Genomic DNA, 144,179 nt, shown 5'->3' with positions numbered 1-144,179 from the left:
ACAGAGGTCTGCTGTAACAGAGAGATCGACTGTAACAGAGATCTGCTGTAACACAAAGTTCTGCTGTAACACAGAGATCTGTTGTAACAGAGATATGCTGTAACACAGAGATCTGCTGTATCACAGAGATCTGCTGTAACACAGATATCTGCTGTAACACAGAGATCTGCTGTAACAGATATCCACTGTCACAGAGATCTGCTTTAACACAGAGATCTGCTGTAAAACAAAGATCTGCTGTAACAAAGATCTACTGTAACAATGATCTGCTGTAACACAGAGATCTGCTGTAACACAGAGATCTGCTGTAACAAAGATCTGCTGTAACACAGAGATCTACTGTAACACAGAGATCTGCTGTAACACATAGATCTACTGTAACAGAGATCTGCTGTAACACAGAGATTTGCTGTAACAGAGATCCACTGTAACAGAGATCTGCTGTAACACAGATATCTACTGTAACAAAGATCTGCTGCAACACATAGATCTACTGTAACAGAGAGATCTGCTGTAACACAGAGATCTGCTGTATCACAGAGATCTGCTGTAACAAAGAGATCTACTGTAACAGAGATCTGCTGTAACAAAGATCTGCTGCAACACAGAGATCTGCTGTAACACAGAGATCTGCTGTAACAGAGATCTACTGTAACAGAGATCTACTGTAACACAGAGATCTGCTGTAACACAGAGATCTGCTGTAACAGAGATCTGCTGTAACACAGAGATCTACTGTAACACAGAGATCTGCTGTAACACAGAGATCTGCTGTAACAGAGATCTGCTGTAACACAGAGATCTGCTGTAACAAAGATCTGCTGTAACACAGAGATCTGCTGTAACAAAGAGATCTACTGTAACAAAGATCTGCTGTAACACAGAGATCTGCTGTAACACAGAGATCTCCTGTAACACAGAGATATGCTGTAACACAGAGATCTGCTGTAACAGAGATCTGCTGTAACACAGAGTTCTGCTCTAACACAGAGATCTGCTGTAACACAGAGATCTGCTGTAACAGAGATCTGCTGTAACACAGAGATCTGCTGTAACAAAGATCTGCTGTAACACAGAGATCTGCTGTAACACAGAGATCTGCTGTAACAAAGATCTGCTGCAACACAGAGATCTGCTGTAACACAAAGATCTGCTGTAACAGAGATCTGCTGTAACACAGAGATCTGCTGTAACAGAGATCTGCTGTAACACAGAGATCTACTGTAACACAGAGATCTGCTGTAACAAAGATCTGCTGTAACACAGAGATCTGCTGCAACAAAGATCTGCTGTAACACAAACATCTGCTGTAACAGAGATCTACTGTAACACAGAGATCTGCTGTAATAAAAAGATCTGCTGTAACACAGAGATCTGCTGTAACACAAAGATCTGCTGTAACACAGAGATCTGCTGTATCACAGAGATCTGCTGTAACACAAAGATCTGCTGTAACAGAGATCTGCTGTAACAAAGAGATCTGTTGTAACAAAGAGATCTGCTGTAACAGAGATCTGCTGTAACACAGAGATCTGCTGTAACACAGAGATCTGCTGTAACAGAGAGATCTGCTGTAACACAGAGGTCTGCTGTAACAGAGAGATCGACTGTAACAGAGATCTGCTGTAACACAAAGTTCTGCTGTAACACAGAGATCTGTTGTAACAGAGATATGCTGTAACACAGAGATCTGCTGTATCACAGAGATCTGCTGTAACACAGATATCTGCTGTAACACAGAGATCTGCTGTAACAGATATCCACTGTCACAGAGATCTGCTTTAACACAGAGATCTGCTGTAAAACAGAGATCTGCTGTAACAAAGATCTACTGTAACAATGATCTGCTGTAACACAGAGATCTACTGTAACACAGAGATCTGCTGTAACAGAGATCTGCTGTAACACAGAGATCTACTGTAACACATAGATCTACTGTAACACAGAGATCTGCTGTAACAGAGATCTGCTGTAACACAGAGATCTGCTGTAACAAAGATCTGCTGTAACACAGAGATCTACTGTAACACAGAGATCTGCTGTAACACATAGATCTACTGTAACAGAGATCTGCTGTAACACAGAGATCTGCTGTAACAGAGATCCACTGTAACAGAGATCTGCTGTAACACAGATATCTACTGTAACAAAGATCTGCTGCAACACATAGATCTACTGTAACACAGAGATCTGCTGTAATATAGATCTGCTGTAACACAGAGATCTGCTGTAACACAGAGATCTGCTGTATCACAGAGATCTGCTGTAACACAAAGATCTGCTGTAACACAGAAATCCGCTGTAACACAGAGATCTGCTGTAACACAGAGATCTGCTGTAACAGAGAGATCTGCTGTAACACAGAGATCTACTGTAACAAAGAGATCTACTGTAACAGAGATCTGCTGTAACACAGAGATCTGCTGTAACAAAGATCTGCTGCAACACATAGATCTACTGTAACACAGAGATCTGCTGTAATATAGATCTGCTGTAACACAGAGATCTGCTGTAACACAAAGATCTGCTGTAACACAGAGATCTGCTGTATCACAGAGATCTGCTGTAACACAAAGATCTGCTGTAACACAGAGATCTGCTGTAACACAGAGATCTACTGACACAGAGATCTGCTGTAACACAGAGATCTGCTGTAACACAGAGATCTACTGACACAGAGATCTGCTGTATCACAGAGATCTGCTGTAACAAAGAGATCTACTGTAACAGAGATCTGCGGTAACACAGAGATCTACTGTAACACAGAGATCAGCTGTAACAAAGAGATCTACTGTAACAGAGATCTGCTGTAACACAGAGATCTGCTGTAACACAGAGATCTGCTGTAACAGAGATCTGCTGTAACACAGAGATCTACTGTAAAAGAGAGATCTAATGTAACAGAGATCTGCTGTAACACAGAGATCTACTGTAACACAGAGATCTACTGTAACAGAGATCTGCTGTAACACAGAGATCTGCTGTAACACAGAGATCTGCTCTAACACAGAGATCTACTGTAACACAGAGATCTGCTGTAACACAAAGATCTGCTGTAACACAGAGATCTGCTGTATCACAGAGATCTGCTGTAACACAAAGATCTGCAGTAACACAGAAATCCGCTGTAACACAGAGATCTGCTGTAACACAGAGATCTACTGACACAGAGATCTGCTGTATCACAGAGATCTGCTGTAACAAAGAGATCTACTGTAACAGAGATCTGCTGTAACACAGAGATCTACTGTAACACAGAGATCAGCTGTAACAAAGAGATCTACTGTAACAGAGATCTGCTGTAACACAGAGATCTGCTGTAACACAGAGATCTGCTGTAACAGAGATCTGCTGTAACACAGAGATCTACTGTAAAAGAGAGATCTAATGTAACAGAGATCTGCTGTAACACAGAGATCTACTGTAACAGAGATCTGCTGTAACACAGAGATCTGCTGTAACACAGAGATCTGCTGTAACAAAGATCTGCTGTAACACAGAGATCTAATGTAACACAGAGATCTGCTGTAACAGAGATCTGCTCTAACACAGAGATCTACTGTAACACAGAGATCTACTGTAACACAGATATCTACTGTAACACAGAGATCTGCTGTAACAGAGATCTACTGTAACAGAGATCTGCTCTAGCACAGAGATCTGCTGTAACAAAGATCTACTGTAACACAGAGATCTACTGTAACACAGAGATCTGCTGTAACACAGAGATCTGCTGTAACAGAGATCTGCTGTAACACAGAGATCTGCTGTAACAAAGATCTGCTGTAACACAGAGATCTGCTGTAACAAAGAGATCTACTGTAACAGAGATCTGCTGTAACAGAGAGATCTGCTGTAACAAAGATCTGCTGCAACACAGAGATCTGCTGTAACACAAAGATCTGCTGTAACAGAGATCTGCTGTAACACAGAGATCTGCTGTAACAGAGATCTGCTGTAACACAGAGATCTACTGTAACACAGAGATCTGCTGTAACAAAGATCTGCTGTAACACAGAGATCTGTTGCAACAAAGATCTGCTGTAACACAAACATCTGCTGTAACAGAGATCTACTGTAACACAGAGATCTGCTGTAATAAAAAGATCTGCTGTAACACAGAGATCTGCTGTAACACAAAGATCTGCTGTAACACAGAGATCTGCTGTATCACAGAGATCTGCTGTAACACAAAGATCTGCTGTAACAGAGATCTGCTGTAACAAAGAGATCTGTTGTAACAAAGAGATCTGCTGTAACACAGAGATCTGCTGTAACACAGAGATCTGCTGTAACACAGAGATCTGCTGTAACACAGAGATCTGCTGTAATAGAGAGATCTGCTGTAACACAGAGGTCTGCTGTAACAGAGAGATCGACTGTAACAGAGATCTGCTGTAACACAAAGTTCTGCTGTAACACAGAGATCTGTTGTAACAGAGATATGCTGTAACACAGAGATCTGCTGTATCACAGAGATCTGCTGTAACACAGATATCTGCTGTAACACAGAGATCTGCTGTAACAGATATCCACTGTCACAGAGATCTGCTTTAACACAGAGATCTGCTGTAAAACAGAGATCTGCTGTAACAAAGATCTACTGTAACAATGATCTGCTGTAACACAGAGATCTACTGTAACACAGAGATCTGCTGTAACAGAGATCTGCTGTAACACAGAGATCTACTGTAACACATAGATCTACTGTAACACAGAGATCTGCTGTAACAGAGATCTGCTGTAACACAGAGATCTGCTTTAACAAAGATCTGCTGTAACACAGAGATCTACTGTAACACAGAGATCTGCTGTAACACATAGATCTACTGTAACAGAGATCTGCTGTAACACAGAGATCTGCTGTAACAGAGATCCACTGTAACAGAGATCTGCTGTAACACAGATATCTACTGTAACAAAGATCTGCTGCAACACATAGATCTACTGTAACACAGAGATCTGCTGTAATATAGATCTGCTGTAACACAGAGATCTGCTGTAACACAGAGATCTGCTGTATCACAGAGATCTGCTGTAACACAAAGATCTGCTGTAACACAGAAATCCGCTGTAACACAGAGATCTGCTGTAACACAGAGATCTGCTGTAACAGAGAGATCTGCTGTAACACAGAGATCTACTGTAACAAAGAGATCTACTGTAACACAGAGATCTACTGACACAGAGATCTGCTGTATCACAGAGATCTGCTGTAACAAAGAGATCTACTGTAACAGAGATCTGCTGTAACACAGAGATCTACTGTAACACAGAGATCAGCTGTAACAAAGAGATCTACTGTAACAAAGATCTGCTGCAACACATAGATCTACTGTAACACAGAGATCTGCTGTAGTATAGATCTGCTGTAACACAGAGATCTGCTGTAACACAAAGATCTGCTGTAACACAGAAATCCGCTGTAACACAGAGATCTGCTGTAACACAGAGATCTATTGACACAGAGATCTGCTGTATCACAGAGATCTGCTGTAACAAAGAGATCTACTGTAACAGAGATCTGCTGTAACACAGAGATCTACTGTAACACAGAGATCAGCTGTAACAAAGAGATCTACTGTAACAGAGATCTGCTGTAACACAGAGATCTGCTGTAACACAGATATCTGCTGTAACAGAGATCTGCTGTAATACAGAGATCTACTGTAAAAGAGAGATCTAATGTAACAGAGATCTGCTGTAACACAGAGATCTACTGTAACACAGAGATCTACTGTAACAGAGATCTGCTGTAACACAGAGATCTGCTGTAACACAGAGATCTGCTGTAACACAAAGATCTGCTGTAACACAGAGATCTGCTGTAACACAGAGATCTGCTGTAACACAGATATCTGCTGTAACACAGAGATCTGCTGTATTACAGAGATCTGCTGTATTACAGAGATCTGCTGTAACACAGAGATCTGCTGTATTACAAAGATCTGCTGTATTACAGAGATCTGCTGTAACACAGAGATCTGCTGTATTACAGAGATCTGCTGTATTACAGAGATCTGCTGTAACACAGAGATCTGCTGTATTACAGAGATCTACTGTAACACAGAGATCTGCTGTATTACAGAGATCTGCTGTAACACAGAGATCTACTGTATGTAGCAGTCACAGTGCCGTGTGGATTAAGAGTTCTTCAACCTCTGACGATACCAACATTCTTATCGGGGGATGTTTACGTATGTGGATAAAAACTAGATCTTCAATTCTATTCCACCAAGGAAAGAGAGACAGAAACTCCCTAATTTACAACAACCTTCGGCCCTTTGAAAGCTTTTTTCGGAGTCGAACTACCAAACAGACACTCGCCATAAATTGAAATAAGCTCAAATTAACAAAGAACTCTTCTTTTGGAAAAGTGGGAGACCTGCCTATCTTATCTCGACCATAAATCGAAGTTGACACATTAACCCCCTTTCCACCAGAGAAGGGACCAGATGGCTGAGAAGACTGAAAATACCTTACTAAGACTCACTTTTAGTCGAATCCTAAAACTGTATTAAATGTGTTTGATAACCATATTCATGTTCTTTCAGGTTTCCAGCTTGATTACAAGAGAGACAATTTGTACGATTCTGGCCTAAATATTGACGAAGAAATAAACTTGTTGGGAAATGCCCAACTCGCTGATGGAACAACATTGCCCCCTAGTGGTCTGTAGTGTTGAATAGTTGAACACACAGACCCAGTAAACCGGACAGAGATCTACTGTAACACAGAGATCTGCTGTAACACAGAGATCTGCTGTAACAGAGATCTGCTGTAACACAGAGATCTGCTGTAACAGAGATCTGCTGTAACACAGAGATCTGCTCTAACAGAGATCTACTGTAACAGAGATCTGCTGTAACACAGAGATCTGCTGTAACACAGAGATCTGCTGTAACACAGAGATCTGCTGTAACAGAGATCTACTGTAACAGAGATCTACTGTAACACAGAGATCTGCTGTAACACAGAGATCTGCTGTAACAGAGATCTGCTGTAACACAGAGATCTACTGTAACACAGAGATCTGCTGTAACACAGAGATCTGCTGTAACACAGAGATATGCTGTAACACAGAGATCTGCTGTAACAGAGATCTGCTGTAACACAGAGTTCTGCTGTAACAGAGATCTGCTGTAACACAGAGATCTGCTGTAACAAAGATCTGCTGTAACACAGAGATCTGCTGTAACAAAGAGACCTACTGGAACAGAGATCTGCTGTAACACAGAGATCTGCTGTAACAAAGATCTGCTGCAACACAGAGATCTGCTGTAACACAAAGATCTGCTGTAACAGAGATCTGCTGTAAGACAGAGATCTGCTGTAACAAAGATCTGCTGTAACACAGAGATCTGCTGCAACAAAGATCTGCTGTAACACAAACATCTGCTGTAACAGAGATCTACTGTAACACAGAGATCTGCTGTAATAAAAAGATCTGCTGTAACACAGAGATCTGCTGTAACACAAAGATCTGCTGTAACACAGAGATCTGCTGTATCACAGAGATCTGCTGTAACACAAAGATCTGCTGTAACAGAGATCTGCTGTAACAAAGAGATCTGTTGTAACAAAGAGATCTGCTGTAACAGAGATCTGCTGTAACACAGAGATCTGCTGTAACACAGAGATCTGCTGTAACAGAGAGATCTGCTGTAACAGAGATCTGCTGTAACAAAGAGATCTGTTGTAACAAAGAGATCTGCTGTAACAGAGATCTGCTGTAACACAGAGATCTGCTGTAACACAGAGATCTGCTGTAACAGAGAGATCTGCTGTAACACAGAGGTCTGCTGTAACAGAGAGATCGACTGTAACAGAGATCTGCTGTAACACAAAGTTCTGCTGTAACACAGAGATCTGTTGTAACAGAGATATGCTGTAACACAGAGATCTGCTGTATCACAGAGATCTGCTGTAACACTGATATCTGCTGTAACACAGAGATCTGCTGTAACATATATCCACTGTCACAGAGATCTGCTTTAACACAGAGATCTGCTGTAAAACAGAGATCTGCTGTAACAAAGATCTACTGTAACAATGATCTGCTGTAACACAGAGATCTACTGTAACACAGAGATCTGCTGTAACACAGAGATCTGCTGTATCACAGAGATCTGCTGTAACACAGAGATCTGCTGTAACACAGAGATCTGCTGTAACAGAGATCTGCTGTAACACAGAGATCTGCTGTAACACAGAGATCTACAGTTACACAGAGATCTACTGTAATACAGAGATCTGCTGTAACAGAGATCTGCTGTAACACAGAGATCTACTGTAACACATAGATCTACTGTAACACAGAGATCTGCTGTAACAGAGATCTGCTGTAACACAGAGATCTGCTGTAACAAAGATCTGCTGTAACACAGAGATCTACTGTAACAAAGAGATCTGCTGTAACACATAGATCTACTGTAACAGAGATCTGCTGTAACACAGAGATCTGCTGTAACAGAGATCCACTGTAACAGAGATCTGCTGTAACACAGATATCTACTGTAACAAAGATCTGCTGCAACACATAGATCTACTGTAACAGAGAGATCTGCTGTAACACAGAGATCTGCTGTATCACAGAGATCTGCTGTAACAAAGAGATCTACTGTAACAGAGATCTGCTGTAACAAAGATCTGCTGCAACACAGAGATCTGCTGTAACACAGAGATCTGCTGTAACAGAGATCTACTGTAACAGAGATCTACTGTAACACAGAGATCTGCTGTAACACAGAGATCTGCTGTAACAGAGATCTGCTGTAACACAGAGATCTACTGTAACACAGAGATCTGCTGTAACACAGAGATCTGCTGTAACAGAGATCTACTGTAACAGAGATCTACTGTAACACAGAGATCTGCTGTAACACAGAGATCTGCTGTAACAGAGATCTGCTGTAACACAGAGATCTACTGTAACACAGAGATCTGCTGTAACACAGAGATCTCCTGTAACACAGAGATATGCTGTAACACAGAGATCTGCTGCAACAAAGATCTGCTGTAACACAAACATCTGCTGTAACAGAGATCTACTGTAACACAGAGATCTGCTGTAATAAAAAGATCTGCTGTAACACAGAGATCTGCTGTAACACAAAGATCTGCTGTAACACAGAGATCTGCTGTATCACAGAGATCTGCTGTAACACAAAGATCTGCTGTAACAGAGATCTGCTGTAACAAAGAGATCTGTTGTAACAAAGAGATCTGCTGTAACAGAGATCTGCTGTAACACAGAGATCTGCTGTAACACAGAGATCTGCTGTAACACAGAGATCTGCTGTAACACAGAGATCTGCTGTAACAGAGAGATCTGCTGTAACACAGAGGTCTGCTGTAACAGAGAGATCGACTGTAACAGAGATCTGCTGTAACACAAAGTTCTGCTGTAACACAGAGATCTGTTGTAACAGAGATATGCTGTAACACAGAGATCTGCTGTATCACAGAGATCTGCTGTAACACAGATATCTGCTGTAACACAGAGATCTGCTGTAACAGATATCCACTGTCACAGAGATCTGCTTTAACACAGAGATCTGCTGTAAAACAGAGATCTGCTGTAACAAAGATCTACTGTAACAATGATCTGCTGTAACACAGAGATCTACTGTAACACAGAGATCTGCTGTAACAGAGATCTGCTGTAACACAGAGATCTACTGTAACACATAGATCTACTGTAAAACAGAGATCTGCTGTAACAGAGATCTGCTGTAACACAGAGATCTGCTGTAACAAAGATCTGCTGTAACACAGAGATCTACTGTAACACAGAGATCTGCTGTAACACATAGATCTACTGTAACAGAGATCTGCTGTAACACAGAGATCTGCTGTAACAGAGATCCAATGTAACAGAGATCTGCTGTAACACAGATATCTACTGTAACAAAGATCTGCTGCAACACATAGATCTACTGTAACACAGAGATCTGCTGTAATATAGATCTGCTGTAACACAGAGATCTGCTGTAACACAGAGATCTGCTGTATCACAGAGATCTGCTGTAACACAAAGATCTGCTGTAACACAGAAATCCGCTGTAACACAGAGATCTGCTGTAACACAGAGATCTGCTGTAACAGAGAGATCTGCTGTAACACAGAGATCTACTGTAACAAAGAGATCTACTGTAACAGAGATCTGCTGTAACACAGAGATCTGCTGTAACAAAGATCTGCTGCAACACATAGATCTACTGTAACACAGAGATCTGCTGTAATATAGATCTGCTGTAACACAGAGATCTGCTGTAACACAAAGATCTGCTGTAACACAGAGATCTGCTGTATCACAGAGATCTGCTGTAACACAAAGATCTGCTGTAACACAGAAATCCGCTGTAACACAGAGATCTGCTGTAACAAAGAGATCTACTGACACAGAGATCTGCTGTATCACAGAGATCTGCTGTAACAAAGAGATCTACTGTAACAGAGATCTGCTGTAACACAGAGATCTACTGTAACACAGAGATCAGCTGTAACAAAGAGATCTACTGTAACAGAGATCTGCTGTAACACAGAGATCTGCTGTAACACAGAGATCTGCTGTAACAGAGATCTGCTGTAACACAGAGATCTACTGTAAAAGAGAGATCTAATGTAACAGAGATCTGCTGTAACACAGAGATCTACTGTAACACAGAGATCTACTGTAACAGAGATCTGCTGTAACACAGAGATCTGCTGTAACACAGAGATCTGCTGTAACACAGAGATCTGCTGTAACAGAGATCTGCTCTAACACAGAGATCTACTGTAACACAGAGATCTGCTGTAACAGAGATCTACTGTAACAGAGATCTACTGTAACACAGAGATCTGCTGTAACACAGAGATCTGCTGTAACAGAGATCTGCTGTAACACAGAGATCTACTGTAACACAGAGATCCGCTGTAACACAGAGATCTGCTGTAACAGAGATCTACTGTAACAGAGATCTACTGTAACACAGAGATCTGCTGTAACACAGAGATCTGCTGTAACAGAGATCTGCTGTAACACAGAGATCTACTGTAACACAGAGATCTGCTGTAACACAGAGATCTCCTGTAACACAGAGATATGCTGTAACACAGAGATCTGCTGCAACAAAGATCTGCTGTAACACAAACATCTGCTGTAACAGAGATCTACTGTAACACAGAGATCTGCTGTAATAAAAAGATCTGCTGTAACACAGAGATCTGCTGTAACACAAAGATCTGCTGTAACACAGAGATCTGCTGTATCACAGAGATCTGCTGTAACACAAAGATCTGCTGTAACAGAGATCTGCTGTAACAAAGAAATCTGTTGTAACAAAGAGATCTGCTGTAACAGAGATCTGCTGTAACACAGAGATCTGCTGTAACACAGAGATCTGCTGTAACAGAGAGATCTGCTGTAACACAGAGGTCTGCTGTAACAGAGAGATCGACTGTAACAGAGATCTGCTGTAACACAAAGTTCTGCTGTAACACAGAGATCTGTTGTAACAGAGATATGCTGTAACACAGAGATCTGCTGTATCACAGAGATCTGCTGTAACACAGATATCTGCTGTAACACAGAGATCTGCTGTAACAGATATCCACTGTCACAGAGATCTGCTGTAAAACAGAGATCTGCTGTAACAAAGATCTACTGTAACAATGATCTGCTGTAACACAGAGATCTACTGTAACACAGAGATCTGCTGTAACAGAGATCTGCTGTAACACAGAGATCTACTGTAACACATAGATCTACTGTAACACATAGATCTGCTGTAACAGAGATCTGCTGTAACACAGAGATCTGCTGTAACAAAGATCTGCTGTAACACAGAGATCTACTGTAACACAGAGATCTGCTGTAACACATAGATCTACTGTAACAGAGATCTGCTGTAACACAGAGATCTGCTGTAACAGAGATCCAATGTAACAGAGATCTGCTGTAACACAGATATCTACTGTAACAAAGATCTGCTGCAACACATAGATCTACTGTAACACAGAGATCTGCTGTAATATAGATCTGCTGTAACACAGAGATCTGCTGTAACACAGAGATCTGCTGTATCACAGAGATCTGCTGTAACACAAAGATCTGCTGTAACACAGAAATCCGCTGTAACACAGAGATCTGCTGTAACACAGAGATCTGCTGTAACAGAGAGATCTGCTGTAACACAGAGATCTACTGTAACAAAGAGATCTACTGTAACAGAGATCTGCTGTAACACAGAGATCTGCTGTAACAAAGATCTGCTGCAACACATAGATCTACTGTAACACAGAGATCTGCTGTAATATAGATCTGCTGTAACACAGAGATCTGCTGTAACACAAAGATCTGCTGTAACACAGAGATCTGCTGTATCACAGAGATCTGCTGTAACACAAAGATCTGCTGTAACACAGAAATCCGCTGTAACACAGAGATCTGCTGTAACACAGAGATCTACTGACACAGAGATCTGCTGTATCACAGAGATCTGCTGTAACAAAGAGATCTACTGTAACAGAGATCTGCTGTAACACAGAGATCTACTGTAACACAGAGATCAGCTGTAACAAAGAGATCTACTGTAACAGAGATCTGCTGTAACACAGAGATCTGCTGTAACACAGAGATCTGCTGTAACAGAGATCTGCTGTAACACAGAGATCTACTGTAAAAGAGAGATCTAATGTAACAGAGATCTGCTGTAACACAGAGATCTACTGTAACACAGAGATCTACTGTAACAGAGATCTGCTGTAACACAGAGATCTGCTGTAACACAGAGATCTGCTGTAACAAAGATCTGCTGTAACACAGAGATCTAATGTAACACAGAGATCTGCTGTAACAGAGATCTGCTCTAACACAGAGATCTACTGTAACACAGAGATCTGCTGTAACACAAAGATCTGCTGTAACACAGAGATCTGCTGTATCACAGAGATCTGCTGTAACACAAAGATCTGCTGTAACACAGAAATCCGCTGTAACACAGAGAAATGCTGTAACACAGAGATCTACTGACACAGAGATCTGCTGTATCACAGAGATCTGCTGTAACAAAGAGATCTACTGTAACAGAGATCTGCTGTAACACAGAGATCTACTGTAACACAGAGATCAGCTGTAACAAAGAGATCTACTGTAACAGAGATCTGCTGTAACACAGAGATCTGCTGTAACAGAGATCTGCTGTAACACAGAGATCTACTGTAAAAGAGAGATCTAATTTAACAGAGATCTGCTGTAACACAGAGATCTACTGTAACACAGAGATCTACTGTAACAGAGATCTGCTGTAACACAGAGATCTGCTGTAACACAGAGATCTGCTGTAACAAAGATCTGCTGTAACACAGAGATCTAATGTAACACAGAGATCTGCTGTAACAGAGATCTGCTCTAACACAGAGATCTACTGTAACACAGAGATCTACTGTAACACAGATATCTACTGTAACACAGAGATCTGCTGTAACAGAGATCTACTGTAACAGAGATCTGCTCTAGCACAGAGATCTGCTGTAACAAAGATCTACTGTAACACAGAGATCTACTGTAACACAGAGATCTGCTGTAACACAGAGATCTGCTGTAACAGAGATCTGCTGTAACACAGAGATCTGCTGTAACAAAGATCTGCTGTAACACAGAGATCTGCTGTAACAAAGAGATCTACTGTAACAGAGATCTGCTGTAACACAGAGATCTGCTGTAACAAAGATCTGCTGCAACACAGAGATCTGCTGTAACACAAAGATCTGCTGTAACAGAGATCTGCTGTAACACAGAGATCTGCTGTAACAGAGATCTGCTGTAACACAGAGATCTACTGTAACACAGAGATCTGCTGTAACAAAGATCTGCTGTAACACAGAGATCTGCTGCAACAAAGATCTGCTGTAACACAAACATCTGCTGTAACAGAGATCTACTGTAACACAGAGATCTGCTGTAATAAAAAGATCTGCTGTAACACAGAGATCTGCTGTAACACAAAGATCTGCTGTAACACAGAGATCTGCTGTATCACAGAGATCTGCTGTAACACAAAGATCTGCTGTAACAGAGATCTGCTGTAACAAAGAGATCTGTTGTAACAAAGAGATCTGCTGTAACAGAGATCTGCTGTAACACAGAGATCTGCTGTAACACAGAGATCTGCTGTAACAGAGAGATCTGCTGTAACACAGAGGTCTGCTGTAACAGAGAGATCGACTGTAACAGAGATCTGCTGTAACACAAAGTTCTGCTGTAACACAGAGATCTGTTGTAACAGAGATATGCTGTAACACAGAGATCTGCTGTATCACAGAGATCTGCTGTAACACAGATATCTGCTGTAACACAGAGATCTGCTGTAACAGATATCCACTGTCACAGAGATCTGCTTTAACACAGAGATCTGCTGTAAAACAAAGATCTGCTGTAACAAAGATCTACTGTAACAATGATCTGCTGTAACACAGAGATCTGCTGTAACACAGAGATCTGCTGTAACAAAGATCTGCTGTAACACAGAGATCTACTGTAACACAGAGATCTGCTGTAACACATAGATCTACTGTAACAGAGATCTGCTGTAACACAGAGATCTGCTGTAACAGAGATCCACTGTAACAGAGATCTGCTGTAACACAGATATCTACTGTAACAAAGATCTGCTGCAACACATAGATCTACTGTAACAGAGAGATCTGCTGTAACACAGAGATCTGCTGTATCACAGAGATCTGCTGTAACAAAGAGATCTACTGTAACAGAGATCTGCTGTAACAAAGATCTGCTGCAACACAGAGATCTGCTGTAACACAGAGATCTGCTGTAACAGAGATCTACTGTAACAGAGATCTACTGTAACACAGAGATCTGCTGTAACACAGAGATCTGCTGTAACAGAGATCTGCTGTAACACAGAGATCTACTGTAACACAGAGATCTGCTGTAACACAGAGATCTGCTGTAACAGAGATCTGCTGTAACACAGAGATCTGCTGTAACAAAGATCTGCTGTAACACAGAGATCTGCTGTAACAAAGAGATCTACTGTAACAAAGATCTGCTGTAACACAGAGATCTGCTGTAACACAGAGATCTCCTGTAACACAGAGATATGCTGTAACACAGAGATCTGCTGTAACAGAGATCTGCTGTAACACAGAGTTCTGCTCTAACACAGAGATCTGCTGTAACACAGAGATCTGCTGTAACAGAGATCTGCTGTAACACAGAGATCTGCTGTAACAAAGATCTGCTGTAACACAGAGATCTGCTGTAACACAGAGATCTGCTGTAACAGAGATCTACTGTAACAGAGATCTACTGTAACACAGAGATCTGCTGTAACAAAGATCTGCTGTAACACAGAGATCTGCTGCAACAAAGATCTGCTGTAACAGAGATCTGCTGTAACACAGAGATCTGCTGTAACAGAGATCTGCTGTAACACAGAGATCTACTGTAACACAGAGATCTGCTGTAACAAAGATCTGCTGTAACACAGAGATCTGCTGCAACAAAGATCTGCTGTAACACAAACATCTGCTGTAACAGAGATCTACTGTAACACAGAGATCTGCTGTAATAAAAAGATCTGCTGTAACACAGAGATCTGCTGTAACACAAAGATCTGCTGTAACACAGAGATCTGCTGTATCACAGAGATCTGCTGTAACACAAAGATCTGCTGTAACAGAGATCTGCTGTAACAAAGAGATCTGTTGTAACAAAGAGATCTGCTGTAACAGAGATCTGCTGTAACACAGAGATCTGCTGTAACACAGAGATCTGCTGTAACAGAGAGATCTGCTGTAACACAGAGGTCTGCTGTAACAGAGACATCGACTGTAACAGAGATCTGCTGTAACACAAAGTTCTGCTGTAACACAGAGATCTGTTGTAACAGAGATATGCTGTAACACAGAGATCTGCTGTATCACAGAGATCTGCTGTAACACAGATATCTGCTGTAACACAGAGATCTGCTGTAACAGATATCCACTGTCACAGAGATCTGCTTTAACACAGAGATCTGCTGTAAAACAGAGATCTGCTGTAACAAAGATCTACTGTAACAATGATCTGCTGTAACACAGAGATCTACTGTAACACAGAGATCTGCTGTAACAGAGATCTGCTGTAACACAGAGATCTACTGTAACACATAGATCTACTGTAACACAGAGATCTGCTGTAACAGAGATCTGCTGTAACACAGAGATCTGCTGTAACAAAGATCTGCTGTAACACAGAGATCTACTGTAACACAGAGATCTGCTGTAACACATAGATCTACTGTAACAGAGATCTGCTGTAACACAGAGATCTGCTGTAACAGAGATCCACTGTAACAGAGATCTGCTGTAACACAGATATCTACTGTAACAAAGATCTGCTGCAACACATAGATCTACTGTAACACAGAGATCTGCTGTAATATAGATCTGCTGTAACACAGAGATCTGCTGTAACACAGAGATCTGCTGTATCACAGAGATCTGCTGTAACACAAAGATCTGCTGTAACACAGAAATCCGCTGTAACACAGAGATCTGCTGTAACACAGAGATCTGCTGTAACAGAGAGATCTGCTGTAACACAGAGATCTACTGTAACAAAGAGATCTACTGTAACAGAGATCTGCTGTAAAACAGAGATCTGCTGTAACAAAGATCTGCTGCAACACATAGATCTACTGTAACACAGAGATCTGCTGTAATATAGATCTGCTGTAACACAGAGATCTGCTGTAACACAAAGATCTGCTGTAACACAGAGATCTGCTGTATCACAGAGATCTGCTGTAACACAAAGATCTGCTGTAACACAGAGATCTGCTGTAACACAGAGATCTACTGACACAGAGATCTGCTGTAACACAGAGATCTGCTGTAACACAGAGATCTGCTGTAACACAGAGATCTACTGACACAGAGATCTGCTGTATCACAGAGATCTGCTGTAACAAAGAGATCTACTGTAACAGAGATCTGCGGTAACACAGAGATCTACTGTAACACAGAGATCAGCTGTAACAAAGAGATCTACTGTAACAGAGATCTGCTGTAACACAGAGATCTGCTGTAACACAGAGATCTGCTGTAACAGAGATCTGCTGTAACACAGAGATCTACTGTAAAAGAGAGATCTAATGTAACAGAGATCTGCTGTAACACAGAGATCTACTGTAACACAGAGATCTACTGTAACAGAGATCTGCTGTAACACAGAGATCTGCTGTAACACAGAGATCTGCTCTAACACAGAGATCTACTGTAACACAGAGATCTGCTGTAACACAAAGATCTGCTGTAACACAGAGATCTGCTGTATCACAGAGATCTGCTGTAACACAAAGATCTGCAGTAACACAGAAATCCGCTGTAACACAGAGATCTGCTGTAACACAGAGATCTACTGACACAGAGATCTGCTGTATCACAGAGATCTGCTGTAACAAAGAGATCTACTGTAACAGAGATCTGCTGTAACACAGAGATCTACTGTAACACAGAGATCAGCTGTAACAAAGAGATCTACTGTAACAGAGATCTGCTGTAACACAGAGATCTGCTGTAACACAGAGATCTGCTGTAACAGAGATCTGCTGTAACACAGAGATCTACTGTAAAAGAGAGATCTAATGTAACAGAGATCTGCTGTAACACAGAGATCTACTGTAACAGAGATCTGCTGTAACACAGAGATCTGCTGTAACACAGAGATCTGCTGTAACAAAGATCTGCTGTAACACAGAGATCTAATGTAACACAGAGATCTGCTGTAACAGAGATCTGCTCTAACACAGAGATCTACTGTAACACAGAGATCTACTGTAACACAGATATCTACTGTAACACAGAGATCTGCTGTAACAGAGATCTACTGTAACAGAGATCTGCTCTAGCACAGAGATCTGCTGTAACAAAGATCTACTGTAACACAGAGATCTACTGTAACACAGAGATCTGCTGTAACACAGAGATCTGCTGTAACAGAGATCTGCTGTAACACAGAGATCTGCTGTAACAAAGATCTGCTGTAACACAGAGATCTGCTGTAACAAAGAGATCTACTGTAACAGAGATCTGCTGTAACACAGAGATCTGCTGTAACAAAGATCTGCTGCAACACAGAGATCTGCTGTAACACAAAGATCTGCTGTAACAGAGATCTGCTGTAACACAGAGATCTGCTGTAACAGAGATCTGCTGTAACACAGAGATCTACTGTAACACAGAGATCTGCTGTAACAAAGATCTGCTGTAACACAGAGATCTGTTGCAACAAAGATCTGCTGTAACACAAACATCTGCTGTAACAGAGATCTACTGTAACACAGAGATCTGCTGTAATAAAAAGATCTGCTGTAACACAGAGATCTGCTGTAACACAAAGATCTGCTGTAACACAGAGATCTGCTGTATCACAGAGATCTGCTGTAACACAAAGATCTGCTGTAACAGAGATCTGCTGTAACAAAGAGATCTGTTGTAACAAAGAGATCTGCTGTAACACAGAGATCTGCTGTAACACAGAGATCTGCTGTAACACAGAGATCTGCTGTAACACAGAGATCTGCTGTAACAGAGAGATCTGCTGTAACACAGAGGTCTGCTGTAACAGAGAGATCGACTGTAACAGAGATCTGCTGTAACACAAAGTTCTGCTGTAACACAGAGATCTGTTGTAACAGAGATATGCTGTAACACAGAGATCTGCTGTATCACAGAGATCTGCTGTAACACAGATATCTGCTGTAACACAGAGATCTGCTGTAACAGATATCCACTGTCACAGAGATCTGCTTTAACACAGAGATCTGCTGTAAAACAGAGATCTGCTGTAACAAAGATCTACTGTAACAATGATCTGCTGTAACACAGAGATCTACTGTAACACAGAGATCTGCTGTAACAGAGATCTGCTGTAACACAGAGATCTACTGTAACACATAGATCTACTGTAACACAGAGATCTGCTGTAACAGAGATCTGCTGTAACACAGAGATCTGCTTTAACAAAGATCTGCTGTAACACAGAGATCTACTGTAACACAGAGATCTGCTGTAACACATAGATCTACTGTAACAGAGATCTGCTGTAACACAGAGATCTGCTGTAACAGAGATCCACTGTAACAGAGATCTGCTGTAACACAGATATCTACTGTAACAAAGATCTGCTGCAACACATAGATCTACTGTAACACAGAGATCTGCTGTAATATAGATCTGCTGTAACACAGAGATCTGCTGTAACACAGAGATCTGCTGTATCACAGAGATCTGCTGTAACACAAAGATCTGCTGTAACACAGAAATCCGCTGTAACACAGAGATCTGCTGTAACACAGAGATCTGCTGTAACAGAGAGATCTGCTGTAACACAGAGATCTACTGTAACAAAGAGATCTACTGTAACACAGAGATCTACTGACACAGAGATCTGCTGTATCACAGAGATCTGCTGTAACAAAGAGATCTACTGTAACAGAGATCTGCTGTAACACAGAGATCTACTGTAACACAGAGATCAGCTGTAACAAAGAGATCTACTGTAACAAAGATCTGCTGCAACACATAGATCTACTGTAACACAGAGATCTGCTGTAGTATAGATCTGCTGTAACACAGAGATCTGCTGTAACACAAAGATCTGCTGTAACACAGAAATCCGCTGTAACACAGAGATCTGCTGTAACACAGAGATCTACTGACACAGAGATCTGCTGTATCACAGAGATCTGCTGTAACAAAGAGATCTACTGTAACAGAGATCTGCTGTAACACAGAGATCTACTGTAACACAGAGATCAGCTGTAACAAAGAGATCTACTGTAACAGAGATCTGCTGTAACACAGAGATCTGCTGTAACACAGATATCTGCTGTAACAGAGATCTGCTGTAATACAGAGATCTACTGTAAAAGAGAGATCTAATGTAACAGAGATCTGCTGTAACACAGAGATCTACTGTAACACAGAGATCTACTGTAACAGAGATCTGCTGTAACACAGAGATCTGCTGTAACACAGAGATCTGCTGTAACACAAAGATCTGCTGTAACACAGAGATCTGCTGTAACACAGAGATCTGCTGTAACACAGATATCTGCTGTAACACAGAGATCTGCTGTATTACAGAGATCTGCTGTATTACAGAGATCTGCTGTAACACAGAGATCTGCTGTATTACAAAGATCTGCTGTATTACAGAGATCTGCTGTAACACAGAGATCTGCTGTATTACAGAGATCTGCTGTATTACAGAGATCTGCTGTAACACAGAGATCTGCTGTATTACAGAGATCTACTGTAACACAGAGATCTGCTGTATTACAGAGATCTGCTGTAACACAGAGATCTACTGTATGTAGCAGTCACAGTGCCGTGTGGATTAAGAGTTCTTCAACCTCTGACGATACCAACATTCTTATCGGGGGATGTTTACGTATGTGGATAAAAACTAGATCTTCAATTCTATTCCACCAAGGAAAGAGAGACAGAAACTCCCTAATTTACAACAACCTTCGGCCCTTTGAAAGCTTTTTTCGGAGTCGAACTACCAAACAGACACTCGCCATAAATTGAAATAAGCTCAAATTAACAAAGAACTCTTCTTTTGGAAAAGTGGGAGACCTGCCTATCTTATCTCGACCATAAATCGAAGTTGACACATTAACCCCCTTTCCACCAGAGAAGGGACCAGATGGCTGAGAAGACTGAAAATACCTTACTAAGACTCACTTTTAGTCGAATCCTAAAACTGTATTAAATGTGTTTGATAACCATATTCATGTTCTTTCAGGTTTCCAGCTTGATTACAAGAGAGACAATTTGTACGATTCTGGCCTAAATATTGACGAAAAAATAAACTTGTTGGGAAATGCCCAACTCGCTGATGGAACAACATTGCCCCCTAGTGGTCTGTAGTGTTGAATAGTTGAACACACAGACCCAGTAAACCGGACAGAGATCTACTGTAACACAAAGATCTGCTGTAACACAGAGATCTGCTGTAACAGAGATCTGCTGTAACACAGAGATCTGCTGTAACACAGAGATCTGCTGTAACACAGAGATCTGCTGTAACAGAGATCTGCTGTAACACAGAGATCTGCTGTAACAGAGATCTACTGTAACAGAGATCTGCTGTAACACAGAGATCTGCTGTAACACAGAGATCTGCTGTAACAGAGATCTACTGTAACAGAGATCTACTGTAACACAGAGATCTGCTGTAACACAGAGATCTGCTGTAACAGAGATCTGCTGTAACACAGAGATCTGCTGTAACACAGAGATCTGCTGTATCACAGAGATCTGCTGTAACACAGAGATTTGCTGTAACACAGAGATCTGCTGTAACACAGAGATCTGCTGTATCACAGAGATCTACTGTAACACAGAGATCTGCTGTAACACAGAGATCTGCTGTAACAGAGATCTGCTGTAACACAGAGATCTGCTGTAACAAAGATCTGCTGCAACACAGAGATCTGCTGTAACACAAAGATCTGCTGTAACAGAGATCTGCTGTAACACAGAGATCTGCTGTAACAGAGATCTGCTGTAACACAGAGATCTACTGTAACACAGAGATCTGCTGTAACAAAGATCTGCTGTAACACAGAGATCTGCTGCAACAAAGATCTGCTGTAACACAAACATCTGCTGTAACAGAGATCTACTGTAACACAGAGATCTGTTGTAAGACAGAGATCTGCTGTAATAAAAAGATCTGCTGTAACACAAAGATCTGCTGTAACACAGAGATCTGCTGTAACACAGAGATCTGCTGTAACAGAGATCTGCTGTAACACAGAGATCTGCTGTAACAGAGATCTACTGTAACAGAGATCTGCTGTAACACAGAGATCTGCTGTAACACAGAGATCTGCTGTAACAGAGATCTACTGTAACAGAGATCTACTGTAACACAGAGATCTGCTGTAACACAGAGATCTGCTGTAACAGAGATCTGCTGTAACACAGAGATCTGCTGTAACACAGAGATCTGCTGTATCACAGAGATCTGCTGTAACACAGAGATTTGCTGTAACACAGAGATCTGCTGTAACACAGAGATCTGCTGTATCACAGAGATCTACTGTAACACAGAGATCTGCTGTAACACAGAGATCTGCTGTAACAGAGATCTGCTGTAACACAGAGATCTGCTGTAACAAAGATCTGCTGCAACACAGAGATCTGCTGTAACACAAAGATCTGCTGTAACAGAGATCTGCTGTAACACAGAGATCTGCTGTAACAGAGATCTGCTGTAACACAGAGATCTACTGTAACACAGAGATCTGCTGTAACAAAGATCTGCTGTAACACAGAGATCTGCTGCAACAAAGATCTGCTGTAACACAAACATCTGCTGTAACAGAGATCTACTGTAACACAGAGATCTGTTGTAAGACAGAGATCTGCTGTAATAAAAAGATCTGCTGTAACACAAAGATCTGCTGTAACACAGAGATCTGCTGTATCACAGAGATCTGCTGTAACACAAAGATCTGCTGTAACAGAGATCTGCTGTAACAAAGAGATCTGTTGTAACAAAGAGATCTGCTGTAACAGAGATCTGCTGTAACACAGAGATCTGCTGTAACACAGAGATCTGCTGTAACAGAGAGATCTGCTGTAACAGAGAGGTCTGCTGTAACAGAGAGATCGACTGTAACAGAGATCTGCTGTAACACAAAGTTCTGCTGTAACACAGAGATCTGTTGTAACAGAGATATGCTGTAACACAGAGATCTGCTGTAACACAGAGATATGCTGTATCACCGAGATATGCTGTAACACAGAGATCTACTGTAACACAGAGATCTGCTCTAATAGAGATGTGCTGTAACACAGAGATCTGCTGTAACACAGAGATCTACTGTAACACAGAGATCTGCTGTATCACAGAGATCTGCTGTATCACAGAGATCTGCTGTAACAAAGAGATCTACTGTAACAGAGATCTGCTGTAACACAGAGATCTACTGTAACACAGAGATCTGCTGTAACAAAGAGATCTACTGTAACAGAGATCTGCTGTAACACAGAGATCTGCTGTAACAAAGATCTGCTGAAACACAGAGATCTGCTGTAACACAGAGATCTACTGTAACACAGAGATCTACTGTAACAGAGATCTGCTGTAACACAGAGATCTGCTGTAACACAGAGATCTACTGTAACAGAGATCTGCTGTAACACAGAGATCTGCTGTAACACAGAGATCTGCTGTAACAAAGATCTGCTGTAACACAGAGATCTACTGTAACACAAAGATCTGCTGTAACAGAGATCTGCTCTAACACAGAGATCTACTGTAACACAGAGATCTACTGTAACACAGAGATCTGCTGTAACACAGATATCTGCTGTAACAAAGATCTGCTGCAACACAGAGATCTGCTGTAACACAAAGATCTGCTGTAACAGAGATCTGCTGTAACACAGAGATCTGCTGTAACAGAGATCTGCTGTAACACAAAGATCTGCTGTAACAGAGATCTGCTGTAACACAGAGATCTGCTGTAACAGAGATCTGCTGTAACACAGAGATCTACTGTAACACAGAGATCTGCTGTAACAAAGATCTGCTGTAACACAGAGATCTGCTGCAACAAAGATCTGCTGTAACACAAACATCTGCTGTAACAGAGATCTACTGTAACACAGAGATCTGCTGTAACACAGAGATCTGCTGTAACACAGAGATCTGCTGTATTACAGAGATCTGCTGTAACACAGAGATCTACTGTATGTAGCAGTCACAGTGCCGTGTGGATTAAGAGTTCTTCAACCTCTGACGATACCAACATTCTTATCGGGGGATGTTTACGTATGTGGATAAAAACTAGATCTTCAATTCTATTCCACTAAGGAAAGAGAGACAGAAACTCCCTAATTTACAACAACCTTCGGCCCTTTGAAAGCTTTTTTCGGAGTCGAACTAGCAAACAGACACTCGCCATAAATTGAAATAAGCTCAAATTAACAAAGAACTCTTCTTTTGGAAAAGTGGGAGACCTGCCTATCTTATCTCGACCATAAATCGAAGTTGACACATTAACCCCCTTTCCACCAGAGAAGGGACCAGATGGCTGAGAAGACTGAAAATACCTTACTAAGACTCACTTTTAGTCGAATCCTAAAACTGTATTAAATGTGTTTGATAACCATATTCATGTTCTTTCAGGTTTCCAGCTTGATTACAAGAGAGACAATTTGTACGATTCTGGCCTAAATATTGACGAAGAAATAAACTTGTTGGGAAATGCCCAACTCGCTGATGGAACAACATTGCCCCCTAGTGGTCTGTAGTGTTGAATAGTTGAACACACAGACCCAGTAAACCGGACAGAGATCTACTGTAACACAGAGATCTGCTGTAACACAGAGATCTGCTGTAACAGAGATCTGCTGTAACACAGAGATCTGCTGTAACACAGAGTTCTGCTGTAACACAGAGATCTACTGTAACACAGAGATCTGCTGTAACAGAGATCCACTGTAACAGAGATCTGCTGTAACACAGATATCTACTGTAACAAAGATCTGCTGCAACACATAGATCTACTGTAACACAGAGATCTGCTGTAATATAGATCTGCTGTAACACAGAGATCTGCTGTAACACAGAGATCTGCTGTATCACAGAGATCTGCTGTAACACAAAGATCTGCTGTAACACAGAAATCCGCTGTAACACAGAGATCTGCTGTAACACAGAGATCTGCTGTAACAGAGAGATCTGCTGTAACACAGAGATCTACTGTAACAAAGAGATCTACTGTAACACAGAGATCTACTGACACAGAGATCTGCTGTATCACAGAGATCTGCTGTAACAAAGAGATCAGCTGTAACAAAGAGATCTACTGTAACAAAGATCTGCTGCAACACATAGATCTACTGTAACACAGAGATCTGCTGTAGTATAGATCTGCTGTAACACAGAGATCTGCTGTAACACAAAGATCTGCTGTAACACAGAAATCCGCTGTAACACAGAGATCTGCTGTAACACAGAGATCTACTGACACAGAGATCTGCTGTATCACAGAGATCTGCTGTAACAAAGAGATCTACTGTAACAGAGATCTGCTGTAACACAGAGATCTACTGTAACACAGAGATCAGCTGTAACAAAGAGATCTACTGTAACAGAGATCTGCTGTAACACAGAGATCTGCTGTAACACAGATATCTGCTGTAACAGAGATCTGCTGTAATACAGAGATCTACTGTAAAAGAGAGATCTAATGTAACAGAGATCTGCTGTAACACAGAGATCTACTGTAACACAGAGATCTACTGTAACAGAGATCTGCTGTAACACAGAGATCTGCTGTAACACAGAGATCTGCTGTAACACAAAGATCTGCTGTAACACAGAGATCTGCTGTAACACAGAGATCTGCTGTAACACAGATATCTGCTGTAACACAGAGATCTGCTGTATTACAGAGATCTGCTGTATTACAGAGATCTGCTGTAACACAGAGATCTGCTGTATTACAAAGATCTGCTGTATTACAGAGATCTGCTGTAACACAGAGATCTGCTGTATTACAGAGATCTGCTGTATTACAGAGATCTGCTGTAACACAGAGATCTGCTGTATTACAGAGATCTACTGTAACACAGAGATCTGCTGTATTACAGAGATCTGCTGTAACACAGAGATCTACTGTATGTAGCAGTCACAGTGCCGTGTGGATTAAGAGTTCTTCAACCTCTGACGATACCAACATTCTTATCGGGGGATGTTTACGTATGTGGATAAAAACTAGATCTTCAATTCTATTCCACCAAGGAAAGAGAGAAAGAAACTCCCTAATTTACAACAACCTTCGGCCCTTTGAAAGCTTTTTTCGGAGTCGAACTACCAAACAGACACTCGCCATAAATTGAAATAAGCTCAAATTAACAAAGAACTCTTCTTTTGGAAAAGTGGGAGACCTGCCTATCTTATCTCGACCATAAATCGAAGTTGACACATTAACCCCCTTTCCACCAGAGAAGGGACCAGATGGCTGAGAAGACTGAAAATACCTTACTAAGACTCACTTTTAGTCGAATCCTAAAACTGTATTAAATGTGTTTGATAACCATATTCATGTTCTTTCAGGTTTCCAGCTTGATTACAAGAGAGACAATTTGTACGATTCTGGCCTAAATATTGACGAAGAAATAAACTTGTTGGGAAATGCCCAACTCGCTGATGGAACAACATTGCCCCCTAGTGGTCTGTAGTGTTGAATAGTTGAACACACAGACCCAGTAAACCGGACAGAGATCTACTGTAACACAAAGATCTGCTGTAACACAGAGATCTGCTGTAACAGAGATCTGCTGTAACACAGAGATCTGCTGTAACACAGAGATCTGCTGTAACAGAGATCTGCTGTAACACAGAGATCTGCTGTAACAGAGATCTACTGTAACAGAGATCTGCTGTAACACAGAGATCTGCTGTAACACAGAGATCTGCTGTAACAGAGATCTACTGTAACAGAGATCTACTGTAACACAGAGATCTGCTGTAACACAGAGATCTGCTGTAACAGAGATCTGCTGTAACACAGAGATCTGCTGTAACACAGAGATCTGCTGTATCACAGAGATCTGCTGTAACACAGAGATTTGCTGTAACACAGAGATCTGCTGTAACACAGAGATCTGCTGTATCACAGAGATCTACTGTAACACAGAGATCTGCTGTAACACAGAGATCTGCTGTAACAGAGATCTGCTGTAACACAGAGATCTGCTGTAACAAAGATCTGCTGCAACACAGAGATCTGCTGTAACACAAAGATCTGCTGTAACAGAGATCTGCTGTAACACAGAGATCTGCTGTAACAGAGATCTGCTGTAACACAGAGATCTACTGTAACACAGAGATCTGCTGTAACAAAGATCTGCTGTAACACAGAGATCTGCTGCAACAAAGATCTGCTGTAACACAAACATCTGCTGTAACAGAGATCTACTGTAACACAGAGATCTGTTGTAAGACAGAGATCTGCTGTAATAAAAAGATCTGCTGTAACACAAAGATCTGCTGTAACACAGAGATCTGCTGTATCACAGAGATCTGCTGTAACACAAAGATCTGCTGTAACAGAGATCTGCTGTAACAAAGAGATCTGTTGTAACAAAGAGATCTGCTGTAACAGAGATCTGCTGTAACACAGAGATCTGCTGTAACACAGAGATCTGCTGTAACAGAGAGATCTGCTGTAACAGAGAGGTCTGCTGTAACAGAGAGATCGACTGTAACAGAGATCTGCTGTAACACAAAGTTCTGCTGTAACACAGAGATCTGTTGTAACAGAGATATGCTGTAACACAGAGATCTGCTGTAACACAGAGATATGCTGTATCACCGAGATATGCTGTAACACAGAGATCTACTGTAACACAGAGATCTGCTCTAATAGAGATGTGCTGTAACACAGAGATCTGCTGTAACACAGAGATCTACTGTAACACAGAGATCTGCTGTATCACAGAGATCTGCTGTATCACAGAGATCTGCTGTAACAAAGAGATCTACTGTAACAGAGATCTGCTGTAACACAGAGATCTACTGTAACACAGAGATCTGCTGTAACAAAGAGATCTACTGTAACAGAGATCTGCTGTAACACAGAGATCTGCTGTAACAAAGATCTGCTGAAACACAGAGATCTGCTGTAACACAGAGATCTACTGTAACACAGAGATCTACTGTAACAGAGATCTGCTGTAACACAGAAATCTGCTGTAACACAGAGATCTACTGTAACAGAGATCTGCTGTAACACAGAGATCTGCTGTAACACAGAGATCTGCTGTAACAAAGATCTGCTGTAACACAGAGATCTACTGTAACACAAAGATCTGCCGTAACAGAGATCTGCTCTAACACAGAGATCTACTGTAACACAGAGATCTACTGTAACACAGAGATCTGCTGTAACACAGATATCTGCTGTAACAAAGATCTGCTGCAACACAGAGATCTGCTGTAACACAAAGATCTGCTGTAACAGAGATCTGCTGTAACACAGAGATCTGCTGTAACAGAGATCTGCTGTAACACAGAGATCTACTGTAACACAGAGATCTGCTGTAACACAGATATCTGCTGTAACAAAGATCTGCTGTAACACAGAGATCTGCTGTAACAAAGAGATCTACTGTAACAGAGATCTGCTGTAACACAGAGATCTGCTGTAACAAAGATCTGCTGCAACACAGAGATCTGCTGTAACACAAAGATCTGCTGTAACAGAGATCTGCTGTAACACAGAGATCTGCTGTAACAGAGATCTGCTGTAACACAGAGATCTACTGTAACACAGAGATCTGCTGTAACAAAGATCTGCTGTAACACAGAGATCTGCTGCAACAAAGATCTGCTGTAACACAAACATCTGCTGTAACAGAGATCTACTGTAACACAGAGATCTGCTGTAACACAGAGATCTGCTGTAATGAAAAGATCTGCTGTAACACAGAGATCTGCTGTAACACAAAGATCTGCTGTAACACAGAGATCTGCTGTATCACAGAGATCTGCTGTAACAGAGATCTGCTGTAACAAAGAGATCTGTTGTAACAAAGAGATCTGCTGTAACAGAGATCTGCTGTAACACAGAGATCTGCTGTAACACAGAGATCTGCTGTAACAGAGAGATCTGCTGTAACACAGAGATCTGCTGTAACACAGAGATCTGCTGTAACAGAGAGATCTGCTGTAACACAGAGGTCTGCTGTAACAGAGAGATCGACTGTAACAGAGATCTGCTGTAACACAAAGTTCTGCTGTATCACAGAGATCTGTTGTAACAGAGATATGCTGTAACACAGAGATCTGCTGTAACACAGAGATCTACTGTAACACATAGATCTGCTGTATCACAGAGATCTGCTGTAACACAGATATCTGCTGTAACACAGAGATCTGCTGTAACAGATATCCACTGTCACAGAGATCTGCTTTAACACAGAGATCTGCTGTAAAACAGAGATCTGCTGTAACAAAGATCTACTGTAACAGAGATCTGCTGTAACACAGAGATCTACTGTAACAAAGAGATCTACTGTAACAGAGATCTGCTGTAACACAGAGATCTACTGTAACAGAGAGATCTAATGTAACAGAGATCTGCTGTAACACAGAGATCTACTGTAACACAGAGATCTACTGTAACAGAGATCTGCTGTATCACAGAGATCTACTGTAACACAGAGATCTGCTGTATCAGAGAGATATGCTGTAACACAGAGATCTGCTGTAACAAAGATCTGCTGTAACACAGAGATCTACTGTAACACAAAGATCTGCTGTAACAGAGATCTGCTCTAACACAGAGATCTACTGTAACACAGAGATCTGCTGTAACACAGATATCTGCTGTAACAAAGATCTGCTGCAACACAGAGATTTGCTGTAACAGAGATCTGCTGTAACACAGAGATCTGCTGTAACAGAGATCTGCTGTAACACAGAGATCTACTGTAACACAGAGATCTGCTGTAACACAGATATCTGCTGTAACAAAGATCTGCTGTAACACAGAGATCTGCTGTAACAAAGAGATCTACTGTAACAGAGATCTGCTGTAACACAGAGATCTGCTGCAACACAGAGATCTGCTGTAACACAAAGATCTGCTGTAACAGAGATCTGCTGTAACACAGAGATCTGCTGTAACAGAGATCTGCTGTAACACAGAGATCTACTGTAACACAGAGATCTGCTGTAACAAAGATCTGCTGTAACACAGAGATCTGCTGCAACAAAGATCTGCTGTAACACAAACATCTGCTGTAAAAGAGATCTACTGTAACACAGAGATCTGCTGTAATAAAAAGATCTGCTGTAACACAGAGATCTGCTGTAACACAAAGATCTGCTGTAACACAGAGATCTGCTGTATCACAGAGATCTGCTGTAACACAAAGATCTGCTGTAACAGAGATCTGCTGTAACAAAGAGATCTGCTGTAACACAGAGATCTGCTGTAACAGAGAGATCTGCTGTAACACAGAGGTCTGCTGTAACAGAGAGATCGACTGTAACAGAGATCTGCTGTAACACAAAGTTCTGCTGTAACACAGAGATCTGTTGTAACAGAGATATGCTGTAACACAGAGATCTGCTGTAACAGAGATCTACTGTAACACATAGATCTGCTGTATCACAGAGATCTGCTGTAACACAGATATCTGCTGTAACACAGAGATCTGCTGTAACAGATATCCACTGTCACAGAGATCTGCTTTAACACAGAGATCTGCTGTAAAACAGAGATCTGCTGTAACAAAGATCTACTGTAACAATGATCTGCTGTAACACAGAGATCTACTGTAACACAGAGATCTGCTGTAACACAGAGATCTGCTGTAACACAGAGATCTGCTGTAAACAGAGATCTGCTGTAACACAGAGATCTGCTGTAACACAGAGATCTACAGTTACACAGAGATCTACTGTAATACAGAGATCTGCTGTAACAGAGATCTGCTGTAACACAGAGATCTACTGTAACACATAGATCTACTGTAACACAGAGATCTGCTGTAACAGAGATCTGCTGTAACACAGAGATCTGCTGTAACAAAGATCTGCTGTAACACAGAGATCTACTGTAACACAGAGATCTGCTGTAACACATAGATCTACTGTAACAGAGATCTGCTGTAACACAGAGATCTGCTGTAACAGAGATCCACTGTAACAGAGATCTGCTGTAACACAGATATCTACTGTAACAAAGATCTGCTGCAACACATAGATCTACTGTAACACAGAGATCTGCTGTAATATAGATCTGCTGTAACACAGATATCTGCTGTAACACAAAGATCTGCTGTAACACAGAGATCTGCTGTATCACAGAGATCTGCTGTAACACAAAGATCTGCTGTAACACAGAAATCCGCTGTAACACAGAGATTTGCTGTAACACAGAGATCTGCTGTAACAGAGAGATCTGCTGTAACACAGAGATCTGCTGTATCACAGAGATCTGCTGTAACAAAGAGATCTACTGTAACAGAGATCTGCTGTAACACAGAGATCTGCTGTAACAAAGATCTGCTGCAACACATAGATCTACTGTAACACAGAGATCTGCTGTAATATAGATCTGCTGTAACACAGAGATCTGCTGTAACACAAAGATCTGCTGTAACACAGAGATCTGCTGTATCACAGAGATCTGCTGTAACACAAAGATCTGCTGTAACACAGAAATCCGCTGTAACACAGAGATCTGCTGTAACACAGAGATCTGCTGTAACAGAGAGATCTGCTGTAACACAGAGATCTGCTGTAACACAGAGATCTGCTGTAACACAGAGATCTGCTGTAACAGAGATCTGCTGTAACACAGAGATCTACTGTAAAAGAGAGATCTAATGTAACAGAGATCTGCTGTAACACAGAGATCTACTGTAACAGAGATCTGCTGTAACACAGAGATCTGCTGTAACACAGAGATCTGCTGTATCAGAGAGATCTGCTGTAACACAGAGATCTGCTGTAACAAAGATCTGCTGTAACACAGAGATCTAATGTAACACAGAGATCTGCTGTAACAGAGATCTGCTCTAACACAGAGATCTACTGTAACACAGAGATCTACTGTAACACAGAGATCTGCTGTAACAGAGATCTACTGTAACAGAGATCTGCTGTAGCACAGAGATCTGCTGTAACAAAGATCTGCTGTATCACAGAGATCTGCTGTAACAAAGATCTACTGTAACACAGAGATCTGCTGTAACACAGAGATCTGCTGTAACAGAGAGATCTGCTGTAACAAAGATCTGCTGTAACACAGAGATCTACTGTAACACAGAGATCTGCTGTAACACAGAGATCTACTGTAACACAGAGATCTGCTGTAACAGAGAGATCTACTGTAACAGAGATTTGCTGTAACAAAGATCCTCTGCAACACAGAGATCTGCTGTAACACAGAGATCTACTGTAACAGAGATTTGCTGTAACACAGAGATCTGCTGTATCACAGAGATCTGCTGTAACACAGAGATTTGCTGTAACACAGAGATCTGCTGTAACACAGAGATCTGCTGTATCACAGAGATCTACTGTAACACAGAGATCTGCTGTAACACAGAGATCTGCTGTATTACAGAGATCTGCTGTATTACAGAGATCTGCTGTAACACAGAGATCTGCTGTATTACAGAGATCTGCTGTATTACAGAGATCTACTGTAACACAGAGATCTGCTGTATTACAGAGATCTGCTGTAACACAGAGATCTACTGTATGTAGCAGTCACAGTGCCGTGTGGATTAAGAGTTCTTCAACCTCTGACGATACCAACATTCTTATCGGGGGATGTTTACGTATGTGGATAAAAACTAGATCTTCAATTCTATTCCACTAAGGAAAGAGAGACAGAAACTCCCTAATTTACAACAACCTTCGGCCCTTTGAAAGCTTTTTTCGGAGTCGAACTAGCAAACAGACACTCGCCATAAATTGAAATAAGCTCAAATTAACAAAGAACTCTTCTTTTGGAAAAGTGGGAGACCTGCCTATCTTATCTCGACCATAAATCGAAGTTGACACATTAACCCCCTTTCCACCAGAGAAGGGACCAGATGGCTGAGAAGACTGAAAATACCTTACTAAGACTCACTTTTAGTCGAATCCTAAAACTGTATTAAATGTGTTTGATAACCATATTCATGTTCTTTCAGGTTTCCAGCTTGATTACAAGAGAGACAATTTGTACGATTCTGGCCTAAATATTGACGAAGAAATAAACTTGTTGGGAAATGCCCAACTCGCTGATGGAACAACATTGCCCCCTAGTGGTCTGTAGTGTTGAATAGTTGAACACACAGACCCAGTAAACCGGACAGAGATCTACTGTAACACAGAGATCTGCTGTAACACAGAGATCTGCTGTAACAGAGATCTGCTGTAACACAGAGATCTGCTGTAACACAGAGATCTGCTGTAACAGAGATCTGCTGTAACACAGAGATCTGCTGTAACAGAGATCTACTGTAACAGAGATCTGCTGTAACACAGAGATCTGCTGTAACACAGAGATCTGCTGTAACAGAGATCTACTGTAACAGAGATCTACTGTAACACAGAGATCTGCTGTAACACAGAGATCTGCTGTAATACAGAGATCTGCTGTAACACAGAGATCTGCTGTAACAGAGATCTACTGTAACAGAGATCTGCTGTAACACAGAGATCTGCTGTAACACAGAGATCTGCTGTAACAGAGATCTGCTGTAACACAGAGATCTGCTGCAACACAGAGATCTGCTGTAACAGAGATCTACTTTAACAGAGATCTGCTGTAACACAGAGATCTGCTGTAACACAGAGATCTGCTGTAATACAGAGATCTGCTGTAACACAGAGATCTGCTGTAACACAGAGATCTGCTGTAACAGAGATCTACTGTAACAGAGATCTACTGTAACACAGAGATCTGCTGTAACACAGAGATCTGCTGTAATACAGAGATCTGCTGTAACACAGAGATCTGCTGTAACAGAGATCTACTGTAACAGAGATCTGCTGTAACACAGAGATCTGCTGTAACACAGAGATCTGCTGTAACAGAGATCTGCTGTAACACAGAGTTCTGCTGTAACACAGAGATCTGCTGTAACACAGAGATCTGCTGTAACAGAGATCTGCTGTAACACAGAGATCTGCTGCAACACAGAGATATTCTGCACCTTTGCATTTGATGAAAAAACAGGAAAATATGAGGAATTAAATAGCTCATCTACAACCGTGCTGCAGCTATAAAATGTTTGTTGACAGGCTGAAATATGCCCGTTACATATGTGATCAGGATATGCACAATTAGTTGGGGAAGATTCCCCTGATTCTGGCCCTAAAATGAAATTCCAATATTGTTCAGGTCATGTGGCCTTCAGCTGTAAAAACTTCCCCTCACCCCTCTACCTACATGCTGTGGTGGGCAATCATTTCTGCTCAGCATAGCTTTCTCATATAATTAGACTCATTTATTCATTTCAATGGACTGCTTGGTCATCAGGACCGAGTGAGCTGCCAACTGTCTTGCAGAGAGATGAACTGGATCATTACTAGGTGCTGTAGTGTTCATGTGAGACGTTATGATCGGTACGTGGTTCTGTAAACGGGCTTTGTCTATTGTTGCAACGTTGTTCACAACATCCTCTTTGAAAACAACAATGTACACCCCTGCACTGTGCCAATATCAGTGCCAAACCGAGCTTGAGCCCACCAAAATTTCTTTGGCTGACTTTTTGACGAATGCAAAAAAAAAATTATTTGGTTCTTTATCTTTCGGATCAACTGTGAAATTACAGAAAGGCTAGACGCTTAAGCCAGTCAACACATACTTTTGCTCCGTACATACACCACGCATTACGGTGCAGTGCAGGTTCACCCACTGCTCTGTGTAGCACATGTGTTACCGGCAGAGTCCACAAGGGGGCACACCTGATCACTCAGACCAGAGAGCTGCTGCTCCAGGATGTGAACATGCGCTCGTGGTGGCAGCAGAACACCTCAGCATTGTGATCATTTTAAGACAGAAAAAGCAACCATGGCGGTACCGTAGACGGTATGTGAGGCCCCTAACCCGAGCACGGTACCAGAAATGGATGATGATTCAAGCATTGAAACATCAAAAGTTGCCTTACACCCCCCTTCTGGTCACCTACACATTCATTTCTGAGGACGTGCACAATCGACATACCTAACAAATGAAAGATATGAGAGGCAGCCATGAAAAACACGTGCAGGGATAGTTAACAGCACGTGTATTTTCAGCCTTACTCCTGCAAGGATTTCTGTTGTTTACTTTCCATATCTGATAGAGATAGAAAAGTATTTCCTGCATATTTAAAGAAACATTTCATGTATAGGGGACTTTATAGGAATTTCATTTGTTAATGTGACCAAGTCACAAGTGATGAATCAAGACCCAAGGAAAATCTTTTTTTATTCCCTGACTGCATTTGGAAGAGTACAGTATTAAATTTTTAATTTTGAGTTTGGAATGCTTGCATTTAGAACAAAAGCAAAGACAGGTTTACTCTGCTGTGTTTTCAAATACACTGTAGTGCCTCTTGTCACCTCAGCCTAATAAAGCCTTTACATTTGGTATCTAAAGACAACAGTAGTGGCTCTCCCTGAACAAAGAAAAAATATATATAAAAAAAACCCACACACAAGTAGATACATTGCTCCCATTTCACACTCAGTTATTTCACATTAGTGCTTTACTTCACTATAAAACACACATTTATTAACTACTTACTTCGGAAACAGTATTTCTTTAAATTGCTCAGTACAATTTTAGAAAATAAATCATTGCATTGACTCACTCTCATTGCAGTAGCTCGCCTGCTCACTTGGACACACACACAAACGTGAAACTCAGTACAGCATGTTATCTCCCCGCTGAGTTGGACAGAAACATACAAAGTTGTATGAAATGTAGTAAAATTTAAAACAAACTCTGACATCTGTCAGAGTACCCGCTTCTCATTGCTGCTCCCAGCACAATCAGACATTTCACACTCTTTACACATTTAAAAAATCTACAAAAATATAGATTCATCAAACATTAAACTTAGTTTGCTTGGTTAACAAACCGCTTTGACTTTTGCTACATGACAATATTTGCATGCTGTCATGGTTGTTAAGAATATTTACCCTGCATATAGTCAACAACGTATGGCCCTGCAGTCCTTAGCTCCACAGCAGGTGTCTCTGGCCTGGTGTGATGGTGCTTGTTGTCCCCTCTTTCCTTTCCTCTCAGCCCCCAGCTGGTTCATGGCCACCCTTCCTGGTTCTGATGGAGGTTTCTTCCTGTTAAAAGGGACGTTTTTTCTGTCCACCGCTGCCTCGTGTGCGCTCAGGACGGGAGATTGAAGAGAATTTTCAATTCAATCTGCTGGTGTCTGCAGCTATACTGTATTAGGATTTAAAATAATTGAAGTTTATTGGTTTATAATTGTATTACAATGAATTAGGTTATAATTGGCTTGAATTGCACTGTATCTCTGAAGTAAATACATTTGTTGACATTTGGTGCGATAGAAATCAAACCGAATTGAGATTAATTGAATTGACAGTCCATTAATCCTGAAGTTTTTCATTATGAAAGTTTATGATGATTACTTATTCATAGTAATGCTGTATTTCATAGTGATGGGCTGTTCATAGTAATTTGTTTTCATAGTACCTGTTCATAATCTTTCCATCATGATCCTTTCATATTGATGGTCTTGTCATTGTGATTGTTCATAATGGCAATCTTTTTAGTGACTGGGCATCATGATGATCTGTTCATACTGATGGCCTTTTCTTAGTAAAAATCTGCTCATACTGATGCTCAGTTGGATCAACACTGGATTCTCCTTATTTTTTGCTCCGATACTGAATCATTTGTCTTTTTTTAGCCTGGCTTACTGGGATGTCCTATGAAGTGGAGTTAAGGCTTTTTGGGCAGATTGCTCTGTCTTTGTTTTGAATACATAACCCTGAGGAGATGATCAACATCTGGGACATTTTGTGCAATTCAGTTTTTTATTGTCAAGCCTTTTTGTCTTTGTTGAATGAATATAGCTCAAATATGCCACAGGATATACATTTTTCAAAAAAAATTTAATTATTTTCTCAGCACCTTAAATTAGCCTAAAATGGCTAAGCTAGGCAAAAATCGACATATTTCTTCCTAATGTCCCCTTGAAAATAAATGAAAATGTCATTTTTTAACCCCATTTATCTTATAATATACTAATGCATTCCTTTATGTTAAGATTTAATATTGGACTGTCTGGACTGTAGTGGATTGTCTTCAGTTTTGTTTTTACAGGTGTAGCAGCTAGTTGTGTGACTTTTCACTGTTTTCTATATTTGTCTCTTCATGTTTCTGTTCCTTTTTTCCCCTCTCTCTCTGTCCCCCGGTCCGGTTCAGCACTATCACATCATGTTAAGTATTGTAACAAAAATAAATAAATAAAAATGAGGAGTTGCTAGACATCAAGGGGAGCTTTACATTCATAAAGCTTCCCTTGGCATAGCAAATGTGTTTGGCATTAACAGTATTCAGATTACAATTCTGCTGCCATAATGCTGGACAGGACAAGGGGTTAAAAAAGAAAAGAAAAAAGATTTAATATTGGACTACTTGCTTTCAACTTTTTATTTTTATATTTGTCCACCAGATGGTACTACTTCTTACCATTCAAATTTTACACTTTCTACTAAGAGCAGGTAAAAATGCATGAAATCAATGCTCAATGTTGCAGCCAATCATTGACCCATCTCAGGGCTTATTAAAAATAATAATCAATTATTCCATGAAATGTATTTTATGGAAATTATTTTAGTTTTTTTAGCTATGTAAACATACTGGCATTTAAAGGGTTAAAATCTAAAATTTGATTATTTGAAATGTATATTTCAGTATTTTATACTTCAGAGATGTTTAAAGTGGAAAGAACATTACTATATAATGTTTTACACCAGTTTTTGGGAAGCTGCCATTTTTTTTTTTTTTTCCCTTGTCCTGTCCAGCATTATGGCAGCAGAATTGTAATCTGAATACCGTTTATGCCAAACACATTTGCTATGCCAAGGGAAGCTTTATGAATGTAAAGCTCCCCTTGATGCTCGTCAACTGCTTATTTATTTATTTATTTTTGTTACAATACTTAACATGTGATAGTGCCGAACCGGACCGGGGGTCAGAGAGAGAGGGAGAGCAAAGAAAAAGAAACGGAACAGAAATATGAAGAGACAATCATAGAAAACAATGAAAAGTCAGACAGCCAGCTGCTACACATGTAAAAACAAAACTGAAGACAATCCACGGCCTCTGTGGGGAATCCAGCCTTACAGCCTCCAGGAGCACCTGTAAGCAGACAAGCAGAGGACAAACACACAAACAAACAAACAAACATACAAAAAAAGCACAAGCAGCAGTAATCACATATGATATAACTGTGGATACAGATGACCTTAAACCACAGGACAACTGCTTAGCGAGCATGCTACTGGGCTAATGAATGTGTGTGTGTGTGTGTGTGTGTGTGTGTGCATGAACATGCAATACATATAGGTGGTCCCACATAATAACTATCCTTAATTATGAGTGTATAAGTGTATAGGGCCACAATCCACACAATCCCCCAGCATTCAGAAGCAGGCCGAGAGGGCCCCCAGACCCAGGCCACCAACAGCCCCCATGGAGCACAGAACCCAGGAAGCCCACCATAGGGACAACCATGCATCCCCCAAGAAGAAAGCAGAGGAAGCCCCCGGACAGAGCCCCCACAAGCATAGGGCAGAGGCCCCCCGGTGACCAGAGGTGACAGCCCCGCCAGGCCCCCGCCACCCAGACACGGGCCGCGCGCCGGAACCGGCCCCCGCAAGCCTGAGCGCCTCCAAAACCCCCCGGCCAACACACGAGAGGGCCAGGCGCCCCAGACAGCCAACCGCAGTGGGCCAGCGCATGCCCCAGTGCCCCTGGGCAAGCACCCCGGGAGTCAAGACGTGCCCACAGGTGGGTGAGGCCGCGAGCAACGGGGAGAGGCAATGCCCCCCCCCCACCATCAGGAACAGCACAAGCAGGCCAGAGGACAGCAAGACCCAGACCCAGACCCATCACCCCATAAATCATTTAAGAAAAAAAAGAAAGAAAGAAAGATAAAAAAAATACACAAAAATCCCCGAACCAGCAGGACAACTCCTCCTCCTGGCCCCTCCCGCCCCAGGCACCGACCAGGCAACAGGGGTGTGGGAAGACCCCTCCCCTCGCCCCTCTGGCTCTTCCATATTTTCTAATAGTGAGCATTTTAAATTGAGGGGAAGGCATGTCAGGGAAGCTGACATTTTCTGTCGTGAGGGACAAATGCGTTTGGGTATTAAAAGACCTAAAAGAGGTTTTAGGCCTGCTGGTCATCCACTACCGAGCGGGTGGAAGGGGATTAGATAGAGGGCACAATGGACTAGAAGACACAAACTTAATCTGAGAGACGTGGAAAGTGGAATGGATCTTCATAGAGGTGGGAAGTTTCAATTTGACTGCAGAGGGACTGATAATAGAGTCAATTTCAGTGTGAATTCAGTTTCTTGGAAACAGACTTTAAAATGATGTCTCTGGCTGATAAACAAACTTTTTGACCTGGTACTTGTGACCAGGGTCCTCCAGGGTCCTCCGGTGGTCAGCCAGATGACGGTTTCTTTCAGTGGTGCGTTGCAGGGCTGCCCTTATCTGTGCCCAGATGAGACCTCTGCAAGTGGTGTTGAACCAAGGGTACCTCTGAGTCGTCCTCCACAGTCAGAAACACGGGGGGTTGATATCCTAGGGACATTTCAAAGGGGGGCCAGTCCAATGGCAGATGAGGTCAAAGAATTATGAGCATATTCTACGTTGTTCTGTTTTGCCATTTGTCTGTGGATGATAAGCTAAGCTTCGACACACTTTTGCTCCAAGAGCTGTACAGAATGTTTTCCAGACTTGAGAAATGAATTGAGGACCGTGGTCAGAAACAATTTATGATGGGATACCAACCATCCATCCATCCATCCATTATCTTCCGCTTCTCCGGGGATTGGGTCGCGGGGGCAGCAGCTTATGCAGAGAGACCCAGACGTCCCTGTCCATGGCCACTTCCTCCAGCTCTTCTGGGGGGACCCCGAGGCGTTCCCAGGCCAGCCGAGAAACATAGTCTCTCCAACGTGTCCTGGGTCTTCCCCGGGGTCTCCTCCCAGTGGGACGGGCCCGGAACACCTCACCAGGGAGGCGTCCAGAAGGCATCCTAACCAGATGCCCCAGGACGTATCCTAACCAGATGCCCCAGGAGACATCCTAACCAGATGCCCCAGGAGGCATCCTAACCAGATGCCCGAGCCACCTCATCTGACTCCTCTCGATGCGGAGGAGCAGCGGTTCTACTCCGAGCCCCTCCCGGATGACCGAGCTTCTCACCCTATCTCTAAGGGAGAGCCCAGACACCCTGCGGAGGAAACTCATTTCGGCCGCTTGTATTCGCGATCTCGTTCTTTCGGTCACTACCCACAGCTCGTGACCATAGGTGAGGGTATGAACATAGATTGACTGGTAAATTGAGAGCTTGGCCTTCTGGCTCAGCTCCTTCTTCACCACGACGGGCCGGTGCAGAGCCCGCATCACTGCAGACGCCGCACCGATCCGCCTGTCAACCTCCTGCTCCCTTCGTCCCTCACTCGTGAACAAGAACCCGAGATATATGAACTCCTCCACTTGGGGAAGGATCTCATTCCCGACCCGGAGAGGGCATTCCACCCTTTTCCGGCCGAGGACCATGGTCTCAGATTTGGAGGTGCTGATTCTCATCCCAGCCGCTTCACACTCGGCTGCGAACCGCTCCAGTGAGAGCTGAAGTTCGCAGCCCGACGACGCCAACAGAACCGCATCGTCCGCAAAAAGAAGAGACCCGATTCTGAGGTCGCCAAAACGGACCCCCTCAACGCCCTGGCTGCGCCTAGAAATTCTGTCCATAAAAATTATGAACAGAATTGGTGACAAAGGGCAGCCCTGACGGAGTCCAACCCCCACAGGAAACATGTCCAAGATTATACAACAACTCAGCCTGTATTCAAGCAACGCTCAAAAACCTCAACAACTCTTTATTATACGCCAACTCAGCGTGCATCTAAGCAGTGTTTAAAAACTTCAACAACTCTTTATTTTACGACACCTCAGCGTCAGTGGTGTAGTGGTCCCTGGAGAAGTGGGTATACTCTCAATTTTGCCCCAATTTTTTAAGAAGTCCAGAAAAATGAACCGTTTTAGATCCAGTGACATGTAAGACTACTCTATGTAGTTTACCCAAAAATCTGTCAGTAGTATTTACTCACTATTACAAAACTATCATGACTTGATCAGTTTGAAGGTATTACTGGTCACACAAGCAGCCTACATGAATGTAAAATATATTCAACATGAGGCAAACATGATGTTTCAGGTCATTTATGAATAGTGAATACTTCAAATCTGAAGTTGACAATGCATCCTTGTTCATATTTCACCAAAAATTATTCCCTTCCAAACTTCAAAACCAATCAGATAAACTCAAAAGTGCACTGTCGTAACATTGAAACTAACTATTTACTTTTCAATAGCTGAACACTATTCCAGCATACTTTGTTAGATATACAGAATATAAATATAACTGAAAATATTGAATATCATTTTTCTTTGGATGAATGTTATTTTAAATCCATCCATCCATCATCTTCCTCTTCTCCGGGGGTCGGGTCGCGGGAGCAGCAGCTTGAGCAGAAAAACCCAGACGTCCCTGTCCCCGGCCACTTCCTCCAGCTCTTCTGGGGGGACCCCGAGGCGTTCCCAGGTCAGCCGAGAAACATAGTCTCTCCAACGTGTCCTGGGTCTTCCCCGGGGCCTCCTCCCAGTGGGAGGGGCCCGGAACACCTCACCGGGGAGGCATCCAGGAGGCATCCTAACCAGATGCCCCAGGAGGCATCCTAACCAGATGCCCGAGCCACCTCATCTGACTCCTCTCGATGCGGAGGAGCAGCGGTTCTACTCCGAGCCCCTCCCGGATGACCGAGCTTCTCACCCTATCTCTAAGGGAGAGCCCAGACACCCTGCGGAGGAAACTCATTTCGGCCGCTTGTATTCACGATCTCGTTCTTTCGGTCACTACCCACAGCTCGTGACCATAGGTGAGGGTAGGAACATAGATTGACCGGTAAATCGAGAGCTTGGCCTTCTGGCTCAGCACCCCCCACAAGAGTCCTCGAGGGACACGGTCGAATGCCTTCTCCAAGTCCACAAAACACATGTAGACCGGTTGGGCGAACTCCCGTGCTCCCTCCAGGATCCTGCCGAGGGTATAGAGCTGGTCCACTGTTCCACGGCCAGGACGAAAACCACACTGCACCTCCTGAATCCGAGATTCGACTATCCGGCGGATCCTCCTCTCCAGTACCCCGAATAGACCTTGCCAGGGAGGCTGAGGAGTGTGATCCCCCTATAGTTGGAACACACCCTCCGGTCCCCCTTTTTAAAGAGGGGGACCACCACCCCGATCTGCCAGTCCAGAGGCACTGCCCCCGATGTCCACGCGATGCTTCAGAGGCGTGTCAACCAAGACAGCCCCACCACATCCAGAGCCTTGAGGAACTCAGGACGCACCTCATCCACCCCCGGGGCCTTGCCACTGAGGAGTTTTTTGACCACCTCGGCAACCTCAGCCCCAGAAATGGGAGGCCCCACGTCCGAGCTCCCCAAATCTGCTTCCTCATCGGAAGGCGTGTAGGTAGGAATGAGGAGGCCCTCGAAGTATTCCCCCCACCACCTCACAACGTCCCTAGTTGAGGTCAGCAGAGCCCCGCCCTCACCATACACGGTGTTGACGGTGCACCGCTTCCCCCCCCCGAGCCGCCGGATGGTGGACCAGAATCTCCTCGAGGCCGTCCGGAAACAACAACTTTTTATTTTACGCAAACTCAGCGTGTATCTAAGCAGCGCTCAAAAACTTCAACAACTCTTTATTTTACTACACTTCAGGGTGCATCAGTACAGTTGAGCTGTAACCATAACTGTTCATCTAAATGTTCAGAAAACTGACCCATGATGATAGTAATATAATAATGATTGTAAGGATAAGCAGACAGCCTTCAGCCCACTGTGTGTGGGTTTCAGTCAAAGTGCTTGAGGTTCATCTGTACATGAAGCTGTTAGGATGAACTGCAGATTCGTTTAAGACAAATATTGTACTTTCGACTCCACTACATTTCTAGGAAGTGTGTCGTTACTCGTTCCTTTTAGGCTTTGTAATGCGCTGTTGCTGTTTTTCTTTCTTAAAATGCAGTTGGCACAGTGGTGTGAAAAGATCTGGAGTCTCAGCAGAAAACTGGATTTGGCTGCAAGGCTGTTTTCTGCTGAGACTACCAGAGTGTTTGTGAACTGAAGATCTTCATCACAGCAGAGTTGTAGTTTGTTGGCGGTAATGGACTCAACAGTAAACTTCTACTTCATAGTGAATGTGTGGGGAGAAAAAAAAGGCTCTCCTGTGTTTTGAGTGGGGATGTTTTTAATAATATTTTTTTTATGAAAGTAGCTGTCCCTATTATTTTTTATTGCATTTCATGCTGAAGTTTTTACAGGTGGTACAAAAAGTCTGCATGTCAGCCCATCATCAGGTGGTTTCAGAGAGCTACATGCTTCTGTAAAAGCACTCAGAACACAATACAGCAATGTACTGATATTAATGTACTTTGTACTGTTGAATACTTAAGTATTTTTAAAAGTAAGTACTTCAGTACTTTAACTTGAGTAAGACCATAAGTATCAATGCTTTGACTCAAGTACTGAGTTGAGTACTTTGTCCACCTCTGGTTATTTGCCTGAAACAATGTCGGTGAAAAGGCTCTTATTTTGACAGCGTCCGGAAGCTGTGCTCCCTCTCCCTTCTTTTCTCGGCAGGGTGGGTGAGTGTTGGCAGTCTGCAGATCTTCATCGAGCGCTCAGTGGACAGAAGGAGAGTCTCAGCACGGATTTACGGGATTGCTCATCCCCAGCGCGGCTCCAGGCTCCGGTGGTGTCGGCGGGGCTGCTCTGAGTCCATGGCCTGTACTGGCGGTGGATCAGCTGCAGCTGAACACTTGGAGATGCTCCGGGCGCTCTGCAGCCGCACGAGAACACCGACACCGGGCCGGGGACGCAGCGATGTTTTTCAAACGGAGAGCCAGGTAATGTTAGCTTGCTTTGACTGTGGGAGGGAAAGGGTGAGACAAGCTGGCTTAAAAGCCTAGGGAGGGTTCATATGCGCGCTGACTGTGCGGGAGAGAATGGGAGGTTAGCTGTGTTCGTGTGAGGAGGAGGAGGGGGAGAGGGAGGAGGAGGAGGGGGAGAGGGAGGAGGAGGAGGAGGAGGAGGGGGAGGGGGAGAGGGAGGAGAGGGGGGAGGAGAGAGAGGGAGGAGAGGGGGGAGGAGAGGGAGGGGGAGAGGGGGGAGGAGAGGGAGGGGGAGAGGGAGGAGGGGGAGGAGGGGGAGAGGAGGAGGGGGAGAGGGAGAGGGAGGAGGGCGCCTTCACACGCAAAGGCCTCCTCACATACATTCACTTCGTCTGCTGTGGCTCAGGACAAATCGTTGTGCCGTGCCGTGCCGTGCCGTGCCGTGCCGTGCCGTGCCGTGCCGTGCCGTGCCGTGCCCGAGTCCCCCGTGCACGGCTGCTGTTGTCTGTCCATCGGTTTGAGCAGCTCTGATGTGTTTCCAGCGCGTGTTTAAATGGTGACAGGAGGGATGTTCCTCAGGCCACACTGAGAACACACACACACACACACACACACACACACACACACACACACACACACACACACACAGTCAGCGCTCTGAAAGTTCCTCATTCTTTGTTGAGTCACCTCAGCTCATATCTTTACATCACTTTTCACATCTTTACCTGGTAAACCAGTTCTGCTAAATGACTGCAATGTAATGTAGTGTATCAATCAATCAATCAATCAATCAATCAATCAATCTTTATTTATATAGCGCATTTCATACCACAGGCAACTCAATGTGCTGTAGTGTAATGTAGTGTAGTGTAATATAGTGTAGTGTAGTGTAATGTAATGTAGTGCAATGTAGTGTAGTGTAGTGTAACTTAATGTAGTGTAATGTAGTGTAGTGTAGTGTAACTTAATGTAGTGTAATGTAATGTAGTGTAGTGTAATGTAGTGCAATGTAATGTAGTGTAATGTAGTGTAATGTAGTGCAATGTAGTGTAATGTAATGTAGTGTAGTGTAATGTAGTGTAATGTAATGTAGTGCAGTGTAATGTAATGTAGTGTAGTGTAATGCAATGTAGTGCAATGTAGTGTAATGTAGTGTAGTGTAGTGTAATGTAGTGCAATGTAATGTAGTGTAGTGCAATGTAATGTAGTGTAGTGTAATGTAGTGTAATGTAGTGTAATGCAATGTAGTGCAATGTAATGTAGTGTAATGTAGTGCAATGTAGTGTAATGTAATGTAGTGTAGTGTAATGTAGTGTAATGTAATGTAGTGTAGTGTAATATAGTGTAGTGTAGTGTAATGTAATGTAGTGCAATGTAGTGTAGTGTAGTGTAACTTAATGTAGTGTAATGTAGTGTAGTGTAACTTAATGTAGTGTAATGTAATGTAGTGCAATGTAATGTAATGTAGTGTAGTGTAATGTAATGTAGTGTAGTGTAATGTAGTGCAATGTAATGTAGTGTAATGTAGTGTAATGTAGTGCAATGTAGTGTAATGTAGTGTAATGTAATGTAGTGCAGTGTAATGTAATGTAGTGTAGTGTAATGCAATGTAGTGCAATGTAGTGTAATGTAATGTAGTGTAGTGCAATGTAATGTAGTGTAGTGTAATGTAGTGTAATGTAGTGTAATGCAATGTAGTGCAATGTAATGTAGTGTAATGTAGTGTAATGTAGTGCAATGTAGTGTAATGTAATGTAGTGTAATGTAGTGTAATGTAATGTAGTGCAGTGTAATGTAGTGTAGTGTAACTTAATGTAGTGTAATGTAGTGTAGTGTAGTGTAACTTAATGTAGTGTAATGTAATGTAGTGCAATGTAATGTAATGTAGTGTAGTGTAATGTAATGTAGTGTAGTGTAATGTAGTGCAATGTAATGTAGTGTAATGTAGTGCAATGTAGTGTAATGTAATGTAGTGTAGTGTAATGTAGTGTAATGTAATGTAGTGCAGTGTAATGTAGTGTAGTGTAACTTAATGTAGTGTAATGTAGTGTAGTGTAGTGTAACTTAATGTAGTGTAATGTAATGTAGTGCAATGTAATGTAATGTAGTGTAGTGTAATGTAATGTAATGTAGTGTAATGTAGTGTAATGTAGTGCAATGTAGTGTAATGTAATGTAGTGTAGTGTAATGTAGTGTAATGTAATGTAGTGCAGTGTAATGTAGTGTAGTGTAATGCAATGTAGTGCAATGTAGTGTAATGTAGTGTAGTGTAGTGTAATGTAGTGCAATGTAATGTAGTGTAGTGCAATGTAATGTAGTGTAGTGTAATGTAGTGTAATGTAGTGTAATGTAGTGCAATGTAATGTAGTGTAATGTAGTGTAATGTAGTGCAATGTAGTGTAATGTAATGTAGTGTAGTGTAATGTAGTGTAATGTAATGTAGTGCAGTGTAATGTAATGTAGTGTAGTGTAATGCAGTGTAGTGCAATGTAGTGTAATGTAGTGTAGTGTAGTGTAATGTAGTGCAGTGTAATGTAATGTAGTGTAGTGTAATGTAGTGTAATGTAGTGTAATGCAATGTAGTGCAATGTAATGTAGTGTAATGTAGTGTAGTGTAGTGTAATGTAGTGCAATGTAATGTAGTGTAGTGCAATGTAGAGTAATGTAGTGTAGTGTAATGTAGTGTAATGTAGTGTAGTGTAATGTAATGTAATGTAGTGTAATGTGCTCAACCACTGAATCAACCAGCTGTGCACTGCTGAATAAAAATGTCCAAAAGATTAGAAAGCGTTGGACAAGTCCTGAACAAGCCTGGTGTTTTAAAAGCATCACTTTGTTTGATTGTTGAAAGATTCACCTGCAAAGAAAAATGAAGCTCAAGCTGTCAAATAAACAAAGTGGAGCAGAATGTACAGCGTTTCCCTGTAAAATGTGCGGAATAAGTGGAAACATTCAATTTATGTACTATTATTTACTACTTCTTTTTGGTTAGTTAGTGTAAAATCCCATCCTGGACTACTTTATTGGTTATTTTGTTAAAAAAAATGTATTCATGTTACTGTAGCACTGTTATAGGATGTAAATAATGATTAAACAAAAGAAATTATTGTAAATAAATATTGCAGTTACTTTTCAAAATGATTTTGGGTGTGTGGAAAACAAAATGACTCATCACATGTTTCACTGGACACATTCCTGCAGCACAAACCTGAAGTCGGCATGACAAGCTCCAGCATGCAAAGAACACAACCTGCAGCTCTGTAACAGCACTCATGTGGCTGGAAGACACTGCATGGTCTTTGTTCAATTCAATTTTCAGTTTATTTATATTATTTATATATTTAATCACAACAAATGTCATCTCAAGGCACTTAAATAATACAATACAATTCAAACCAATTAGAGTCCAATTAATTGTAATCATCATCCAATCTTGTTTCCCATGACATGGTTTGGTTAGTACAGTGCGGTTCACTTGTTTCCCATGACATGGTTTGGTTAGTACAGTGCGGTTCACTTGTTTCCCATGACATGGTTTGGTTAGTACAGTGCGGTTCACTTGTTTCCCATTACATGGTTTGGTATAGTACAGTGCGGTTCACTTGTTTCCCATGACATGGTTTGGTTAGTACAGTGCGGTTCACTTGTTTCCCATTACATGGTTTGGTATAGTACAGTGCGGTTTACTTGTTTCCCATTACATGGTTTGGTATAGTACAGTACGGTTCACTTGTTTCCCATTACATGGTTTGGTATAGTACAGTGCGGTTTACTTGTTTCCCATGACATGGTTTGGTATAGTACAGTGCGGTTCACTTGTTTCCCATTACATGGTTTGGTATAGTACAGTGCGGTTCACTTGTTTCCCATGACATGGTTTGGTTAGTACAGTGCGGTTCACTTGTTTCCCATTACATGGTTTGGTATAGTACAGTGCGGTTCACTTGTTTCCCATTACATGATTTGGTTAGTACAGTGCGGTCCACTTGTTTCCCATGACATGGTTTGGTATAGTACAGTGCGGTTCACTTGTTTCCCATGACATGGTTTGGTTAGTACAGTGCGGTTCACTTGTTTCCCATGACATGGTTTGGTCAGTACAGTGCGGTTCACTTGTTTCCCATTACATGGTTTGGTATAGTACAGTGCGGTTCACTTGTTTCCCATTACATGGTTTGGTATAGTACAGTGCGGTTCACTTGTTTCCCATTACATGGTTTGGTATAGTACAGTGCGGTTCACTTGTTTCCCATTACATGGTTTGGTTAGTACAGTGCGGTTCACTTGTTTCCCATTACATGGTTTGGTATAGTACAGTGCGGTCCACTTGTTTCCCATTACATGGTTTGGTATAGTACAGTACGGTTCACTTGCTTCCCATGACATGGTTTGGTATAGTACAGTGCGGTTCACTTGTTTCCCATTACATGGTTTGGTATAGTACAGTGCGGTTCACTTGTTTCCCATTACATGGTTTGGTATAGTACAGTGCGGTTCACTTGTTTCCCATTACATGGTTTGGTATAGTACAGTGCGGTTCACTTGTTTCCCATTACATGGTTTGGTATAGTACAGTGCGGTTCACTTGTTTCCCATGACATGGTTTGGTTAGTACAGTGCGGTCCACTTGTTTCCCATTACATGGTTTGGTATAGTACAGTGCGGTTCACTTGTTTCCCATTACATGGTTTGATATAGTACAGTGCGGTTCACTTGTTTCCCATTACATGGTTTGGTATAGTACAGTGCGGTTCACTTGTTTCCCATTACATGGTTTGGTATAGTACAGTGCGGTTCACTTGTTTCCCATTACATGGTTTGGTTAGTACAGTGCGGTTCACTTGTTTCCCATTACATGGTTTGGTATAGTACAGTGCGGTCCACTTGTTTCCCATTACATGGTTTGGTATAGTACAGTACGGTTCACTTGCTTCCCATGACATGGTTTGGTTAGTACAGTACGGTTCACTTTTTTCCATGACATGGTTTGGTATAGTACAGTGCGGTTCACTTGTTTCCCATTACATGGTTTGGTATAGTACAGTGCGGTTCACTTGTTTCCCATTACATGGTTTGGTATAGTACAGTGCGGTTCACTTGTTTCCCATTACATGGTTTGGTATAGTACAGTGCGGTTCACTTGTTTCCCATGACATGGTTTGGTATAGTACAGTGCGGTTCACTTGTTTCCCATGACATGGTTTGGTTAGTACAGTGCGGTCCACTTGTTTCCCATTACATGGTTTGGTATAGTACAGTGCGGTTCACTTGTTTCCCATGACATGGTTTGGTTAGTACAGTGCGGTTCACTTGTTTCCCATGACATGGTTTGGTCAGTACAGTGCGGTTCACTTGTTTACCATTACATGGTTTGGTATAGTACAGTGCGGTTCACTTGTTTCCCATGACATGGTTTGGTTAGTACAGTGCGGTTCACTTGTTTCCCATTACATGGTTTGGTATAGTACAGTGCGGTTCACTTGTTTCCCATTACATGGTTTGGTTAGTACAGTGCGGTTCACTTGTTCCCATTACATGGTTTGGGATAGTACAGTGCGGTTCACTTGTTTCCCATTACATGGTTTGGTATAGTACAGTGCGGTTCACTTGTTTCCCATTACATGGTTTGGTTAGTACAGTGCGGTTCACTTGTTTCCCATTACATGGTTTGGTTAGTACAGTGCGGTTCACTTGTTTCCCATTACATGGTTTGGTATAGTACAGTGCGGTTCACTTGTTTCCCATGACATGGTTTGGTTAGTACAGTGCGGTTCACTTGTTTCCCATTACATGGTTTGGTATAGTACAGTGCGGTTCACTTGTTTCCCATTACATGGTTTGGTATAGTACAGTGCGGTTCACTTGTTTCCCATTACATGGTTTGGTATAGTACACTGCGGTTCACTTGTTTCCCATTACATGGTTTGGTATAGTACAGTGCGGTTCACTTTTTTTCCATGACATGGTTTGGTATAGTACAGTGCGGTTCACTTGTTTCCCATTACATGGTTTGGTATAGTACAGTGCGGTTCACTTGTTTCCCATTACATGGTTTGGTATAGTACAGTGCGGTTTACTTGTTTCCCATTACATGGTTTGGTATAGTACAGTGCGGTTCACTTGTTTCCCATGACATGGTTTGGTATAGTACAGTGCGGTTTACTTGTTTCCCATTACATGGTTTGGTATAGTACAGTGCGGTCCACTTGTTTCCCATTACATGGTTTGGTATAGTACAGTGCGGTTCACTTGTTTCCCATGACATGGTTTGGTATAGTACAGTGCGGTTCACTTGTTTCCCATTACATGGTTTGGTATAGTACAGTGCGGTTCACTTGTTTCCCATTACATGGTTTGGTATAGTACAGTGCGGTTCACTTGTTTCCCATTACATGGTTTGGTATAGTACAGTGCGGTTCACTTGTTTCCCATTACATGGTTTGGTATAGTACAGTGCGGTTCACTTGTTTCCCAAGACATGGTTTGGTTAGTACAGTGCGGTCCACTTGTTTCCCATTACATGGTTTGGTATAGTACAGTGCGGTTCACTTGTTTCCCATGACATGGTTTGGTTAGTACAGTGCGGTTCACTTGTTTCCCATGACATGGTTTGGTCAGTACAGTGCGGTTCACTTGTTTACCATTACATGGTTTGGTATAGTACAGTGCGGTTCACTTGTTTCCCATGACATGGTTTGGTTAGTACAGTGCGGTTCACTTGTTTCCCATTACATGGTTTGGTATAGTACAGTGCGGTTCACTTGTTTCCCATGACATGGTTTGGTATTGTACAGTGCGGTCCACTTGTTTCCCATTACATGGTTTGGTATAGTACAGTGCGGTTCACTTGTTTCCCATGACATGGTTTGGTATAGTACAGTGCGGTCCACTTGTTTCCCATTACATGGTTTGGTATAGTACAGTGCGGTCCACTTGTTTCCCATTACATGGTTTGGTATAGTACAGTGCGGTCCACTTGTTTCCCATTACATGGTTTGGTATAGTACAGTACGGTTCACTTTTTTTCCATGACATGGTTTGGTATAGTACAATGCGGTTCACTTGTTTCCCATTACATGGTTTGGTATAGTACAGTGCGGTCCACTTGTTTCCCATTACATGGTTTGGTATAGTACAGTACGGTTCACTTTTTTTCCATGACATGGTTTGGTATAGTACAATGCGGTTCACTTGTTTCCCATTACATGGTTTGGTATAGTACAGTGCGGTCCACTTGTTTCCCATTACATGGTTTGGTATAGTACAGTACGGTTCACTTTTTTTCCATGACATGGTTTGGTATAGTACAATGCGGTTCACTTGTTTCCCATTACATGGTTTGGTATAGTACAGTGCGGTCCACTTGTTTCCCATTATATGGTTTGGTATAGTACAGTACGGTTCACTTTTTTTCCATGACATGGTTTGGTATAGTACAGTGCGGTTCACTTGTTTCCCATTACATGGTTTGGTATAGTACAGTGCGGTTCACTTGTTTCCCATTACATGGTTTGGTATAGTACAGTGCGCTCCACTTGTTTCCCATTACATGGTTTTATATAGTACAGTGCGGTTCACTTGTTTCCCATTACATGGTTTGGTATAGTACAGTGCGGTTCACTTGTTTCCCATGACATGGTTTGGTTAGTACAGTGCGGTTCACTTGTTTCCCATGACATGGTTTGGTTAGTACAGTGCGGTTCACTTGTTTCCCATGACATGGTTTGGTTAGTACAGTGCGGTTCACTTGTTTCCCATGACATGGTTTGGTTAGTACAGTGCGGTTCACTTGTTTCCCATTACATGGTTTGGTATAGTACAGTGCGGTTCATTTGTTTCCCATGACATGGTTTGGTTAGTACAGTGTGGTTCACTTGTTTCCCATGACATGGTTTGGTCAGTACAGTGCGGTTCACTTGTTTCCCATTACATGGTTTGGTATAGTACAGTACGGTTCACTGGTTTCCCATGACATGGTTTGGTTAGTATCGTGCGTTTCACTTGATTGTGTACATCATGTAAGTTAACCTTGAGGGTTACCAAAAAGCCAAATCAGTAGAGCTGATCAACTTCTGTTTATTCCTTTTGAATGAATCTGAGGGCTGCACCATTTACAGCAACAAGCACACGCACACACATACTCACACAATCTTGCACCCACCTAAAAAAGTCAGCACAAAACACATGGATCTTTAGAAATTAGCGCGTCTTATTAGCATATGGTTGCAAACCAGGTTATTTCTCAAAATCTATAGCTATATTTACAGTCATAAAGCTATAAGCTAGCTATATTTACATATAACTCTTATTTTCTTCAAATGAATAAAACTGTAACTCACCAAAGAAAAATAAAAGAATCAGTTGAACACAGTAGCTTTAAGGCATAACCGAAAACATTGATACCTCATCATATTCCAGTGAGGTGGGTTATAAACAATGTTACATTCTGTGACATTATATCAGAAAATTCTATGTTCAGTATTATATGCCTTTTCCAGAGTATATGGTATACAGGGTATATGGTACGCAGCACAGTGGTTGGGAACTCCTGGCCTACTCAACAGCAAAATTACTAAATGGAGACCAAATGTTTTGAACTTAGGTATGTTATGGTAAATTATTTCTCTTAGAAATGCTTTAGAAACCCCCACAACAGACCTTCCAATCCACATCCCTGTGTGCCCGAGACACACTAATTGTGTTTCAGAAAAGTGAGATACACCCCAACCCCCCAACCCGCCCCTTCCTCAGGTATAAATGATTTTGATTCCTTTTGTCCTTGGTCTTTCTTCACCATAAACGCTGAATGGTGTTGACTGACCCTTTTGCAGACACGTTAAACACGTGGCAGAAAAATAGAAAGGTTTCTATTTCGTTTCTCATCAGATGTAATAGGAAGGTAAGCAAACCTTAAAGTTCCTATGGCATGAAAATAAATGGAGGCTTTTATGTATTTTTATAGGCTTTAGTGGTCCCCTAATACTGTATCTGAGTTTTTTTCACCAAAATTCTGCCTTGGTGCAGAATTACAGCCAGTCCCAAAAATGAGCTTTCCTTAGGATCCGCAGAATGAGCTGTTTATTTGGGGTGTGGCCTTACTTACGCCCGTGGTACCTTGCGCAAATGTTTTGTGAATCGCTATGGCACGTAGATGGCACGGCAGCCCTATGCCGTAAAACTAGCGAAACCTGTTGATATGAGCTTACTTTGACAATATGACGAACTAGTTACTGAACAACTCTCTTAACACAGTCAAACATCAAGCAAGTGCTACACAAGACACAGCAAAAAAGGCGTGCGTGAAGGGGAAAGCAGGAGTTAGGATTTTGACATTCTCATCTGATTGCTCTGGTTTGCAAAGATGCACGTAGCGCGAGTCATTTCTATCGGTGGAAAGGCAGATATCGTGCGCGCCATAACACCAACAGCAGGACGGCTATCAAAACAACAAATAAGTACACAACACTCGCGTTACAGTAAATGAGGTGTCCACTCGCATACCTCATGCTATTTACTGTTACATTAGCGACAGTGACCGAGCTATTAGCTGCAGAGCTAACGACACAGACAGACTGACTGTTTTGACTCTGGAACCATGAATGAATCATTATCCTGATGAAATGCACTGAATTTGCGGATTCATTCTTCTTCAGGAAGCTTGAAGTAGGGGGTTTTGGTCTAAAATGAGCGCGCTAACCATCTCATGGGCATGCAAACACCTCCAACAGCCCAGTTGGCGGAGATAAGAGCTTGCAGATGCTATTAGCTGCATAGCTAACCGTTAGCTAACGTTAGCTGCTAACGTTAGCTGCTAACGATACAAACCCTTTCTTGTGGTAACAAGCTATGTAACTATACTGTACATACAGGAAAGCAACACAATAATAGAGCGTTAAATTACTTACTCGGGAATGAGATCCTTCCCCAAGTAAGAGACGAATGGAGCAGGAGATTGACAGGCGGATCGGTGCGGTGTCTGCAGTGATGCGGCTCTGCACCGGCCCGTCATGGTGAAGAAGGAGCTGAGCCAGAAGGCCAAGCTCTCGATTTACCGGTCAATCTATGTTCCTACCCTCACCTATGGTCACGAGCTGTGGGTAGTGACCGAGAGAATGAGATCGCGAATACAAGCGGCTGAAATGAGATTCCTCCGCAGGGTGTCTGGGCTCTCCCTTGGGCTCGGTATTAGCCCAAGTTCTGGAAACATTCGTCTGTGAAATATTTGGCGCACACATACACAAATCTCTTCGGTTCTGTCGTCACTTTCCCAGAAAAAAACAAAATCTGTCCACTGGCTCTTTAGAGGTTCTGATGCAGGAGCTCTAAACAGATTTTTTACATCCATGCACAGCGCAATGAGCTGGCCAAAGAGCTGTGGGCGGGGAAAGGCAGTTTATTGGCTCTGTGTGGAAACAACCTCCACGTCATAACTAGGGGTGGAACGGTACAAAAAACTCACGGTTCGGTATGTACCTCGGTACGGACCCTACGGTTCGGTACATTTTCGGTACAGTGCCGAAGGAGGCGTGTAGCGAGGTTCGAGCACATGTAATAGATATCTGAATCCTGCCTCTTCTACAGTGGAATATGGGCGCATAGCAGATGCGATGTAAATTCCAATTGCTTCGGTAATTTTTTTTGCTCTGCATGTATTCGTATCCAGGGGTTGTTGTAATACATTTGGGAGACGTAATTGGTCGGGTCTTTTCATGGTTCTATAGAACACACCTGACGGAGGTGTGTGGTGGTCGGTAGCTACGCCCCATGTCATGCTATCACGGCTGAAATGTTTCAACATACCACAAAGACAGAACCGGCGCGTGTTTAATAAGTTAAACTTACACGTTGTCTCCTTTGTCTGCGGCGAACTGCTCTCCTTTCTTCCTTCATGAAATGAAAAAGTATCTCCTGCACTTGATCCTGACTCTCTCTGTGAGCTCTTCCAGCCTCGATATTAGACGCCTGATGTGATTGTCCATGATTAATATCACCATCATGCAGACCATGAACACGGTGGCCTCCCCGCTCTCCATATTAGCTTCTTTGTGGTGTTTTTTCTTCTCTCGGGTTTTGTTTTGTTCTGTTTTGGTGTTGAATGTGGCGCTAAACGGCTAACGACTAACACGTCACTGACACAGACGGCTGCGTGCGGCGCATCAGTCTCGACTCATGTGCGAATGCAGACTGAAACAGCTCCGCTGGGGAAGGACAGTTATCAGAACGAAATTCGAGAAGGACAGTTCTGATAACTGCGTTCTTAGAACTACTCTGTCCGAAAGTGTATATCTCTACGGACCAATCAGAGCTTGCATGTGGCAGTGTTTAAATGGGTCCTGAAAGAAACTCTTGCAAAATAACAGTTCCGCGTTCAGAAAACTTCCGTACCGTGTGTATTCTGCGTGGAAATGCGCGTACCGAACCGTGACACCCGTACCGTGACGGTTTGGTACGAATACATATACCGTGCCGGCCCTAGTCATAACCAGTGCTGGGTACTTTGCTTTGAAAAAGTAACTAATTACAATTACAATTACTTCTCCAAAAAAGTAATTGCGTTAGTAACTGCGTTACTTCACTAGAAAAGTAATTAGTTACCAGGAAAAGTATTTATTGCGTTACTTTTTGTTTTTATGCTTAAAAATGTCAAAGACACGAAAGAACAGTTAAACAGGGTATTCATACTTGTTCTGTGATTATTTTGGCTGTGATTTTTGCTTAAGATGCTATTATCAAAGATCTTCATGACCTATTATCAATGGTGAATGTTAATCCAGTTCACATCTTCAGAAACTACAGCACCGATGCCGACTTGCCAAACATTTATTTATTCAAAATGAATAGATTGCAACCCACAACAGAAAATAAAATGTACATACTGAAAATATAATATTTGTTAGAAGTTACTTGAATTAGTTGAAAATGTAAATATTCTTTAACTTTGTATTTAAGTGAACAGGTGGTGACGAAATAGGCCTAATAATGATGTCTGTAAATTCTATGTATTCTATTATTAAATTAGTGAAAAAAAACCAATACAATTATGTCTGTACATTCTAATTCTATTATAGGCCTAAATTTACTGCATTCTCATGAACAACAACATGACTTATCCTTTGAAGTTTGTATACATACAAGCTTTAAATGAAGGCACAGAAATGTGCTTAGAAAAGAAATGAACAAAGGGAAAAGCAAATATTAATAAGTGAATAAATTGCCATTTTTAACATCCTGAACGGGGCTTACTGTAAGCATTCAATTACAGTAGCCTACAACAACCTAGGCATCACTACACCATACTTATCTAAGTGCTGAACCACAGGTTGTAGCGAAGAAGGAGAAGCTTTTCAAATCTTTTGTCAGACAGCCCGTTTCGCTTTGGTGAGAAGACAAGCTTTCCCAGACTGAATAGCCTCTCAACAGGTGCACTAGATGGCGGAGCAGCATTGTAATGTATTGAAATTTTCTTGATGAGAGAAAATCCATTCAAAGTGTTGAATTCTTGCGATGGAAATCTTAAATAATCTTCCACCTGCCTTTCTGTTGAAGAGAATGTATCCTCCTCGTCTTCCTCAAAGGAAAAGAAGGAGTCCTCTTTAGCCAAATCTCTGTGTTGTACAGATGTGCTAATTCCTGTGACCGCAGCCAGCGAAGCTTGAATTTGGGAAGAGTCACGGCAGCAATGACAGCCTCTTCACTGCCCAGCACATCAGCAAATCTTGTTTTGATTGCCTGAAATTCTAAATGTAAATGGACACATGAAATGTTTGCATATACAGCATCAGCATCAACATCTCCAGCGTTGGGAGTAGAGTACCATGGAAGCAATTGTCTTCTCCTTGAAGTATGTTTAAGGCAATGGTAAGGGGCTGCATCACAGTACAGTACTCCTTTATGAACTGATGCTCCCGTTCTGTGATTGCAGCCAGTCCTAATTTCAGGGAGATGGTATTGAGCTCTGCCATGGATATTTCAGAGATACGAGCCAGGGCATCGTAAAATGAGTTCCACCGTGTTGTGGAAGGTACAAGCAGCTTTTTTGAGATCACCTCATCAAGTGCTTCGGCAGCCAAAGTTGAGCGACTAGCCTTATTCCAAAGGGCGGTGCACTTTGCAACAGCACTTCTGTATGCAGCCTTTGTTTCAGGCTTTGACTGGAGCCACTTCTCAATATCTGTGCATGATATTAGATTGAGCGTGTGTGATGCACATCTATGGTGGGGGGGCAGAGTGATCAGACCATCACCATCTTGGCCATCATTTGAATGCAGAACATCATTCACATCAGTAAAGGGGACCTCATCTTCACCCTCAGAATCACTTTCAACTGGCTGATACATTTTAAATGCTTTAACAAAATTAGAACCATTATCTGTGACTGTTGCCGTGATTTTGTCTGTAATGCCATACCTTGAGTGTATGTCGTCAAGCTCGACTGCAATAGCATCATAAGTATGACGCCCCTTAAATCGTCTGCAAGCAAGGGCTGTTTTCTTTCTCTCCATAGTGTTGGGATCTATCCAGTGTGCTGTGACACCCATATAGCTTTTATTATGGGCAGTCCAAATGTCTGCTGTAGTGGATATGTACTGCAAATCCTCGAAAGACTTTTTCAGTTCCACGTTCATTTTTCCGTATTCGTTGTCTATGTATGCAGCGAAAGTTTTTCGGGAAAGGGGTGTGCTCTTTTCTCTTCCACGAGATGGAATTTTTGCAACAAGAGCCCTAAACGACTCCACAGTGGATAGGGGCAACACGTTTTCAACCACATACCTGGCGATCATTTTGTTGAGCTCAGCCTTACACACTAGTGTCTGTCCTGAAAAATCTAGCCTGGCTTGCTTAAGAGCAGTGCCTCCTCCGTCTCCCTCTTCGCTGGAGCTCAAACTAGCTGCACCAGGGGCCGGGCTAGGGGGTGGGTTAGCAGCGATACCTTGAGGTGTGCCATGCGATGCTGTGAGGTGCTTCATCAAATTTGAGTTGCTCGACACAGATGCGGACAGAACTTTGTTTCCAGGGCACAGTTTACATTGCACATACACATTATTGCCTTTGACATCAACTAGTGTGAAATTATTCCGGTATTTCCAGTTAGAAAACGCAACCTTGCGGCTTGATGCTGCCATTATCTCTGTACGTGCGTCGTAACAAGATAATGGACACTCCGCCCACCTAACTTTTTTAGTGAATCATGATCATGCATGCAAAGGGTGAATGTGAGCAAATCATGATCATGCATGCAAAGGGTGAATGGGAGCATATTAAAAGCCGGCTTGGTACAGATTTATGCGGCACCGTGTTGCCATTTGCTCCTACATTTTGTCAGCACCCGGGAGCACACTGGCGCCGCAATTTATCAAAGTAACGCGTCGCGTCACTTCCCGAGTAACGGTAACGGCGATACAGTTATGGATAGAGTAATTAAGTAATTATTCCGTTACCCAAAATGTGGCTCCGTTAGTAACGCCGTTATACTCTAACGCCGTTATTCTCTAACGCCGTTATTCCCAGCAATGGTCATAACAGGCAGCTTTCCCGATCAGGCCATCTGCATGGTCACATTTCCAAAGGCGGAGAATAATTTCCAGTGCATGGTTTAGGTCTATCGTCATTTTTAGCCACTGGGGGACCGCAGGCAGGCTAGAGGAACTCATATTAATGTTAAACAACCTTAAAAAGAAAATGTCATGCCAAAGGACCTTTAATAGGAAGTTCAGAGAAACTTCCACCACAGGTACCTTACCCTAAAATTCATTTTCTTGTCAAGCAGCTGTCAGGGAAATGCTTTAATTTGATTGCATCAGTATAGTTTATTTTAACTTGGTGTGTTAACCTCATGTAGCTTTTATTCTAATTCTTATTGAATAAAATGTGATTTATTATATACCATAAGAAAAATACAGATTTTACGCTCCAGGTTTTAAGCTCAATAACCAGGAATAAAAGATCATGGTTGCTGTGTTGTGAAAGAGTGGCCTGATGATAAATCGGCTGCATTTACATTAGTAAGTAATGTTACACTATGAACCAAAGGCTTCAAATACACCATGTGATTGGTATTGCAGGGTTTGTCCTGCATAGAGAATTTGGTGGCGGCCACCACTGCCAATTTCCCTACCGCCACCAGCTCAGGGCTGGTTTTCAATCGGTAATTTCACCAAGCGGGTTCCCTGCCGGGATCTGTCATTTCATTCGAATGTACCTGCAGTTGCACGTAACCACCAGTAGTGGGGGTGGCGCTGTGTCGAAATTAGCACCGACATGTCAAACAAACATTGTTTACCTCCACATCCAGAGAGATGAAGAAGAGGAAGTTTTCACTGCAACAAACATGGAAGATGACAGATTAGTTAGTATTGTTTCTTTTGCACCCAAACACGTCCAGTTCCTTTGAAAAAGTTCAATTTTACATGCTGAATAAATTAACATTACCAGTATCACTTTTGCAGGTATGGCGATATGTAAGATCAACAATTTTTTTTTGATTTTACAAAACAAGTCCGAGAAGAGGAGAGACACGACAGGTGAAGGAGTGTAGACACTGAAGACAGGCAGCTAAAACGCAATAATTCGTGTGATTGATAAGATGTGGTAAATTTGTCAGATACCAAAGCAGGATATTTTCTGCACTCAAGATTGTAAGATATGATTGAAAACACTTTCACAGTTCATGTCTACACCAGAATAATGCAAAGTTTACAATGCATGAACTTTTTTAAAGATAAAAACACCCCTGCGCAACAGACTTAAGGAGAGGCCCCTGGATGTATGCTTTAATGCCCCTTTTCCATTGCCGAGCGAGCCCTACTCTACTCGGTTCGATATAGCGCGACACTACACGGCACGGCACCAGTACCATTTCTTTTTCCGCACAAACCGTGACCTGGAAGTGGGCGGAGTCGGCCCGTTCACCACTAACGTGACGTCGGTTTCAGGTGACTACAAAGTGTCACACCGCGGTTAGTCAAAAGTAAATACAAGATCGAGTGTAATGTGTAATGCAGTTGACAATTCATATTGTTTAGTTAAACCAAGCTCTTTATTAAAAAAGACAGTACAAAAGTAAACAGCAGGAGTTGTCTCAGACACAGGCGGTGACGCCAGTGTTGGTGCCGGTGGAATGCAGATAGCAGCTGTTGCCTCAGCTGCAGATTGCGATGCCAGTGTCGGTTCTGAAGCCTGCAGGATTGGAGGATCTTCGCTGACCTCAGCAACCGAACACTCATCGGTTGCACAAACCGAGTCTTGAGGGAAAAAAAAAAAAAAAAGTGTGAACATACGAAACGCATACACGTAACCGCATAGGTGAGACACTGTGCTAGCCTTCCAAAACAGCGTTGTTTGCTAGCTCACTCAGAACAACTTACATGAGACACCTGTGTAACTTTTTACACAAGTTAAAGACTGAACATGTATTTGTTACGATATAAAACATGCATTTGTTAAGATATAAGCGTTGCACCAAGGGGATAAGAACAACACTTACCATTTTCCATCGCCTCCAACAAAGACGTCGCTGTATCCACGCCACTCTATTTGCCCCGGTTCGCCGGGCGGTGACCGTAAATGCCGTGGTGGCGTCACGCGCCGACGTAAAAAAAAAAGTACTGGTCTCATCCAAGCACAGTATAGTACCGTTTTAAATGCTTCAGTACCCCGGTACCAATTTAGTAGCAGTATACCGAACAAGCCCAGCTGGAATTCATACAGGCAGACAGAGCTTGCAGACAGAGCTTGTAGACAGAGCTTGCAGACAGAGCATGTAGACAGAGCTTGCAGACAGAGCTTGTAAACAGAGCTTGCAGACAGAGCTTGCAGACAGAGCTTGCAGACAGAGCATGTAGACAGAGCATGCAGACAGAGCTTGCAGACAGAGCTTGCAGACAGAGCATGTAGACAAAGCTTGCAGACAGAGCTTGTAAACAGAGCTTGTAGACAGAGCTTGCAGACAGAGCTTGTAGACAGAGCTTGCAGACAGAGCTTGGAGACAGAGCTTGCAGACAGAGCTTGCAGGCAGAGCTTGCAGACAGAGCTTGTAAACAGAGCTTGCAGACAGAGCTTGCAGACAGAGCTTGCAAACAGAGCTTGCAGACAGAGCTTGGAGACAGAGCTTGCAGATAGAGCTTGCAGATAGAGCTTGCAGACAGAGCTTGTAGACAGAGCTTGTAAACAGAGCTTGCAGACAGAGCTTGCAGACAGAGCTTGTAAACAGAGCTTCTAAATAGAGCTTGCAGACAGAGCTTGCAGACAGAGCTTGTAAACAGAGCTTACAGACAGTTTGACAGTAAAGGAGGAGGGTTACAGAGCTTGTTAACATCAAATGGTTGAATCCTGGATATGTCACTGAGAAGAAGAGGATCTGTACCTGGGACACGGAATTTTTATCTGAGTTTCCATCCATATTATCTACCAAATTCTGTATAATTTGTATAACTCTTTTATGCATTACTCTTTTTAGTTTTTTTTTATATAGCACACAAGCTTATGTGGAGCAGCCACAATTTTGCTGTACCCTGGTGTGCAATGACAGTCTTTTCTATTCTATTCAAAAGTTCCCCTTTGTTATCTGCTAACATTGTTTGTGAAATCAATAGCAAAACTTTTGCCAAGCTACAGGAAAAAAAGACAGAAAAAGAAACACCCCTCTGCATTCATGGTGATCTCTGAAGATTTCAACCACTCCTCTCTCTGCTGCACTGCAATTCTGTCAATTGATTGTTATTTTATTCCGTTATATATGTTTTTACTGAACCATTTTCCTTTATGATTTATAACGCAGCTGTATAATTTATCTACTGGGATTATTAAAGTACAATTGAATTTAAGGGAAATACTAGTCTTCCAGGCTTCCAGATCAACCAGAAGTTATATACTATATCGAAGAAATGAAGTTTGACATTCTCAGAATATTTCTTACTTCCTTCTTCCCAGTGATGATACTGTAGACATGCTGCTTGTATGATTCACCCAATTCTCTCGCTCCCTCATTTAGTCTCTCTAACCTTTCTCTACCCTTCTCTCTTCTATGCTGTTGCCTCTGTTTTTATATAACATCTTTTGGCTTGCTTCTTCTACCCCAGTGTTATCTCTTCTGCCCATTGTCTGTCCGTCCATGCATCCACCTAGTTTCACCCATCCTAATCTTTACAATGTGTTCATCCCACAGCCCCTGCTGCACACCAACCTGCACTCAACTTCTCTACTCATTTCTCAAACGTTTTCTTGACTTACCATTGTTATTTGCTGTTATTCTTGTTTGACGTGCCTGTGTCACATTCTTGGTCTTTATCCAATCATCATTACTTCTTCTTCTCTCCTCTTCCCAGAATGTTACGATGGCAGCTATGTGGTCGCTTGGGTCCCGTGTGGATGTGGAAAGCACTGCTTCTTTTTGTGGCTATTGTTTTTGCTGGTCAGCTACTTGGGGTCATCTTCAACAAGAGGTACGTGATTGATACATTTATTGATTGTTTGACTGATTTATTCTTTTGTATATGTTTAACTTTAATTGTGATTCAAGCCTGATCAGCTTGAAGGCGAGTGAAGAGGTTTTATTGATAAGATTTGACCTGCAAATATCTGCCACTGGCCAACGGTGGGCTGTCCTGTTGTGGAAAGTTGGAGACTCCAGAATAGAGGAAGCTAAGATAGCTTAATTGCTGTTAACAAAAGGGTATGCTAGTCAATGGTACAAATTGGTCTCTTTATTAAACTGAGCTTCTTGATGAAACCATGTGTCAGTGGATAACATGTCACCTGGCTCCAAGCACAGCCTACTCTGGAAGGATGTCTGGAGGAATTTGTTCTTTTCCTCGTGACTTGGGCTTAAAGGAAAGAGAAATGGATTTGATCCTCAGTTTAACCATTACCACTGAAAAATCCACAATATATGAGTAAACAATGTTTGTTATGAGAAGTTATTGGGTACATGACATCACACCTGTGGGTGTGAAACTTGTCTTCAGTCCAATCTCCCGTCCTGAGCGTGCCTGAGGGAACTGTGGAGAGAAACGATTCCCTTTGAACAGGAAGAAACCTCTGGCAGAACCAGACTCAGGAAGGGTGGCCATCAGAACCAGAACCAGGAAGGGTGGCCATCCGCCTCCACCAGCTGGGGTTTGAGAGGACAGAAAAGAGGGGACAACAAACACTGTAACACCATTCAAAGGATATCTGTTGGAACAGGGAAACACCAGTTAATGACCACAATAATGTCACATGTACATAATGTCATTTGAGAAATTAAACAGGGGAAAAAGAGAGTAAAGTGAGGAAAGGGGGTGACAGATGAGGCCCCCCAGCAGTCTGGGCCCATAGACAAGTTTTTGACCCGTTTCCGCTCTACTTCCTAAACTCCTCCCGTCGATGCTTTCCACTTCCGTTCTGGCGGGCTCCGGTTTGTTTTGCGAGCTAGCTCCGATATCGAAGCAGTGAGAAAAAGGATGGAAAACCTTAAGAGGAAAAGTGGTTCGGGAACGACATGTGCAGTAGTTGGCTGTACAAACTCAAGAAAGCACTTGAACGAGTGCTTTGACCACAAACCAGCCACGAAGAGGCAATGTTCATGCCCTCCGTTGTTTACATTTTTCCGCAAACCTGATACCGACTCGGAATCACGGGCCTGGTCGTTTTGTATTTCACTTTTTAATACCTGTTAGGATTAAATACATGATCTTTCTAGTTGAAGCCATTTGTTTCATTTCCTCAAAACAATTAACGAATCCAGTGTTATTGATGTAAAGTATGAGTTTACTATGAATGAACTGTGTTAAAAGAAATTGTAACACTCTAAGGAAGATAGGGCACTCATGATTGTAGTTAAGTGCAATAATGAAATGAAATTACATCAACCTTTATTTTCAATTTTGTACAACAATATATTCAACATTATATTACATTATGTAAACAACAGACATCGGTTGGCACCCTTGGGCACCTACATAGGGCAGTTTATTTTTTTGGTTTTAAAATGCTGAGATATTTACTGCAGAACTGTAACTTTCCCTCAACAAAATCATCAACGATTTTCAGGAGCATGTGGGAAAAGTAAAATGTACGCAGGATTGCAGCTGCGTGGGAACAAGATCTCCCTGGTCCAGCGGCACATGTACATCCCGCAGTTTTGACTTCTCCAGCTTCAGTCACCAGCACCCAAGCATTATGCCACGCATTGTTCAAACATTGACTAGGCCAGGGGTGACCAACCGGTCAGAGACTAAGAGCCGCATTTTTTACTGTGTGACCACAAAGCGCCACATTATTTAGGAAAATGACCGAATTCTCTCCGTTCCATCCGTCTGTTCTTGACTCTTAACTCTCGTCTCGGTCACGTGACGCATCAGCGCTGATATTAAACCCACGAACCGAGCAAAATGAGTCAAAAACAGACGTGTTTGGAAAGCTTCTTCCCAGTGAGGAGACAGAAGAAGAGGCTGTGACCACTAAGAAAAAGAAAGCTGCATTTTGAAGACATGTTCAAGCGTTACCATAGCGACCAGAGAGCGTTAGGAGGCAGAGTCGTTATATCAGGACGCTGCTAATAAAGTTACATACAAGTACACAGTGGATTCAAGTTTATTATTATATTTACTAAATACCACAGAGTCTGTGTTGGTCGTATCGTTTTATTTTGTAGTATTTATCCGCCACACCGTGAAAATATTGTCTGACATTAAACCGGTCCATGAGGCAAAAAAGTTTGGAGACCGCTGTCGTATTGAACTCAAACGAAGCGAACACGCACATTAAAAAAAAAACACAAACACAAACGTTGATATGAACGTAAGAGCCGCATGAAACCAGACAAAGAGTGGGGTGGGGGATAGTAACTCCATCTCCAGTTAATGTATTTAAACTCTGTTCTGTCCAAGCTAGCATCATCTGTTTAAATTGGCAAACGCTGCGCAAATTACTTCCGGCGGAAATGAAGTGCATTTGTGTAGGGTAATGGCGCCGCCCAGGGTTTGTCGCGTAAAAGGGTCTATAGCAGCTCTCCGGGCTCCTCATCTGTGGAAGCACATTTGTCAGCATGTGAAAGCATGCAGGATCAGGACCACTGGCAGACCATGCCAATCTTGCAAATGGAGCTGAGCAGGCTTTTGTTCTCCCTCCTCATGGAAATAAGCCTGGAGGAGGGGGAGGGGCTACAGGAGAGGGAGATGACTGTCACCCCCTCAAAGGCTGAGCTGAGTGAGGGGAAGATGTGTGAAGCTGGGGGTGTGGCTACATGGAAAGGAGGCAGTGGACTTTCAGAGTAAAAGTCCAGTTTAATCCACAAATGAATGGTGTCAGGTTGTAAGGTCTCCAACACTATTAACTTGGAACTCTATGGACTATCAAACTATGCACAGATGTATTCAGTATTTGGTTATGAGGAGTTGATCAGACTGTATCTGTACCTTAAAAGTTCCTTGAGATGACATTTGTTGTGATTTGGTGCTATACAAATGAAACTGAATTAAAAACTGAATGACATCAGACTGAGACAGGATTTTCCTGTCTAGTCTTACAGTGTTTGTCAAAAACATAATTCTACGTCCAAATCCAGGGTCAACCTAACATACTTGTTTTTGGATGGTGGGAGGAAGCCGGAGTACCCGGAGAGAACCAATGCATGCATGGGGAGAGCATGCAAACTGCACACAGTAAGGCCCCGGGGATTCAGTGCTAACCACCACACTACTGTGCATCCCTTTTTAATAGATTAAATGCAAAAAAGCAGTCATTACATTGACTTTGAATTATCATTAAATTTGGTGAGTCACAGTTGTTTTGGTCCGTAATATCAATGGGGACAAAAAACATCTGTTACCTGATGGAGCTTTTCATAATAAATAAATGAATAAATCAGACACTCTGATGATCATAAACTGCTCCAGTGAAGGTTATGTGTTCAGCCTATGATACCATGGTCATTTGACCATATTAGAAGATATTATTAACATATACAAATCAGTAATATTCATTATCATAGCATTCATATAATGTCACTTCATAAAAAGTTGATTAGCTAAGGAAGCCAATGCACTACACCAACTCTTCATTTCCCTGTCTGGAGCATGTACAGGCTGGTGGGAAATAGTGGGGAGGAAAACTAAGGAAACCAACAGATTGCACTGAAAACTTTTTGTTTTTCGGTCCAATCTCCCGGCCTGAGCGTGCCTGAGGCGACTGTGGAGAGAAACGACTCCCTTTTAACAGGAAGAAACCTCTGGCAGAACCAGACTCAGGAAGGGCGGCCATCCGCCTCGACCAGCTGGGGTTTGAGAAGACAGAAAAGAGGGGACAACAAACACTGTAACACCATTCAAAGGATATTTGTTGGAACAGGGAAACACGAGTTAATGACCACAATAATATCACATATACATAAAGAGAGTAAAGTGAGGAAAGGTGTGACAGATGAGGCCCCCCAGCAGTCTGGGCCTATAGCAGCTTAACTATGGGATGTTTCAGGACCACCTGAGCCATCCCTAACTATAAGCTGTCACGCCCACGGGACTCATGTTTTAAGTTTTAGGTTACGTTTTGGTTTTTAGTCCATGTTTAGTTTTTAGTTTTGCCATTGTCTTCCCCTCACTTCCATGTTCAGTTCATTACCTTCACTCAGGCCCCATTTAGTTTCCAGGCTCCCCTGTTCTTTTCGTTACCCTCTTACCTTGATACCCTGCTCCTGATTTTGACCCCTCATGCCATGAAGCCACGTATTTATCCAGTTAAATATTTATCCATACCATGTTAAGTCATTTTGTTTTGCCTTTTCAAGTATTTAGTCACAGTTTAGTTTTTTGAATCCGGCTCAGCCGCGCCTTTTGTTTTTGTGAAATAAACCCAGTTTTCTTTTGAAAAGTCCGCATCCGTGTCTTACATCACCACCCCACCCTGACATAAGCTTTATCAAAAGACTTCATTCTTGAGTGCTTGGCAGCTGGCTGATTACTTTTTCTTGTCTGAGGAGGGTATTCTTGCTTGAAGTTGGCTTGAGATGGAATTTTAATAAATATGTTTGGGAAAATGATTTCATCATTTTCATTTTTTTTCAGTTATGAGTATTTTTGTCTAGGACGTAGAACTCTGCATACTTCTTGCCCTTTTTTTCCTTGAACTCTTGAAAGTAGGAAGATTCTGAGTATTTTAAATCCTTATCAGTTCCATAATCTGAAGAGTTAAGGTTAGGATTTGAACAAGCGATAACCCTATGAAGGTAACTGGGAACAGAGATCTTTTTTTTTTTACTGATCAATACATCTTCTATTAACTGACCTACAGTATTCACAGCAAGTACCCACATGGTGCCCAAACTTTAGGCAAGGCAAGGCATCTTTTTTTTTTTTTTTTTTTTCAACAAGTGTGTTTATTAATTTCAGAATAAACAATCACACTACAACAAATAATACAGGTGCAAAACAAAACTGTCACAGTAAGGCATATCTTCAATAAGACACTTACGATAGAGCAGGAACATGCGTTAATTTGCACAGTCCAAAACATAAATCCAGGCATCTTTATTTATATAGCGCATTTCATACCACAGGCAACTCAATGTGCTTTACATAAAGACAAGGCATTTAAAAGAACAGCATAAAGCAGCAATTTAAAGAGAAAAAAAAAATAGAATAAAAATTAAAAACACAGTTAAAAGATATAAACTCAACCATAAGCACACCGAAAGAGAAATGTTTTTAACCTGGATTTAAAAGTGCTTACAGTTGGGGCTGATTTTTCAATTTTTTTCAATTCATTTTATTTATATAGCGCCAAATACAACAAATGTCATCTCAAGGCACTTAGATAGTAAGTCCAATTCAAGCCAATTGGAATTCAATTAATTAATAATAATCATAATTCATAAAATAATCCAATTCGTTCAATTTCAGTTCTGTTGGTAGTTTGTTCCAGTTGTGTGCAGCATAACAGCTAAAAGCTGCTTCACCGTGTCCAGTTTGAACTCTGGGCTCCACTATCTGACCTGAGTCAGCAGATCTCAGAGCTCTGCTGGGTTTATACTCTGCTAGCATGTCATTCATGTATTCTGGACTTAAACCATTCCGTGATTTGTAGACGAGCAGCAGAACTTTAAAATCTATTCTGTATCTGACCGGGAGCCAATGTAAAGACCTGAGAACTGGGGTGATGTGATGTGATCTCTTTGTTCTGGTTAAAACTCGGGCTGCAGCGTTCTGAATGAGCTGCAGCTGTTTGAGACTCTTTTGGGGGAGTCCAGTCAGAAGACCGGTACAGTAGTCAAGTCTGCTGGAGATGAAAGCATGAATCAGCTTCTCCTGATCTGTTTGGGACATGAAATCCTTAATTCTGGATATGTTCTTAAGTTGATAAAAGGCTGATTTGGTGACTGATTTGATATGATTGTTGAAGGTCAGGTCTGAGTCTATCAGCACGCCGAGGTTCCGGACTTGGTCTTTAGTTTCTAGAGACAGTGACTCAAGATGTTTACTGACAGCAAACCTCTTCTCTTTGTTGCCAAACACAATGACCTCAGTTTTTTTCTTGATTTAACTGAAGGAAATTTTGGTTCATCCACTTTTTGACTTGCTCTAAGCAGTCGCACAATGACTCTATGGGACTGCAGTCATCTGGAGACAGTGCGAGATATATCTGTGTGTCATCTGCATAGCTGTGGTAGTTGACTTTAGAGTTCTTCAGAATTTGACCCAGAGGCAGCATGTATAGAGTGAACAGAAGGGGTCCAAGAACTGACCCCTGAGGAACTCCACATGTCATAGCCACTCGATCAGATTGATTACTTCCAATAGTCACAAAATAACTCCGCTCCTCCAAGTAGGACCTGAACCATTCTATGACTGTCCCGCTGAGTCCTGCCCAGGTTTCCAACCTGTTCAGCAGTATACTGTGACCCACAGTGTCAAATGCAGCACTAAGATCCAACAGGACCAGAACTGACACCTTGCCTGAGTCAGTGTTCAACCTCATGTCATTTAACACTTTAATAAGAGCCGTTTCTGTACTGTGGTGAGGTCGGAAGCCTGACTGAAATTTGTCAAGGAGTCCACTGGAGTTCAAGAAGTTACTGAGTTGATTAAAAACCACTTTCTCAACAATCTTGGCTATAAAAGGAAGATTTGAGATGGGTCTGTAGTTGGTTAAAATGGAAGCATCCAATGTTCTCTTTTTTAGGAGTGGCTTGATGGCAGCTAATTTTAAGGGTTTAGGAAACGTGCCTGATTGAAGTGAGCAGTTTATTATTTGCTGCAAATCTGTTTGGACAGAGCTTACAATAGTTTTAAAGAAGTCAGATGGCATTGTGTCAAGACAGGATATCGATGGTTTAAGATGCTGGACTGTTTCTTCTATGGTTTTTTGGTCAACTGTATTGAATTCTGACATCATAGTTGATTGATTCCTAGGTGGTTTTAAGGATTGCGTCATTTTATTATTTTGCTCATTTATGTTGATATTTAGCCTTATAGATTAGATTTTTTCATTGAAAAAAACAAGCAAATGCATTGCATTTTTCTGTGGAACAGAGTTCTGAAACTATCTGTTTTGGGGGGGTTGTCAGCTTATCAACCATAGCAAACAGAGCACGAGTGTTGTTGATGTTCTTATTAATCATTTCAGATAAGTGTTGCTGTCTAGCCCGGAGTAACCCGTGGTTAAAATTACAAAGACTTTGTTTGTAGAGGTCATGGTGAATTTGAAGTTTAGTTTTTCTCCATTTACGCTCTGCTTTCCTGCATTCTGTTTTCAAGGCCTTTATCATCATAGTGTTCCTCCATGGTGTTCGCTTTCTGCTCAAGATCATCTTATTTTTAACAGGTGCAACAGTATCCATGACATTTGAGATTTTCAAGTTAAAGTTATCTAATAGTTCATCAACTGTCTCTGCACTCGCAGTTGATGCCATAGCTATAACGTCCATAAACTTAGCACTGGTATTCTCATTTATGTACCTTTTTCTAACAGACACACGGGTTAACTGAATGTTTGGAGTTAACTGTAAGTCAGAGAACACACAGAAATGATCAGAGAGCGCCAAGTCCTTGATATCAACAGAAGAAATGTCAACACCTTTAGAGATAACCAGATCCAGTGTGTGGCCTCGAGTATGTGTGGGTCCATTCACATGTTGACGGAGGCCAAAAGTGTCAAGTAGAAAGCAGAGTTCTTTGGCATTAGTGTCCATGTTATTGTCCATGTGAATGTTAAAATCCCCAGTTATGATAAAAAAGTTATAGTCAGTGCAGATAACTGACAGCAGTTCAGCAAACTCATCAAAGAAAGTTCCTGGGTATCTTGGTGGTCTATAAATGATTAGGAAGATAACTTTTGGATCCCCCTTTACTAAAAAACAGAGATATTCAAAAGAGCTAAAATCACCAAGTAAAATTTCTTTGCACTGAAAGACTGATTTAAAAATGGCAGCAACTCCCCCGCCCTTCTTACCACTTCGACACTTATTGATAAAACTGAAATTTGTTGGTGCAGCCTCATTGAGAATGGTATCACAGCTACATTCAGTCAGCCATGTTTCACTAAGAAATAAAAAGTCTAGATTATAGGTCATGATCATGTCATTTACTAAGAGGGATTTGTTGGCTAGTGATCTGATATTGAGTAGGGCTAATCTCGTGGAGACAACAGGTGATACTGGTGTGTTTCGGGGTTGACACACTATATTCAATAGATTGGTAGATTTAACTGAACCTTTTTTATTTCTCACCAGTTTGAACACTTTTCTGTTACCTGTCATCACAGGGATTGAAAAGGCTGTCTGAACTCCATAGGGCCCTGACTTTATCTGGGGAAGAGCATTCTTGATATCAGTATTACAGCCTGGACCCGGCACATATCAGTCAGACTCACAGATATGATGATTCAGAGGAGGTGGGGGGGGTTGGTGACTTTGGTTTGAGGGTTGTTTCCAACGTGATGGACGTGGTGGAATGGGAGGGGCTGGATGAGGTGGGATGTTAGGGGGGAAGAATATGGGATTTTGGCGTGGTGTCAATTGTATTCCAATATTGAGAAAGCTCTTCATCCTGTCCGGGAAATCCAGAAGTGAGGAGTCCAGACTGAGTGGAGACTGCTGGGGGCTGGGTGGGGTCCGGGGGGGCGAAGGCTGGGGGTTTCCCACTGGGGCTGGGGGAGACTCCGCCTGTTGGACTGCCGGGGCTGGTGAAGACTCCACTTGTTGGGCTGTTGGGGCTGGTGAAGACTCCTCATCTTGGGGTGAGGCTGATGACGTTGCAGACTCCTTATCTTGGGGTGAGGCTGATGACGTTGCAGACTCCTTATCTTGGGGTGAGGATGATGACGTTGCAGGTTCTTTCTGGATCCGCTGTCCTCCATGGTCAGTCCTTGTCTCAGCGCCCTCACCAGAGCATTGTCCTATCTGTTGTTTTGGATCATTTTGTCCTGTCTCGTCCTTGGTAGGGGCTGCTGGTGTGTGACGCAGAGAGGAAAAAATATTGGAGCTTAGCAACTGAACTCCTGACTTGTTAAGGTGAAATCCATCTGCCTTAAAGAGGTGCCTGCGTCGCCAAAAGATGTTGAAATTTTCAATAAAGTTCATTGAATGAGCAGCACACATGTCTTTGAGCCATCTGTTTAGCATCATCAGTCTGCTGAATCTCTCATCTCCTTTCCAAACTGTTGGTAGAGGTCCACTGAAAAACACCTCTGTACTGGTGCATCGAACTTTGTTTACCAGGTCCATAAAGTCTTGTTTTAATACCTCCGATTGTTGCTTCACAACATCAAGGGCTCCTGTGTGTATGATGAGAGATTTCAGTGTCGGATGCTCAGCAACAATGTCCAGGATCTTCTTTGAGATATCAGACACCATGTTGTTACTAAAACAGAGTATTTTGGTCTTTTTCTTGCTGCAAAAACGTTTTATCTCATTCACAGCTCCGTCACCCACTATCAGAGTTTGAGGCCCAGTGGTTAGCTCTTTCTGTGGCCTTGTAGCATATAATTTAGCCTCATACCTTTCTCCGGTCTTGGGAGATGAGCGTTCTTTTGGAGAGTCAGGATTTTGAGAAAGTGGAGCAAATCTGTTCTCTAGCAGAATTCCTGTGTCTTGTGGCAATTTGCTCCTGGTTTTGGTGGTGGTCTCGGCCCATCGTTGCTTTTTCTTTGGTATCGGGGTAGAGACATTCCTGTGTGATAGTGCAGGCCACTCGGAGTCATTGTGGGTCTCCAGGTGTTGGGTTCTGCCTGATAACCGTCTTCCCACATCTGAGGGAGGCGATTTGTAGTGTTTTGGCTTAGCACCAAGGGAGTTCCAGGGAGGACTGGTTAAATATTTTCCATTTACACCAGGCTCCTGCCGTGTCTCGGTGGTGCCAGTTAGCTTCCTGTTAGCCTGCTCCCTTTCAGTGTTTTGGGATACTGGCAGAGTAGTTTCATTCCCATATTGTCCATTTATCTCCACGTTCACTTCAAGCCGATTCATTTTTGTTTCCAGTATTGCTATCTTCTGGAGTAGCTTGTGGTAATCGTCAGTGGAAAAGGGAGGCATCTTGCTGCTCATTAGCTTCAGTTAGCTGAGCTCCTCCAAAAGCAGGAAGCTGCAACCACTTACAAATGTGTTCATTGTTACAGGACAACACTTTCACATAGTGTTTCATCCATGGTCAGGATCAACTGTGGCTCTGTTTACATGCTTTGATATGTCAGCCATAGTTAATAGCCATACTTGTTCTTCTTCCACTTGTCCTGTAGCAGTGTCCAGCCAGCTGCACACTCCGTCTTCTCATCCCGTGATGCTCAGGGGCCCTCTCTGGGATCCTGCCAGCCTCACACTCACATCATGTTCCTCAAGACACACAAGACAGCCAGCAGCACAGTGCTCAACATGCTGTACCGCTTCGCTGAGGAGCACAATCTCCGCCTCGCCTTGCCACTGGGTTACCAGCTCGGCTACCCGCTGCTCTTCAATGCTCACAGGGTCAAAGGTTATCGAGGTCCCAGAGCCATAGAGTTCCACATCATGGGCAATCACATGAGATTTAATAAACCAGAGGTGAGTTATCCACGAGAAGAGAAGGGGAGTTGAATATAAACTTAGAGAGTTATACATGTACAATTATTCTGTAGTGATATTGATGTATGTGATGAACAAAAGTAAGAAATCAAACAGGCCAGTTGGCTTTGTTTAGTTGGAGTTATACAAAGATTTATGGAAAACAAAATAAAAATCCTGTGAAATAACAATGGAATTATTCACTATTGACTTGGTCCCCTGGCGGCAGTAGCTGCTTTAATACGGAGTGTCAAGTAATGAAGTAATACAGGCTTTTTTTTTTAAATTAAATGTGTTATCTTATGTATGGAATAATAGGAGTGCCACAGAATAAATCTGTAACAGAAATAGAAAATGAGTTAGTAATTCTGCACATAAATAAGTGAATGTGCAAACATAAAAGCGCAGTATATTTAGTTTTTTATTTTCAAATATCTGGATCATATATGTATGTAAATTATTCTATTTTCTTTTAAATCTTTTTTTTACAATGTCATTCATTTTATCCCTCTATTTTTTCCTAAATCATTCCATCTTTTGTCCTGTTCATTTTATTGTTTTTTCATCAGCATGTCAGGTTTGAGCACGAGTTGTCTGAATGATCTACGGTACATGGCGTATATATACCCCGTATATACTATATATATACATATTATATACATAGTATATGTGAAAATATTATAATGTGAAATAAATGATAATAGAGACATTTCCTTGGTGGATATAGGAACTTTGCATACTAATGGGAGAAGTGACATTTAGTGGCACAAACCATGAAGGTGATATTGGTCTCTACTGGTCCAGAGATAGAAACTATGATTTATTGTTGTGAGATAGTCATGAAATCACTTGAAAGTTGTTGGTTTTACTTTAGAAACCAGGAACGATTACTAACAGGCATTCTATGCTTAAATAGAATAATTACTCAAATATTTAGTTCTCTGTTGCCCAAGAGGTGAAAAACAACACAACCTATCCAGTTGAATTGCATTTCTAAACATTTTTCTAACAAAGTAATTTTTTCTCTCAGGTGGAGAAAGTGATGCCTGCAGACACATTCTACTTCTCCATCATCAGGGATCCAGTTGCTTTGGCGGAGTCTTCCTTTGCCTATTATAAAGAAGTAGCACCTGCCTTTCGGAAAGCCAAAGGGTTGGGTGACTTTGCTGACGATCCCAAGAAATATTACGACCCTCGTGTGCGCAACAACCACTATGCCCGAAACCTGCTCTGGTTTGACTTTGGCATGGACCACAATGTTAATTTCTCTATGGTACTGGCTAAACATGGTGTGGACACGATCCGTCGGACCTTCAAGCTGATTCTAGTGTCTGAGTACTTTGATCAGTCCATGATACTGCTGAGACATGCCCTCTGCTGGCCACTGGATGCTGTAGTCTCATTTAGCCTCAATGCGCGGCAGCAGAAGCCCAGTGGTGTAGGAGGAATGAGGGGGAGCTGGATGGGCAAAGCAGCGGCCGTAGCAGGTGTTGGCATTGGAAGTGTGCGTTCACATGCCAAAATGCCACCCAATCTGTCACTAACAGAGGATCAGCGGGAGAAGCTGCGGCAGTGGAATGCCTTAGATTGGCACCTATACAAAGCCTTCAACAGGACATTCTGGGAGGAAATTGACAAGTTTGGTCGTACCCAGATGGAGCAAGAAGTTGCTCTTCTCAGGATGCGGAGAGAGGATCTAGCCCGTGTCTGTCTTAGAGATGGTGGGAAACCTGTGGAGGCACACCGGATCCGAGACAAAAATATCAGGCCCTTCCAGAGCGGATTAGTGAAAATTCTTGGCTATGAGCTTCAGCCGGGACTGGACAACATTACCAGGATGTCTTGTCTGAGGATGATAAGGCCTGAGATCCAGTACAAAGATGTGTTGGATTCTAAGCAGTTTCCACAGGCCCCTGCCATCCAGGCTCAGCCAGGGCAGCAGAGCCAGGGGCTGATGTTGGCAGCTGGTGGCCCTTTTTTAAGACAAGATTCATTCAGGAAAGGAGAGAAAGACACAGGGGGAGAGGTGGGGAGGACTCTGGAGGAGGCAAAGAAAGCATGGAATGGTAACCATTTAACAAGGAGCAATCAGACTCTACAAGTACAAGAAAAGGGAAGGTTCAAATAAGCCTGGATGTGTTTGTTTAAAACGGACAGAAGAAAGTTTGGTTTACACATGAGAAAACAAAAAGCTCCTCCTTTGCACTTCCATGTATTTCCTAAATACTTTCTCAGCTTATTTGGTGTATTTCATGTGGGATGTTTTTCTAGCTGCAGTAACTGGATGAAGAAAAGTCAGTGGTAGATTGTATTTGTTTTTCTTTTGAAAAGAAGAAGCGATGACAAGGCCTTCATATCTCACTATATATGACAAGACACATATGGAAGCCTCTTTTGTGGTTGTAAGAGTTCAAATGTTCCTATTAAACTGAGTGTTCATGCATTAAAGCTTCTATGAAGGTTTATATATTGATTAACCACTTGTCTAAAATCATGTAGGCCCCATTGATGTCACCAAAACAGCTCTGACCACTGGGGCGGGGACATGGAAGATTTGGCCCTGGGATGTTGGCAGTGATGTGGGATTGTAACCCCCACCTGTCAGTGGTTTTAGTACTGTGGCAGTTCAGTGTTTACTTCAAGTTTGTGCTCGTCTTTTCACTGTTTTATCCCAACAAAGATGGATGCATAGGGATAATGTTTCCATCTGCGCACATTCCATATTCCAGTATCTGCAGCAGTTATCAGACATAAAGCAACCCTGTATAGATCCACTTGTTGATTTCACAAATTTTCTCAAAATGGGCCGAAATTAATCTCACAGCAACTGCATTTTACTGATTCACTTCCTGCTGTTTTAGAACTCCTCCTATCATTGTTCATTGATTGGTGATAAACTGTGAAGCATGAGTTGGCAACTTTTTGGATTTAAGGACCGTAAACTTGACCTTGTGTTAGCTTTGATGATTTAAAAATATAGTTGTGTTCATCCAAGACCTTTATTACAGTGGCCCTGAAGAGAAACTCAACGGTAACCATCTTTTGCTGTTGTAATTTGCACTTCAGGGCCGCTGTAATTTATTGCCACTAAAACAAACCAGTAAAAATTAAACTGATCAACTAAGAAATAAAAGTCAAATGTAAGAGACACAACCAGTTACCCATACTGTGAATGGAGCCATACTCTGGTCTTTTGGGTGTCACAGTTAAAGATCTTCAAAGCCCCTGCCCTTACACACAGTAAGTGCAACTCTACAACATTTGTTTACCAGACCATTGGAAAATCAGAAGACTTTATATTTATATTTTTTGATCTTGTACCAAGTGTAGCACTTGTGTTAGAAATACAGTTTATGCTACTGAGACCTAGGTTCTGAGGAGTAATAAAGAGTATGGTTAGTAGTAAACAACTGACAAATTTATTGCAGCAACACACACAAAAAGAATATATATAGAAGATCAAAATTACAGTGACTGGAAAAATAACCCAAATAAAATAGAGCTCTTTTCTTAAAACTAAAATAGAATCAAAGTACAAAAAAACAGGGAACAAATTGCTTCCAAACCCTAGTTCCGTTGTTCATTTCTTGTTGTACTACTAAGTGTTCTTTGAGTTTTCTTGCTATTTCAGGTCTCTTGTGTACACTACCCGGGTAGGTATTGTCAGAATGGTGGGTGCGAGGCGTGGAAAAGGACAGGGATGCGGACTTCTAAAAAGGAAACTTGATTTATTTTTCAAAACAAGGTCAACATAAATAGGCATTCATTTCAACAAAAGAACCAAATCACGCCCATGGCCATGTTTTCACAAGATGTCTTGTTCATGTTTCAGAGTAAAGGTGCAGGGACAGGTGATGCAGCGAGAAGGAGATCTCCTGTGTCGCAGCAGCTGCACAATAGCAGCTCTCCTCGCTCGCAGATCCACATCCATGGTGCAATATGAAATAATGTTCCAGCTGGTTCCACAGAGAGGGGCCTGATAACTGAAGGGCTCTGTCTCCCAAACTGGCAGCTGCTTCCACAGAGAGGGGCCTGATAACTGAAGGCTCTGCCTCCCAAACTGGCAGCTGGTTCCACAGAGAGGGGCCTGATAACTGAAGGCTCTGCCTCCCAAACTGGCAGCTGGTTCCACAGAGAGGGGCCTGATAACTGAAGGCTCTGCCTCCCAAACTGGCAGCTGCTTCCACAGAGAGGGGCCTGATAACTGAAGGCTCTGCCTCCCAAACTGGCAGCTGGTTCCACAGAGAGGGGCGTGATAACTGAAGGCTCTGCCTCCCAAACAGGCAGCTGGTTCCACAGATAACTGCCAGGAACACAGTGCAGTGCTTTAATAGTTTCGGTGACGCTGATCATAGACTACAGATACAGCTACATAGACAGAACATCAAGGATCCTACATGTAGCGTTTAAAAATGGCTGTTAATGACAGTGTGTTCTCTACAGGAGTTCCCTTTAGAGACCCATGATAGGGATTTTAAATCACTGGCCCATCAGGAAGCAACTTTGAAGGACTTTGACATAGACTGATATATGAATTTAAATCAGTTGTCCTCTTGTCAGCTTCTCCTCTTAAGTCAACATCTATGAATGTAAAATGAATTGTTTGAAGAGGTGTACTGTTGTGCTGTCCTCTGTGTGGGAGTTCCTCTGGTGAACGTGCAAAGCGTTGTGTGGTGGTTGGATTCACTGGTCATCAGAGGAAGTTGTTTAGAGGAGCAGTTGGTGTGCTCCCTGCACAGAAATCACAGCTGCTGCAAAGCTTTGTGTGTGAACAGTCTGTTAGGACAGCGTAAGATATGGTGCTCCTGAAGTGTGTGTTGCACTGTCACATTTGGGCATTAATGTTTAAGACAGAGGGTGTATTGAAAACATTGAGAAACAAAACCAAAGGGCCTGTACCACACTCTTTGGCTTTAGGGATATCTCTGGATTGTGGCTGCTGTCAAATGAGTGAGAATGAATTATATGTATGCTAAATTCCAATCCAAGCTGTCTGTCAGTGGGGTCACATGACACTGAAAGGATCGGATTAATAGCTAAATTACAATAAGATTGAGTTATTAAGTTCATTTATACACTTTAATCTGACTAATTATTGAATCCGATCTGGTTACTCACAGTTGGATTCAGACCCCGAGATAACTGGGCTGAAAGTCACTCTAAACCTGCTTGTAGACGCTGAAGCACGTGGTGAATCAGACTTTGCGTTCTGCACATGCTCCAGATGTTTTCCCGGGGTCGTGACCCGGAAGTCAAAGGAGACGATATTCCTGTTGTTGTGGCCGTCAGAAAGAAACAAACAACGCGATGGAGAATGCTCCGTTGGACATCGAGTTTGTGCAACAAGCAGCTCATCACAGACCAAATGTAGAGGGACGTAGCGTTCTCCATCTTTCTCCAACGCCTGAGTTTGTTGATCAGTCTCACAGTGACTATAAGGCCCAGCTCCCAGCATTAGGCTGACTTCTTCTGATGAACAATAGGGTTTATTGTCCATTCTGTGGTGTGTGAATGGTGTTAGGTTGCAGCAGTCATTTCCATGTAGTGTTTGAATGGCTATGTTCTCTACTTCCTGTGATGAAAAGGAGCTTGTTCCATTCCTACAGTCACTCGGTTGCATAACATTAGGGGACATAGTGTTCTCTACCTTTGTCGAATCTTTTCCTTCCTTACAGGTAACTATCTTTATGTTAATTTCCCTTCCAAGAGTAGTTGTGACCCTTCAGATTGTGCCAGCCACACCATCTGTTCTTGTTTGTGCATCACATCAGTTATCCAGTGTTGTGTACTCTCTCAGTACCTGACTGTTTTTTCTTTGTCTCACAGTGAAGTGAAGGGATCATTGTTAGAAACATCTGCGGTATCATAAAATGACCTGTAAAAAAACCTTTGGATCTTCAGACTAGTTACACAGCTAAGACCTAAATTCTTCCCAGCCCGATCAAATGACTGTTGATTTTTCTGGTTGGAAATGTCAAAAACAAGTTGTCATGGGTTGAAATTGCATGGACAATGGCCCCTCAGTCACCACGGTCATAGCATATTTTACCGATTGCATCAAAGCATGAGAAAATGGCCAGAATTGAAAGCACAGGAGGTGCAGTGTGGTTTTCGTCCTGGGCGTGGAACAGTAGACCAGCTCTACACCCTCAGCAGGATCCTGGAGGGAGCATGGGAGTTCGCCCAACCGGTCTACACGTGTTTTGTGGACTTGGAGAAGGCGTTCAACAGTGTCCCTCAGGGAGTCCCGTTGGGGGTGCTCCGGGAGTATGGAGTGCCGGACCCCATGATATGGGCTGTTCGGTTTCTGTATGACCGGTGTCAGAGTTTGGTCCATATTGCCGGCAGTAAATCGGACATGTTTCCTGTGAGGGTTGGACTCCGTCAGGGCTGCCCTTTGTCACAGATTCTGTTCATAATTTTTATGGACAGAATTTTTAGGCGCAGCCAGGGCGTTGAGGGGGTCCGTTTTGGCGACCTCAGAATCGGGTCTCTGCATTTTGCGGACGATGCGGTTCTGTTGGCGTCGTCGGGCCGTGACCTTCAGCTCTCACTGGAGCGGTTCGCAGCCGAGTGTGAAGCAGCTGGGATGAGAATCAGCAGCTCCAAATCTGAGACCATGGTCCTCGGCTGGAAAAGGGTGGAATGCTCTCTCTGGGTCGGGAATGAGATCCTTCCCCAAGTGGAGGAGTTCAAGTATCTCGGGGTCTTGTTCACGAGTGAGGGACGAATGGAACAGGAGATTGACAGACGGATCGGTGCGGCGTCTGCAGTGATGCGGGCTCTGCACCGGCCCGTCGTGGTGAAGAAGGAGCTGAGCCAGAAGGCGAAGCTCTCGATTTACCGGTCAATCTATGTTCCTACCCTCACCTATGGTCACGAGCTGTGGGTAGTGACCGAAAGAACGAGATCGTGAATACAAGCGGCCGAAATGAGTTTCCTCCGCAGGGTGTCTGGGCTCTCCCTTAGAGATAGGGTGAGAAGCTCGGTCATCCGGGAGGGGCTCGGAGTAGAACCGCTGCTCCTCCGCATCCAGAGGAGTCAGATGAGGTGGCTCGGGATCTGGTTAGGATGCCTCCTGGGGCATCTGGTTAGGATGCCTCCTGGGGCATCTGGTTAGGATGCCTCCTGGGGCATCTGGTTAGGATGCCTCCTGGGGCATCTGGTTAGGATGCCTCCTGGGGCATCTGGTTAGGATGCCTCCTGGGGCATCTGGTTAGGATGCCTCCTGGATGCCTCCCCGGTGAGGTGTTCCGGGCCCGTCCCACTGGGAGGAGGCCCCGGGGAAGACCCAGGACACGTTGGAGAGACTATGTCTCTCGGCTGGCCTGGGAACGCCTCGGGGTCCCCCCAGAAGAGCTGGAGGAAGTGGCCGGGGACATATATAAGTGTGTGTATGTATCTTCACATTTTCTATCAAACTACCAAACTTTATGCAAAGTAAAGAGTAAAACACTGTCTCACACTTCACTGTGTCTGTTGTGGATTGAGGTTTAGTTTGTTTTAACAAAGGCAAACATGCATTCTCTTTTTTAAATGCATTTTATTCATAAATTACATACACAATTAATGTTGATAAGACATTTGCATCTGCCAAAAATGACATCTTTAAAAACACAAGTTATAACAGGAACATGTAGGCGTGAGAGGAACAGTGTTCTATCCAGGTTGTCATCACATAGGGGTCACTTTTTCATGTTTTTCATCAGCTATGTTTGCATATGGGACACCTAAAAGAGAAAACATGGGAGAGTTATGAGAGCTGCACACCACTTTTGAAATCAGTTGTGTTCAGATATGACTGGACATGAGTTGAAATGGAACACATCTTTGAAACTCAACAGAACTAATGAATCTGTACTAAATCTAGAGCGTGTGTTTTCTTCCAATGACAACTAAAGGCACAAAGTGTTTTCCAGCACATCTTCTCAGCATTTTTTTACAGAATACACGCTGTGTATAGGTGTTTCCAGGTAAAACATAGAAGAAGAAGCCAAACAGTCATGAGTCATAAATACGTTCTTTCTTAGATGAAAAATGGAACAGGTAAACCTAAAAAAATTCTAGATTGGATCTCAGATTAGAAGGCTCAAATGCAGCTTTGCAGACATTTCTATGTTGTGCCATTTAAAATAAGAGGACAGCAAACTTCTGTTTTCACTGAAATAACAGCACTAATGCTACTGCTAATAAAAATGTTGAAAATAAGAGGATAAGGATAACAGGGAGCACATCTGCATAGCAGATCATATTCTTAGGAGTTTGTCAGTTACTGTCCTTAAGCTCATCAAAGTGTATTTCTGTACTGAAGAATGATTCTTACTTGATTTCATGCTGAGCTTCCCCTCCGTTATCTTGTGTTTCCTGTGGAGAGAACGAACCCAGAAGAGACGCTTTATTGGGATTCCTGCAGTTAGCAAATGGATTTGAACCCTAACCTAATGCACCTTTAACACACACATTCTGAAGGTATTTCCAGAACACTGGAGCTGTGAACATGGTGTCAGGCAGAGCCAACACAAGCACACGTTTCTACACACACTCACTTGGCTTTGTGTTTGCAAACGCACACGATGGTGGTTATAATCGTGACGACAGCCACCGAGACCAAGACCGCAATCAGGATAATCCACTTGGTGTCTGTAAAAGACAACAATGACATGGAAGAGATGAAGCCTGCGATGCATCAGAGACACTAAGGTCTGAACTCCACACTACCATTCATAAAACCAGCTGTGCACTGCATCCGTTTGATATGAACAATAAGCTGTCATGTGACTGCTTGTTAGCTGGTGAATTCCGTCGGGACAAAGTGAAGCAGATGTTTCAGAGGCTCGTACCCAGTCCCTCGGTCGGTATGAACTCCAGCTCACAGTGGTGGCCTTCGAAGCCCGCCGCACACACACAGGTGTATGAGGTGCTGTTGCTGTTGGCCTCCTCACACGTTCCTCCATTCAGACAGGGCGAGCTGAGACAGGGGCTCGCTGCAACACAACAACACCACATCAGGATCTGACTGCTGAGCGTGCTGCTCCTGAAGCCTTTCACTCAGTTTCACACTTATGCACTTCCTAACTGGAAACCATGTGACACCACTGCTCCGTGCCAACTGGAGCACTGAATTCTGTTCCTGTCAGACTGTCAGGATCCGAGGATAAATATGATCATATGATTACCAAAAATAAATACTTCATACTTAGATAGATATTTAGCTTTCAAACATAAAGAAGGATGTGGGTTTCTTGTCCTCTGCATCCCCAAAGTGGACTTCACTGCTCATACTCACATGAATAGTCACAAGGTGCCTCTTACAGGCTGAGTAGAGTTTACACTCACACCATACATGATGATTAAAAAGTCTTTTATGAGAGCACACATTCATTTCCCTGAACACTCACCTACTGACCCCAGCCTGACCAAATATTACCAACAACGGGACTATGTGAACAGATGGATGTCCCGCCACATTAATGGAACACACACACGCACACACACGCACACACACACGCACGCACACACACACACACACCTCTGTAGCAGTCTCGTTTGAAGTTGTAGATGGTGCACACATGGCCGTCCTGGCAGCTCTTGGGTTGGCACACGGCTCCGGTGCTGCTGCATTCACAGCTCTGAGAGCAGTCTTCAGTTACAAACTTCTCTTTTAGCTGCAGGACGGCAGAGGAAGGAGAACATGAGCTGACGTGCTGATGCACACACACACACACACACACACACACACATGTTGGTGCTGTAACTGCAGGCAGCTCACTGGGTAGTATCTGTTCAGGAAGGTGCAGCCACACTGGGTGAAAGGCACGCAGGTTCCCTCGCTCATGACGAAGCCCGCGGCACACTGGCAGCCCTCCGTACAGGTCGTGGTGTCACACTCAGAGGGGGCAGCCAGGTCGGCACAGGAGGAGGGGCAGGGGGTCATACAGGACGAATAGGTGCTGTTGGCATCGCACTGGAGAGCTGCCAGACACACACAGCCAACACAAAAGGTGTACGAACGCTCCATTTTATTTGTATTATTATTGGGTAAAGACCAGAGGAGCAGTCTATCTGACAGGCTTCATGCTGCCTGAGTCTTACCACAGTCCAGCTGCTGCCTCCAGGAGCTCAGCCTCACTCCCGCCTCCTGACACACGGCTGCGTACGCTTCGTAGCTGGCACAGCGCAGCGCCTCGCTGCCTTGCTCAGCACACAGGTCAAACACACAGTCGCTGGGAGAAAACACACGCACACCCGCCGTGAGCCAAGACTCACAGATGCACTTTATACACACACAGATGCACTTTATACACACACACACACACACACACACACAAAATCAGTGTACTCACTCCTGGTAGTCTTTGGGCGGCACGATGGCGTGGCAGGCAGCAAACGGTCCCTCGGAGTCAGACAGCGCTCCACACTTTGTCCCACTGCTGTAGTCACTGAGCTGAGCCTGAGAACAATCTGACGTCTCAAATCCTGAGTCTGGATCAGTCTCCAACTCACGCCTGGAGACACAGAGAGGACACTCAGCTTTGTGTGGGAAGGACTTTCAGCAGTGTGACCAAAAGCTTGAGCTGCCATCACCACAAAAGCAATCCACTGACCCGAGGAGGCCACACTTCCATGTTCACCAAGGCAGATACAGGGGATAGTTTTAATGTCATTAAAAGCATATTTCAAGTTGTGAGAACATCTCCAGCAGAAAGTCTGTGAGGAATGTGTGAACAGCCACTGTTCAAATCCTTCATGTATTCTCCACAACATATCTTGTGTTCATGTCAAAAAAGTCTGAGGTTCTGGGATCATGCTGGGACAGGTCTGCTTTGTCTTCTACTTTGTTATGTTTGATCAAAATGCTCTCATTTTAATCTGTAAGATTTACCAAAATGGTAAATGGTTGTATTATAACACATACAGCACTCACACTAACACCGTGCACGGTCCTCTTCAAACTAGAGAGCAAAACTACACGTTGTTACTTATATTCCCAGCAATTATGGCACTAAAGTTGGGATGCTGTGTACAATGCAAATAAGAATACAAAGCAATAAATTGCAATCTTATAAATAAATATTCAATTCACAATTTAAAATACAGAAAATAGCGAAGTTAGACAGTTTAATATTTTTCAAATAATTCAGCTCATCTTGAATTTGATGGCAGCAACAAGTCTAAAAGTAGTTGGTACGGGGGCAAAAAAGCCGGAAAAGTAAGCGGTACTAAAAAGAAACATCTGGAGGAACACATTGCAGCAAATTAGGTTCATTTGTAACAGGTCAGTAACAGAATAAGAGCACCTTAGTGAGGCTGAGTCTCTCAGAAGTAAAGATGGGCAGAGGTTCATTGAACAAAAACTGTCGATAAACTGTGAACTTCTTTACCATTTCCTAAAATGAAATGGTAAAGATTGTCAGATCTGAATATTTTCCTCGATTAATATAAAAAAACAAGAGAACTCCTAAAGTGTTGTTTGATACAATTAGTTCCATTGTGTCTCCTGCTGCCCCACCTATTCCTGTGTCCTGATTTGTGCTAATTATATGACACCTCCTTGCACCTGGCCTACTTTTAAACCTGCGACTTTAGATGATATGTCTGCTCTTGTGTTAAAAATGAAGCCTTCTTCAAGCCCCTCTGATGTTCTCCCACTAAGCTCTTTATCAAAGTCGGATCCAGTCGCTTTGGATAAAGGCGCCTGCAAAATGCATAGACATAACCATCAAAGTCTTTGAGTCGCTGGTCCCTGTGTTGGGACCCTCTTTGATGTGATCCCCAGCTTTTTTAAACATGCTGTTGTGGAACCAAACCTAAACATTTCCAACATACAACTGAATTTTAGGCTAATATTTAAACTTAGACTTTAAATTTTAGAAAAGGCTGTTGCTGTCCTGCTTACATCCCATTTGGATAAAAAATTAAATAAACATTTACGACCGTTTCCAATCTGGTTTCCGTAAAATCCATTCCACTAAAACGGCACTGCTTAAAGTTAAACGACACTATGATGTCAGCAGATTCCAGGACATACACAGTCCCAGTCTTGTTCGAGCTCTCCTCAGCTTTTGACACAGTTAAACATAATATTCTGATAAATAGACTGAGGATCTAGTTGGAATGTCTGGATCTGTTCTAAAGTGGTTTTCATATCTCATATCTATCTGGTAGGAGCTTCACTGTGCCTGCAAACCAGATCATGTCTGAGTCTGCAGAGCTGTCATGTGGAGTCCCCCAGGGCTCCGTTCTGGGACCCATCTTATTTTTGTTGTATGTTCTTCCTTTAGGTCGGATAATTCGGGAATGTTCTCTACCATCTTTTTGCTGATGCATACAGGTGTGCTGTTCATTTAAACCCTCTGAAGCACACACATTGTATACACACACACCTCCTTAATTAACTGCTTGAAAAACATTAAAGAGTGGTTGAGCAACAATTACCTACAACTAAATTTGGACAAAACTGAAACTTTAATCATTTACGAATTTGAGAAACATCTCAAAACTCAGATCAATGGTATCAACGAGTGAAGTAGAGATGATAACTCATGCTTATGTCTCGATTGGAATGGTCAGTTCACTTGTATTAGTAAGGAGCCAGCTCATCTTCAGGTAGTCCAGAACTCTGTTGTGAGGTTTCTGAACAGAACTCATATTAAGTCACTTCACTTGCTACCAGTTAGTTTTAGAATTGATTTGAAATGCTTGGCCTTAACCTCCAGAGCTTTCCACAGACAGACTCCTCCTTACATCGCTGACTTGATTCAGCCATAGTGTTCCTCCGCTCAGAATCCTTTAATGCTCCCTCACCCTCGCTTCAGGACTCGAACAGACCCATCTTTCCAGACTGGAATGTTTTTACGCAGTTTGGACTCTGTGGGTACTTTTAAGAAGAAGCTGAAGCTGAAAAAGCTTTTAGTTGAACTTGGGTTATTTTGTACTAAGTATGTTTGATATATTTTATGTTGTTGTGCATTTACTGGATTTATTTTTGTGAAGCCCTTTGTTCTTGAAACGTGCTATATGAATACATTTTACCTCGTGATATATTCCTACACATAAATCTGAGAAACTGGGTTGATTTACTGAGCTGATAACCAGTGGCCTTAAACCACTTCTTGATTGTTAGAGGCACTTAAACAAGATATCTGGAAGATACCATGGATATGTTGAAAATGTTCAAAATGACAGGCTTCTGCTTCATTAACAGAGAACTGCAAGGCTGCAACAAAATAAAATCCTTATTAAACAAACCAGAAAATTACTCTTTGGAAGAGAGTAAATCAAAAAGAGAGAGATTTTTTCCCGAGGCACATGTTACCCCACCTGTTACCCCACCCAACAGTCAAAGCTACAATGGTCTGAAGGAATCTTCAAGGACTCATAAAAAGGACTCATTTTCACACTCTTTGAAAATGGGCAGAAAGGGTTTGGTTGTGGTCCTACCTGTGGGCGTGGACAGTGGTAGGGAGGTCATAGACCCTCAGCCCATCAGCCTGTCGGTCACTGACCCTCCAGCTTTCTCCAAATTCGTCCAGGTTCCTGACCACTGTCCCATCGGGCTTCATGTACTCGTTTCTCGTGAGGCCATCATAATTCCCGCACAGTCCTCGAACAGAGTTTCTGTAGGTGCTGGGCAGTATGATCTCTAACATTCAAACAAAGAGGTGCAAAAGATGTCAGTGAGCAGTAAGCCGACAGAAGGGCTCAGTCAAGCAGGACAGAATTCTTACCTCCACGAATTTTGCCATCAAAGCGTACAGTCAGTCCAAAGTTGGTGGTGAGCTGCACCTGCTTGGAGTTCATTGTGATGGTTAAACCATCCACTGGGCTGATAGGAGGTGTCACACGCTCCCCATTCACCTAGAGGAGAATCAATATGATTGCAATATGCTGTTTCTATGAGAGGAAACACCCACACAAAAATGCTGCTTTCATCGGAGACGCTCACTACTGACCAGGACAGCTCTCTTCTGGAGGAAGCGAACATCCACACCATAGACATCGATGTACATTTGATCCAGGAACGAAACTCTCCTGTTACCCCCACGTCTAACGTTCTTCCCCCTCACCACCAGGGGCGCCAGTGAGTTCTGCAGATTGTGGCCCTGAGTCAGGACGTAAGTGTAAGGTCCCTGGAAGTGATGGGTGAACCCATCAAATGTTCGGTGGTGAGGGTCCCCAGAGACACTACACCTGTCGAACTCTAGAGGGTAGATAGAAAAATCACTCCGGGTCATGCTCAAAACAACACAAATGACTGCAACTCTGCTTTTGTAATCTGTACACATCTGATAAATATAGCAGCTGTGACATAAGAGAGCAGGGCTCACTGGTGGGTTGGCAGAAGAGGTCTCCATGCTTGTCCAGGGCACACACGGAATTTGGGCTACAGCTGTGGTCCGTACATGTGATTCCACCACCAGGGTTGCAGGTACACGAGCCAACACATTTATCTGTCAGCCACGAGTCTCCCACCTACACACACACACACACACACACACACACACACATTGGCAGTACTGAGTATCCCTTGGAGCAGAACTTGGAGATGAATGCCTGAATACAGCAGCATACTGAGGCATGGGAGTCAGCTGTCTTTCATCTTTCACTTGGTGGTGGTTGTACATGTCTATCCAACTCGTTCAGCCCAAATACTGACTGTCATATAAAATCCTTAAAGTCCCTCCTTATCCACACAGCCAGCAGCAGTGTGTTTGCTGGTGAACTCACCTGATGGTACTCTCCGTCTGAGTCCAGACAGCCACATCTGTCCAGAGGAACACACTGGCCGTCACTGAGGACATGGCCAGCATCACACTGACATCCTTCCACGCATGCAGTTGGGGGGAGGTGGCAGAATATGGGGAAGAGGTCAGAGCATGTAGGAGGGCAGGGGGCGGTGCAGTCTGAGTAGTGGCTGTTAGGAGGGCAGGGCAACGCTGCAGGGAAGGAAAACAATGGAGTCTCAGAGCACCACACTCATTGTGGGACTGTGAAACGGGGCGAGTGGAACTCACGGCAGAAGCTGTTGTTTCTCCAGCTGATCTGGACTCCGGCGCTCTGACAGGCCTGAGCGTACGCCTCCACGTTGTCACAGAGCGTGGCCTGCATCCCGTCATACTCACACATGTCGTAGATGCAGTTACCCAAGAAGGCCTCAGGGGGCACCAGAGAGTGACAGGGCTGGAAGCGGTCGGAGAGGATGATGTGGGCGCACTGAGCTTCGTACAGCTGCTCCTCCCCTGTGGTGCAGTTAGGGTGGATGTCTGGCCGAGTGTCAGGCTGGCAGCTACAGAGAACAATGCTCAGATGATGCTGCAGGAGTGGTTCTTTAACAAACTAAGACTGCACAATCAATGATCTCTTCTATTTATCATTTGCAAATTCAGCACACTCAGCAAAAAAATGAACTGGATGAAATAAACACAAAGATATTCCCAAAAAAACAACAGCAACTTTGATCTTTTTTAAAAAGAAGCCATCAGATTACACAGATAATCACAGTTAAGCTTAAGTTAAGCAGAGCTTGTTGGTCACTGACCCAGGATCACTGTCTCCCTCTGATTTCCAGCTGTTGCCCAGTTCAATCACATCCTTGGCTGGTTTCTTGTTGGGCATCAGGTCGTCATCAGAGCTGTTGTGGTTGTAGTTTCCACACATGCCACACACCTAGAGAACGAGGTTAAAACATTTTTATATGTGCAGATGACAGAAAATATCCATTTCCATCTCATCAGATACACCATCCACATCATGGACGATGAACTAAAGCAAAATAGTCTGCTTTCCTTCTACCTTGTTAAAGTATTCTCCAGGAACAGTGACCTCCAGGTGATGGACTCCATCAAACTTCACCTGCAGACCAAAGTTTGTGTCCAGCAGACTGTAGGATCCGCTGGTTATCACTTTGGCACCAACCAAGTCAATAGAGAGGGGGGTTCGCACCCGCCGCCCATTCAACTAAGACAAGACAGAATAGATCTCAGTCAGTTGTTGCATCTTTCCTTGTTACTGTTTTGGAAGAGTGCACCTCCATAAATCAGACATATGTTCAGTACCAGAACTCTGCGGCCCTTCTGCAGTTCCACCACGGTGTCCCGAGGCAGGTAGACTTTGACCGAGCGGACATAGGAAGCACCTGGTTGACCACGCTCCTCGTTTTTAGCCACAACTTTGAAGGGAGTTACATTGGTGGTATTACACACCTGAAAGATTTAGAGAAAGAGTTAGAAAACATCAGCTTACTTTTATTGTCTCTGTTTCCTAAGGTACCAGTTTCAAAAATTCAAAAGACAGATTGCACAGCAGGTTACGAAATCCGTTTTATTTGAGATGAGAAGTTCTAAGTGGAAGCGATCGCTACACATGGTACACCTATCAGACTTCTGAGCGATGGGACCCTGGCTTTCTCTGACAGAATGCTGCTCTCTGTACTTTTCCTGGGATGCTCCATGGTGCTGCACACCAGTGGCAGCCAGCTGCTGGAGCTCTGGACATGTGTGTTTCTTCTTTAGAATTCCCACTGAGCTTGTTTCTGTTAAAACAGATATCTTTTAAAAAATGTTGTTTTGGGCTTGCTGTGCTGCTGAAATGATTTCTGCTGGCAACTCTGGAATTTTTTGTTGTTGTCATGTTATGACATGCAGGCATGACCAAAGGAAAGTTGTTTGCATTAAGGTACAACTGACTGAGCTTTTCAAAGTCCAAAGACTTGCTGGAATAGAACCCAAAATTCCGGTTATTTGGAGAGGGAATGCAGAGCAGGAACAAAATGGAAAGAAAGAATTTTGTCCTTTGATCACCATGGAAGTGTAATATCACTGGCAGAGAAAAGTGCTAACAGGAGAGCAGGAGGCTCACAGAGCTGGTTAACAACAGATGCTGTAATCCTGGACCTGGAGTCTCTGCCCCCCAGATGTTGAACAGCTGGCTGGGAGCTTCTGTCCATACACCTTCCTCTCTGCTGCACCTTCCTCTCTGCTACACCTTCCTTTCTGCTGCACCTTCCTCTCTGCTGCACCTTCCTCTCTGCACCTTCCTCTCTGCTACACCTTCCTCTGCTGCACCTTCCTCTCTGCTACACATTCCTCTCTGCTGCACCTTCCTTTCTGCTACACCTTCCTCTCTGCTGCACCTTCCTCTCTGCTACACCTTCTCCTCTGCTGCACCTTCCTCTCTGCTGCACCTTCCTCTCTGCTACACCTTCCTCTCTGCTGCACCTTCCTCTCTGCTACACCTTCCTCTCTGCTGCACCTTCCTCTGCTACACCTTCCTCTGCTGCACCTTCCTTTCTGCTGCACCTTCCTCTCTGCTGCACCTTCCTCTCTGCACCTTCCTCTCTGCTACACCTTCCTCTGCTGCACCTTCCTCTCTGCTGCACCTTCCTCTCTGCTACACCTTCTCCTCTGCTGCACCTTCCTCTCTGCTGCACCTTCCTCTCTGCTGCACCTTCCTTTCTGCTGCACCTTCCTCTCTGCTACACCTTCCTTTCTGCTGCACCTTCCTCTCTGCTACACCTTCTCCTCTGCTGCACCTTCCTCTCTGCTGCACCTTCCTTTCTGCTGCACCTTCCTCTCTGCTGCACCTTCCTCTGCTGCACCTTCCTCTCTGCTGCACCTTCCTTTCTGCTGCACCTTCCTCTCTGCTGCACCTTCCTCTCTGCTACACCTTCTCCTCTGCTGCACCTTCCTCTCTGCTACACCTTCCTCTGCTGCACCTTCCTCTCTGCTACACCTTCCTCTGCTGCACCTTCCTCTCTGCTGCACCTTCTCCTCTGCTACACCTTCCTCTCTGCTGCACCTTCCTCTGCTGCACCTTCCTCTCTGCTACACCTTCCTCTGCTGCACCTTCCTCTCTGCTGCACCTTCTCCTCTGCTACACCTTCCTCTCTGCTACACCTTCCTCTGCTGCACCTTCCTCTCTGCTACACCTTCCTCTCTGCTACACCTTCCTCTCTGCTGCACCTTCCTCTCTGCTGCACCTTCCTCTGCTGCACCTTCCTCTCTGCTGCACCTTCCTCTGCTGCACCTTCCTCTGCTACACCTTCCTCTGCTGCACCTTCCTCTGCTGCACCTTCCTCTGCTACACCTTCCTCTGCTGCACCTTCCTCTGCTACACCTTCCTCTGCTGCACCTTCCTCTGCTGCACCTTCCTCTCTGCTACACCTTCCTCTCTGCTGCACCTTCCTCTGCTGCACCTTCCTCTCTGCTGCACCTTCCTCTCTGCTGCACATTCCTCTCTGCTGCACCTTCCTTTGCTGCACCTTCCTCTCTGCTACACCTTCCTCTCTGCTACACCTTCCTCTCTGCTGCACCTTCCTCTCTGCTGCACATTCCTCTCTGCTGCACCTTCCTTTGCTGCACCTTCCTCTCTGCTACACCTTCCTCTCTGCTGCACCTTCCTCTCTGCTACACCTTCCTCTCTGCTACACCTTCCTCTGCTACACCTTCCTTTGCTGCACCTTCCTCTCTGCTACACCTTCCTCTCTGCTGCACCTTCCTCTGCTACACCTTCCTCTGCTGCACCTTCCTCTGCTGCACCTTCCTCTCTGCTACACCTTCCTCTCTGCTGCACCTTCCTCTCTGCTACACCTTCCTCTCTGCTGCACCTTCCTCTGCTGCACCTTCCTCTGCTGCACCTTCCTCTCTGCTGCACCTTCCTCTCTGCTACACCTTCTCCTCTGCTGCACCTTCCTCTCTGCTGCACCTTCCTCTCTGCTACACCTTCCTCTCTGCTACACCTTCCTCTCTGCTGCACCTTCCTCTCTGCTACACCTTCCTCTCTGCTGCACCTTCCTCTGCTACACCTTCCTCTGCTGCACCTTCCTCTCTGCTACACCTTCCTCTCTGCTGCACCTTCCTCTCTGCTACACCTTCCTCTCTGCTGCACCTTCCTCTCTGCTACACCTTCCTCTCTGCTACACCTTCCTCTCTGCTGCACCTTCCTCTGCTACACCTTCCTCTGCTGCACCTTCCTCTCTGCTGCACCTTCCTCTCTGCTACACCTTCCTCTCTGCTGCACCTTCCTCTCTGCTACACCTTCCTCTCTGCTACACCTTCTCTAGCGTGGTACTTAGCTGCAGTTACTTGGCGGACCAGTCCTTCTCAGTGCTCTTCCTGTCTCTGTCTGCTCACTCCACAGCCGCTCTCCCGAAGTCTTCACTTACCAAGAAGCTTCCAGGTAAAAGGCAGCGCTCCCCCACCTGTGCATCCAAGTTCTGCTCGGGGGGGTCATTAGCTTTCTTTTCAGAATGCTATCAGATGTTGATCTGACAACTCAGTGTCCTGAGCTGATTTATGTGGGATTTGGCACAACATGAACACAAAACATGTTGTAATTTGTATATATTTTGATCAAGTTCACAAGTAAAAGGCAGATTTTTTTCTTACCTCCACCAGCGTGTATGTGCAGGCACCCATGAATGTGTGCATCACACCATCAAAAGTGTAGTAATGTGGATCTCCAGCTACATGGCACACTCCGTTACCTGAGGAGGGAGAAGACCCCGTCAGAGGTGAAAACATGTCGGGTGCTGGCACAGCTGTGGGGGCACGGAGCCTCTTGTTCAGGTTACCTGTAGAGTGACAGTCCAGAACTCCGTCCTCCACTTTGCACTCCTGGGCGGGGCTGCACTGCCACGGCTCACAGGTGATGTTGTCGTTTCCAGTGCATTTACAACGCTCTGAGCAGTCAGTCTCTGAGAACCAGCCATCCCCAACCTACACAGGCACATAAATCCATTTTTTACATCAATATCATATGTCAATGTCATATTTTCTGACAAAACATCCTTCCTGTCAAGAATACCTACCGGTCTGTATTTCCCATCTTCATCAGTACATCCACACTCACTGAGTGGGACACATTTGTTGCCACTGAGGATCAGGCCGGGGTTACAGACACAACCCTCCACACAGGGCAGGTCACAGGATCCACCGGGGCCTGCAGGGTCCTGACAGCTGGGCTGTTGGCAGGCGGGGCCACATGGGGTGTAGTGACTGCCCGGGGGGCATTTCAGGGCTGGAGGGGGAGCAGATAAACACATGAAAATAGCATGTTTAGGCTGTAAAATACAAAGCAACACTCAATCTCTAAGTCATAGTGTCGATATTTAAATCTTTCCTTTCAGTCTTTTTGGCTGTGGAAGGGCCCTTATTAGTACAACAGGGTGGAGCTTGATGACATGCATCTATCGAACGCAAATGACACCAAAATGACTTGTGGGGAAATGCACTGATTCAGCATTTTCACGAGTTAAGTTGAGGGGAGTTGATTCTGAATGGGAGTGAGCCAGCACCTGGTTATCCTTAATGGTATTATGTGCTGATTATGCATATCACATTACTTAATGCATGATTGAATTTTGACATCAGCATGGCACCACAGCTGTAGATACCAGTGAGCGGGACTCACTGCAGTCTTCATCCTAAACAGGTGACCATAAGATTTACTCCACAGAGCGAGACACCTCTGCACCAGTCTCAGGTCTATTCATACATTCAATGTGCAGAACATTTGTCCACAGGGATGGGCTCAGGAAATGAAGTTCAGAAAAAGATTAAAGCAGGGCTCTGCATTACAAACACGAAGCTCATGAGTCTCACATCTATGTCAATTTCTGTGGTTATCGACGAAGGTTCTGTTTTTAGCTGCCATAAATGCCATGAATGTGCCAACATCTTGAACACATTGAACAGAAGGCAGGACCCCAATCCCTGAAAATGTTTGGGTTTGTTTCGAACACACATTAAGAAAGAATGCTAAAAACAGCATATATTTAATAACTATTCTTACTGCAGCAGTACAATTTCCCTTTGGGTATTGATAAAGTATTAAACTAAATTGAACTGAATTGAATTAAATTGAATTGAAGACATGGGTCTCATGTAGAGCTCATCACTAAGTGATCACCACACAACTAAAAAGACATTTGGCCTCATGCAAGAACATTTTCGTATTTTTATTCTAAATCTCTCACTTTTTCACCACGTCAGATTCAACAAACGCTCTTAACTTGGGAAAAAGTGTGTAAACCACCTGCGTAAATGATCAATGCCACCCTTTAAGTGCATGTGCACGAGGATAGTAGATTTGCATACTCCATGCCCGGAACACGCACTCTCTTCCAAGAGCCTGACGCACTAAGGCATCCAAAAGTAGCAAGTCAGCCTCTGGTTACGCTTCCCATTGACCTTGTTATATACAGAGTCAAATGAACCTTCAATTAGTGCATAACTTAAGTCAAACAGAATAATGTCAGCATCATTATGGGGTATAATGTATATATTTATTTATGTTTGCTTCAAAGTGATTAAATATACAATCCATTAGTCAAGCAAACTTGATTCGAAATAGCAGCGGACTATTTTAGGAAACTCCTACGACAGGTCTAGATCACTGTAAATTCTGTTCGTACCTGGAAGAAAACGTAAAATACGAAAAGATTGGTGAATGCGCAAATTCTCAATAAATCAGTCGTACGGACGATTTAAGAACAAATCTGTGCGTACGAACGGTTGTTGCATGAGGCCCAGTGTCTTCCATACCAGACAGAGTTCAGTCACACCCGTATACCCTCAATCCTTAAGTCATGGTGATAGTTACTCTTAGTGAGGAAAACACCAAAGAATGAGACTGTGGTTTCAATGATAAGCTAACGCTAACCCTAAGCCTACCTAAGCTGTGAGGACATGGCACGCTGCTGACAGCACTTCAGGTGGCTGTGCACACATTCACTCAGACTTACGACAGAAGGTGTTGTTTCTCCACGGGATAGGGACTCCTGCAGCAGCGCACATGTCGGCGTAACTCTCGATGGCCTGGCACAGAGCCACAGTCTGGCCTCCGGTGGCACACATGTCATACACACAGCTTTCAAAGTATGCCTCGGGGGGGACGACAGGGTGGCACTGCTTAAAGATCCCTGTAGTTGACATCAAATGTAGAGCTGAAAACCATGTCAATTATTCACCACGGTCATAGGCTAAACTAAAAAATCGTTAGATGGATTCAAATGTAAGCCATTATTTGGGTTTTCTCTGAGTTGACAATACATGATCTTAACATTTTGTAATGTATTGAAATGTAAATGCTTTGTTTTCAATGAAGTGATGTGAAATGAACATTCTGAGCTAATGGTAATTAATCAGACGATGTCCGGCTGTGACAGAGGGAAGAGGGGGGTCTGATTATTTTTTTTCAGCAAACATGGGCCATTTGAACAGTTTCTAACCTCGTGTGTTACACCTGATGGTGTGTCATAACTCAGAATCATTTCCCTTGCCTCGCCCCCTCTACCACAGAATCCCCCCACAAGCTTAGGCTCAGCACACTCTTACTTTTGATCTGCTGTCATGCTACGGATCACAGTCTGACGGCTGGTAGTTCTGGCACTGTGTCACATGATATGGCCGGCATCTCAGACCTATTGACCTGGTATAGCTAAAGTTTTCGGGTTTAAGTTTTCCATTAGAGTCCCATCTTTATGGAACTCTTGTATGGAATGCCTTCTCAACTATAATTACCTCCTTAAAACTTCCCTTTTTGTAAAGGCCTTTGGAAATGTCTGATGCCTGTATGAGACATTTTATCATTGCCCCTGTCCCTCCTGTAAAGCACTCTGGAACATTGTTAAGAAAAGTGTGATACAAATAACGATCTTATTATTGTTATTATTATTTGGTCTTGAGATGATGCCACTCAATAGTAACTACAAATACAAATACAACTACAGAATTGAGTTTTCATAATAAATAAGAAGTCTTTTATCGACCCAGACACGATGCTGTGACAGCTTTGATGAAGCACACAGACCTCAGTTACTGTACATGTGGCTTTGAATGCAAGTGTTCTTGCAGTCTCAGGATGTGCACATTTGATGTGCACATGTGTGTGTATGTTACTGGTATGTTATGAACCATGGAACATCTTAAATTACACCCTCTGCTATAATTGCAGCAGTGCCATGCTTTCACCATTGTAACTATCTCAAATGTATTTTTTCTTCACAGTGTACCAACCCACAATAATGTGTGTGTGTGTGTGTGTGTGTGTGTGTAATCGAACCGTTGGGGTCAGAGATAATTCCACAGCTGATGGGCTTCTTGGCCTCCTCCTCCACCTCTGTATCACAGTCTTCCTGTCCTCCACCATTAGTACAGCTGGAGAGCAGAGGCAGTCATTAGAATGGAATAATACTAATAATAAATAATACAGTAAAACGCAGCATCAGTGGCAACTGTCAGAGCATCACAGAACCCTAACATGGGCTGCAGAGATTTTTGGCTAGTTTGAGGATGAATCTCTGGAGGAATTTTCTCAGGAGAAGAAGAAAACTATTTTTTTTGACTCGTTTTCATCAGCCGCCTCAGATGTGCACCTTTTATATCTAAGATTATTGAGAAAGTTGTATTTAACCAGCTCAATGAATTTCTGAATGAAAGTGGAAGTCTTGATAACTTTCAATCAGGCTTCAGACGTCATCACAGCACTGAAACAGCTCTGGTCAAAGTGTTAACGACATCAGGTTGAATACTGATTCTGGTAATGTCTCAGTCCTGGTTCTGTTGGACTCCAGCGCTGCGTTTGATACTGTAGATCACAGAATCCTGTTGCACAGGCTGGAAAACTGGGTTGGACTTTCTGGAGCGGTCCTTAACTGGTTCAGGTCCTACTTAGAAGGCCGGAGTTATTTTGTTACAATTGGCAGCTATGAATCTGAGCGAGTGGCCATGACTTGTGGAGTCCCCCAGGGGTCAATTCTTGGACCTCTTCTGTTTAACTTGTATATGCTCCCTTTGGGTCAGATATTGCAGAACTTTAACATCAATTATCATAGTCCCTAAAGGGTCGGGGGGTGTGGGTATTTTGGTAAAAAAATTATGTCTTCGGTTCATATAGCGTCAGTGTATTGGATAAATCAATAGATGGTATAATTGGTTTACAGGTTAAACATCTAGTGTCAGAGTACTGTTTTATAATCTTTTCTTGTTATTTTCCTCCGGAGGGATCAGCATGGGCTGATGCTCATGGACTGTATAATCACCTATTGGTCCAGATGTATAATCTGGTAGACACTGATGCTGTTTATGTCTGTGGGGATTTGAACAGCCGAATAGGGCATTGGGAAGACTTTATTAGTGAGACTGATATGCATGTCCCACCTAGAGTCAGTTTGGATAATGTTGTAAATAAACAGGGTGAAATGTTGATAGAACTCTTGAAGGACTCCAAATGTTGTATTTTAAATGGACGGATACCTGGAAAAGATAACTTTACCTCAATATCTGTAAAAGGGAGGGCTGTTGTAGATTATATAATCACTCCTCATGATTGTTTAAGCACTTGTACTGAGTTGAACATTTACAGTCCTAATGAGTTAATTGAGAATGGGAGTGTCAGCTGTTTCAATATGCTTGGTGATCGGTGTAAAGTACCTGATCACTCATTGTTAGTCCTAAATTTTCGAGCAGGAGGGGGTTCCGCTGTGGATCATTTAGGGTCAGATAATGTTCAACCTAGTCATTATCCTCAGAAAAATATCAAAACGGTCTCTCTTCAATTTCTTTCCACTAGTGAGTGTCAAATTATGTTTGCTGAATTCTTAGATAAGCTCACTCAAGTACAGTTTCAGAAAGATATTGATAAATGGTATGGTGAATTCTGTGAATATATTTGCAGGGCTAATGATGTCCATAGAAATCCAGGCTCCACCAGGTCAGGTGGATTTGCTGGTAAACTTAAACCTTACTGGAATGAACAGTTGAAAGAAATGTGGAAGGAAATGAGGATGGCCGAGAAAATATTTTTAAAGTGTGATAGTAATGACATGAGGAAGCAACAACTAAGGAATGAATTTAAGGTTAAACAACAGAATTTTGACAGAAAATTGAGAGCCTGTAAAAGAAAATATGAGCGGGGGCAGGCATTAAAAATAGAGCACTTGCAATCTAATAATCCTCAGTTGTTTTGGAACTTGATAAATAATTTGGGCCCGAAAAGAGTCAAACCCATCCCAATGGAAGTGGTGTTGGAAAATGGATCCTCTCTTTTTTCTGTTGATTGTGTTCTGAAAAAATGGGAAACTGACTTTTGCTATTTATTTTCTGGAAGTTATTGCTCAGCAGAGTGGGATAATTGTTTTCTTGAAAGGTTAGTTGATGAAAAAAATGTTATGGAGACCAGTATGCAGCAAGAGTCGTATTCCTCTAATCAGTACCTAAATATTAGTATTACTCAAGAGGAAGTTAAAAGGGCAATAGACATGCTTAAACTAAGAAAAGCTAGAGGTATTGATAACTTGTCAAATGACCTACTTAAAGTGCCTTGTTTACTCCCAATTCTGGGTAAACTCTTCTTTGCCTGCTTTGAGTATAGTTTGATTCCCTCTGAGTGGTATAAATCCATCATTAAACCAATCCCAAAATCCCCAAATAATGATCTTAGAGTTCCTTTGAACTATAGAGGTATAAGTCTTCTAAGCTGTGTCTACAAGCTCTACTCCAGTATCCTTAACAGACGCTTATATAGTTATCTGGAAACATTTGATCTTCTGGTAGATGAACAGAATGGTTTTCGTAAGAATAGAGCCTGTATTGATCACATATTTTCTCTGTCTACTATAGTTCATGCTAGAATACAAGAGAGAAAGCCTACTTTCACTTGTTTTATTGATTTTCAGAAAGCATTTGATTGCATTAATCATGACCTTCTCAGTTTCAAATTATTAAAAACTGGTATAGATGGCAAATTCTATAACGCCTTAAAAGTCATCTACAAAACACCAGCTGCATGTGTCAGTTGGATATAGTTCGTGATTGGTGCAATAAATGGAGATTAAAGATAAATGAAGGTAAAACTCAGATTATGCACTTCAGGAAGAAGGGAGAACCACAGATTAAGTTTAAATTCTGTTTTGGCTCAACACGTTTGTCACATACTGAGCACTACAAATACCTAGGACTGACTCTAGATGCCCATCTTACATTTGAAAAAGGAATAAAAGTTCTATCAGACTCTGCAGGCAGAGCACTGGGAGCTATCCTTAATAAGGTCAAGCTGTGTAGGGATCTTGGGTATAAAACTTATACGCAGTTGTATGATTCCTGTGTCTGTCCAATTTTAGATTATGGTGCAGGAGTTTGGGGTTATTGTAAGAAAGAAAAATGTGATGCAGTTCAGAACAGAGCTATGCGCTGCTTCCTTGGTGTACACAAAATGGCCCCCAAACTCGCAGTATGTGGGGATATGGGCCATGCGAAGTGCGGATTAAGGGTGACATGGTGCGACTGTGCAATAGACTCATCAACATGTCTGACAACAGACTTGTCAAACAAATTTTTTTGTGGAACCTCTCAAAAAATAGTCGTTGGACAAATGAACTTTCCAGTATATTTCATGAAGTAGGTCTCCAATACATATATAGAAATAAATTATCCTTTAGTGTTAAACAAATGAAGATAATATTATTTGAAAACTATAAACAAAATTGGGCAGAAGAAATTCTGTACAAACCTAAACTTAGAATGTATTGTTTGATAAAGTCTGTCTACCATCCAGAGCACTATGTCACCCTGAACCTTAGCAGAGCGCAGAGGTCTGTTTGTGCCCAATTGAGAAGTGGTATCTTGCCTCTGGCGGTTGAAACTGGACGTTTCCATGCAATCTCAGAGGAGAACAGAAAGTGTCACCTGTGTGACTTAAATGAGGTGGAAAATGAGATGCATTTTGTGTTTTATTGTCCTTTTTACCATGAAGTTAGACTTAAGCTCTTCCTGAAATTGACCTTGGAATGTCATGATTTATTTTCTATGTCTGATGAGTGCAGACTTACATATTTGTTTAGCGAGAGGGTGTTTTATTTAGCCCAATATGTGTTGGAAGCTTACCAACAACGCAGGAGAGCGCTTTGTGTTTGAGTGGGGTTTTTGTTTACAGAGGACTGTGTACGCTGGTTTATCAATTATGAACATGTTCTATTTCATCCTTACTGACCGCCAGAGGCGGTGCTTTCAAGCACTGAATGATACATCTCGCGCATGCGCAGGTCGAGTGTTTATACCAACAAAGTCACTCGTGACCCCCTGCTGACCCCGGAGAGCCTATATCTTCCGGTGACATCAGCAGATCGGTTCCTTTTCATCTTCTCGCTCGCAGGTATTACCGCGTCTATATACGAGACGAATTTCTAAAACCATACTATTGCTTCATTGTTCGCTGCTGGTGGTCTCGCGACGTTCCGTCGAAGCTGTGAGCTGCTCGCTCTTCAGAGACCGCAACGAACTCCGCCGAGAGGTCTGTAACCTTGTTTTTTCCTCGGCTGATGAAGTGTACTGCCGGTTGTTACAAGCGCTGGTGAAGGCTATGTGTTTGCTAGCCCTCTCCCGGCATCTGTAACCTGCCTATGTTGAAGCGGCCAACTCGGTTGTGCCGTTTTTTTTTTTTCAAATTTTGTTTGCTGTTATTGTTCTGCCCCTCTCCTGGTGATGGCAGCGTGTGCGCCCCCCACTCCCAGCACAGGTGGCCTATAGTGGTTGTCGGTGAAGGCACCGTTTGCGGCTCCCTCTCCCGGCATCCACCTATAGATGAGTGAATAAATATCAGCAATAGCCCCTCTCCTGGTGACGGCGGCGTGTGCGCCCCCCGCTCCCAGCACAGGCGGCCTATAGTGGTTGTTGGTGAAGGCACCGTTTGCGGCTCCCTCTCCCGGCATCCACCTATAGACAAGCAAATAAACAATAGCCCCTCTCCTGGTGAAGGCAGCGTGTGCGCCCCCCGCTCCCAGCACAGGTGACCTGTAGTTGATTGTTGGTGATGGCACCGTTTGCGGCTCCCTCTCCCAGCATTCATCTATAGCTAAGTAAAAAAAAAAAAAAAAAAAAAAAACATAACTAGCCCCTCTCCTGGGGCCTATAGTTGGTTGTCGGTGAAGGCGACGTTTGCTGCCCCCTTCTCCCAGCATCCATCTATAGATAGATAAATACATACATACATATTTCAAATATATTGTGTATATATATATATATATAGAGCTGGTGGTCCCAACATGGATGACAACCACTCCTGCTCGGCCTGTATGGCTCCTCTACAGCTTGAGGATGGCCATGATCTGTGTCCTTCGTGCCTTGGCCTCGGACATCTTAGGCAGGGTCTTTCAGAAGACGAGTCCTGCATGAACTGTGGTATCTTGCCTCATGCTGTCAGAGCTGCAAGGCTGGCTGAGGTAGAGCGCCTGTTGGGCCCTCCCTTGTCTCCCCAGTTAACCCCTGACCAGCGGCTGGCCCCAGCGTCGGCCTGCTGGGACTGCAGGCCCCACCTCCGGGAAGAGGGCTAAGGGGTCCGGGCTTACATCCAGAGTGGATCAGCTGACAGCGGAGCTTGACAGCATGAAGTCCCTCCTCCTGGCCCTCCAACCTGGGGCTGGGGCAACCCAGCCAGGTGCCCTTGTTCCTCCGACGGCCTCCTTCGGGCCGGAGGAGGATGCGTTTTCCATAGCAGCTTCGGCTACTATGTTTCAGGACAACGCGTCGGGCGTGCTCCTGGGAGACGAAGCCTCCCGTTCCTCTGCAGCGGGCTCCCTTTCTTCAGCCCGTAGCTCTACGGGTGGTATTGGGGAATGCTCTATGGGGGCCGCCATTCGTACGGCTCTAGCCAGGCTGCAGCTGGACGTGCCGCAGGCTCAGCCAGCTTCGGCCAGTGCCTTTTTCAGGTACTCCTCACCTCCCGCTGAACTAACTGTGCCTCCATCAGAAGAGTATCTGAGGGAGTTGCAGACATTCTGGAGGGACCCTAGGGCCCCTACCCGTCCAACAGCTGATGCTCGGACCCTGGCAGCCATGCAGGACGCATCCAAGTTCGGCCTGGACCGCATGCCAGCGGTTGAGCCCACTATTGACCCTTCCCAGTCACGTGACTTTCGTAAAGCAACCGCCATTTTGGACGTATAGAAGACAACGATTTGCGAGTAACGATAGTAACAGTAACGATACAGACAGACTGAAAATTGAATAAAAGAAGAAAGAACAAGATGCAGAAAAAAATTCCACTATCCAGCGAGGTCGGGCATTTAGTGGGCCAGCAGAGGGAGAGGTATTTGGAGAAGCTGAAAATTGGAGGTTTAGAAAACGACGTGTACTTGCTTCCACTAGGGCTGTTTACAGACTTCCGACAGCATGCCACCGCCTCGTCTTTACCCGACTTCGGCCCCCACGACCTTTATATTTATGTTGTAAAAAACCCATCGCCATACACAGGAAAGGATCTAAAGGCATACAAGAGTTTGGATGCCTACAAATATTTTGTGCCGGGCTATGTGACCTGCCTTTTACCAGTGGATCGTCCCTGGAGCCGGTGGGCGCCATCTTTTTACAGCTAAGGTTTGTTTACATTTTTCATTTAACGTTGTTCACCAGGATAAACGGCATGTAAACCCGTTGACACGGTGTTATAATCTTGCTATTACGAGAATTGCAATGACCAAGTCGTAGTGCTTTACTAAAGGCGCTGTGTTGTTTTATCTAGTAGAAAGGCAACCCTGAAATGGCACGGGGGAACACTAGTGTGCCGTGAGAGATCATCTGGTGTGCCATGGAAAATCCCTCTCAGGCTTTATCTTTATTTTGCATGTATATGTATATGTTATATATCTTTATTCGACACTTACCTCCAACAAAGTGGTCACTACACAACCGTTGGTATACTGAAGGTTGCCAGTCTTTCCTATTGATCGCCGCGACTCATCTTCTCCGTCGCTCAAGGTCAGTGGGGATCCGGTAAAAAGACAAATCTTTCCTCGTCTGCTGACTGTTGGTACACCCAGGCGCGCAACAATATGCCGGCATGATGTAAACCTTACTGATCGAATCGATATTTTCCTTTGAATGTTCCTCGCTCCTCCGTTGTTGGCTGTGGTAGACTACTTGTTTTCACGTCCAAAATGGCTGACGCTTTTGTTGTGACGTCACGTGGGATGGGTCAATAGCCGCCCTGATCGTCTCACCCGATGAGGCTCTGAGACAGGAGGCGAGGTGTCCTCGCCCCCAGTGCCGGGTTACGGATGATTTACTGTCGAGGGCCTATGAGGCGGGGGCACGTATGGCTCGCATGGGTAATTCCATGTCCCACCTGCTGCTCGCCCTGTCATCATCCCTGCAGGAGACTGAGCTGGACACTTCTGTCCACAGTGTTACTGATGCCTCTCTACAGGCCTTTGCACTGATGTCTAGGGAGTTGGGACGGGTAATGGCAACTCTCGTTCAGGCTCGCCGCCAGGTCTGGTTGGCGCAGTCCCCTCTCTCGGAGGCCTGCAGACAAACCCTCCGCAGTGTTCCGGTGGAACCGGGGGAGCTGTTTGGTTCCGCGGCTCTGGAAGCCCTCGAGCGCACGGTCCAAGCTGGAAAGACCCGACAGCAGCTGTCTGAGCTTCACAGAAGCGCGCCGCCGCCTGGCAACCCTAGGGGCCGTCCAGCTGCCCCACAGTGCAGCAGCCACTCACAGGCCAGGGGCCTCCCTAGGCCCCAGCACTCACGCCCACAGCCTGCTCAGCGGCGGGCGCCTGAGCGGCTGCCCCCTGGGCAACCTCAGGTCTCACGTACTGCCCGTCGTGCCCCTGGAGCCTTTAGAGGTCGGGGGGCCCAGCGCTGAGGCCACGGGGCCGACCGTCGGCTTTTTTTTACCAGCAGCAGCTCAGCTACTGGGCTGCTTCCACCAGGGACCCGTGGGTTCTTTCCACCTTGACCCACGGTTACAAACTTCAGTTCCGACGTCGGCCCCCAACCCGAGTCAGGATGACTATCACCCTCGCCCAGGGGCTGTTCGTCCTCCTGGGCAAGGGTGCCATCGAACCGGTAGACCCCCTGTTGCACCCCGGGGGGTTCTACTCGACTCACTTTCTGGTAGCAAAGAAAGATGGCGGATTCCGTCCTATCCTCGACCTCAGGAACCTCAACAGGTTCCTGAAGGTCTTGAGGTTCCATATGTTGACCACTGCAGAGGTTCTGCGTACGGTCTCCAGAGGGGAGTGGTTTACCTCAATAGACCTGGAGGATGCCTACTTTCACGTTCCTGTGGCGCCACACCATCGGCAGTTTCTGCGATTCGCCTTTCAGGGGCGTCATTTCCAGTTCAGGGTGCTCCCGTTTGGTCTCTCCCTCTCCCCACGGGTGTTCACCAGGTGTGTGACGGCAGCCCTCTCGCACCTACAGTCGCAGGGCATTAAGAGCTTGCCGTATCTGGACGACTGGCTCGTCTGTGCGCCGTCCCAGTCTCAGGTGGCCCTCGACACGACGTGTCTTCTTTCCCATGTGGCCCATTTGGGCCTCAGGGTGAATTTTACAAAGAGTGGCCTGGCCCCATCACAGGGCACGGTTTTTCTTGGGGTGACCCTCGATGCGGTCACCATGACGGCCTGCCCGTCGCCACGGCGGGTGGACGACATTCTCCGCTGCTGACTGAGTGCTCTGGCGATGTCTGCAATACCATCCTAAACGCGAGGGCGCCTTCTACCCGGGCGCATTATGAACAGAGGTGGCGGCTGTTCACTACATGGTGCTTGGACAGGGGTGAGGACCCTGTGCACTGTCCTGTCCCTAAGATTCTGGAGTTCCTCCAGTCACTCCTGGATGGCGGCCGGTCCCCCGCTACCCTGAGGGTGTATGTGGCAGGCATTTCCTCTCGCCCCCCACGAGTGCGGCGCACCCCGCCATGGGATCTGCACCTGGTGCTCGGCGCTCTGTGCTCGCCTTCCTTTGAACCCCTTGCTCAGGCAGGGCTGAGGTGGGTCTCCGCTAAGACTGCCTTTCTCCTCGCCATCGCATCAGCGAAGCGCGTCGGGGAGCTGCATGCTCTGTCGGTGAGCGACTCCTGCATGAGGTGGAACTCGGATGGCTCGGGGGTTTCCCTATGGCCAAACTCCGCCTTTCTCCCAAAGGTGCTGTCTTCGTCGAACCTCAACAGACCTATCCACCTGGCACAGTTTGTTCCCCCGGAGGGGGAGGACAGGTTACGACTACTGTGCCTTGTGCGGGCTCTGAGAGCCTACGTGGCCGCGACTGCCGGTATCAGGCAGTCGGACCAGCTCTTCCTCTGCTATGGTGGCCCTCGGAGGGGCTGTGCGCTCTCTAAACAGCGACTGTCCCACTGGGTGGTGGACGCCATCACCCAGGCATATAAGGGAAGTGGGCACCCCCAGCCAGCTGGGGTGAGCTGCCACTCCACCAGAGCTGTCTCGACATCATGGGCAGCCCTACGGTGCGTTCCCCTGGAAGACATATGTGAGGCAGCGTCATGGGCGTCACCGAGTACCTTCTCCAGGTTCTATCGAGTGAATGTTGCCACTCCCCACCCGTTGGCTGTGGTCCTGCTGCCCGACTCTGCTGCTTCCTCTCAGTGAAGTGAGTAGGTGCTGGATTCCTCGTGACTTTTCTGGTATGAGTCATCCAGTGCTTGAAAGCACCGCCTCTGGCGGTCAGTAAGGATGAAATAGAACGAAAGTTACGTATGTAACTACGGTTCTATGAATCCTGGATGACCACCAGAGCGTTCTGTCACTCAGAATCCTCGTGTACTCGCTAGAAGATTCTGTAGGAACCGATCTGCTGATGTCACCGGAAGATATAGGCTCTCCGGGGTCAGCAGGGGGTCACGAGTGACTTTGTTGGTATAAACACTCGACCTGCGCATGCGTGAGATGTATCATTCAGTGCTTGAAAGCACCACCTCTGGCGGTCATCCAGGATTCATAGAACTGCAGTTACATACGTAACTTTCGTTCTTTTGACTGTTGCTTTTTGTTGCTTGTGGTGTCACTTGTAAGCCCATGCGGGCTGGGCACCTTTTTGGTGTATGACACCATTTAATAAAATAAACAAAACAAACAAACAAACAAACGCAGTTATGCAGACGATACACAACTTTATGTGTCTTGAGACTCGGGACCTTACAATCACTGACCAAGTTGGTAACCTCGGAGTGTTGATAGACTCAGATCTGACTTTCAGCAGCCACATCAAAGCTGTCACCAAGGCAGCTTTTTACCACCTCAGAAACATCAGCAGAATTAAAGGTTTCCTCTCCCAAAAAGACCAGGGGGGTATTCCTAGAAAGTAGCTAAAGTAAGCCAGGCTATAGCCGGTAAGCGTCGCTTGAACTAGCGCCATCTCCCATTTAAGCCTTAAGTCGTTCCTCAAAGATATTTTAGCTGCATCTCGGTGAGGCTAATCCAAGCGAGGCTTACATAGCCTAGCTTAGTGCGAGTGCACGAGGAACGTAAGAAGCCCTGACGAGTGGATGGTGGAAAAACGGAGATCTGTGTGAAAAGGAGAGCGAGACAAGAGCTGTTATTTTTTCGTCAGCTGAACAAATAATGCTGATGGAGCTGTATGAGGATTTTAAAAGTGTCATCACCAGAAATGGTAACACAGCTGCGATCAATAAAGCGAAGAAACAGCATGGCCAGGCTAACTGCTGACAGACTAAATGCGTAAGTTATGAAAGTTTCATACCATTGACATTCATTTTACTGTCCTCATGTATTTATGCTCTCCTCTTTGTGTTATAATGTGTTTACATAAAGCATACTGAATTGTCTCTGTATGAGATGTACAGCACAAATATACTGACCCTGCTCAGTTTATTAATAACCCAATAATCGACACGCATCATCATACTTTGTGACTATATTATCCTGTGTGTGACCCACATATTATTTTTCACTGTTACATCTCAACAGGAGCAATCTTAACAGCCAAAAGCGTACCTGGCAGCAGGTGAAAGTAAAGTACAGGAACATGTTTCAGAGTGGTAAGTAGCCTTTGAAGAAATGTGTTTGTCCAATAAAGAGAGGACCAAACTAGATATGGAATACAAGAAACTGAAAATAAAAAAGATCAAGCTAGAGATTATGAAACTGGAGAGGGATGTTAGTATAAATTCAGATAAAGGAGAATTTCGTGTTGTGAACTGTATTTAATTCTGTTTTCTCTCCACAGCTTGAGAAACATGTAATAATAATTAAACAATTCAACTCAACTTGAACTCAAACTTGTCATTATTGTACGGTTCATGCAACGTGTTAGAAATGTGTTTTTTACATTTATATTCACAGTGGGGTGCCATGACCTAAACGTGTGGAAAGTTATAAATCATCTCTGTCCATTTAGCCTTCTTACACTTGCTCTGACTTAAACTGCTACTGTGTCAATGCTAAATTATGAAAAGAAGTTCTAACTCAAAGGTCACAACAATAAGGATCAAAGGAAATATGTGTCCCTGTACAGGTCCCTCACTGTGTCAGGAGAAACTGAGTCCTTTCAGGCACTAGAACTCAACGAAGAAAAGACTTGAGCCTGAAAAGTTGTCCACAAGACAAAATGTATAAAATATGAAGTATACTATTCATTTAAGATGGCTCTGTCAGAAGTCAGCCATGGTGCCTGAGAACTTTAAGCAATGAACCTGTATTTAATTTGGCCAAAGGTCATTTCTATCCGTGCCCTTGTTGTAGCATGTGCATGTGCATGTGCTTGTTCTTAGATCAGGATATGGTGTGAGGAGGTACGGCCAGCATGCATAGCCTCTGTCCCCAAGCAGGACACCATTGAACTCTCCTGCAGAGTAAGAGAAATGTTGGATGGATATACATGTGTTAAGACTTTAGGCAATTTGATGCAATATGTGCCTTATATGGCTATCTATAATAAAGTATGACGACCACTTTAAATTCCTTAAGATGACCTCTACACCTGACCTCTCATTACATTACCAAAATTCTGCCTATGCTACACCTTACTTCAAAAGTACACTCCTTCGGGTCAGTAAAATTCTCGCGCCTTGTGCAAACCTCTGTGCCAGTGAGGATGCTCGGAACATCCTAGAATCATGAACTGATCCCGGCCATTTAGCCTCAATGTTGGAAATGAAATGAGCTCCATCACAGATCATCGGTATGCTCTGAGGATAGGAGTCAATGATGAGCTTTCACAGGGCATAAATGTAACATTGCTCAGCGTTACTCAAAGGGGTTGATGTGGTATTTTTCAAAATGAGAAATCCAGTTCAGAGTCTATGGACAATTATCCCCAAGTGTACCTGTACATTTAGGATATGGAAAAATTTTTGGTTTACATAGTCAGCCTCCACGGGTCCAGCAGGGGCCTGGACAATGTGACAATGTTTAAATCCAGACTGAAAACAGTTCTATTTAGATGTGCATATGACTCCTGAAAGTATTTTATCTGCACTCTTCACTTTTAAATTAATTAATTAATGATTTTTTTTTTTTAATGATTTTATTGCCTTCTTGTGATTTTATGTAGCTGTAAAGCACGTTGAATTTCCTTGTGTACGAACTGTGCTCTACACATTGCCTTGCCTTGGATGCGTACATGGGTACAGTGTAGTGCACCGATAACATTAGGGAAGCCTGAGGGAGATGATGAACTTAATGCAAATACTTCAGCCAGTAGGTTGTTTTACATTATCGGCTGCTGTAAATGTGGAGCAGCAGCCTGAAAGGACAGAGGTCATATTTTTAATATGGTAAGATGTTTTAATTCCTGCGTTTTATCTAATATCTTGTTTGTACAGTCCTTGACTGTTCAAATAATTTGTATCATTAACATTATTACCTGTCCCCCATTTTTCTGAGTCTGGTCCTACGTGGGTGTAGATCGGATGTTTGTTAGGTATTGATTAGTTTTAATGAATACCATGTTCTCTCTCATTTAATTTCATGCTCACGTGTGTATAGTTGCGTTTCTTTAGCTGCACTGGCACCGACTGATTGATTTTTCGAGACAGTGAAAGTGGTGATATGATAACCACAGTTTTTGCTTCGTTTTTTAGACAAGACATGAGTTGCGGGAGCGCAGATTTCTTGGTGAACATTTCTTTCCGGAGTCTGTTTCAGCCGTTCGGACATTTTTTGAGTTGCAGCTAAGCTAAGCTTCAACTTTAGCCTGCCCGGGAACAGGCTAGTTCAGCAGCATAAACTACCATGGTTACTCAGCGGGCGTTCAAATGAGCCACCTTTATGGAACGGAACTCTCGCTAAATTTAGCCAGAAGTAGCGAAATAAGCCAGGCTTTCCGCTAAGCCAGCTTCTAGGAATACCCCCCTGGAGAAACTCATCCATGCATTCATCTCCAGCAGACTCCATTACTGTAACGCTCTTTTAACTGGACTTCCCAAAAAGAGCATTAAACATCTGCAGCTCATCCAGAACGCTGCTGCTAGAGTTTTAACCCGGACTAAGAGATCTGAACACATCACAGCAGCTTTAAATCTTTACTCTGGCTTCCAGTCAGTCACAGAATAGATTTTAAAAGTCTGCTGATGGTTTACAAATCCCAAAATGGTTTAGGCCCAAAATACATCTGTGATCTGTTCAGAGAATATAAAGCCAGCAGAGCTCTTAGATCCAAGGACTCAGGTCAGCTGGTCCAGTCCAGAGTCCAGACTAAACATGGAGAAGCAGCATTTAGCTGTTATGCTGCAAACAAGTGGAACAAACTGCCAGTGGAGATGAAACTTTCACCAAATGGAGACATTTTTAAATCCAGGTTAAAGACATTTCTGTTCTCATGTGTCTATGCATGAAATCTGCACGCTATCTTTTAATTTATCTGGACTGTTGCTTGTTTTTAAATTCATTTAAATGATTTTATTTGTTTCTCTTTATATTCTTTTATGTATTTTTAATGCTTCTTCCACTCCCTGCTGCAATGCTTTTATTTTATGTAAAGCACTTTGAATTGTTTTGTGCATGAAATGTGCTATTTAAATAAATTTGATTTTGACATTTCTTGATTTCTGTGTTCAGTCAATGAAACACTTCCTAAGCCGATGTTTCAGATACCAGATCTTAAATCAAATGAATGAGCTTTGTCTATCTTTGTTGGGTTGTTATCACAGAAATATCTGAGAATCAAAAAACACAAATAAAAGCAAGAGGAGTGAATGAGAGAGGGGAGAGCCAAAGGGGCCAGAATAACAACATGGAGGAAACAACGGGCTTGGGCTGTTGCTCTGTGGGGTACTCACTCAGGCCGAGGGTCCGCCACCAGCCAGCTGTCTCCCAGCTCATTGCTATTAATAGCTACTGTATTGTCTGGTTTCAAGTTGTCATCTCTGGGGCTTCCATTGAAATTTCCTGTGAGACAGGAAATATTAAGAGTCACTACACTGTAAAGAATGGACGAATCCCACTCTGGTTGGTCTAGTTTGGTTTTACAGAAATCCAGAAAGTGAAAGCAGCCACCGTGAGGAAATAAAGCCATTGTTGATGTTCGGATCAGTCTGTGTTTGGATCAGAATGCTTAAAGTCAGTTTCAGTTTTCTTTAAGTCGAGCACGTTAGAACATGAACATGATTCTTACCGCACATGCCACAGAGCAGGCCGTTGTAGGAGGTCGGCACGGTGACGTCTGCATGGTGGTTTCCATCAAAACGGACCCTAAGGCCGAAGGATGTCTCCACCACCACAAACTTCCCACTCAAATAAATCTTCATTCCACTTATGGAGGTGACAGGTGGAATGACCACTGCCCCATTGACCTGAAGAATCAGACTGATCAGTTTCTATACAGACAGCAGAGATAAAGAATCCAGCAAACAGCAGCACTTGCTGGCTGAATGACTGACTGTGGGCCACTATTACGGTAACAAGTAGAGACAAACCTGGACTTTGCGGCCCTTGCCAAGGATGACAGTCACATTGTTCACATTGACCACCACAGCTCTGACGTAGGAAACCTTCTTATTGCTGCCTCGGTGCTCATTCTGCGTGTCCACAGTAAAATACGGCAGCTCAGAGGAGTCGTTGCAGGGTTTGGTTAGCGTGTAGGAGCAGGCTCCCATATAATGGTGGGTGCGTTTATCAAAGGTAGTGTAGTGAGGATCACCAGATACAGAGCAGATTCCATTACCTGAGAAAGAGAGGCAGGGATTTAGTTGATCTGTGTCTAACATAGAGTAACATAGTCTAAGGTGTGGGATATCATCATTTCTTTTTCAAAATGCGCATTTATTCAGGCAAAAAACAAACATAAAGCAGTGCGTCATGAAACAGTAACATTTGGTCATGGATCAATAAGAAACAAATAACTGTATTATAATAATAATACTAAATATAAATCATCAGATGTGACCACTAAGCGGCTGAACGTGAGCTGTTATGAATTATTGTGTCAGCCGTCTCTTCAGCTGTCCCATGCACTGTGACAGAGCACAACAATGGCGGCGCGGTCCTGTCTGACTCCAACCAGCACCAAGCATCCATCCAGAACAGGGAGGGGAAAAAGAAAGATTGATACAGTGTGTATGCCTCAAGGTGTTGGCTGTATCGAAGCTTTGGGGAAAAAGCCGTATCTTGGAAACAGGTTTCCATCAAAGTTTGCATTTCAGCTGTGTTTTTGGCTATATTTGGAGTTGGCCATATGTATAAAACAGATGCATCTTCAATGTTCAACACAGCACACAGACATGCTGACAACAAAATGACTCGATCAAAGTTTATAGACTGATGAGATACCTGCTCTCATACCGCTTTCTTCTGGTGTAACAACATGGTACAGGGTTGCTAAGTAGGAGAGTACTTCATTTAAAAGTACACTGAAGGTTTTTGGGAGCTCCAGTCATTTTACCATCTAACGGCTGCTCATTGCTCATGAGGGAGAACGTACTCAAATCTTGTTCGACATTTAGTCTATTTCATGAGTTTGTGTGAGTGGATTTCCCTCCATTAGCATACCCAGAGGGCGGCATTCATACTGTCCATCCTGTAGCTGGCAGCTCTCAGTGGTTGGTCTACAGCTGGTGTTATGACAGTGGATCAGACCTCCGCTGTGACACTCACACTTCTCCTCACAACCCTCCAAGTACCAGTCCTCACCCACCTGTCAAACACACATACAATGCAGATTTCAGATACAAATAGAAGCACAGTTTTTCTATCACTTCAACACAAGTTTATGTGTGCGAAAAGGAATACTCATAGAACTCATGTGTTAATATTGTTTGTAGTAACTTCTTTTTATAAGTGGCCTTTAGAAAGGTACTTCAAACATACAGTCCAATTCAAGCTAATTCAAATCCAATTAACTGTAATCCAATAACAACAATAATGTGTATCGTAGATGTTTGCCAAGTTGTCACTGACTCTGTTCTCTGTTGTCAGAAAATCTCACTTTACCAAAACACCATGGTTATGTGAGCATGGGATTTGTGCAGTTTCAACATCAATGGAACGGGATTTGAATCATTTCAAGATGGTTCCCACTTACAGGATGGTAACTTCCACTGGTGTCCACACAGCCGCAGTCTTTCAGTGCCACACATCTGTCATCGCTGAGGATGAAGCCTGGGTCACACTCACAGCCCTCCACACAAACGTCCTCACAGCCAGGCTGTCCCACCACGCCCAGACATGTTTCAGGACATGAGCTCACACACAGGGAGTAAGAGCTGTTGGGGGGGCAGGCCAAGGCTGCATCCAGAAACAGAGGCATGCCAGGCAGGGAGAGAGAGATGGATAGATTAAAGAGGGGTGGTAGGATGAATGAAAGTAAAGGAGGGACAGAGGAGAGGTGGGTGGAAGGAGGGACAGAAGGATTAAGAGAAGAAAGACATTAGGTTATGGTGAATACACTTTAACTGGTTTAGAACTTAAATGTACAATGGGATGGATTTACATCAGTTAATTGACAGATCATCATTCTATAAATGACCTAAAGGTCAGGTTGTTTTTTCATTTCATATATTTTCATTTAACTTCAATTCATAAATTGACTTCAATCTAATTTGAATTTCTTTTCTTTACTTCAACACAGTGCTACCACTTTAAATATTTGATCTGAAATATGACAAAATGCACAGCTTCTCTGTCTGTAGTTGTAGAAAACACAATGAGTACATTTAGAACAATTTATTGATGTTATTTTCCTAAAAACTGACAGTGCTTAAACAAAGGAGACTAATGAGAACTTACGGCAGAAGTCTGGAGTCCTCCACTGGTGAACTTTGGCTCCAGCGCTCTGGCATGCGTCTGTGTAGGCCTGGAGCTGGTCACACAGCACATGCTGCTGCCCACTGAACTGGCACATGTCATACACACAGCTTTGGAAGAATGGAGTGGGATTCACCACACTGATACACTCCCTGGAGCAAAGAAAAACATTCAGCTTTAGGAGGACGTGGGGGAAGAGGCAGTTTTTCAGTGCAGCTCACTCACTGTGAGCACTGCTTTCACTAAACCTCCAGCTCACATGTTGGAAACAATGTCCAACCCAATTCCAAAAAAGCTGGGGTGTGAAAAATGCAAATAAAAAGGAGTTACTTTCCAGTGGAGTACTTCTGAGACCTTTTCACCTTCATGCCTTGTCATAAACTCTCCATCAGGCTATTGTTAAACCCATATTTGTTTTTCTTTCATGCATTTTAGAGCCAGTCATTGGATCAATCCCAAAAATTGTTCATGTGTTAATAACATTAAATGCAGAATTGTGTTTTTTTCAAGACAATATAGGATTTGTGAGTATAAAATATTGTTCCTTTTAGTAATTATCAATTAAATATCAGATTAAAATGATTTGCAAGTCGTTCTATCAACAGTGTGTAACATGTGCCATTAAACTTAAACTTTATTAAACTAGCATGATATCGCCGTGACAACTTTTATATTAATCAGGATGTAGTGACAAGTGGCTAAAATTGTAAACTGAAACCAAAATAACACCCCCACCCCCAGATTTATCGTGGTTTAAAAAAATGCAAGGGAACTTTCAGAATCAGGATTTGTTTTGTCCCTTCAGGGCTACTGTAGTAGTGCAGTTTAGCGGATGGGCCACTAGGGCAACCAACAGGCTCTTTGAAGGCTAATTAGAAATGTTCTGAAAACACTAATGTTACATGATTCTACACTTACTTTCATTGATATCATGATTTTATTTTAAATATCATATTGTATTTCTGTCAAAAGATTGCCCTAAGGGGCGGTCGGTGGTGTAGTGGGTTGTGCAGGCGCCCCATGTGCAGAGGCTACAGCCCTCGCTGCAGCTGGCCCCAGTTTGAGTCCCGCATCGTACGGCCCTTTGCTGCATGTCATCCCCCTCCCTCTGCCCCCTGCTTCCTGTCTCTCTTCAACTGTCCTGTCCATTAAAGGCATAAAAGCCCCAAAAAATCATTAAAAACAAAAGATTGCCCTAAATGTTACAAATGGAATTGTTGAACTCCATCAGCACTTCAACCCCACCCACCCCATGACCCTGTTGAACCCTATGAGTTTTCATATGGACAACTTAACCATGTAGCTTGTTCTGATCAGCACAGCTCTACAGTTTTTTTAGTCTTAAATAGTTTTTACATGACAAGCCACAAACCCCCCCATTAACACTGACAGCTAGTATGAACATGACATGCCTATATGTAACATTACTTCCTTAATAAATTAAACAAATTACAATTTTGTAATTTTGTATAATTTTGTAAATGTAATGTAATGAAACTAGCAACATTAGCATTTGACTGCTACATTAGGATTTGACTACAACATTAGCATTTGACTGCAACATTAGGATTTGACTGGTACATTAGCATTTGACTGCAACATTAGCATTTGACTGCAACATTAGGATTTGACTGCAACATTAGCATTTGACTGCAACATTAGCATTTGACTGCAACATTAGGATTTGACTGCAACATTAGGATTTGACTGCAACATTAGGATTTGACTGCAACATTAGCATTTGACTGCAACATTAGCATTTGACTGCTACATTAGGATTTGACTGCAACATTAGGATTTGACTGCAACATTAGGATTTGACTGCAACATTAGCATTTGACTGCAACATTAGCATTTGACTGCAACATTAGGATTTGACTGCAACATTAGGATTTGACTGCAACATTAGGATTTGACTGCAACATTAGCATTTGACTGCAACATTAGCATTTGACTGCAACATTAGGATTTGACTGCAACATTAGGATTTGACTGCAACATTAGCATTTGACTGCTACATTAGCATTCAACTGCTACATTAGCATTTGACTGCTACATTTGGATTATGCACATAAACACGCATACTAGCTACAGCATAGTAACTGCACTGTTATGGATAAGCTTTTAAATGCTTGCTTATCCTTTACTCACATTCAGTCTAATTGAAGACCTACTTTGTATGAATACGTATTTTAAACACAAAGGAGTTCCTATGTTTTACATCGGCTTTATATATTTTCCTTACTGTGGTGACATGAATTGGCTGCACTTTATGTATGAATGTTCATACATTCTAAACTCTGGACATACATTCTTTTGAATGCTTTAGTTGAGGGTTATTTTTTTCTTTCTTTCTTATTTAACAGTGTGTTTTTATTGTTATTAATGAGACTGACCACAATCTTAGATATATAGCTTCATTTATATATTTTGCCTGATGATAAGGCCATATAGAAGAAGGTCAAGATCTCTCTAAGACCAAACAGGTAGCATATTCGTCCTGATTTTAAAAACCATGTCGTTTAGGGGTAGGTCATTGAAATATATATTCCAATATATACAAAATGTCTGAATCCACACACTACATCCCAACATAGGGAAGAAGTTCAGATTAAGCATTGGTCAGGTCACGGGGGGGCTGGAGCCTATCCCAGCTGTCATCGGGCGAGAGGCGGGGTACAACCTAGACAGGTCGCCAGTCCATCACAGGCCACACAGAGACAAACCAGACACACACTCCTAAGGACAATTTTAGAGACACCAGTTAACCTAACATGCATGTTTTTGGACAGTGGGAGGAAGCCGGAGTACCTGGAGAGAACCCACACATACATGGGGAGAACATGCAGACTCCACACAGAAAGGCCCCAGCCAGGAGTTCAATTCAATTCAATTCATTTTTATTTATATAGCGCCAAATACAACAAATGTCATCTCAAGGCACTTAGATAGTAAGTCCAATTCAAGCCAATTGGAATTCAATTAATTGAGTTGAACCTGGAACCCTCCCACTGTGAGGCGGCAGCCCACCACACCACCGTGCAGCCCACCACACCACACCACCGTGCAGCCCGTGCGTATAACCGTGCTCTCTAAACCATTTGGAAATTTGTGTCCTCGAACGGGGAATTTTTAAATATGTGCCTCCAAAATGGAGCAATACCGTAATGTGTGTCCATTGAAAAAGAACCAACTCTGAATTGTTTCAATAACCAACAAGCAAATATATTTATATTTATATATTTATCCAAAAGGACACAATTCAATTTTTTTCAGGTTGATTGAATCCACAAAAGTACCCAGGCTCCGCCCTCGCAGTGACGCAACACCTTCGGCTCTGCTACACTTACTCAGGCAAACTGCTCATTCAGGTGGATTCAAGTTCCCGAAAAAATGGGAACTCCACCCACTTTGTCGGGAAGCAATCAACTTTGAGCAGCGCCAACGGCCCAGGGTAGAGGCGTGTTCAAGGTAGTGACGTGGTTGAACTGCCACTCAACCCATGGATTGTACACGGAAGCGCTTCATTCAATATCAACATGGAGCAGCGTCAAGCTTTTGACACTGCTGTAGATGCTGTAATGAAAGTGTTCGACGGGAGATTCTCGTTAAAAATCGAGCAAGGAACAGCCCTTGAATCATTTCTTGACAGGAAAGACGTTTTCGCCTTGCTCCCTACTGGCTTTGGTAAGAGTTTAATCTACCAGTTAGCCCCGCTGGTAGCTAAATCATACGTCAGAGGAAAGAGTGGTGTGATTGGCTTAAGCTTAGGCACAGCCTTTTCTGGCCTCAACCAGTAGCAACCCGAGGGAGGCGGGTTGACCAGGCCATTTCGAATCGTATTCGTTATGGTCTTGGTCAGACCAGAATCTCGAAGAGATTTGAAAGTCGATGTTAATCAGGCTACCACAAAAGTACATTGCAGCCATCACACCAGAAAACTAGATGAGATTCAAGTATAGCTCAAAACTCTTTTTACTGTGAGTGTGTATGTAATTGTGTAGTCTGGTTCAGAGTCCAGTGCTGTTCATGTTGAGTATTCCAAGATCAGATCCACAGCTGAATCAGCTTTTTTCTCACCTGAAGGGTCCCTCAGGGTCCTTCATTTTGCCACATTTGTCTGGTTTCACCACCTCAGCCTCCAGTTTGGGGTCACATTCTGGGTCAGGCTTACTGCCTGAGACACACCTACACAAAACAGAGTTGAATTTATTTCAGTAACACCCCATTTGGTTGAATGCACCCTCATAATGATAGCTTTGTCATATAGTTAACGGAAGTTTGAAGTCATTGTGTAAACTGTCAGATGAATCTGTAAGAACTCACGAATCATCCTCATCCTCCTCTGTCTGCCAGCTGTTTCCAAAGTCATTGACATTTCCTACCAGAGTGCCATCTGGTTTAGTGAAGTCATTGCCTGGGTTCCCATCATAGTCACCACAGAGACCGCACATCTGATCATAGTAGGAGCTGGATGAACAAAGAGAGGCCAAGAAGGCTGAACAGGATGTGGCCAAATATTGTTTGGCTCTTTAATTGAATTTTAGAAGACTCTTGATTCCGGCTATGGCAACCTCCGTGGAAGATACCTCACCAAAGTATTATGAATGTTGAGAGGATTTATTAGATATCTACATATGGAATTTAAAGTCCAGTGTGTACAGTTGCCTATCTGATTTCTCAGGCAGTTGTCATAACACACTAATAGTAACCTCAGATGCTAAATAGTTCAGTTCCAGTACTCATTCAGATAATCTTCAGATCATCACCTGAGTCATAGCTTCCACGGACTGAGTGCAGAGGGAATGTAACAATTACTCCTTTACCATGATCTGAAAATAGATTTACCTGCAAAATCATGAAATTCCTTCAGTTTGGCTTGAACATAGGTTGGAACCATAAAGGAATAAAATCAACATCCAAAAAATCTAATGGATGTATCTGATCAGAAATAGGCCTGTCTAGACATCCAGATAACCAGGTCGGCTTCAGGCTGTTTTAAAGCTTTCCCCGGAACTTTCTAAATGGATGGGACTGACTGTGTCACATCGTGTTGTTTACATTGTCCCTATGATGCTATTAGCTATTACAAAGCTAAATTATTTACACATTTTTCTCCAAAAGATGAAAGCACTCACTGTCGCATGTGACCAACAAGGTGAAAATACCAAATCGCTTTATTCAGCATTATCAAAATACATTTGAACAGACTCGTATACCAACCTAGGAACTGAGATCTGGGCATAATGGTTTCCATCCCAACGCACCTGCAGGCCAAAGGGTGTCTGCAAGGTGATGTACTGACCGGCAAGACTGAGGGACATGAGGGGAGACGGGGAGTGAGGCAGGGCCACGCGCACGCCGTTCACCTGCAGGGGAGGAGAAGACCCTGGCTTAAAATCAAGCTCAGATGAGATCCGTGAGTTACGGGTCCCTTATTTCCTGTCCACTGCTCACCTTTGATGCATAAGGTAACAAAAAAAAGAACTCTGAACTAAAAAAAAGGTGAAAATACTGACCAGAGTTCTCCTGGCCTTCATCAGGGTCACGGTGATCCCGTTGACTGTGACGTAGAGTTTCCTCAGGTAGGACAAACCTGGCCCTCCCCTCTCCTCATTCTTCCCCTCCACAGAGAACCAGGGACCTGCACGGGTAGCATCAGGGACCACTTCATTCACCACAACACAGCAGATCTGATCACTTGTTTTTCATGTTCTGCAACAGTCTGAGGAAGTCCTGCTCACAATTATTGGCACACCTCAATGATACAGATTTGATTTCTTACACTGGTACAAACATTTGTCTATCTTTTCTGTGCTTTTATTCCAGTGTTGTCCCCTTAGCCTTGAAGCCTTGCTTGGTTCACCGTGCAGCATCGTCTATGTTACGGGCTGAAACCACCGCTCCAGATGTCTTGTGTTTTTCCTACATTCCTAGAAGCATCTATGATTTGTGATGTTCACAAGCCGTTGGTTAATTCTGCTCCCAAATGCTGAATATGAAGCACATGTGAGGAATCCATTTCAGTTCAGGGCTGCATGGTGCTGTGCTGGTTAGCCCTGTTGCCCCCTGGTTCTAATCTCAGCTGGGTTCTGTCTGAGTGAGTGAGAGTGTGCATGGTTGTTTGTCTCTGATTGACTGGTGAATTCATGAAAACATCAAAACCAACACCTGTGTCGAACACACATTTGATGTTTTATATTCTTGTTTCCCCCTCCATTCAAGACTTTTTGTTGTCGCTCAGTAAACTTGGATGTTACACTAAATAAATCGGAATTTAAAAAAAATCTATTTATTTGCATTTGTTTCTAAACTTCTTAGCAGGACCATATCTCCTGCTGGCTTCACAGTCACTGCTTTTACACTTGCCAAGTGACATCAGTGTAAGACATCAGTTGAAATAGACAATCAAATGTAAAAGAGTTGTTTTAGGGCTTTGGGCTTTATATTTATAAAATACATATATGTGTCTATGTATATATATATATATATATATATATATATATATATAGACACATATATGTTCATATTTCTATATGTACACACATATAACTGGACAAAAAGCAGAAATCACTTTTAATTTGGGCCATGCCTCACCTGTAGGAATGCTTTATGCTGAACTGGCTGGAACTTTTTGAGCAATCCAAACAGACATATAAACCACAGCACATAACCTTCTTGGTGGGAATAATAAATCATATTAAGGTAAGAACAACATGGTCATACCTGTGTTGTTCTTGCATGTTCTGGCAAGTGTGTAGGTGCACGTTCCCATAAAGCTGTAGAACTTCTTGTCAAATGTGTTGTAGTGAGGATCTCCAGAGACCACACAGTTCTGAGAGCCTGAGGAGACAGACATCAGACAGTGAGACTCTGTGAAACAACGGCAGAGCCATGCAATGTCTCAGTGGAGATAGAGCTGAGTGGAGCTGAGTGCCTCAGAAAAGCTCACAATGTCTTCGGGTTCAAGTGCTATATTTGGGCTTTTATCATAGCCAAGAGAAGTATGTATCAACAAAATAGTTGTTTTCAGTTCCTAAACCGACATTTTATTTTGCTTTGTTTTAGTTAAACAGTCGGATTCCCCTGGTCCGCACCAGTTCTAAGTCAGCTGCTAGGCAGCAGCCGAGGCAACCCACCAGGGCCCGCGTGAACGGGTCCCCGATGGGTGCCGCAGCTGGGGAGATCTGCGAAAAGGCCCCACCCCCCCGGCCCGCCTTCCACACAGTGTCGGACACACCGCCCCGAGAAAAACCCGCCAAGCGACGCCCGCCAGACGACTCGAAATTTAAAGGGGGTGTATAAGTGTGGGCCGTATGTGTAGAATTCACACTCTGATCAGTTAGAACTAGCAGTTGGTGCAAACTTACCACTGGGATAGCAGCCCAAATCTCCATTTTGAATTTTGCACTGGTGCATTGGGGGGCAGTCAGAGGCCTCACAGGTAATAAAGGGGGCATTACACCTACACCTGAGCTTACAGTCCTCTACGTAGAATTCCTCTCCGGGCTGAAACACACACAGTGCAGTACCATGGTAACACAGCTTCTGAGTTGACTTTTACTGCACAATTTTCTAACAGTTGGTTCTACCCGACTCCACACATGCACATACACAATCCTGTTTCTTTAATTTTATAGGATATTTAATCTATTTCCATAATTCCTGGACACTTAATCCAAACCATAAGCAGTTATTTCCTTTTTCAACATTTTATACCAGGAAGTAATAGAGGAAGCAATAAAGATGCACACTTCCTTAGCTCCTTTTAAACCTTGTTGTGGTTCTACAAAGTGCTTTATGTGTGCTTCTCATTTACACATTTACACTAACTCATATAGACACAGTCTATGCATGCAGTGTTTTTCTCTACAATTACATCCTAACAATCGGGCAATGTGGGGTTCAGTCTTGACCAAGAACATGTACACAGTGGCAATCGAACAGCAGCCTTCCAGTTGGAAGTTGATAACACAAACACCATTAGAATTGTTGCAAAAGCTGCACTGTTTTTTACAATGATTTCAGAACTGACACATATGCACACACCATTTCCTGATGAACTATCCAACCCACTTCACTGTACCTCGTAATACTGGCCATTGGTGTGTTTGCAGCCACATGAGTTCTTCTTCACACATTTTCCAGCACTTAAGATGTAGTTAGGATCACACACACAGGCCTCAGAGCAGGGCCCACCACAGGAGGGGGGCTTCCCATTGCATGTCTCCTGACAGGGGTCTGCACAGGGCTCATAGTGGCTGTTGGTGGGACAGCTCAGTGCTAAGAGGAAAACAAGAGGCTGAGGTTAGTGATATAGCATTACAGTATGATTTAGCAATTTTCTTTAGAAATATTAAGACTTCTGAGTCAAGCGATTCCTTCCAAGGCTTTTTCATCAAGATTCTGACCGTGCTTTCCATAAGGATTATTGCCCAAATAGCTAAATATTCACACCATTTTCACACCATTACTAACTTCAAAACTGTTAAAAAAAACATGAAACGATGATGGACAACAATGTGTGTCTGTGTGCATCAGCATTGCCCACACCTACATTAACTGAATGTAGGTGTGTGCAATCACCTGAAAGGACACATCCTGCCAAGCAGAGAGCAAAGAGTTGTCCTGGTTGGTTCAGTGACCTTTCACAGCATGTGAAACTGATACGCACCAAGCACCAAATCTAGGTAGGTTTTCTATTAGATGAACAAAAGTAGAAACCCCACCATATTGACTGGTAAATATTTGTGCCAAAGCAGCCACGTACTGTTGTGAAAATGATGCTAAGAGTCCAGAGCACATTTTGGTGTCATATACAGGCCCACTGATTCTATCTGCTGTTTGACTTACACACTAATCCATAATTGGCCAACGTGTTTGTTTTACATTTTACCATCAAACCCAGCAGCTAATCCTAATTCACACCAAACAAAATGCTTACCAATTACAGGTAAGAAGGCTTCAAGGATCAATGATCAGAGCTGATAGGCATTGTATTAGCTTTTGGTTTCAGAAGTAGTTTTTTATTTTTGGAAAAAAGAAATTGTAGAAAATCTGTCTCAAGATGGGTTTAACCAGTAGCTAAGTTTCTCGGAGGGCTGGGTAGAACTGCCAGAAATCTGTCTTTGTAAGTTTGCTTTCTTGTGTACTGTCAGGAGTATAATGACCCATTTGCACCATCACTTCTTCCATCTATCCAACCCTTGTCTAAATGTTCATTTTCCCAACACTCACGGCAAAAGGTTTCATTCCTCCAGGGTCCAATGTTGACCCCACGATCCTGGCATTCATTGACATAGGCTTCGATGGCTTCACAAAGAATAGGTTTGGCTCCGTCCAACTCACATAAGTCAAAGAGACAGTCCCTGAAGTAATTCTGGAGACACAAAATCAGTTTGTTAAGTTACAATGCTGAAATCTGACTAAATAAAAAATAAATTCGGATTTCTCTCCCAGGCTGCTGAATTGCTATTGGCAGCAATGAACAACTAACCAAGGGACATGACCCATATTTATACAATTAAGATCAGGACATAAGGATACTTATGGTGTGTCATACAGGGTAAATCTTTAGTGGAACAAACTCAGTTAACTAAAAAGACAAGATTTTGAAATGAATGAATCTATGAATATCTACAGGAGCACTAGCCTCCAAAACATTTGTCAACATTAGAGGAGGGAGCTCCATCATTTTTATGTGACGTGTGTTTACTTATGCACTCATCATTCATTCACTCATCTGCCTTTACACACATATGAACTTCAGTAACATCCCATTCTTAATCCAGAGGGTTTAATATGACGTCGGCCCACCCTTTGCAGCTATAACATGTAGCAGTCACAGTGCTGTGTGGATTAAGAGTTTTTCAAACTTTGACAAAACCAACATTCCTGTGGGGGATGTTTACGTATGTGGATATAAACCAGATCTTCATTTTCTTTCCAATGTTCAATGTTCAAGTCTATCATTATCTGGTGACACACTCAACTTACCTTATTTCACCCATGTGACATCTACAAATGGGGGAAACTGGTCTATAACTGAATTAAAAGCCAAATTAGCAGTGAAACACTGACAACAGCTTTCACCATGGATCCTTTTAGTTAGAATATCACTCGTTACTGCTGTACAGTGAAGCCCTGTCCAGGACCGCCGCCGCGACAAATATGTTACACATTACTGATCGTATAAAGTCCTGCGAATATGCTCACACTCAGGTAGTAAACGTGCTCATTTCCTAACTATTAAGAAATACCACATCCTAGATCATGACTCTAACAATGAGTAAAATTCTCCCCTAACATTGATCTTTTTCCAAAAGAAATCTGCATGCTTTTACTAGGATTTTCCATTTGAAATTATATAGGCTTAGAAACCTTTACTTATGAACATTATCTTTAGCTATTAGACATTTACTACGTAGGTTAAGTAAGCTTAACAAAATTACGTTTATAGCCATTGTAGTTTTATAGCCATTGTTGTGTCAGAATTGTATTAGGCTGTCTCGAGACACCCACCATAACCCTCTTGAGAGTCCTAGCAACCACCAGACTCGGACCCACTGGACTTCTTCACCTGCGATTCAGATCAGCCACGAGTTCAGATCCGATTCGAATGGGGGAATGTAGCAGTCACAGTGCCATGTGGATTAAGAGTTTTTCAAACTTTGACAAAACCAACATTCCTGTGGGGGATGTTTACGTATGTGGATATAAACCAGATCTTCATTTTCTTTCCACAAAGGAAAAAGAGACAGAAACTGCCTAATTTACGTTAACCTTCTACCCTTTTGAGAGTTTTTGGGGAGTCGAACTCGCAACAGACGCTCTCCATAAATTGGGATAAACTCGAATGAACAAAGAATCTTTATGTTGGAGAGGTGGGAGACTTACTATCTTATCTTCACCATGAATCAAATTGACATTTTAACACCCTCTCCCACCAGAGAAAGAGACCAGATGGCTACATACGAACTGAGAAGACTTCACTAAGACTCACTTTTAGTCGAACCTTAAAACTATATTAAATGTGTTTGATAACCGTATACAATTTCTTTCAGGTTTCCAGCTTGATCACAAGACGCATATAGAGACAATTTGTACGATTCTGGCTTAAATATTGACAAAGAACTGATCTTGGTGGAAAATGCCCAACCTGCCTGTTGGAACCACATTGCCCCCTAGTGGTCTGCAGTGTTGATTAGTTGAACATTTAAATCCCAGAGGACTCAGTAAAATGGACAAGATATATGCAACTTTTAACTTTTAACGATGTCCCTTCGGTATCTATTTGGTATTTGTTTGCTATCCCCATTGTTAACACAGAAAATTAACATTGTGTGGTTCACTATTCATATGTCACGATTTCATAGATATTCATCTGAATTTTGAAAGTCATAATCATCAATTACGTTGTGTGTTATTTTGATGTCTTTATATTGCAAGTCTATGTTATATCTTTAATCTGCATATCTTAACAAGATGTGGTGTTTTCAGAATCACCGAGACAAATGTTCTATGAGACGGAGTAATGGAGAAATAAGAGTTTCTTTGTCTCATCCAGAAATCCCCATATAAAAACAGATCATCTTACACAGACATCCAGACAGACATGCACAACAGTTCAGGCATATCATTGGCTGAAAGAGTAGTGTAAGCTTACGTCATGCCCCGCCTCCGAGAGTCAAAACCCGGAGCCCGAGAAAAACACAGGCTCTCGTTTTCTGGCTCTCGCTTCAGGCGTCTTGTTTCTGGCTTCATGCCACTTGTTCCAGAAGAGTTCCAACCCAGAGTTTCAGAAGGAGATTTGAGCAGAGAACAGTTGCTCAGAGAGATTTGGAGATGGTTTGAGCAGAAGAGAAGAGCTCACCAGAGTTTGGGAGTTTTCCCATAATCTCAGGAGAGAGCGGAAGGACGTGAGGATGAGCGATGCAGAGGACGACCGGAGGAAGCCCTCCAGAACCCAGTGAGACCCCGGAGACGAGAAAGAAAGACCCGAACAAAGATAAGAACAGAATGAAGTTTTCCTACCAAGAAAACCAACTCCAAGCAACCTTTTATTAATCTTCTGTGAACTTAAGTTCACTTCATCAGAGAAGCAACGGACCCACTGACACTCAGAAGATTCGATCATCTAACCACAGCCCTCGGCACCATCGTTCCCGTTTCCCAGTGAAAAGAAGCAACTGAGAAGTCCGCTAAAGTCAGCCACCACAACCAGGAAGGCCCAGAGAGCGGAAGAGAAATCCCCTCGGACCCCGCGTGGCCGTTGCCGTGTTCCGAGCTGACTAAGCAGAACTTCAGCACAGTAAGACCGACCCGTTTTCACCTTAAAGTGGGTTTGATGGATGTCTCGAGGCTTTCACAGAATGATAAATTAATCCGAAATGTCAGTATTTAGCGTCAAATAGTCAGCCAACCTATTTGAAAACATCCAGTATCTCCCCATTCCCCAATATTTTATTTTCCATTCACTAAGTGTTTTATATAATCACCCATATTCAATGCATCTCCTGTTTGTTTAAAGGTTCATGTTTTGGTCATATCATTGTAATAAACAGTTCATATATCTATATATATGTTATAATCACAGATTGTGTCGTATGCTTTCTTTACGTAATGTCTGTCCAACCAAACGAGAACTTCACGAAAGTAGCGAGATATGAGACTGATTATTAATTGATTATTAACTGATTATTAATTTAACATACCAGGATCGTAAGATTTTAACAGTTTTCCTACCTGACTGTAACGTAAAGTTAAGATAGCGGTAGGTGGTGCCCTTAATTCGAGGTTTAAGATAAATCCTTATATTTGATATATATAATTGCCCGAGAACGCTACAAACAGCTCCTTCTGGGAAAGCTTTCCACAAGGTTTAGGAGTGTTTATGGGAGTTTTTTCTTCCAGGAGCTCATCTGTGAGGTCAGACACTGATGTTGGACAGGCCTGGCTCACAGTCTCTGCTCTGATTCATCCCAAAGGTGTTCTATCGGGTTTCAGAGCATTCAGAGTTCCTTTCACTGGAACTAAGGGGCCAAGCCCAGCTCCTGAACAACAACCCCACACCATAATCCCCCCTCCACCAAACTTTACACTTGGGACAATGCAGTCAGACAACTACCATTCCCCTGGCAACCGCCAGGATGTAGTTGCCATGGAAACCCATCCCATGAAGCTCTCTATGCACTGTTCCTGAGCTAATCTGAAGGCCACATGAAGGTTGGAGGTCTGAACTCTGCAGAAAGTTGGCGACCTCTGAGCACTATGAGCCTCAGCATCCTCTGACCCGCTCTGTCATTTTACCTGGCCGACCACTTCCTGGCTGAGCTGCTGTCGTTCCCAATCGCTTCCACTTTGTTATAACACCACTGACAGCTGACTGTGGGATATTTAGCAGCGAGGAAGTTTCACCATTGGACTTGTTGCACAGGTGGCATCCCATCATGGTACCATGCTGGAGTTCACTGAGCTCCTGAGAGCGAGCCATCCTTTCACAGATGCTTGTAGAAGCAGTCTGCATGCTGAGGTGCTGGAGTTTATACACCTGTGGCCATGGAAGTGACTGGAACACCTGAATTTAATTATCTGGATGGGTGAGTGTATATTTTTGGCAATATAGTGTATGTTGGGATGTGTAGATGCACATGAACATACATTGGGGTTGACTTTGGGGTGGCACACAGCAAAGGGACCCTTTTTGTCCAGCAGGATACCACAGTATCCAGAGCTCTCATACAGCTCCCTGTCTTCGTCATCACATCCTGGGATGGTGGTGTTGGGTTTCTTATTACACCTGTCAACACAGATATCAAGTTACACTTTGTCCCTGCTCATTCTGATAAAAAAGAATGAACTAATACACACTGGTTTGGAAAAATATTATCCTTTTACTTATAAGAAATGATTAGGAATACAGAATGAGAAATACAAATATTAAATCATATAATAAAGTATTTAAAAGATTCACCGGAATTAGTGTAAATAACTAAATTGAACTTAATAAGCTAAATAAAATAACCTTCTGACCAGTATCTGTATACATTTATAAAGTTTAATCCAGCCCTTTCATTTAATTCTAGTTGTTTGTATTCACCATGTTGTAGCTATGATGAGCTAACACTTTTTTAGATTTTGATATAGAAGTTGATAAAGGTACATAAAGCTTTTTTAGGTGTTTTAGAAATATCAAGGTACACCTGCAACTGCAATACTCACATAGGGTCAGTGTTCCAGCTGTGTCCAAATTCATTGGCATTCTTTGTCAAGGTTCCATCTGGTTTACGGAATTCATCATCACCTTTTCCATTATAGTCTCCGCACAGTCCACAGAGTTTGTTCTGATAGCTAAAGATAACAAAAACGTGCAAGTAAGTCGGAGCAGAAATACAATCAGTGATAAATCTCGTTTCAGAGTTTGAGACTTGTTTTCACCAAATCTTAGTACAAGCTTTCATTCATTTATTTTTTGTCCTATTTATGCCAAAATCTCCATTAATAGTAGTCGTTGTATGTGCTAAAACCACGTGTAAAGACAGCATGAGTTGTTTAGTTCTCACTCACTCTTTGACCACTTTGATGTCCATGAAATGGTTTCCATCATAACGGACAGTTACACCAAAGTTCATGGACACGGTGTAATGTTTTCCTGACTTAAACACAGAAACACCGGGGACCGGAGTCACTGGGAGGTTGATATTGGTCTCATTCACCTGTATGGGGAAAAATGCATGGAAAACACACTTAATGATTACTGAGAAAATAGAATTCAGTCAGTTATTATAAACAAAGCAGGTGGAGAGTTTCCGGTAACCGATGTTACAAGAATGGTTTTAGTACAATAATAAATTCTTCCATCCATTTTCTGTACATGCTTAATCCAATTCTGGGTCACATGGGGCCTGGAGCCTGTCCCAGCTGCCATTGAGCAAGAGGCAGGGTACACCCTGGACAGGTCGGCAGTCCATCACATGAGACAAACAACCATCCACACTCACACTCGCTCCTGGAGTCAATTAAGAGTCACCAAAAGTTTCTGTGTAAGGCCCCAGTCGGCATTTGAATTGGGAACCCTCTTGCTGTTAGGCGACCATTCTACCCACCACACGACTGTGCAGCCCTCTATACATTCATTCATTCACTAGCTATATCCCTGTCATTCAATAGAGTCCCTCCTGGTGACTGGGTAGGAAACAGGATTCCCCCTGAACAGGTCACTAGTTCATTACAGGGAGATAGCCAAACATGCAGACTCATAACAAAGTTATAGAGAATCATAGAATAAATTAAAATCATTGGAAGCCAGAGCACTCGGAAAAAATCCATATTTACACATACATGCAAATAGCACCAAGGTTTCAACCCAAAACTGAACACTGCACACCTAGTGCTTTTTCTTTCCACTGTCGCCACGTGCATGCTCAGAACCAGAGATTGAACTTCTCTGTGATCTGTTGGTGTCTGTTAGTTCCTCATTTCTTACCTGCACAGTGCCACCTTTGAGAATGGAGATCTTCACCATGTGTACATATACATGTACAGCCTTCACATAGGAGATGGTAGGCCTGTTATATCGATTTTCATTGTCAGCATGGACCTCAAAGTAGGGTAGAGATGTGCCATTGCAGGGTGCAGACATCAAGTAGCTGCAGTTTCCCATGAAGTTGTATTTGCGTTTGTCAAAGGTGGTGTAATGAGGATCACCAGATGCTATGCAAGTGGATGTACCTAAGGATGAAAACAAATGAAAAAATATACGTTAACATATTTTGTGATAAATAACTTATTTCAATGCACATGTGTGAAACTGCATGAACATTGGTAGTATATTTCCTTACAACAAACTATGTTATTTAAACTGCATTCTGACAATAAAAACAATGTAGACACTAATTTAGTGTCTGAAATGTGAGGAGTAGATGATATTGTCAGGCTGTAGTTTTTAGGTATATAGTATAATGTTGGATTAAAAACAAAAATATTTTTAATCTGTAAAGATTAAGACCCTTACCCAAACTAACCTTCGAGAAATGTAAGCAACCTTGGTGAACAGTAAAGAAACTGAATACGTGGTCTCATTGTTGCCAACTTATTTACTTTGTCACTGTATTTGGACATTTGTCTTTACAAAGGGCATGCTTTTCCTCAGATGCTACTCTCCAGCTGATTTCCACTTAATGTACCACTTAATATTAATCTAATGGGAATGGGGCACCATATAGCTCAACTGGTTGAGCAGGCGTCCCATGTATAGAGGCTGTACTTCCTCATCGCAGCTCATAGCAGTTATGTCTGAATTACATTGTACTGTTTTTTTTGGTAAGAATTGCCATGAATATGATGAACAGAAGTCAAGCAGAGTAAGGGACAAGAAACTGCCTTAGTGGAGTTCCTTACCCACTAAAAAGTTGCAACTAATGAGCTTCTTGAATACATCTACTACCTTTTTACAGGAATATGGGAAAAGCTCCACCCAAGTCTTCAGGATCTGCATCCTTTACAGAGGATTTCTTGGTCAGATTCAGGAGCTGCTCATAACTTTTCCACCATCAATATCCTCCAGTTCTTTTTCCCGACTGAATATGGTCTGGACAAAGCCCGTTTCCCCTTTTATGAGTCTTTTTATGATTTGCCAACAGAATGTCCTTCTGCATAGCCTCTCCAAACTCCTCTCACACAGGGGCTTTTGCTGCTGCAACCATCACACTTCAGTTCTTTTGGCTCCTGGTAGCTGTGTGCTACTTCAAGAGATCACTGGACCAACCAATCCTGGATAGCCTCTCTCTTCACCTCACTCAATACCAGTGTCCACCAATGGGTAATTAGGCTGCTATAATGAAAGGTGCAGATGATCTTCTGACCAAAGCTCCAAATAGCAACCTCTGTAACAGAAGCTTTGAAAATGGTCCACTCAAACTCCATGTCTCCAGTCCTCCTCAGGATGCACAAAAAGTTATTTTGGAAGAGGTGACTAGAAAAACCCATAAGGAACCTACACCTTACCATGTCAGTCTGGCAGTCTTCCCTGCCATATTATTAACGCTCCACCAGGTGGTGATTAGCTGACATCTCAACAACAACATAGATGAAGAGAGGTCACCTATGTCTTCAACACATATGGCCTCAGGTTTGATAATGTGACCAAGACTTTGGCCTATAAAGACCTGTGAAGTACCTTATTCTCGAACATGATGTTTGCTATGGACAGTTTATACCGAGAACAGAAAACCAATAACCACACACCATTTAAGTTAAAATCAGGTAGTCCACTCAACTTCAGGGTACCCCATATGAAAGTCCACAGGAAAATGATTTAATATCTTTATGACTGACCATAACCAAACCATCGCTTTACATTTCTTATTTTCATATCATTTAGCCAATGGCATTGTCTAGAATGACAATTCCTTCAAACCTGAGTTATAATTTAGTGGCTGTTAGGAACTGTTCTTATCACTTTTTTTTGGACAGTTGTGCAGATAACATTGGAATTATTACCTTTAGGATAACAGCCTGCAACACCATTAACATCTCGACACTCTTCAGTGGGGTCACAGGAGTTATCAATACATTCCAAAGTGTAGTTTCCACCACAGCGGCACAGCTTTGTACAGCCATCCCCAAACACAACCTCGCCAGGCTGAAATAAAATGGAAAAATTTATCAATATCAAGAGTGTGCACAATACACCCAGGCTAACAAGCAGATATTTATTAACATAATATTTCAAACTATGATCTCTGACCTCATAGTAGTTATTGTGGTCATCCAAACAGCCACATTTATCTAATGGCACACACCGTCGTCCCTTGAAGACAAAGCCTGGTTTGCAAAAACAGCCACTGATGCAGGAGCCAGAACAGTTGGTGGATGGCTCCATACAGGTGGGAATACAAGCTGGACCACAGTCAATATACTCTGCATTAGGAGGACAAGGGTCTGTACACCAAAAAGAGAATTGAGAATTTAGGGGGAAAAAAAATACGAGAAATATTGAATTAATTCATGAAATGTTAGTGAAAACTCTTAATAACGACATTTCATACTTGGTGGATTGGTTGTAGTTGGTATAGGTGTTGTTGGTTTGGGTGTGTTTGGTCCGGGGGTGGTTGGTTTGGGTGTGTTTGGTCCAGGGGTGGTTGGTTTGGGTGTGTTTGGTCCAGGGGTGGTTGGTTTGGGTGTGCTTGGTCCAGGGGTGGTTGGTTTGGGTGTGTTTGGTCCAGGGATGGTTGGTTTGGGTGTGTTTGGTCCAGGGGTGGTTGGTTTGGGTGTGTTTGGGCCGGGGGTTGTTGGTTTGGGTGTGTTTGGGCCGGGGGTGGTTGGTTTGGGTGTGTTTGGTCCAGGGGTGGTTGGTTTGGGTGTGCTTGGGCCGGGGGTTGTTGGTTTGGGTGTGTTTGGTCCAGGGGTGGTTGGTTTGGGGGTGCTTGGTCCGGCCGTGGTTGGTTTGGGTGTGCTTGGGCCGGGGGTGGTCGGTTTTGGTGTGCTTGGTTTGGGTGTGCTTGGTCCGGCCGTGGTTGGTTTGGGTGTGCTTGGGCCGGGGGTGGTTGGTTTGGGTGTGCTTGGTTTGGGTGTGCTTGGTCCAGCCGTGGTTGGTTTGGGTGTGCTTGGGCCGGGGGTGGTTGGTTTGGGTGTGCTTGGGCCGAGGGTGGTTGGTTTGGGTGTGCTTGGGCCGGGGGTGGTTGGTTTGGGTGTGCTTGGTCCGGCCGTGGTTGGTTTGGGTGTGCTTGGGCCGGGGGTGGTTGGTTTGGGTGTGCTTGGGCCGAGGGTGGTTGGTTTGGGTGTGCTTGGGCCGGGGGTGGTTGGTTTGGGTGTGCTTGGTCCGGCCGTGGTTGGTTTGGGTGTGCTTGGGCCGGGGGTGGTTGGTTTGGGTGTGCTTGGTCTGGCAGTTGTAACTGGTGGTGCAGGAGTTGTTGGCTGAACTGTAAATGAAAGACAGATCATTTCTCATGAAAACATCACTGACATAGTTTATTCATATTTCATATTGTGTGATGAGTAGCTCTTGCTCTGGTCAGTTTCTCACCGTCGCAGGTCTTGATACACACTGCATCAACAGCGATATCTGTCTGAGGAGTCTCTCCAAAAGTGCCCACAATCACAAACTGAAATGCATATAAACGAAAGAAGCAAATGAATGTAAGTCGAAAGGTATATGCATCCAAAAATAGCTACATGGAGTTAATATATTTACACGGGTGGCAGCAGTTCCCTCAAAGTGAACCTCTGCAGGCTTCCAGCCTTGTCCCTGGTTTCCCCTGACAGTGAAGAGAGCGGGTCCAAGGTTTTCACCTGGTAAAAAGAAAGTAAAAACCAAATCATGCAGATATTGTAATGCTGCCAGCATTTAGTTTTTTTTATTATTTCATACTGAATTTATCTTTTTACCTGAGGTAATGGTGTGGACACTCAGCTGCATGGTGGTACTGGTACCATACATGTAGTAGTGGAAGCTGACCTCCAAACATCCAGTGGTGGGGGTTATTTGAGGACTTCTGATTTGAGCGCTGACTCCAGGGAAAGCATCCAAAGAATCCAACAGCATATATGATCCAACTACATATGTAGGGGTCATAATTACCAACTGACATTTTTGTCACAATTAATTGTGATTATTAATACGTTTCTAAATGTATTTAGTAATATCTGGTTAGCTTATTTTCAGTTTAGAAATAACCCCCCCAACCACCCTGTTTGGTCTTTAGAACATTCCATAAAATAACAGAACCACTAAAAGAGTGTTAGATTGCTTATCCTAAGAGTGGCTGACAGGTCAAGACTGAGTTCAAGACAAAAAAACCAAAATGCTTTGTATGTGTAAAGATGATAGTAGAGTATAAGTGGATGTGATAGGATGTTTTTAATTGCTTCTTGTATGGTCAGTACAAATTATGCAAATGTTGGTTGGGGTGAATATGAACTGTTGTGGTCAAATGCATGTAATTTTTATCTTTTTTGTCACATTCATTCTGTATTTGGCACAGATACAGCCTAGGAGGAAGAGCAGTCATCTGCTAGTTGGAAGGTCAGTGGTTTGATCTCTGGCTTCCTCAGAACACATGACGAAGTGTCCTTGAACCCTGAACCATTAGTTGCCTCTGATGCATCCATCGGCGTGTGAGTGTGTGCGATAGCAAAGAAAACGCCCCGTATAGCTTGTCACACTGTACAGATGAAGAAGTGCTGTATGAGTGTGTGTTTGAATGGGGGGGGATGTGGCCTGTAGTGTAAAGGTGCTTTGAGTGGTCAACTATTCAAGGTAAACACAAGAAACTTGTGCTAAAGGGAAAAAAAATTTAAAATGGACCAGACTCAGTGAATAATTCCCTATACTCCCTATTTCGATCAGTGAGCAGTGCTGACCAACATGTCATTGGGGTCATCAGGTGGGAACCTCCTTTCATCAGTGTTTCATCTAGTTGGACCCATGACACCTCCAGGAGGCTAGACAATGACCACTAGCATCCCAGAGTCACCCCCCTAATGCCAGCCAACACTGCTCCTCACACCACAACCACCCAGCCTCTCACCAACTGCACACCAGTCACAGAGGGATGCAAACCCTGGTTCGGGTAGGGGTAATGAAAATATAGAAGGTGCCAGAGGTGGAGGCAGGACAAAACACACTAGCAGACACACTAGCAGATTCAGCAGACAAACTCATCTAAACAGCCCTACATTCACTAAGAATGCCAGCAAAAACAAAGCCATACAACTCACTCAAAGCCAACTCACCCAAAATGGCCGCCTGGTTTCAAAAGGCTCACATGGGCCACACCCTCCACTTAAATATCCTGAACTTCTTCTTTGCTTTTTCAAAGAGTCTGTTTACCCTAAGTGCTCCCCCTGCTGGGCCCCCAGCTGCTATTGCTTCTTCTAATCCAAATCCACTGACTGGACTTTACTGCCTCACCTGACACTTCCTTCACTATTTTCCTCATACTCTGTCCACTTACACCCAGCTCCCTCAGCAATGAGACAACAGACTTTGCAACAAATCCTCTACATCCTACTTCCACTGGACAGATTCTAACCTTCCATCCTCGCTGCTCTGCTTCTGCCCCCAACTCCACATATCTAAGCTTTTTCCTTTCATATGCTTCTGATACTAATTCCTCCCAAGGAACAGTCAGCTCTATGAAATAGACTCTCATTCTACTCCTAGACCACAAGACTATATCAGGCCTTAGATTTGCAGAGGCTATCTCCTGGGGAACAACAAGCTTATTTCCTAAATCTACCTGCATCTCCCAATCACAAGCATCCTCCAAGCTGCCGTGCCTCCTTATCGTCTTATTAACTTTCTCCCCCTCTTGAACAAACTGAATTGCCACTCTCTTCACCTTAGACCCTCCTGAGTTTACCTGCCTTCGTTTATCTTCAATACCTGCAGCTAAGCTTCTTAATACTTGGTCATGTCGCCATGTATACCGGCCTTGTGACAGACTAACCTTACAACCTGACAAAATTAGGCTTAGCCTGAGCCACTGCCTTTGCACCCCTTAACATTTCCTCCTGTCTACGAACCTGCTCAACAACTAGCTTTCTCTTGGTGAGAATCTGGTCTCTCCATCCATAAAGACATTTACACAGCTCAGCTCTCTCTTTACAAGGACTCCATCTCTCATGCTAAAACACGATATTACTCCGGACTTATCTGCTCTAATGCAGGCAACACCAAGACTCTTTTTTCCGTATTCAACAGCATCTTTCAACCCCCTTACTCCCTAACCCCCCACCTCTACTCCTCCGAAACCTGCAATTCTCTCCTCCTGTTTTTCAATGAGAAGGTTAAAAAAATCCACCAGCACCTAGGCTCCTCTACCTCTCCCCTCCCCTCCTCTGATCTTCTACCACCCTGTCAACCATTTTCCAGCTTTGATCTCCCACATCCCTCAGTAATATCAGACCTCATCAGTAAGTCCAAACCCTCTTCTTGTCTTCTTGACCCCCTCCCTACAGTCCTGGTCAAATCCTGCCTTCCCTCTCTGCTCCCCCTCATATCATCCATCATCCATTCCTCACTGTCCACTGGAATTGTTCCCGCTCTCTTCAAGTCTGCAGCTGTCAGTCCCTTCTTGAAAAAACCTGGTTCAGACCCCAACGATTTCAATAACCTCCGCCCCATTTCTCACCTTCGTTTCATCTCCAAAATCCTGGAAAAAAATGTTGCTTCCCAACTTCACTCCCATCTCACCAAGTACAGCCTTTATGAACAATTCCAGTCTGGTTTCCGTCCAAGCCACAGCACAGAAACAGCCCTTATCAATATCACCAACGACCTCCTCAAGGCAGCTGACTCCGGTTTCATCTCCATTCTCATCCTCCTCGATCTAAGTGCAGCCTTTGACACCATTTCTCACCCCATCCTCCTCAATAGACTCTCCTCCTTAGGCATCACCAGCACCCCCCTGCACTGGTTTCACTCCTACCTCATAGGCCGCACTCAGTTCATACAGCTCAAGTCCTCACTGTCTCCTCTCAGCCCTCCCCTGTCACTTCAGGTGTTCCCCAGGGCTCCGTCCTGGGGCCCCTCCTCTTCATCATCTACCTCCTCCCACTTGGCAATATTTTTCGAAAATTTGGTATACATTTCCACTGCTTCGCGGATGACACCCAGCTCTATCTGTCCAGTAAACCTGACGCCAGTCTCCCTCCCTCCTCCCTCACCCACTACCTCTCTGAGATTAAATCCTGGTTCACCGCAAACTTCCTTAAACTCAACAGTGATAAAACGGAACTCCTCCTTGTTGGCACCAAATCCACCCTTTCCAAAGTTGACTGTTTCTCCCTTACCATAGACAGCTCCACCGTGTCCCCCTCCCCTCAGGTTAAGAGTCTGGGTGTCATTCTCGACAGCACACTTTCTTTCCACTCCCACATCAATAACATTACCCGGTCTGCATATTTTCATCTACGTAACATTAATCGTCTCCGCCCCTCTCTCACTCCTCACACCACTGCTATCCTGGTCCACAGCCTCGTCACCTCCCGCATAGATTATTGCAACTCACTCCTTTTCGGTGTCCCTCACAAATCCCTTCATAAGCTTCAACTGGTTCAAAACTCTGCAGCCCGCATTATCACCAGTACCCCCTCCTTTCACCATATCACCCCCGTCCTCCAGCAGCTTCACTGGCTCCCGGTCAAATTCATAATTACTTTCAAAACCCTACTTTACACATTCAAGGCCATCCACAACCTCGCCCCCCCATATCTGTCTGATCTCCTCTCCATTGTCATCCCATCTCGCTCCCTCAGGTCATCCTCCTCCCTCCACCTCTCTGTGCCCTCTGCCCGTCTCAGCACCATGGGGAGCAGAGCTTTCAGTCGCTCTGCTCCCCAACTCTGGAACTCACTCCCACCAGACATCCGCAACATTGACTCTTTACCCCTCTTCAAATCAAAACTCAAAACCCATCTGTTTCAAGCTGCATTCTCCCTCTAGCCTCTTTTTTAACTTGTATTATTTTATTTATTGTGTTTTTAATGTGTTGTAAAGTGTCCTTGAGCGTTGAGAAAGGCGCTTTTTTTAAAATTAAATGTATTATTATTATTATTATTATTATTATTATTTAGTACATTTAAACTCCTCTACTAGACTAGATACTGGGAGCTGGAGTATGCCTTTCCCATACAGTGCCACAGTACTTAAGCATCTAGGAACACAGAGCCAGTTCCTAATATAAAAACTAACTAATCTTTCCATTTTTTCTACAACAGATAATGGAATGTCATACACAGACAGTGACCACATCAACCTAGGAAACAATCCAAACTGCAGACACCACAGCTTCAACTTTCCTGGAAGCTCTGATTGATCTATTCTATCCAGTCCCTCAGCAACTTCTTTCCCAAACTGCACTGCCTGCTCTCCATCATTCATGTCTGCCTGGTACCACCTGCCTAAACTCTTTACTGCCTTTTCCCTAATTATTGGAATGCTTTCTTCATCTATTACAAACTTTCTATCACTTAATTTCCCTCTACTTATTGAGATACTTCTAGTAGGTTTGATTTTCATCCCAGCCCACTTTAGATTTTTGTTAAGTCTCTCAAGTATTCTCTTCATACATGGCACTGTTGTAGTCACTAACGTCATATCATCCATTTAGGGCCTAATTGGTGCAAGGCGCATGCCATCCTGACGTCTCTCTCCACCTACAACCCACTTGGAAGCTCTAATAATTATCTCCATCACCACTGTAAATGCTAATGGAGAAATCGTACACCCTGCCATAATGCCTATTTCTTGTGCTAAAGAAAAAATGGACCAGACTCAGTGAATAATTCCCTATACTCCCTATATAGATCAGTGAGCAATGCTGACCAACATGTCATTGGGGTCATCAGGTGGAAACCTGACTAGACTAGAAAAGTGTTATATAAGGACAGCCCACTGAACTCATGTTGGGGATCAAATACTCCTACTTTAAATATGCACTATTTTAGCAGGCTATGTGATGCACTGACTTTCAAACAAATCATAGAAGAAAAGATTAACTTACATCCAGGTTTGGAAAAGTCATCATCAGGTCCAGTGCCTTCAGTCTCTGTTGGTCCATTCCATTGCATAAAACCAAACATATCGGGGTCGTCGGTGTGAGTCTCCCACCCACACAGGTCATCAGGATTGTCAAAATCACACCCAGAAACACAAGCTGGGGACAAAACATTTCCACATCAGTTATACACCTGCATGTGTCTGTGTGTGTGGCTGTATGTGTGGCTGTGTGTGTCAGAACTTACAGGGACATGCTTCTTCAATAATAACAATGTTGTCCAGAGCTGAGTCACAGGACTGAGATGAGCCTCTCTGAGCCTCAAACACGATCTGCAGACACAGAAAAATACAGATGTGCTTTTCTTTCAGATGCACATTTTTATCTGAGCAGCCATTGAAAGTGCCCTCAGTATAAAAAAAACATTATTACTATTATTTTTCAGTTACTATTAATCTTCAGATACACATTTGAATTTGACAGTTTTTGGTGGATAAGCAGAGACAGTAGAAGCTGCTCAGCAAGCTGTGCACCCTAACTTCGTGGAGGCCAATCAGCAGTAAGAAATTATTAGAGGGACACAGTACTGTTCATCCTATAAAAATCAGACAGTTGTTATGTTATTTTCTGAAGCTTTCAAATTTTTAACATTTAAACTATTCCTGGTCATTTATCTCAATGAGTTCCATTTTGAAATTTGCTCTGATGACTTTGGCATCACTTCCTGCCTGTGGCAATAGGTGAGAATCTATCAAGATGAGAGACCAGTCTTCATCTGTCCTCCAAACTACAACAGCCTATTGTCCATTTGCTTCTGGTGTCTGTGGCTTTGCAATGTCAATTCTACAGAGAAAAAACACCGAGTTAAAAAACAATATTTGCTGTTGCCTGTAAGTCTGAAGGTCAAGTTTGCTTATTGTTCAAAGCTTCCATTTTCCTGAGGTAACACGTGGCTGTATACCTGCCTCCCCTCCACCCCTCGTGGGTTAATGTGTCTTTACAGCACAACCAGAAAGCTCAACTTTGCAGGGCCAAAGCTAATGTTAACATATTCCCTCAGTACTGCCAATCCCCATTTTTATCATTTGAAATAATAGTTGTGTGATCCAGTGTTCATTCATTTTACTTGTGGAAATATGTTCATCTAGCTGAGATAGGCTTTTCCTTGTTTTGGGGTCTAGCAGCCTTTATTTGTAAGGAAAGGGGTCAGAGACATGCAGGAAAGGGCCACAGGCAGGGACAGACCTCAGAATGCTGGCTGCATTACGGGGCTTCAGCCCCAGTTCAAGCTGAGCTATCTGTTGACCCCCCCAAGCTGCTTTTCTTTACAGGAGCCTCAAGCAGGATTCATTTGGACATGATGTGTTAAAGCTCAATGATGGCTGGGCCGGATGTTTGGAACGATAGCCCCAGACACGTTCAGTCTGGCTGACACCTGCACGGCTGAAAGGTCTGAGTCTGAATCTGAGCCACATAAAGATAAAATCTCAGCTTCTCATTACAAGGTTCTGGCTCACGTTTTGCTCCAGCTTCACCTCTCAAACAGAAGACAGAGTCCTCAGGTCAAGTGACTCGTTTTTTCCAGCTCACAATAACTGCACATGTTAAGAGTAAGTGCAACTAAGCCCTTGAGAGGATAAAGCCAGTCTGAGCTCCGTATAACAGTGAAGAAGTGTCAACATGTAGAAAAGTGAGATTTTCAGCTGCCATGCTTCATAAAAACACTGCACTCGCACCATGCTGTGAGTCTTTATGGGGCAGTGATATCTGAGAGAAGAATGAGAAACACAACATGCAGCTGCTTTAACACTCTGATACAACCTTCCTTTCACATATCTCATTTCTGACAGAATCCCTCTCTCCAGCGAGCCACCTCGGTCTTGCTTGCTGACCCAGGGAGATTGACTTTCCCTTCAGGACCTTTCTGAACAGATCCCAGCCTAACGCTAACATTCTTGGTTCTAAGTTCCCTGTTTGAAAAGTTAAGGCAGCATCTGCAGTGATGTGGTACAACTCACAGTGAGCCTCTCATCGCTGGGTTTGGACACAGTGATGGAACCCTTGAGCCAGGATGGACTCTGGAAACCAGTTTTTTTCCAGACCTCCGCCTCAGCGCTGGGAGTTTTTGCCAGGACTCTTAACGCATTGGTACTGTCGGAGCCATACATGTAGTACTGGAACTGGACACAAATCTGAGCGGCCGATGAGGAGATGGCAGGGCTCAGCAGACGAGCGGTCTGTCCATTGGACACATTGTCAGACTCATGGTAGATAAAGAAGCCCTCTGAAAACAGAAGAACAGGGATATTTGCATTTTCATAACTACCATGAGCACTCAGTGTTACCATGGTAGAACTCTGAAAATAAACCATTTGATTTGATTTAACCAGAGATGAACCAGAGCATGCAGACCTCCATCAGGGTAGTCTCCACTGGGACCGGTGCCAGGTGTTGGAGTTGGACCTCTTTGTCGGGTCCAATCACTGTTGTCCGAGGTGTCCTGAGTAAAGCTGCAGAATGGAGCGCTGTCCTGGTTAAAGTCACAGGAGGTCAGGACCACTGTTGGAGAAACAGTGATAGGACATGTAGCATCATCTCATTTACTGTTCCAACAATCTGTGCTCCTTGGGAAATGATTCCCACTGGCGGTCCATGCTTGGTCTGTGGGATAAGTTGCTTCACTGACATTTACTGTGATCCTTAACTGTTCAAGGCAGTAATGACACACAAGCTAAATTGTAGGCATTCTTGGTGGCTTAGATATTATCAGTGCTGCCTTAAAGAAGGGACGACATAGACTTAAGAATCAGAAGTCTCAGGTAAAGTGGAGACAGAATGATCTACATGTGTTAATGAGAGCCTTACACCTGCAAAATGTGTAGGTTCCTTTTCAAATTCATTTCTCAATGATGATCAGCATTAATAATCAAGATCTGTATACTAGTGTCTGACAGCAAGTTTCCTGGGACAGTGGGATGTAATATATGGGCATGTTGATCCCTTCTTTGGGTTTCAGCTGCATCCAGAGCAAACTGAGAACTGAGAAGTAACAGGGACACACTGCACATCATGGCTTTATCATACCAGGACTGTATTCAGGAGAAGAGCTCCAAACACTAACCAATCTTCTGTACTTCAGAGTACAATGAGGTTTAATTCAACTTCAACATAGAATAATACCATATCATTCCCTTTGGGATAAATAAAGTGTTTTTTCAATTAATTTCTAAATAAGACAAGCTATCTCAAGCCATGCCTTTTGTTTGGAAGTGAAAACAATCCTGAAAAGTTCTTCAAACGTCACAACCAATTCAGTGATCTTGAATCTCGATTTTGATAAGTTTCTGCTGTTTCTGCTGTGTTTGTTTGGGCTCTTTGAACTCAATTGTGAAGTGTGAAAGTGCTCTGGATGCTTAAGATAAGGAGCTGTAAAGAAGTAAAGTCCACAAAAGTCCCAAGGACAGTAGGGTGGGTGCAGTGAATCACATGCTGCGCCCCAGTCCCACCTCTGTGGGAGTTCTTCTAAAGATGCACAGAAATGATTGTATCAAAGGTCAGATTTTAGTGGAAGATTAAAACCAACTCACCATTGTCCCTTTGTTCTTCCTGTGGGCTGCAGATAAAGAGCAAGAAGAGGCACAGATTAAAGCTTGGTTAAAGTCAGTCAGAAGTACAGAAACCCAAAAAGATCAGGAAGAAAGACATCGATATCAGCACTGCAGAGGAAAAAGGATTCATCATCATGATTTATTAAGAGTCAGCCTGAAACAGTCAATATCATTACAGTGTTCATTATTACTCTTTTAGAAAATAAGAAACTGTAACGTTCAGTTGAAAGCAGATTTATGATGTCAGTGCGTAAAAAGCACCTTTTCTAAGTCGCTTTTTTACCAAGTCAACTTTTATGTTTTGAGTTGTTTCCTCACAGATAATCAGGACTCAATTAATGACAACATCCCCGAGGAGGTTATATAAGAAGATTTCAATTCTCCTGCTCCTATTACAAATGATTAACTTCATCATTTCATGTTTCACGGCATCAAACAACAAAGCTATATAATGTTTACAATGAACTACCAGTGATGGCTCTGCATTGTCCAACCTGCAAAACAAAGATCAAGGAAACACCAGCAGATGTAAAGCAGCTCCATCAAATCAGAAGTGGAATAAAAAAAACATGTATGAAGATAAACTGTAGTGGAAAAACAGGAACTAAATCATCAGGCCTTCTGAGTAACACTGTTACAAGTAATAGATTACATAATTATGAATATGATTATTCTGACCCACCTGCTCTGTGCTCCGCAGCCACACATCCAGAAGAGCAGGATCAGAAGCTTGAATCCATCCATGGTTACCTCTGGTGAGAGGTTGGTTACAGAGCGGCAGAGCACCTGCTCAGAGGACTTTATATAGAGGCTGAGTTACTGCACTACATGATGAGTAAATGAGTAACTGGGAGTGATAGGGACAGGGCGTTTTCCCTTTGGGTGGGACTTTATAGGTGTGGGTGTGGGTACTTATTGATCACATGTAGGGTGGGGATGCCCATCAACTTCACAAGTACAAGAACTTACAGTACAGTGAGCTTATTGTGTAATGAACACATACTTTGATCACATGGACACGCCTTTCCATTATGCATACTGACATGTATATTGACTAACTTTCTCACTCTGTTAGCTCAGAACTTTCAATGCACAAAATAACTTTTTCTTATTTATCCTGACAACAATATTTCACTCTAAGAATAAACATACAGTGACTCAACCTATTATCCCGCCTCCTGCCGACACCTCCACACCTGCTTGTGTATGACGCATAAACTATAAAAAACACTGGAGTGCTGATGTAGGAGGCAAAGCTCACAGCATGATGCTGAGAAGAGCAGCATGTCACTGTGCACAACTGCTGCACAACTGCTGCACATCTGCTGCACATCTGCTGCACATCTGCTGCACATCTGCTGCACATCTGCTGCACATCAGTCCCACTGATGGGGATATATTCTCATCAATGTGTCTAGTACGTTATTCAGTATGTACAGTGAAACAAACTAAAGGCTCTCAGTTCTGGAACACATCAAAACAAAGGAACACTGCTCAGCTGTCCAAACTTCCCTTTAGGGATTGCACCATGATCCTGAAACATCCCATAGTTAAGCTGCTATAGGCCCAGACTGCTGGGGGGCCTCATCTGTCCCACCTTTCCTCACTTTTCTCTCTTTATGTATATGTGACATTATTGTGGTCATTAACTCGTGTTTCCCTGTTCCAACAGATATCCTTTGAATGGTGTTACGGTGTTTGTTGTCCCCTCTTTTCTGTCCTCTCAAACCCCAGCTGGTGGAGGCGGATGGCCACCCTTCCTGAGTCTGGTTCTGCCAGAGGTTTCTTCCTGTTCAAAGGGAGTCGTTTCTCTCCACAGTCGCCTCAGGCACGCTCAGGACGGGAGATTGGACTGAAGACAAGTTTCAGTGCAATCTGTTGGTTTTCTTAGCTAGGAAATTGTTTTTGAATTGGCTCTATATGAACGAATTGGATTATTTTATGAATAATTATGATTACAATGAATTGAATTCCAATTGACTTGAATTGGACTTTATTATCTAAGTGCCTTGAGATGACATTTGTTATATTTGGCGCTATATAAATAAAACTGAATTGAATTGAATTGAATGTGTATATGAGAGGCCGTCTTCTGTCCTCTCATGGGCTTCTCAACATCTTCACCTTTGCTACAGTGTTCCGCCCAAAGAGACAGTCATCAAATGTTGCTTTCCATAGCAGCAAGATGATTGAACTTTTACACTTTGAACTCTGACACACTCCAAACTGGCCAGCTTTATCTGTGAAGTGGAAAAAATATTCCGGTCTGATCGCTGTTGTAAAAACCCGAGGTTCATCCAGTGTTGGCAAACATTAGTGAAGATATTTAGGATATATTTCTGTAAACAAATTTTAGAAGGGTTCCATAAGTACAAAGATTCAAAATGTAAACGCACTCTACTCAGATAGGGCTACGGTGCTGGTTACAGCTCAGCACACTTAGTGCTGGCCAGGTGTTTCTCAAACAGACTGATGAGCAGATACACTGAGGGACAGCTGGACATTATTCAGCATTATCAAGCCCTGTTGCTGTAAGCTTTAAGTGTGGATCTTTGTAAGAATTTTTGTGGCATTAAATTGAAGGTCTACCATAGGTGAGTGAACAGATGTAAGAGTTATAAAATCAATTTGTCCTTACTGAAGCTATCATACCACAACATAGGAATCTTAGCAACTGCTTTATCTGAACAATGAATCTACTTAGTCACACATATAAAGAGAGGTGGAGGAGGAACACTGAAAACTTTACCATCAAGTGACCATGAGAGTGACTGTACATGGTTGCTTGTGTTGTTTGTCTCTGTGTGGGTTGGTTACATGTCCTGGTGTACCCCGCCTCTTACTCTGTGGCAACTGCGATGGGCTGGAGACTGTCCCTGTAACCATCCCAACAGCCCTGAATAGGACAAAACACTCTATTGCCAAAAATATTCCCTCACCCATCCAGATAATTAAATTCAGATGTTCCAGTCACTTCCATGACCACAGGTGTATAAATCCAAGCACCTCAGCATGCAGACTGCTTCTACAAACATCTGTGAAAGAACGGCTCGCTCTCAGGAGCTCAGTGAACTCCAGCATGGTACCATGATAGGATGCCACCTGTGCAACAAGTCCAGTGGTGAAACTTCCTCGCTGCTAAATATCCCACAGTCAGCTGTCAGTGGTGTTATAACAAAGTGGAAGAGATTGGGAACGACAGCAGCTCAGCCAGGAAGTGGTGGGCCAGGTAAAATGACAGAGCGGGTCAGAGGATGCTGAGGCTCATTGTTTATGTTTATGTTTATGTTTATGTTTATGCATTTAGCAG

The 144,179-nt window shown here is 43.2% G+C and overlaps 2 protein-coding genes across 3 annotated transcripts; one reads left to right on the top strand and one right to left on the bottom strand.

Annotated features, from left to right (window-relative positions):
* Positions 1 to 43,516: 43,516 nt before the first annotated feature.
* gal3st4 (galactose-3-O-sulfotransferase 4) lies at positions 43,517 to 76,599 on the top strand. 2 transcript variants are annotated; one of them, XM_075450732.1, is made up of 4 exons: positions 43,517 to 43,777; positions 62,086 to 62,202; positions 72,470 to 72,767; positions 73,798 to 76,599. In XM_075450732.1, exons 1-4 carry the CDS (start codon positions 43,755 to 43,757, stop codon positions 74,893 to 74,895), a joined length of 1,536 nt encoding a protein of 511 aa, XP_075306847.1. In that variant the 5' UTR covers positions 43,517 to 43,754; the 3' UTR covers positions 74,896 to 76,599. The 2 variants fall into 2 exon arrangements, with proteins under 2 accessions (XP_075306847.1, XP_075306846.1); XM_075450731.1 differs by having other exon boundaries at positions 72,467 to 72,767; positions 73,798 to 76,598.
* Positions 76,600 to 80,301: 3,702 nt separating this feature from the next.
* zanl (zonadhesin, like) lies at positions 80,302 to 141,613 on the bottom strand. The gene is made up of 52 exons (XM_075450943.1): positions 141,552 to 141,613; positions 140,849 to 140,874; positions 139,674 to 139,820; positions 139,280 to 139,545; positions 137,509 to 137,593; positions 137,268 to 137,420; positions 132,148 to 132,315; positions 131,954 to 132,051; positions 131,786 to 131,864; positions 130,809 to 131,681; positions 130,508 to 130,701; positions 130,261 to 130,402; positions 128,246 to 128,490; positions 127,327 to 127,475; positions 126,982 to 127,110; positions 126,421 to 126,559; positions 121,999 to 122,140; positions 120,848 to 121,044; positions 120,132 to 120,270; positions 119,488 to 119,604; positions 118,281 to 118,405; positions 117,985 to 118,130; positions 117,088 to 117,231; positions 116,842 to 116,949; positions 112,744 to 112,913; positions 112,040 to 112,242; positions 111,508 to 111,652; positions 110,436 to 110,683; positions 110,135 to 110,312; positions 109,800 to 109,908; positions 95,829 to 95,923; positions 94,510 to 94,686; positions 92,575 to 92,783; positions 92,338 to 92,482; positions 92,153 to 92,250; positions 88,823 to 88,969; positions 88,560 to 88,724; positions 88,306 to 88,433; positions 87,782 to 88,053; positions 87,495 to 87,703; positions 87,095 to 87,239; positions 86,720 to 86,967; positions 86,495 to 86,624; positions 86,208 to 86,409; positions 83,111 to 83,272; positions 82,860 to 82,990; positions 82,537 to 82,739; positions 82,297 to 82,432; positions 81,608 to 81,751; positions 81,314 to 81,407; positions 81,091 to 81,131; positions 80,302 to 80,497 (listed from the first exon to the last, which is right to left on the bottom strand). The coding sequence occupies exons 1-52, from the start codon at positions 141,611 to 141,613 to the stop codon at positions 80,442 to 80,444; spliced, it is 8,463 nt and encodes a 2,820-aa protein (XP_075307058.1). The 3' UTR covers positions 80,302 to 80,441.
* Between the last annotated feature and the right edge of the window lie 2,566 nt (positions 141,614 to 144,179).

Source organism: Odontesthes bonariensis, chromosome 19 (genome assembly GCF_027942865.1).
Source record: "Odontesthes bonariensis isolate fOdoBon6 chromosome 19, fOdoBon6.hap1, whole genome shotgun sequence".
Classification (NCBI taxonomy): Eukaryota; Metazoa; Chordata; class Actinopteri; order Atheriniformes; family Atherinopsidae; genus Odontesthes; species Odontesthes bonariensis.
The sequence above is the reverse complement of the archived record's forward strand: the minus strand, read 5'-3'. Positions and strand labels throughout refer to the sequence as shown.

What these genes read in the sequence shown, in the direction of transcription:
- zanl (XM_075450943.1), bottom strand. Translation starts at nt 141,613, where the DNA reads ATGGATGGATTCAAGCTTCTGATCCTGCTCTTCTGGATGTGTGGCTGC. An exon ending in CCTGCTCTGTGGCATGTGCG is followed by an intron (nt 109,909 to 110,134) that starts GTAAGAATCATG and finishes CCTGTCTCACAG; the next exon opens with GAAATTTCAATGGAAGCCCC. An exon ending in CCGCCCAAAGACTACCAGGA is followed by an intron (nt 82,991 to 83,110) that starts GTGAGTACACTG and finishes GTTTTCTCCCAG; the next exon opens with CGACTGTGTGTTTGACCTGT.
- gal3st4 (XM_075450731.1), top strand. Translation starts at nt 43,755, where the DNA reads ATGTTTTTCAAACGGAGAGCCAG. An exon ending in TTTTTCAAACGGAGAGCCAG is followed by an intron (nt 43,778 to 62,085) that starts GTAATGTTAGCT and finishes TCCTCTTCCCAG; the next exon opens with AATGTTACGATGGCAGCTAT. An exon ending in GGGGTCATCTTCAACAAGAG is followed by an intron (nt 62,203 to 72,466) that starts GTACGTGATTGA and finishes CTTGTCCTGTAG; the next exon opens with CAGTGTCCAGCCAGCTGCAC.